Here is a 121,896-nt window from a genome sequence, read left to right on the forward strand (position 1 = left end):
CCAACTTGTTTTATATGGTGGTACCTCCTTGATAATAAAACCATACAAGGATATTAAAAGAAATGAAATTACAGACTAATATACTACATAATAATTCTAAACAAAAATGTTTGCAAATATAATCCAAGAATATACTCCAAAGAAAAATACATCGTGACTAAGTGCAGTAATTTCAAGAACATATGGTTTAAAATTAGAAAACCAAAAAATGAAATTAACCACATTAACTGAATAAAAGAAAAAAATATGGTTATTTCAATAGCTGCGGGAAAAGCACTTGTTCACATTTGAAACTATTTGTAATAATAACTCAACAAACTAGGATTAGAAGAGAACCGATGTAAATATCTTAATATATACACAAAAACTACTCTCAACATTATAAATAATCATGACATATTAAACAGTTTCACAGGCTTTGTGCAAGCGTCCCTTCATGGCGGCTTGGGCGAGTCACCCCCAGCGCAAGGCCAAGATGCCGGTTACGAATGCGAGTTTGTTTCTGGGGAGAGACCCTGGTACCGGGAGAGGAGAAGGAACGTGGAGACGCCGTCGGGCGGTGGGGATGTTGGGGACTGGCAGGCGCCACAGCCTGAGGTCGAGGAAACAGGCACCCCGGGACCAGTGCTCATTTTTTTTGTTTTGTTTTGTTTCTTTCGAGACGGACTTTCGCTCGTTTCCCAGGTTGGCGTGCAATGGCGCGATCTCGGCTCACTGCAACCTCCGCCTCCCGGGTTCAAGTGATTCTCCTGCCTCAGCCTCTCGAGTAGCTGGGATTACAGGCATGCGCCAGCACGCCTGGCTAATTTTGTATTTTTAGTAGAGACGGGGTTTCTCCATGTTGGTCAGGCTGGTCTCGAACTCCCAACCTCATCAGGTGATCCACCCACCTCGGCCTCCCAAAGTGCTGGGATTACAGGCGTGAGCCACCTCGCCTGGTCAGTGCTCCGTGTTTTCAGGCTCATTTGTTAACATAGTGGAAACAACACAGGAAAATGGAAAAGTAGGCACATTATCACGCTCATGCCACTGCACTCAAGCCCTGGGCAACAGAGCGAGACCTTGTCTCAAAAAACACAAACAAATGAAAACAAAACCAAAAAAACCATTGTGTGCGTCTAATGGAAGTGAACTCGTCAACAACAGTTTTTCTTTTGTCGAGAAAGTCTCTTTAATTTACAGTGTGTTTGTAATGGTACATAAAATGACGTCTGTTTTATAAACATTCTCATCCTAAGTTAGTTGAAATGTATTAACTATATCAAGCTTTGACATGATACCATAAAATTAATTGAAGAAAGTCACTAATCTTTTTTTTTCCCTTGGCCTTGACAAATAAAATCAGATTTCATTAAGGTTACTTAATACTGAGCTGTAAACCCGTATGGCCCTGCGGTGTCTTTTCTTATCTTTTTTCTCCTTTGTTTTTTTTTTTTTTTTTTTTTTTTTCGAGAAGGAGTCTCGCTCTGTCTCCCAGGCTGGAGTGCAGTGGCGTGATCTCAGCTTGCTGTAACCTCCACCTCCCAGGTTGAAGCAATGCTCTGTCTCAGTCTCCCCAAGAGCTGGGATTACAGGCGCCTGCCACAACGCCCAGGTAATTTTTTTGTATTTTTAGTAGAGATGGGGTTTCACCAATTTGGCCAGGCTGGTCTTGCACTTCTGACCTCGTGATCCACCCACCTTGGCCTCCCAAAGTGTTGGGATTACACGCGTGAGCCACTGAGCCCAGCCTCTTTTCTTTTTTTGACATGGAGTCTTACTTTGTTGCCCAGGCTGGACTGCAGTGGCGCCATCTCAGCTCACTGCAACCTCCGCCTCCCAGGTTCAGGCACTTCTCCTGCATCAGCCTCCTGAGTAGCTGGGATTAAAGGCTTGCATCACCATGCCGGGCTAATTTTGTATTTTTAATAGAGGTGGGGTTTCACCATGTTGGCCAGGCTGGTCTCGAACTCCCGACCTCAAGTGATCCACCCGCCTCGGCCTTCCAAAGTGCTGGGATTGCAGGCAGGCCTGAACCACCATGCCAGGCTGCTTTTTTTTTTTTTTTTTTAATTAAAAAATTTTTTTTGTTTGTTTTTTGATACGGATTTTAGCTCCTGTTGCCCAGGCTAAAGTGCAGTGTCCCAATCTTGGCTCGCTGCAACCTCTGCCTCCTGGGTTCAAGCAGTTTTCCTACCTCAGCCTCCTGAGTAGCTGGGAATACAGGTGTGCACCAGAATGCCTGGCTAATTTTGTATTTTTAGTAGAGATGGGATTTCACCATGTTGGTCAGGCTGATCTCTAACTCCTGACCTCAAGTGATCCACCTGCCTCTGCCTCCCAAATTATTGGGATTATAGGTGTGAGCCACTGTACCCAGCCTTTACATCTTTATTGATTTATTTATTTTTTTTTTAAGAGAGAAGGTGTTGCTCTGTCACCCAGGCTGGAGTGCAGTGGTGTGATCGTGGCTCACTGCAGCCTCAACCTCCCGGGCTCCAGCAATACTCCTGCCTCAGCCTCCCAAGTAGCTTGGACTATAGGCACCAGCCACCATGCACTGCTAATTTAAGCAGGATCTTTACGTCGCTCAGGTTTGTCTTGAACTCCTGGGCTCAAGTGATCCTTACACGTCAGCCTCCCAAAGTGCTGGGATTACAGGCATGAGCCGCTGCACCCAGCCTAAGATCTCCCCCACTTCTTTTTTTTTGAGACAGATTTTCACTCTTTTTTCCGAGGCTGGAGTGCAATGGTGAGATCTCGGCTCACTGCAACCTCTGACTCCTGGGTTCAAACGATTCTCCTGCCTCAGCCTCCCAAGTAGCTGGGATTACAGGCATGTGGCTAATTTTGTATTTTTAGTAGAGGTGGGGTTTCACCATATTGGTCAGGCTTGTCTCGAACTCCAGACCTCAGGTGATCCCCTCGCCTCAGCCTCCCCAAAGTGCTGGGGATTACAGGTGTGAGCTACTGCGCCCGGCCCTGCGGTATTTTTCTTTTTTCTTTTTCTTTTTTTTTTGAGATGCAGTCTCACTCTGTTGCCCAGGCTAGGGTGTAGTGGCGCGATCTCCGCTCACTGCAACCTCCCCTTCCTGGACTCAAGCAATTCTCCTTCCTCAGCCTCCGAAGTAGCTGGGACTACAAGTGTGCGCCATGATGCCTGGGTAATTTTTTGTGTGTTTTTAGTAGAGGTGGGGTTTCACCATGTTGGCAAGGCTGGTCTCAAACTCCGTACCTCAAGTGATCTGCCCGCCTTGTCCTCCCAAAGTGTTGGGATTACAGGCATGAGCCACCACGCCCTGCCCCTGGGGTCCTTTTTTAATGGGGATCTCTAAGGGTCACTCCAAGCTTTTCTATGGTAATCAGTATATTTAAATTTTCCTTATTTTAGAGTCCATTTTGTTAACGTGTATTTTTACTAGGAAATCACCCATTTTCTCTCAGTTTCCAGTTTGATTCAATAAGTTTCTCCTTCCTTTTATTTTTTATTTTTTTGAGACAGGGTTTTGCTCTGTCTCCCAAGCTGGAGTGCAGTGGCGCAGTGATCTTGGCTGACTGCAGCCTCCACCTCCTGTGTTCAAGCAATTTGTCCTCAGCCTCTTGAGTAGCTGGGATTACAGGTCTGTGCCACCATGCCCAGCTGATTATTGTATTTTTAGTAGAGACTGGGTTTCGCCATGTTGGCCATGCCGTTCTCAAACTCCTGACCTCAGCTGATCCGCCCGCCTCGGCCTCCCAAAGTACTGTGATTACAGGCATGAGCCACTGTGCCTGGCCAATAAGCTTCTCTTATTTGACTTCTAATTTATCTCCTTCTAGTTTTCAACAGAATTCTTAATCCTATGTATTTCTGCTATTTGTTTCCATCAATAATATTTTAAAAATATACTTCTTAGTTTATCTTGTTTTCAATTGAGGGAATTGTTATATTAAACAATTTCTTATGACCCAATGACAAGCTTTAATTATTTTAAAATAATTCCTGCTTAATGCAACACCTTTTGCAGGAATGAGCTGTCAGTGGTATTTGTTACTGACCAGAGTTTCTTGACTCTCCAGTAATAGAAATCGACATGAGGATGAGCAAGTTTCCCAGACAAAGCTTTTATTTAGGTGTTTTTAAGCTTTTATTTAGGAGGCAGCAGAAGAGAGAGAATTCTCTGTCTGGCTCCCTGAAGAGTCAGGAGGAGAGTGTTTCTAAGGTCTGGCCTGATTGCCCAGGCTGGGGTCCTCTGGCACCATCTCGGCTCACTGCATCCTCCCGGGCTCAAGCCATCCTCCCGCTTCAGCCTCCCGAGTAGCTGGGACTACAGGTATATACAACCGTGCTCAGCTAATTTTTGTTTTTTTTTGTAGAGATGAGGTTTTACCATGTTGCCCAGGCTGGCCTCAGACCCCCGCAAAGTGCTGGGATTACAGGCATGAGCCACCATGCCCGGCCCAGTGTGTTCTTATTAAATTTCAGTAATTAGTTGTGCCATTTGCCTTTTGTTCAACACTGAGATTTCGTTTTTCTTTCCTAATTATCTCATACATGGACTTTGGTTCCATTAAACTATTATTTCCTTGATCTACAAATTGCGGGTGATTCTTGCAGATTATCTAAGAAATAATTATGTTTTGTTCTTAGAAAAACCACATTATTAACTTTACTACTGTTAGATACCACACCTGCAGTGACTTTAAGGATTTTGCTGGACAATGTCTTAGACAAGTTGCTAAGGGTGGACATTGGGTGAATGGCTTGAGGGAACATGCATTAAATACTCGAGACACCCAGGAGGCTGCTGTGTCCCCGTAAGAGAGAGCATACGAGACTGCAGGCCATTGGGGTTGAATGCCTTGGAAAGGGCAGCATGCAGGAGCACACAGTGTGTGGAGGTCATGGTCAGTCCTGTGGTCCTTGTTCTAAGGTCAGTGGGAACCCATTGTAAAAGTTAAATCAGAGAGTGACATTATGAACCTTCGGTTTGAAAATGAGAATTTTGCCATTATAAAGTTGAAATCACCAGTTGTGGGCAGGTGGATTGTGCTCTTTCTGGTGGGTTGCACTGAGGACAGCAAGCATTGGGCTGAGGTGTTTCCCCTGGGAATGCAGGGTCTGCATCTGCTCAGGAGGAAACACGGGGCAGACCCAGCTTGGTGTTATCTGCCAAAGTTGTGAAACTGAGGGACAGCTCAGGAACATTCCAGAAAAAGGAAAACCCAATCCAAATGGAAAGAGACCCTTTCTCCCAGTTGGGGCAGGCAGTGAAGTGAAATGGGTCTGTGGATTGGATTGTCAGGTAGAGACCTTGCATTTCCTGATTTGGGAGTTATGTGGTAGTTAGCTGGGAGGCTGTCTTTGCTTTGGTAAAATACACTGGAGTGTTTTGTGTGGAGTTGCTGTAACTGCTGAGGAATCTAGGAGAAGGGATAAGTTACACTTTACACTGCTATTGCAAGATTCCTAGAAGTATGAAATTACTGTAAAGTAAATTACAAACAACCACAGTAATACCATGGCAATAAAGCAGAGACGACATCAAACTTCACTATAGAGGCCAAACCCAGTCCAAATTCAGGTCAGTGGAAGCTGTGTACCAAGCACCCCGGTGAGAGTCTGGATGCTATATCAGTATTGCGGCTGCAATATCAGTATTGAGGGTGTCACGTGAGTCTTAGGAGTGTCATAGCAGTACTGTGGGTGTCATATCAGTATTTCGGGTGTCATGTCTGTATTGTGTGCATCATATCAGTATTGCAGGTGTCCCATCAGTCTTACGAGTGTCATATCAGCCTTACAGGTGTCATATCAGTATTATGGGTGTCATATGAGTCTTAGGAGTGTCATGAATCTTGTGGGCTTCACATCAGTCTTCTGGGTGTCACAGCAGTCTTGTGGGTGTCATATCAGTATTACGATATGCCGTGATATGTTATACCAGTATGATACCTCTTCTGAAAACACCTTCACAGACATAACCACACATAGTGCTTTAACAGCTCTCTGTGTATCCCTTAATCTAGTAAAGTTGACACCTAAAATTAACCATCACAGTAATTATGCCTGATTCATGGCTAAAATTTTAGAATTTTTAAAAATTTTAGAATGAAAGCTGGGCACCATAGCCAGACACCGTCCCTACAGAAATATTAAAAAGTTAACTGGTTGTGCTTGCATGCATATGTAGTTCCAGTTACTCTAGAGACTGAGGTGGGAGGATCTTTTGAGCCCAGGAGATTGATGCTGAAGAGCTAGGATTGTGGCACTGCATTCCAGCCTGGGTGACAGTGTGAGACTCTCTCAAAAAACAATCAACAGTAATAATATTCTTTGGAATAAATTTAACCAAGGTACAGGACTTGTACATGAGGCTGGGCATGGTGGCTCACGCCTGTAATCCCAGCACTTTGGGAGGCCAAGGCGGGTGGATCCATGAGATCAGGAGATCGATACCATCCTGGCTAACACGGTGAAACCCCGTCTGTACTAAAAATACAAAACATTAGCCGGGCATGGTGGCATGTGCATGTAATCCTAGCTACTTGGGAGGCTGAGGCAGGAGAATTGCTTGAACCCGGGAGGCAGAGGTTGCAGTGAGCCGAGATCTTGCCACTGCACTCCACCCTGGGTGACAGAGTGAGACTCCATTTCTGGAAAAAAAAAAAAACAACAACAAGAAAATAACTTGTACATGGAAAATTTCAAAACATTGCTGAAGTAAATTCACGAAAGCTTACATAAATTTAAAGACGCCTCATATTCATGAACGAGAAGACTTAATAATTCTTAAGGTGGCAGTACTACACAAAGCCACCTACAGATTCTTTGTGGTTCCTGTTACAATCCCCACGTCCTTTTGGCAGAAATCAACAGGCTGATCCTGTCATTTATATGAAATTTCAAGGGATGCAGAATAGCCAAAATAGTGTCAAAACAACAACAACAACAACTCAGGCTCACATTTCCCAATTTCAAATCTTACTACAAAGCAACAGTAATAAAATCAACATGATTCTGGTACAATCAATTGAATAAATCAATGGAACTGAATTTTGAGTTTAGAAATAAACCCATATTTCTATGAGCAATTGCTTTATTTTTATTTTTTTGAGACAGGGTCTCACTCTTGTCTCCCAGGCTGGAGTGCTGTGGCACAATCATGGCTCACTTCAGCCTCTATCTCCGGGGCTCAAGTGATCCTCCCGCCTCAGCCTCCAAGTAGCTGGGACTACAGGTGTGCACCACCACATCTGGCTAATTTTTTGATTTTTTGTACAGGTAGGGTCTTGCTGTCCTGCCCAAGCTGGCCTCAAACTCCTGTTCTCAAGTGATCCTCCTCTCTTGTCCTCCCAAAGCATTGGGATTACAGGTGTCAGCTACCATGTCCAGCCTATTGATTTTTTAAAATGTAATTTCTTTTTCTTTCTTTTTCAAGGCATGGTTTTGCCCTGTTGGTCAGGTTGGAGTGCAGTGGTGCGAACGTGGCTTATTGCAGCCTAAACCTCCTGGGCTCAAGCAATCCTCTCTCCTCTGTCACCCGAGTAACTAGGACTACAGATATGCACCATCACACCTAGCTAATTTTTAAGTTATTTGTAGAGAGAGAGTTTTCCTGTGTTGGCCGGACTGGCCTGAAACTCCTGGGTTCAAAAGATCTTCCCACCTCAGCATCTCAAAGTGCTGGTATTACAGATGTGGGCCACCACCCCCAGTCTGGAATGGTTTTCATAATTACATTCTCATGTTGTTTGTTGCTAGTGTCTGGAAATATAGCAGATTACTGTGTATCGACATTTTGTGTTGTAGTTTACTAGTTTTAATAACGTTTTGGGGGTTTGTCATGATATTTCTGTACATAAGATAGCTCCTGTGATCTGTGAGTAGCCATTTTTACTGCTTCCAAACACATATAAGTTCTCTTTACTTCCTTTTCTCTCCTATTTGTTGTGGGTGGAACTTCCCATACAGTGTTGAATACAATGATGAAAATGAGCATTGGCGCCTTGGTCCTGATCTTAGGAGTAAAGCACTGGGCCCTGACAATGGAGATGGTGCTGAAGTCCGATTGTGGTGTTTAGAAAATTCCTATCCCTGGTTTGTTGGGTGTTTTTATGATGAAATGGTGTTGACTTTGTTTAAAGTACTTCCTGCATCTATTGAAATTAGTATGTGGGTTCCTTCTTTATTCAGTTTATTTGATGTTTATTTGCAGTGATGGCTTTAGTATGCCAAACCAGCTTGAATTTCTGAGAAAAGGATGTAGTGATCATGTTGTGTAATCCTCAAAATACGTGCTAGTATGAAATTACAATTATTTTCTTGAGCATTATTTTTTTAATTTTTTTGAGACAGAGTCTCACTCTTGTCGCCCATGCTGGAGTGCAATGGCGCGATCTCAGCTCACTGCAACCTCTGGCTCCCAGGTTCAAGCGATTCTCCTGCCTCAGCCACCTGAGTAGCTAGGATTACAGGCTCCCGCCACCACACCTGGCTAATTTTTGTATTTTTAGTAGAGACAGGGTTTCACCATGTTGGCAAGACAGGTCTCAAACTCCTGACCTCAGGTAATCTGTCTGCCTTGGCCTCCCAAAGTGCTGGGATTTCAGGTGTGAGCCACCACACCTGGCCTCTTGAACATTATTAATTGAATAATTATACTAGACATTGATCCTAGTGTGGTTTAGTATTAAATTGGGGATGGGATTGGGTATGGGTTGGTTTACTATGTAGTGTATTAAGTGTTAGAAGTTTAGGGGAAAAAATTAGCAGAAAGAAAACATACCTGAGGAATTGCGGGAAGAGTATGATGAGGTCTGGGTCAAAGTCAGGGTTTAGGGTTAGCAAGAGAGTGCCTGTAGCCTTTGCCAACAGTAAATATCAGTCCTTTTCTTGAGACAGGTTCTCGCTCTGTTGCCCAGGGTGGAGTGCAGTGGCACAGTCTTGGCTCATAGCAACCTCCAACTCCCGGGTTCAAATGATTTTTAGGCCTCAGCCTTCCAAGTAGCTGGGAACACAGGTGCGTGCCAATGCGCCCAACAATTTTTTTTTTTTTTTTTTTTTTTTTTTTAGTGGAGATGGGGGTTTCGTCATGTTGACCAGGCTGGTCTCAAGCTTCTGGCCTCAAGTGATCCACTCACTTCTGCCTCCCAAAGTGCTGCGATTATAGGCAGGAGCGACCACGCCCAGCCTGCACACAGGCAGGCCAAGATATTTTAATATTCTTTTAATTGGCACTTCCTTCAGTATTAGTCAGTGTAAGCAACTTTTCATTTATTTCTTAGTTGAGAGTTCTTTGGGTCACAAATCAGATGACATTTCAGTATGTGTAGAGGTATGCACATGTGAGTGTGTTGATGTGTATGTGTGAGAGGAAGTGCAAACATAAGTATGACAGAATGAATATGCACACCTCTGTTCTTGTGTGCCTAGTGTGTTAGGGTTTGGTTAGAGTTTGATTTAGGGTTGGGGTAATGGTTAGGTTTAGGTTATGGAGAAGGGTTAGATGGTTAGTGTTAGGGTTAAGGGTTAGGGTGAGGGTTAGGGTGAGGGTGAGGGTTAGGGTTAGGGGTTAGTGTTGGGGTTGGGGTTAGGGTTTTAGAGTTAGGGTTAGGGGTTAAGGGTTGGGGTTAAGGGTTAGGGTTAAGGGTTAGGATTGGGGTCAGTGGTTAGGGGTCATGGTTAAGGGTTGGGGTTGGGGGTTAGGGTTAGGGGTTAGGGTAAGGGTTAAGGCTAGGGCTAGGGTTAGGGTTAGGATTAGGGCTAGGGCTAGGGCTTTGAATAAACTTATATGGTAGCCAAGTTGTGGTTACAGTGGGCCTTGGGTGAGACCAAGTTCTATGCCTACTTCAAGTGTGAACCAGCACAGTCTCAGTGCTGGTGGCCTCGGGAGTGCTTATGTTACCCCAACTCCAGCTCCACATGCCTCAGCAGAGAAAGAGAGACTGCTGGTTTCAGAGAAAGAAAGGGAGGAGAACAAGAATCTCTACTTGAAAAATCAAGAGAATTTTTCTTGATGTTAATCCAAGGCCACCAAAGCAGTACCTCTACGTGTTTGCTACTATGTATTGGGCTTGGGACCTAAGTCTCTTTGAACACCTGGAAAGTGTTCCCAAAAATAATGGGCACCAACAAGCCCAGACTGTGAAGACTACAATAAAGACTGACCTCTTCAATGCCCAGATATAGATGAACAACTATAAGTATCAAGGCCATCCAGGAAAACATGACCTCACCAAACAAGCTAAATAAGGCACCAGGGGCAAATCCTGGAAAAATAGAGATATGTGACCTTTCATACAGGAAATCCGAAATAGCTGGTTGAGGTAATTCAAAGAAATTCAATGTAACACAGAGAAGGAATTCAAAATTCTATCAGATAAATTTAATGATAAGATTTAAATAAAAAGAATAAAGCAGAAATTCTGAAGTTAAAATGCAATTATCATACTGAAGAATGCATCAGAGTTACTTTAAAAAATTGATCAAGGAGAAGATAGATTTAGTGAACTTGAAGTCAGACTATTTGAAAAGACAAAGTCAGAGGAGACAAAAAAGAATAAAAAATAAAGCATGCCTACAGAATCTAATAAATAGCCTCAAAATAGGAATCTAAGAGTTATTGGCCTTAAAGAGGTGGTAGAAAAAGAGATAAGAGTTAAACATTTATTGGCCTGGTGCAGTGGCTCACACCTGTAATCCCAGCACTTTGGGAGGCCAAGGCGGGTGGATCACAAGGTCAGGAGATCAAGACCATCCTGGCTAACACCGTGAAACCCTGTCTCTACTAAAAATACAAAAAGAAATTAGCTGGGCACGGTGGTGGGTGCCTGTAGTCCCAGCTCCTTGGGAGGCTGAGGCAGGAGAATGGCGTGAACCCCGGAGGCGGAGCTTGCAGTGAGCCGAGATTGCGCCATTGCACTCCAGCCTGGGCTACAGAGTGAGACTCCGTCAAAAAAAAAAAAAAAAAATTAAACATTTATTTAAAGAAATAATATTAGATAATATTAAACAATTCCCCAACATTCGATATCAACATTCAAGTACAAGAAAGTTACAGAACATCAAGCAGATTTAACCCAAAGAAGACCACCTCAAGGCACTTAACTGAACTCCCAAAGGTTAAGGATAAAGAAATGATTCTAAAAGCAGCAAGAGAAGAGACACAAATAACATTCAGTGGAACTCCAGTACATCTGACAGCAGACTTTTCAGGGGAAAATTTACAGGGTGAGAGAGTGGCATGACATATTAAAAAAGCTGGAAAAAAAAAAAGACTTTTACTTTAGAATAATGTATTTGGCAAAAAGTCCTTTAAACTTGACAGAGAAATAAGAACTTTTTCCGACAAACAAAAACTGAGGTATTTCATTAACACCAGACCTGTCCTACAAGAAATGCTAAAGGGAGTTCTTAGCCTGAAAGCAAAAAAGTGCGTGAGCAATAAGTCATCTCAAGGTACAGAACTCAACTAGTAATAGCACATGGAAAAACACAGAATATTATAACATGGTAATTATGGTGTGCAAAAATCTCAAATAGAAAGAGTAAACAATAAACCAGTAAAAAATAACTACAACATATTTCCAAGACATAGACAGTAAAATAGGGAAGGAAGGGAAACAACAAAAAGTTTAAAAGAATGGCAATGGAGTTAAAGTGTAGAGTTTTTATTAGTTGCTTTGCTTGTTTCTTTGTTTATGCAATCAGTATTAAATTGTCCACAGTCTAAAACGACATGTTATAAGATATTATATTCAAGCCTCATGATAATTTTAAATAAAAAAAGCGTACCACAGATGCACAAAAAGTAAAAAGCAATAAATTAGATAATATTAAAAGATAAATCACCTTCACTAAAAGGAAGCCAGGAAGAAAGAAAAGAACGATGAGAGGACAAAAGTCAATCTGAAAACAAGTAACAAAATGGCAGGAGTAAGTGCTTATCAATAATAACATTGAATGTACAGGAACGAAATACTCCAATCAAAAGACAAATAGTGGATGAATAGATAGAGAAGCAAGACAATAATCTGTGACCTACAAAAAAAAATACTTTACCTATAAAGATACATTTAGACTGAAAATAAAACGATGGAAAAAGTTATTCCATGCCAATAGAAACCAAAAAAGAGCAGAAATAGCTTTACTTATACCAGACAAAAATAGATTTCAACAAAAGACTGTAGGAAGATATTAAGAAGGTCGTTATATAATAATAAAGAGATCAATTCTTCAAGAGGATATAATTGGAAATATATATGCACCCAACACTAAAGCACCTAGATAAATGAAGCAAATACTATAAGAGCTAAAGAAAGAGACATCAATACAATAATGGCTGAACACTTTGACACCCTACTTTAGTCATTGGATAGACCTTCCAGACAGAAAATCAACAAAGAAACATCAGACTTAATCTGCACTGTATAACAAATGAACCTAATAGATATTTACAGAAAATTTCATTCAACAGCTGCAGAATACACATTGTTCTTCTCTGCACATGGGTTATTTTCAAGGATAGACCATATATTAAGTAACAAGTCTAAAAACATTAAAAAAATTGAAGTAATATCAAGCATTCTCTCTGACCACAATGGAACAAACTAGAAATCAATTAAAAAATGAATTTCAGAAACTATACAAACACTTGGACATTAAACAATATGCTCTTTAATGATCAGTAGGTCAATAAAAATGTTAAAAAGAAAATGGAAAAATTTATTGAAACAAATGATAATAGAAACATAGCATAGCAAAACCTGTGGAATATGGTAAAAGAGGTACTATTATAAAAGGAAAATTTATAACTGTAAGTGCCTATATAAAAATCAGAAAAGCTGCAAATAAATAACCTAACAATACACCTTAATTCACTAGAATAAAAAGGCCAAACAAAACTCAAAATTAGAAGAAAAGAAATAATAAAAATTAGAGCAGAAATAAAATGAAGAAAACAGTGCAAAAGATCAATGAAACAAAAAGTTGGTTTTTTGAAAAGTAAAACAATTAACAAATGTTTAGACAGCTAGCTAAAAAACAGAGAAGATACAAATTAATAAAATCAAAGGTGAAAAAGGAGACATTACAAGTAAAGTTTCAGAAAATCAAAGGATCATTAGTGGCTACTATAAGTAATTGTATGCCAACAAATTAGAAAACCTAGAGGAAATTAATTCTTAGACACACACAACTTACCAAGAGTGAACTAGGAAAAAATCCAAAACCTGAACAGACCAATAACGAGTAACAAAATTAAAGCCATAATAAAAAAATGTCTGTAGGACCAGACTGAAAAATAGAGAAGGAAAGAACATTTCCAAACTCATTCTTTGAGGCTAGTATTACACTGATATCAAAACAAGACAAAGACATATTTAAAAAGCAAACTACAGGCCCATATTTGAGAATATTGATGCAAAAATTTGCAAAAAACCTAGCAAACTCAATTAAACAATACATAAATAGGTAATTCATAATGACCAAGTGGAATTTATCCCAGAGATACAAGGATGGTTCAACATGCAAATCAGTCAATGTGATATATCATATAAATAGAATGAAGGGGCCAGGTGCAGTGGCTCACGCTTGTAATCCCAGCACTTTTGGAAGCCGAGATAGGTGAATCTCCTGAGTTCAGGAGTTCAAAACCAGCCTGGCCAACATGGCAAAACCCCATCTCTACTAAAAATACAAAAATTAGCCAGGTGGAGTGGTGGGCACCTGTAATCCCAGTTACTTGGAAGGCTGAGGCAGGAGAATCGCTTGAACCCGGGAGGCAGAGGTTGCAGTGAGCTGAGATCATGCCATTGCACTCCAGCCTGGGTGACAGAGGAAGACGTCATCTCAAAAAAAAAAAAAAAAAAAGAATGAAGGACAAAATCCATATAATCATTTCCATTATGCTAAAAAATTATTTGATAAAATTAAATATTCTTTAATAATAAACCCTTTGAAAACTGGGTATGGAATGAACATATCTCAACATAATAAAAGTCATATATGACAGACCCCCAGCTAGTATCATACTAAGTGGGGAAAAACTAAAAGCCTTTCCTCTAAAATCTGGAAGATGACAAGAATATCCACTTTTACCACTGTTATTCAGCATAATTCTGAAATTCCTATCTGGAGCAATCAGACAAGAGAAAGCAATAAAAGGCATCCCAATTGGAAAAGAAGTCAAATTATTGTTTTTGCCAGTGATACAATCTTATATTTGGAAAAACGTAAAGACTCCTCTGATAGGGTTTTAATGTGTGTCCCCTCCCAAATGTAATTCCCAATGTTGGAGGTGGGCCAGGTGAAAGGTGATTTAACCATTGGGGTGGATTACTCATAAATGGCTTAGCACCATCCCACTTGGTACTATCTTCATGATAGTGAGTGAGTTCCCATAAGACCTGGTTATTTAAAAGTGTGTAACAACTCGCCCCTCTGTTTTTTTGCTCCTGCTTTTTGCCCTATGATGTGCAAGATTCTGCTTCAACTTTTGCCATGACTGTAAACTTCCAGAGGCCTTCCCAGAAGTGCATACCAGTGCTGTGTCTTCTCTACAGCCTGTAGAATCATGAGCCACTTAAACCTCCTTTTTAAAAAATAAATTACCCAGTCTCAGGTATTTATAGTGATGGGATAAAAGCTTAATACAGAAAATTGGCACAAAGGAGTGGAAAATTGTTGTAAGAATACCTGAAAATGTGGAATCAGCTTTGTAATTGGGTAAACAGGCAGAGGTTGGAAGAGTTTTTAGGATTCAGAAGAAGACAGAAAAATGAGGGAAAGTTGAGATTTTCTTAACTTTGAATGGCTTTGACAAAAATGCTGATAGTGATCTGGACGGTGAAGGCTGAGCTAAGGAGGTCTCAGATGAAAATTAGAAACTTATTAGGATCGAAGCAAAGGTCATTCATGTTGTCTTAGCAAAGTGGTTGGCTGAATTTCTGTCATGCCCTAGGATTATATAAAAGTTTGAATTTGAAAGTGATGATTTAGGGTTTCTGTTGAAAAAATGTCTAAGCACTAAAGCATTGAAGATGTGGCCTGGCTGCTTCTAACAACCTATGCTCACATGTTGGAGCAAAAAAAAGTAAGTTGTAATCTATTTTTACTTGCAAGGGAAGCATAGTGTAAAAGCTTAAAAACTTTGCAGCCTAGTCATGTGGCAGAAAAATAAAAAGCTTTTACAAGGGAGGAACTCAAGCAGGCTGTGGAGCAATCACTTGTTAGAGATATTTGTATAACTTAAAAAAAAAAAAGCAAGTGTTGATAGCCAAGACAATGGGGAAGAGGAATTGAAGGCATTTTAGAAATCTAAAAGGCAGCCCCCCATCACAGACCCTGAGGCCTAAAAGAAGAGAATAGTTTCTGGGATCAGGCCCAGGAACTGCTGCCTTGGGTAGCCTTAGAACATGGCTCCCTGCATCCTGGCCACTGCTCCAGCTCCAGGTGTAGCACAAATTGGCCCAGTTACAACTCCAGTCACTGCTTCAGAGGGTGCAAGCCATAAGCCTTGGTAGCTTTCATATGGTGTTAGGCCTGTGAGTGTACAAAATGCAAGAGCTGAGACTTGGGAGCCTCCACCTTTACTTCAAATAATGTATAAAAAAGCTAGGGTGTGCAGGCAGAAGCATGCTGCAGGGGTGGAGCCCTCATGGAGAACCTCTACTAAAACAATGCAACGAAGAAATGTAGGGTTACAATCCCCATATGGGTTCCCCACTGGGGCATGGCCTAGTAGATCTGTGAGGAGAGGATCACTGTCCTCCAGATCCCAGAATGGTAGATCTAGCTACAGCTTGCACTTTGCACCTGGAAAAGCCAGAAGCACACAAAACCAGCCAGAGGCACACAATACCAGCCCATGAGAGCAGCTGTGGGGGCTGAACCATGCAAAGCCACAAGGTCTAAACATCCCAAGGGATTAGTGTGCCCTGGAAATGGGACATAGAGTCAAAAATAATTATTTTGGAGCCTTAAAATTCAATAACTCCCCTTCTGGGCTTCAGACTTGTATGGGTCCTGTGGCCTCTTTTTTTTAGCTGATTTATTCCTTTTAGAATAGGAGTATTTACCCAATGCCTATGCCCCATTTGTATCTTGGAAGCACTTAATTTGTTTTTTATTTTACAGGCTTATAGGAAGAATAAACTAGCTTTGTCTTAGATGAGACTTTTGACTTTTGAGTTAAGGCTGAAATGAGTGAAGACTTTGGGGATTATTGGGATGTCATGATTGTATTTTGAAATGTGAGAAGGATATGAGATTTGGAATGGCCAGGGGCAAAATGATACAGTTTAGGTGTGTGTTCCCACCAAAATCTTATATTAAAATGTAATCCTCAATGTTAGAAGTGGGCCTAGTCGGGAGGTGATTGAATCATGAGGGCAGGATTTCCATGAACAGTTTGGCATCATTTCCTTTGGTGCCATTCTCACAATAGTAAGTTTTCATCAGAGCTGGTTATCTACAAGTGTGTAGCACTTCGCCCCTGCCCTCACACTTACCATGTGATGTGCAAGCACCGGATTTACTTTTCACCTTGATTGTCAGTTGTCAGAGGCTTGACCAGAAGCAGAAGCCAGTGCTATGCTTTCTGTACAGCCTGTAGAACCATGAGCCAATTAAACCTATTTCCTTTATAAATTAACCAGTCACCGATTGTTTTTACAGCAATGTGAGAATGGCATAATATTTCCATCAAAAAACTATTAGAAGTAATAACTTGAGTAAATTTGCAGAATACAAAATTAACATATACAAATCAGTAGGATTTCTATATGCCAACAGTCAACAAACTGCAAAACAATTCAAAAAAGTAATCCTATTTGCAATAGCCACAAATAAAACAAAATGTGTGGGAATTTACCAAAGAAATAAAAGTTCTCAACAATTAAAAATGTAAAACACTGGTAAAGGAAATGAAAGAGAAGACAAAAAAATGGAAAGTTATTTCTATGTTCACATATTGGAAGAATCAGTATTTTAAAAAATGTCCATACAATCCAAAGCAATCTATATATTTCATGCCATCTCTATCAAAATAACAATGACATTCCTCACAGAAATAGAAAAAAAATCTGAAATATATATGGAACCACAAGACACCATAATAGTCAAAGCTATTCTGAGTATATAAACCAAAACTGGAGGAATCCCATTACATGGTTTTAAATTGTACTATCAAGCTGTAATAATTAAAACAGCATGACACTAGAATAAAAAGACATAAAGACAAATGGAATGAAATAGAGAACTTAGAAACAAACTCATACAGCTAAACTAATTTTCAACAAAAGTGTCAATAACATACAACAAAAAACAAGACAGTTTCTGTAATAAATAGGGCTGGGAAAACTGGCAAGCCATAGGCAGAAGAATGAAACTAGAACCCTATTTCTTGCAAAATACAAAAATCAAATTAAAATGAATTAAGGACTTAAACCTAACACCTCAAACTATCAAAATTTTACAAGAAAACACTGGGGAAACTCTTTAGGGCATTGGTTTGGGCAAAAATTTCTTAAATAATGCCCCATAAGCACAGACAACCAAAGCAAACATGGACAAATGGAATTACAGCAAGTCAGAAAGCTTTTTTAAAGTGAAGGAAACAATAAAGTGAAGAGAAAACCCACAGAATGGAAGAAAATATTTGTAAATTACCCATCTGAAAAGCAATTAATAGCTACATGATATGGTTAGGCTTTGTGTCCCCACCCAAATCTCATATTGAATTGTAATCCCCAGGTATTGAGGGAGAGACCTGGTAGAAGGTGATTGGATCATGGGGTTGGTTTCCCCCAGACTGTCCTTCTGATAATGAGTGAGTTCTCATGAGATCTGATGGTTTTATAAGGGGCTCTTCCCCCTTTGCTTCACATACATGCTGTCTTGCCTGCCATCATGGAAGAGGTGCCTGCTTCCCGTCTGCCATGATTGTAAGTTTCCTGAGGCCTCCCCAGCCATGTGGAACTGTGACTCAGTTAAACCTATTTCCTTTATAAATTACCCAGTCTCGCCAGGCGCAGTGGCACATGCCTGTAATCCCAGCACTCTGGGAGGCTGTGGCGGGTGGATCACAAGGTCAGGAGTTCAAGACCAGCCTGGCCAAGATGGTGAAACCCCATCTCTACTAAAAATACAAAACTTAGCTGGGCATGGTGTCAGGTGCCTGTAATCCCGGCTACTCAAGAGGCTGAGGCAGAGAATTGCTTGAACCCAGGAGGTGGAGGTTGCAGTGAACCGAGATCATACCAGTGCACTCCAGCCTGGGCGACAGAGCAAGACTTCATCTCAATACATAAATAGATAAATAACCCAGTCTCAGTTTTTTTATAGCAGTGCAGAAACAGACTAATACACTATAATATATTGAGTTCAAAACATTCTATAGAAAAAAATATAATCAATTAAAGTGGACAAAAATTTAAATGGACATTTATGAAAAGAAGACATACAAATGGCAAATAGGCAAGTGAAAAGGTGCTCCACATTACTGATCATCATAGAAATGCAAATCAAACCCAAAATGAGATATCATTTCACCTCAGTTAAGGTGGCTTTTATCCAGAAGTCAGTCAAAAACAAATGTTGCTAATAGCCAAGATTTGGAAGAAACCTAAATGTCCATCAACAGATGACTGGATAGAGAAAATGTGGTACATATACACAATGGAGTACTATTCAGCTATAAGAAAGAATGAGAGTCTGTCATTTGCAGTAACAGAAATGGAACTGAAAGTCTTTATGTTAAGTGAAATAAGTCAGGCACAGAAAGAAAAATGTCACATGTCCTCACTTATTTGTGGGTGCTAAAATTTGAAATAATTGATGTCATAGAGAGTATAAGGGTGGTTACCAGAGGCTGGGAAGGGCAGTGGGGGAACGGGGTTAGTGGGGATGTGAAATGGGTACAAAAAATTGTTAGAAAGAATGAATAAGACAGTATTTGATAGCACAACAGGGTGATTATGGTAAAAAAAATTTAATTATACATTTTATAAAAACTAAAATAGTATAATTGGATTGTTTATAACACAAGCTATAAATGCTTGAGGGGACGGATACCCTGTTTTTTATTATGTATTACTCGTTACATGCCTGTATCAAAGTATGTCATGTACCCCCATAAATATATACACCAACTATGTACCCATAAAAATTAATTAAAAATTACAATTAAAACCAAAGGGAGGAGAGTCTAATGAGGCAGGTGTGACCCATGGCTTGAAGTAGCTTTTCAGGTTAACTTTGGAATGTCCTTATCCAAGAAGAGGGGTCCATTTAGTCAATAGGGGCTTAGAAATTAATTTTTAGTTTGTAAGTGGAAAAAAGAGAATTTTTAATCCTGAGCCATAGCTCTCAGTCAGTCAGTCCCTGCAGGGAACCCTGTTCTTTACTCTGGAGATAAACACTATTTTTCTTTTCCACTGAATAACACCACATTTCAAAATGAGGGGAAACATCTTGAAACTAAGAGGTATGGCCTTATTAAATTTGATTTGGTTTCCATTGTAATTAATTTAATCACATGTGTTCTAGAGTTTGTCCTCAGTCTTCTCCTACTTTAGGCCCATGAACTGTTGAATTTGCTTGGCTCCCTGCTCAACAGCAGGAAATCAGAATTATTTAAAAGCCTCATTGTGGCTGGGAGCAGTAGCTCATGCCTGTAATCCCAACAATTTGGGAGGCCAAGATGGGCAGATCACTTGTTATCAGGGGTTTGAGACCAGCCGGCCAACAGAGTGAAACCCCATTTCTACTAAAGATACAAAAATTATCTGGGTGTGGTGATTCATATCTGTAATCCCAGCTACTTGGGAGGCTGAGGCAGGAGAATCACTTGAACCTGGGAGGCAGAGGTTTCAGTGAACCAAGATGGTGCCCCACACTCCAGCCTGGGCAATAGAGCAAGACTCTGTCTCAAAACGATAATGATAATAATTAATAAATAAAAATCTCATTGTGTTCCAGACAAAATTTCTTTTGCATATCAACTGTGTCAACTTGCATATTAACTATAATCATTTTGTTTACTTTATATCCAATCTTGAGAAATCTTTGAGGACTAATTTCACTCTTTTCTGCCATTTTGGTAAACATACCAAATGCCATCAAATAAAATGCACAAAATTCCTGAGAAATACATTTTCTCCTTGAGGAGTAGACTTGCTGTGTTAGAGGAACTCATGGTTATCAAGCTTCTAGTTTAATAAACATGACTAGAATTCTCTATCTTAATATGAGTAGCTAGGTACGCACAAGGCGTCTAGAAGGTTAATACCTATAGTCTGAAAATAGCCACATTTTTTTACTGGCCACAGATTACAATTGCAGAATATTTATGGCCATACAAGACATCTTCCACCAAGCCCAAAAAATATATAAATGTCCTAGGAGTGCAGCATTTTTTGTTAAAGATAATATTAACGAGCTAGCTTAGGTTAACGGGTTAATGGTCACTGTTAAAAACAATAGCCCCGACTTTAGTGAGTACATCTGCACCTTCCAAGTTTAATTATAACTCTTTCTCTTTATAGTTAGAGTACAGACACTAACAAAAGACAATGCATTCCTGCTCTTGTTTTCTGAGGATGTCCAACTCTGTAATGGAGTCATTTCTAATAAACTTGCTTCTTTCACTGTGCTCTCTGACTCACCTCAAATTTCTTCCTGCACAAGATCTAAGAATCCTACTTTGTGGTCTGTATCAGGAACCTCTTTTCCAGCAACATCTTTCAGCAACACCATGAAGGGACACCAAGACAAGACCCCCACTCCAAGGAAAACAATCCACATAGAATTAATCAGCTGGCAAGTGGGCTGTCTTTTAGAGTCGCGAAGCCATTCAGGTTGGCAAGAATGATTACCCACTGTTACTTAAGTGAGAGGCCCTAGGGTATAATATTAGGGTGAGAGACTCAGCCCAAAGTTAGAGACCTGGGGGTGTCATAATCAGATTAGAGGCCAAGCCCACAGGGTTAGAGGCCCTGGGGAACATTGAGAAGAATGGATTTGGCTAAACAAGATGTTTGCCACTTTCTCTTTTTGGACTGTCCACCTTGTGCTTTGTCCCTCACCTGAGTGCTCTGCATATTGTTGCCTTTCTGCCCACCGCCTCCGTTTTGCAGTAGCCTGGAGGCTGCCCCAGGAAAGAGGCCCCAAACAGTTTAGCTTTTATTTTCCTCAGCGATCCTCTGACTTTTAGCCTTGATGTCTTAGAGCTATTGCTGCTACCACTTTTCTAGTTGGCAAAGCTAATAAACTAACATTAGAACAGCACCTACAGGTTTTTGACCCCACACCAAGGGAAGGTGGTCCTAGAAGCTAAAGGGCAGCAGTGGATAATAGGAGAATATTTATGAAAGTGTGAGGCCTTATTGCTAGACCGACCCTCCAGACATAACCCTTAAAGCCTGGCAAACCATAAACCCAGCTACTTACCTGTCAGAGTCCACAGGTGCTCCCAGCCTTTCTGGCATACAGGTTGTATTAGTCTGTTCTCATGCTGCTAATAAAGACATATCTGAGGCTGGGTAATTTATAAAAAAAGAGGTTTAATTGACTCACAGTTGCACATGGTCGGAGAGGCCTCACACTCATGGCAGAAGGCAGGTGAGGAACAAAGTCACATCTCTTACATGGCAGCAGGCAAAAGGGCTTGTGTAGGGAAACTCCCCTTTATAAAACCATCAGCTGTAATCCCAGCACTTTGGGAGTCCAAGGCAGTGGATGACCTGAGGTGAGGAGATCGAGGCCAGCCTGGCCAACATGGTGAAACTCCGTCTATACTAAAAGTACAAAAATTAGACAGGCATGGTGGTGGGCACCTGTAATCCCAGCTACTCGGGAGGCTGAGACAGGAGAATCACTTGAACCCGGGAATCAGAGGTTGCTGTGAGCCAAGATCATGATAATGCACTCCAGCCTGAGCAACAGAGCAAGACTCTGTCTCAAAAATAAATAAATAAATAAATAAATAAACCATCACATCTCATGAGGCTTATTCACTGTCACGAGAACAGCATGGGAAAGACCCATCCCCCGATTCAATTACCTCCCACTGGGCCCCTCCCACGATATATAGGAATTATGGGAGCTATAATTCAAGATAAGATTTGACTGGGGACACAGCCCAAGCATGTCACAGGTTATGAAACAAATTTATTCTAGCTGGCCAGACTTAAGAGAGATGAGCCCCTTGACCATCCCAAGGCAGAGTGGTTAACAGATGCAAGTTGTTGTATGCATCAGGAAAACAGGAGGGCTAGATATGCTATTATTAGCACAAGAGAATCAAGGCACAAGCCTTGCTGGCCTCGACCTCAGCTCAAAAATCTGAGTTAATTGAACTTACTAGGCCCCTGCAGTTGGAAAGGATTTAAAAGTTAACATTTACACTGATTCCAAGTATGATTTTTTAGTGCTTCATGCTTATGCTGCAATTTGGAATGGGTGGGGACTCCTGACCCCAAAGGGCTTTTCCATACAACATCATTCAGATTTTGAGCTTGTTAGAATGCTGCTTTGCTGCCAAAAAGTGACTATAATTAATTGCAGAGGACATCAAAAGAGAGACTGACCATGTAAAAGGAAATGCCCTTGTAGATGCCGCAGCCAAGGCCCCTGCACTGGAAGGGTCAATGGAGCTTATGGGCGTGCTGGTCAGCATACATAGAACTGGGCCGGAATACCCTGAAGAAGAACAAAAATGGTCCAGGGATTGCATTTCAGTCCAGGGCCCCTCGGGCTGAATGATGGTAATAAATTACTAATGCCAAGTACCAATCACAGGAGTATAACTCAGCCCTTTCGTGATTCTTTTCACCCTAGAAGGGATTCTTTGTTTCTGTTAATGTCTCATTTGTTTATAGGGGTAAATCTTTTCAAGACACTAAAACAGGTGACTCAGCCCTGTGAGCTCTGTGCCTGACATGACCCAAACGGCCAGCAATTTTCTCCTTCTCCAGTTAAACCTGTCCAAAATTGAGGAACCTATCCAGGTGAGAACTGGCAACTCTAATGTACTCCGATACCTTTCTGCAGGAGATTCAAATATTTGCTAATGCTTACTGATACCTTCACTGGTTAGATCGAGGCATTCCCCACCCCATCTGAAAAATGTTTACCAGAAGAAATAACTCCTCAGTTTGGGTAATCTAAAAGCCTGCAAAGTGACAATGGCCCATCTTTCACAGCAGGCGTAACCCAACACCTATCCTCAGCTTTAAGAATCCAATATGACCTTCACTCTGCTGGAGACCGCAGTCCTCTGGAAAGGTGAAAGGGCTAATCCTAAAGAAGACTCTAGCTAAATCAGAGGCCTGACTATCTCTAACACCCATAGCTTACTGCGGGTTTGAACTGCTCCAAAGTAAAACGTATAATCAAGTCCTGTCGAGTTAACATGTGGAAGGCCTTTCCTAACCACAGATCTCCTAATAGATGAAATGAATCTCCATTACAAAAATGTCATCAATCTAGGACAGGTGCAAAGGCACTCTGTGAATATGGAAACAAGCGTCTTCCCCTCCCACATGGGAGGAAAATTCAGTTTCAGCTCAGCTAGGAATTTAGTCTTACTAAAGACGTGGGAGGAAGTTCTTCAGCTGAGCAGCTTTCCCCAACGTGGAAGGGACCATAGCAAGGATACCTGAGTTCTCCAACAGACGTTCAACGCCAAGGGAGTCACAGGTGGGTGCACCTGTGTGGAAGTAAAGCTGTTGCTTATTCTGGGAGCCCAATCGGAGGCTGAGGGAGGTGGACGCGGGGCTATTTAAGCGTTAGCGGAGGGCGGGCTGGGTCGCTGCGCGTCTGCTCCTCCTTCTCGCGCTTCTGTTGCTGCCCTAATCCTGCCTTAGCCATGAGGGAGATCGTGCTCACGCAGATCAGGCAGTACGGGAACCAGATCGGGGCCAAGGTTGGCAGCCGGGGCTCTGAGGGCCCAGCCCGGGCCTGCCGGGTGGCCGGGGAAGATGTTGGCAGTGGCGGGAGCGGTGCCCCTGCATTGCGGCCCCTGGGCTCCCTGCCGGGGATGGTGGAACTGGGTGGCTGGCGAGGCGGCTGGGGTGGACCCCAGGGACAGGGCGGCCTGGGGATGGGGGTGCGGATGGGGGTGGGAGAGCGGCTGGGGCGCCTCCGTGACTCAGCCCCGGCCTGTCTGGCCCCTCCTGTCTCTTGCAGTTCTGGGAGGTGATCTCTGATGAACATGCCATCGACTCCGCTGGCACCTACCACGGGGACAGCCACTTGCAGCTGGAGCGCATCAACGTGTACTACAACGAGGCCAGCGGTGAGACCCCCGTCCTTCCCCCACCGCCCTCCTGGGAACGTGGCTCTCCCCTCGCTCATGCCCTCCCGCCCCACGCAGGTGGCAGGTACGTGCCCCGCGCTGTGCTCGTGGATCTGGAGCCGGGCACCATGGACTCTGTGCGCTCGGGTCCCTTCGGGCAGGTCTTCAGGCCAGACAACTTCATTTCCGGTGAGCTGCGGGCAAGGACTGGGGTGCGGCTCCTTAGCCAGGGCAGCTCAAAATCCAGGAACGCTCCAAGGTCATCCTGTGGGAACTGTGGCGCCAGGGCCCCTGAACACTCTCCTGTCCTCAATCTGCCTGTCCTAAAGGGGCTTCGGGAGGAAGGCCCGGGTGTCTCCTCAAGGTGAGGAGCTACTGATGTCCCTGCCGGGAGCTGAGCTGGGGCCGTGGCTACTGCCTTTCCTGAGAATGGGCAGGAGCCACCTGCAGCGAGGTCTGTGAACCTGTCTCAGGTTTGACTCCTGTCTTAATTTCTAACAGGGGAAGCTGCTGTCCTGTAACTCTGGGGGAGCGGGTTTCATTTGCTCCACCTGCAGGGCGAATGGTGCTTTCACCTCACATGTGACACTGGTGCTTTCTGCATTATGGTGGTGACCACTGATGACCGTATACCTGGCCGTCGAGTGACCGGCTGTACTGTCTTACAGGTCAGTGTGGGGCCGGAAACAACTGGGCCAAGGGACGCTACACAGAAGGCGCGGAGCTGATGGAGTCAGTGATGGACGTTGTCAGAAAGGAGGCTGAGAGCTGTGACTGTCTGCAGGGTTTCCAGCTGACCCACTCCCTGGGTTGGGGGACTGGGTCTGGGATGGGTACCCTTCTGCTCAGTAAGATCCGGGAGGAGTACCCAGACAGGATCATAAACACATTCAGCATCCTGCCCTCGCCCAAGGTGTCAGACACCGTGGTGGAGCCCTACAACGCCACCCTCTCAGTCCACCAGCTCATAGAAAACGCGGATGAGACCTTTTGCATAGATAACGAAGCGCTATATGACGTATGTTCCAGGACCCTAAAACTGCCCACACCCACCTATGGTGACCTGAACCACCTGGTGTCTGCTACCATGAGTGGGGTCACCACATGCCTGCGCTTCCCAGGCCAGCTGAATGCTGACCTGCGGAAGCTGGCCATGAACATGGCCCCATTTCCCCAGCTACATTTCTTCATGCCCGGCTTTGCCCCACTGACCAACCAGGGCAGCCAGCAGTACTGGGCCTTGACTGTGGCTGAGCTTACCCAGCAGATGTTTGATGCTAAGAACATGATGGCTGCCCGTGACCCCCGTCACGGCCGCTACCTAACGGCGGCTGCCATTTTCAGGGGTCGCATGCCCATGAGGGAGGTGGATGAACAAATGTTCAACATTCAAGATAAGAACAGCAGCTACTTTGCTGACTGGTTCCCTGACAACGTAAAAACAGCCGTCTGTGACATCCTACCCCGGGGGCTAAAAATGTCAGCCACCTTCATTGGGAATAATACGGCCATCCAGGAACTCTTCACGTGTGTCTCAGAGCAGTTTACAGCAATGTTCAGGCGCAAGGCCTTCCTCCACTGGTACACGGGCGAGGGCGTGGATGAGATGGAATTCACCGAGGCTGAGAGCAACGTGAACGACCTGGTGTCTGAATATCAGCGATATCAGGATGCCACGGCCGAGGAGAAGGATGAGGAGTGTGCTGAGGAGGAGGTGGCCTAGAACTCTCCTTTTCTAGGTAAAGGGGGGAAGCAGTGTGGATTCTTTACTGTGTTCTGACAGCCATGTGTCACTATGCGCTTGTTCATTTGTGTCTTCACATCTCCTGCTGCATTTTAAAGCATTTCTATAGTATGCAGTTTTGACTAATAAAGTGTTCTCACAGCATCTGGTTTCACCTCCATCTTCCATGGGCCCTCTGGCTACTGCTGCCAGATGCACACAGTTGTCCTGCAAGGCAGAAGCTGTCTGGGTTCGTCACATGCCCAGGAACAAGCATTCCAGTGGCTCCAGGAGGGCTCGGCATGGGCTATGGACGTGGCAGGTAGGCTTCACGCGAACTTGGGGATGCCCTGGGCCTTGGGCAGCGACGTGGTGGAAAACCTGTTCCTGAAGACAAGCCTTGGCTTATCCCATGTACCAAACTTCTAGGGGACCAGCTGGCCATGTTTCTGGAACTTTAAAAGGGGTCAGCGACCCTGGTGGACAATGTCCCCAAAGTCCCATCTTGGAGTAGGAATGTGGTCAGACAGCTGGCTCTGAACCAGCAATGAAGGGTGTGCAAGTGGGACCACAGCCACTCCATCACCACGATGGCCTGGGTGTGTTTGTGTGGCCTCATTCTCTTAATGAGGTGGGCATGGGATATCTGGCAGGGACTAGGCAGGAATCGAGCCCAGTGTCTGCTAACATGCACTGAACCCCTATGTAGAAGGGGATTAGGTCCTGGGGGCCGTAGATGTGGTTGCTGGGCCTGTGTGCTCAGGGCAGTCTCTCCAAAGGCACAGATGGGGTTTCTGAACAGGACCTGGGGAGACAGGCAGGTGCTCACAAATGCTGCTTCCCCCAACTGGCAACCAGTGAGAAAAATGCCTGAGTGGAGGTCTGACCTGCCCCAGTCTGGAGGACTGATGCTCTCTGGAAAGGTGGCTAATGAGTACTGTCTGCTGTCTCCCTGTCCCCCACTCCAAAACTTCAGGGCAAAAATAATCCAAGATTGCCAGGATGATCCTGGTGAGGGTGGCACCTTTGGGGACAGGCCCTTCAGCCTGGCAGAGTCTCCTCCCCAGGCTTCTTGGGGAGCCTGGACTGCAAAAGCCTGCTTTGGGGAAGCTGTCAAATGAGAGCTGTGTGTGTGAGCTGGGTGCTGGGATGCATGCACGGACAGTGTTCTTCTCCCTGGCTCTCGTAGAACTTGTCCATGGCCTGTGTGATGGTCTCTTGGTAATTCCCACCCTACCCTCATCACACAGATAACATGAAGCCAGCATAGCCTGGGGGTGGGCAGATGTACAGGTTCTACTCCAGGTCCCCTGGGAATGCCCACCTGCCTCCGACGTGTCAGGGAAAGCAGGTGAGGCCCCTTCTTGTTCTCTGAATGTTGTCAATGGTCTATTGCAGCCAAATGGGAACAGGCAGGCAGGAGAGTGTCTCATCTCGAAAGAAGTGGCTCCTGGAAGCAGCTGGGAGGTGGGAGAGGTTCCCCACACTCCCCCACACTCCCCCACACTCCCCCACACTCCCCCACACTCCCCCACACTCCCCCACACTCCCCCACACTCCCCCACACTCCACTCCCCCAGCCTGTTCTAGGAGCAGGAAAAGGGGCCTCTGTGACAGCCCTCCTCAGTGGCTCTCACTGTCTAAGGGGTGTCCTTGCCCAACCCAGGTGTGCACCCATCTGAGATGGTCTTGCGTGGACCTGGTTAGGAAGGTTCAGCTGCAGCAACCACCGGAACCTGCCCACACCTGGTGTCTCCACTCATGCGTGGGGCTAGATGTTCCTCCCTCCTGTAGTGGCACAGCCAGACTGGCAGAGGGGGCAAGTCACCACTGCAGTTCCCACCTGGGTCTGAGGGGGGTCAGGCTTGGTGCCCATGTATTTCCCAATTACCTGGTTCCATCTGGGGGCTTCATGGACAGGAGTGGTGCTTTTCCAGGCCTTTTTTCCACGTGCCAGCTACAGGCCCAGGTTTCCCGAGTTTCTGGAGCCCCTCTTCCAGCCTGGCAAGCAAGGTGTGTCGTAGGGGAAGGACATCAAGCCTACAGGCAGCAGAGTATGTTCTCTACTCCTGGAGGCCCCTGGTTGTTTACCTCTTTGGGTGAGAGTCGGGTTAGGATCTCAACATTCTTGTAGGACTTCAGAACTGTACAGACAGGGGCCCAGGAGGGAACAGGGGCTGGGACTGGCAGCTAACCAGAGTGGTGGGGGTTGTAGGGCTCAGTTTGGTCTTGCAGGGAATTCAGGGAGGCTTGGATTTGCTGAAGCTCTAGATGAGCTTGGGCTTGGATATGGAAACAGCATAGAGCAGGGGCCCTTCTGCATGCTTGACTCTGAGCAGTTGCACCCTGGTGCATTCATAGGTGTTCCCCACCTGGAGCACAGCTGTGGATAGAAGTAGGGAGAGCTGTGGAGGGAAGAGGAGGAGGAGGGAGTCTCAGGGCAGCCCCAGCATCCAGGCAGGGCCTCTGCAAGTGAGATGCAGATCCAGCCTGTTGGGCACTTAGCAGCTGCTTGGTCAGCTGCAGATCACCTGACCTCTGTTCACCAGTAAATGGGGGTTGCAGTAGCACTTACCTTCTGGGACTCCTGTAGCTTGAAGGGGCAGCACACACCACGTGCTGAGAAAGCACCTAACTCAGGTAAGCTTCTCCAAGAGCACCACATCAGATTAACACCCAACCTGTACAGGACACCATCAAATCTCCCCACCCCTCATTCCAACGGAAGAAAAGGGAGTCTCTGTCTTTGGGGAGCAAGCACAGGCCTATCTATGCAGTGGGCACATGGCCCAGGTGGGGAAAAGGCCCTTGGATATGTGCTGGTTTCACCAACCATCTGTGGGTTGGGTTTGGCCTGGACCCTGTACCCCAGGAGGCTGGCAGCCCCCTGCATGGGAGAGGACTGGGAGGTGGGTGGGAGGGCTGAGCTTTGAGGGAAGCCATTATTTGGCCTCATGGGAAGTGGTGCAGGTGGTTGTTGGTGGCTCAGTTTTGCAGGACCTGGGTCATCAGCCAAGGAGTGAAAATTGCCTTTTTATGAGAAATTGCTAAAATTGATGCAATCTCATAGTTGAAAAGGTGAGTAATGCTGACAGTTGGCTTCACCTGCCCCTTCCCCACAAGTAACTGGTGTTCAGAGGTGGATTTGGTTCCTTCCCAGCCTTTCCCGTTTGCATGTAGCTGCGTGCATGTACTTTTGTGTGTACACACACGTTCCCTGGAGGGGTTACTTTTATTTTTTTATTTGGGGGGATAACTAGTGAGGCAGCCTGACACTTGCTGATCTTGTCTTTTAATTGTGGAGTCCTCTATGGAGTGGGCATCGGGTACTTACTAGCTGGCCTCTGCCAGCTGTTTGGCTGCCCCACTTTCTGCCCTTCACAGACATGCTGGCCACCTGGTGTGACATTCAGTGGCCTTGTTTGCAGCTAGTGTGATGAGACAAGTGGATCAGGTACATTATAAACTGAGAAAGCACACAACATGCAGAGGGAAAGGATAAATGACCATGTGTGTACTGCTCGGCTGAAGTCCACATCACATGACTGAGATGACATTTTTTCACCTAACATTTGGGCCCTGAGAAACAGCATCTATGTTTTACTTTTTATTTATAACAGAGTTAGAAGAAGTACTACCAGGCTTTATTTTCCATTTTCCCCAACTCCCACTTTACCCCCTCAAGTTTACCTACCTCAGAGAGAAAGCGGAGCTCGCCTGGTTAATGACAGCCTGAAATTATTTGAGCCAGGTCACTGTGTAAAGGTCATACTGCTTCTGTCTCCTTGTGCATCACTTGCGCAGCTCAGATATTTCATAGCTCCCTGTATACAGGTAGCTGTGTTGCCCTCCTAGCCTGCTTTTTTGGTTTGATACATGCCTGGGAGCATGTGGGAGCACTTAAGGTCTAGGCTCATGGGAGGACAGTTCTGCCCACCCCAGCTCATCTCTCCAGCTCAGCCTGCATGCCTGCCTTCCTCCAACTGATTCCAGAGTAGGGGATGGGAGGTCTCACACTGACCTCAAGTTTATGTGACTTTTTCCACCTCTGCTTTCCCAGACAGCCCTTGCTGTGGGACTTGAAAGGAGATTTGTGAAGTCAGTATCTACTTTTCTTGTGTGGGTGTTTATAAATTATTCCCCTGGAGGGGAATAAATATTAGAGGTACTCCAAACCCCTAACATATAAACATCTAAGCCTGGCCCTTTTTTGGTGGTAAAATATATACAACATAAAACTTACCATTTTAACCATGTTTAAACATACAGTTGAGTGGCATCCAGTATAATGTGTTGTACAACCATCTCCTTTATCCATATCTACAACTTCTTTATCAGCCTAAACTGAAACACCAAACCCATAAATAAGTCTTCGAATAGAAGACTGATGCATTTGACTCTATAAAAATTAAAACTTTATAGGTGAGAAAAATGCCTCAAAGTCAAAAGTCAACAGACTGGGGAAACAGATCTGCAACATACATGACAGACAAAAAGCTAATTTGGGTAATATATGTGTATATATATAGCTATATAGCTATCCTAAATTATTAAAAGATCAACAGCCAAATTGAAAAATGGACAAGGGATGTAAAGAAACAGTTCAAAGAAACATGTAGATTTTTAAATATTTGCTAATTTGTGGTAAAATATGTATAACAGAAAATTTAAGTACATTAAGTATAAATACATTGTTGTGCAACTATCACCACTATCCATTCCAACCCTGTGTTATTATCCCAAAGTGAAACTTTGTATCCACGGAACAATAGCTCCCCTCTCCCTTCCCCCCATCCCCTGGGAACCACATCCTACTTTCTGTGTCTATGAATTTAACTGCTCTAGGTACACTATAAAAGTGGAAAGCATGGAGTATTAGCATTTTTTTGTTTTAATGTTTTCAAGGTTTATGTTGTAGCATGTATTAGAATTTCTTTTTAAGGCTGAATAATATATCATTGTGTGTATTGATCATATTTGCTTATCCATTCATCTGTAGATGGACATTTGGGCTTTTTCTACCGTCTGGCTCTTGTGAATGCTGCTATAAACAGGGGTGTGCAAATTCCCACTTTCAGTTTTTTGGGGTATATACCCAGATGTGGGATTACTGGATCATATGGTGATTACTGTTTTCCACAGTGGCTGTGCCATCTTACTTTCCCACCAGCAGTGTGCAGGAGTCCTGACTTCTCCACATCCAGCATTTGCTGTTCTCTGGGGCTTTGTTGTTTTGCTTTGCTGGTGGTGGTGTTTTTGATGGCAGCTATGCTTACATGTGTCAGTTGGTATTGCACTGTGGTTTGGATTTACTTTTTTCTCATGATTAGTGATGCTGAGCACCTTATCCTGTGCTTGCTGGTCATTTGCATATCTTCTTTAGAGAAATGTGTATTCTAAAACCTTTGCTCATGTTTAAATTTGATTGTTTTGTTGTTGCTGAGGTCTTTACATAGCCTGGATATTAATTACTTATCAAATATATAATGTGTGAATATTTTCTTTCTCTTCATGAATTTATTTTCAATCTATTGATTGTATCTTCAGATACATAACAGCTTGTCACTTTGATGAAGTTCTTTTTATGTATTTTTGTTGTTGTTGTCTGTGCTTTCACTGTCATATCCAAGAAGTTATTGTCAGATTCTACGTTATGAAACATTTTTCCTATGTTTTCTTCTAAGGGTTTTATAGTCGTAGCTCTTACAATTAGATGTTTGGTCCATTTTAAATTAAGTTTTTTATATGGTGTAAAGTAAGGGTCCAACTGTATTGTTTTCCATGTAAATATTCATTCTTAACACCATTTAAAAATATACTGTCCTTTCCCCATAGTTTTGACTCCCTTGTTAAAAATCATGACTGTGTTTTTTGGTTCTTTATTTCTATTGCATTGGTCTTTATGTCTGTCTCCATGGTGGTACAGCATTGTTTTGGGTACTGAAGCATTGCAGTAAGTTTGAAACCAGGAGGTGTTAGTCCTCTAACTTTGTTAGTTTTTAAGATTGATTTGGCTACTTGGGGTTTTTTGAGATTTCATCTGAATTTCAGAATAGGTTTTTCTACTTTTGCAAATATTGGAATTTTTATAGTGATTTTATTGAATCTGTAGATAACTATTGATAACAATGGCGTCTTGATGAGGTTTTGTCTTCCAGTCCATAAACACATGATGTCTTTTCATTTATTTGTGTCATCTTTAATACTTTCCTGCAATGTTTATAGTTTTGCTGTACAGGTTTTTCATTTCCTTGGTTAAGTGGGCTTCTAAGTATTTTATTCTTTTGATGCTATCATACATGATACTGTTGTCTTGATTTCTTCTTCAGATAGTTTGTTATTGTAGAAATACAACCGATTTTTGTGTCTTGATTTTGTATCCTGCAGTTTTGCTGAATGTTATTTATTGCATCTGATAGTTTATCTCACAGAAACTAAAAGATTTTTAATATATAAAGTTATGTCATCTGCGAACAGAAAATTTTACTTTTTTAAAAGTTGGAATATCTTTTATTATTTTACTTGCCTTATTGTTTTAACTAACTAGAACCTTCAGTACTATATTAAATAGAAGTAGTAAAAGCAGGCATCCTTGATTTTGGTCTTAGGGTAAAAGCTTTCAGTCTTTCATTATAATGTTAGCTGTGTGTTTTTTTAAATATAACCTTATGTTAAGGTGTTTTATTCCTTTTTATATCTCATTAAGTATATTTTATCATGAACGTGGGTTAAATTTTGACAAATGCTTTTTCTTCTTTGATTAAGATGACCACATGAGGTTTTTTCCTTCTTTATGTTAATGTGATATTATGCTGATTTTCATGTGTTGGAACATACTTTTATTTCAGGAGTCAATTATACTCATTCATAGTGTATAATCCTTTTAATGTACTGCTAAATTTGAATTGCTGGTATTTTGTTGAGGATTTTTGCATCAGCATTTGTAAGGGATGTTTGTTTGTAGTTTTCTTATGGTGCCTTTGTCTGACTTGGTGTCGGGGTAATACTGTCCTCGTAGAATAAGTTAGAAAATGTTACCTCCTCTTCAACATTTTGAAAAAGTTTGAGAAAAACTGGTGTTAATTCTGCTTTAAATGTTGGGTAGAATTCAACAGTGAAGCCATCTGGTCCAGGCTTTTCTTTGTTGCTGGGTTTTTGATTACTGATGTCATCTTCTTGCTGAGTCTCCTTGCTGAATAGGTTTATTCAACTTTTCTGATTCAGTCTTAGTAGGTTTTTTGTTTCTAGGAATTTGTTCATTTTATTTAGGTTACTCAATTTTTTAGTGTATAGTTCCTTATGGTACTCTCGTGCATGCTTTTTTTACTCCAAAAATTTGTTAGTAATGTACCCATTTTATTTTTGAGTTTAGTAATTTGAGTATTCCCTTTTTTTCCTTAGTCAATCTAGATAAAATTTTGTCAATTCTGATCTTTTTCAGAGAACAAACTTGGTTTTGTTGATTTTTGATATTGTTTTTCTGTTCTCTATTTCACTTATTTCCACTGCTATCTTTATCATTTTTAAAATTTGGTAGCTTTTAGTTGTCCCTCTTTTAGTTGTCCCTCTTTTAGTTGTCCCTCTTTTAGTTGTCCCCCTTTTTCCCTCTGTTTTTAGTTCCTTAGGAGTAAAGTTGTTGATTCGGTATCTTATTTTTTATTATCATTTATAGCTATAAATTTTTCCCTTATGGTACTGTTTTTGATGTATCTCTTAACTTTCGGTATTTCATATTTTTGTCTCTAGATATTTTCTGTTTTCTCTTGTGATTTCTTTTATCCATCCTTGAGTGTTTAATACCTATATTTTTAGACATAAAATGTGAAACCTACAAAATTTTCTTGATTTGTTACAGTTTTATTTGTTGTAAATTTTTATTTAAGAATTAAATGTGTGTATCAACATTTGTTATGTTCTCATAAACTTTGTAATACATGGAGATTCCTGGTCCACATATATAAGCCTCTACATGAATATTATTTTGAAGCATTTAATTTTCTGTTTTAAGATTTCAAAGGTCTAAATGAAATTGAGATTTTGGTTTCTGAGATGAAATCATGGTAGGTGACTGATAAATGCTTAAAAATTAGCCAAAACTTAAAATTAAGTTAAAGTTTACCTTCAAGATTCAACCTGAATGAGTTGCCCTGTATTGCTGGTAATAAAAAATAAGTCTTTAATGGTATAAAAGCAAACTTCAGAGAATGTCTTTTTTTCCCCCATTGACATCTAAATTAAAAGCTATAAAAAATTTTGATGGCCTTATGCATTTTTTACTTTAGAATTCCAACTTTTTCTGGTTAAAATTTTTCCAAATAGATTCCTGTGTATTTGAAAGACAAATAATTTTTTAGTTGAAATGCTTAAGCAGTTAAATAAGGCCATGAAACTTTCTTGAACTTGTGGGAATCCATGAGAAAATCTGACATTATGTTCTATTCTCTTGGAAGGTAGAAATATCGTTTGACTTCTGTTTTGCTGACAAGAAATGTGGTCCTGAGCAAGGCTGCCTGGGACAATGACCTCACACATGGAAAACGCTGGAGCCCATCTGTCTCCAATCTGCTGTTTTCCAAAAATTAGGGAAGTTCAGTTTTCCCTTGATACTCTCTGTTTCTACCAACCCCAACGCCAGGGCTGTCCTGCTTCTACAAGTGACAATGACAAATATAGGCTTGAAGGAAGATGAGCTGATGGCATTCCCAGCTTACTACCACTCCTTGGGGGCCTTATCTCACATACGTGGATTCAACTCATAGACTCAGCTGGGTGAGGATCTATTGTTCAGCTACATTAGAAGTGACTGCTTAAGACTCTGGTGTGTGGTGAAATGAGGCAGAATTTTCTCAATGCAGTGTTGGGAGAAGTTTCTCCTCATAATTACCATCTTACTATCACTAAATCATAGCTAAAATAAGGAAATTATTCAAGAAGAAATAGAAATGTAATCTTATGAAGACATAAATTTAGAGATTTGTGGAAAGCCCTTCATAATTTCATGGTGTTCTCTTTGAGCTGGGATTATAGTTAATATTTCATTATCATATATTAGCTGTTCTAGACTTTATGCATTTATGTAAAGTTTTCTTTGTTGTACTTTAAGTTCTGGGATACATGGGCAGAGCATGCATGTTTGTTCCATAGGTATACACGTGCCATGGTGGTTTGCTGCACCCGTCAACCTGTCATCTACATTAGGTATTTCTCCTAATGCTATTCCTCCCACAGCCTCCCACCCCCTGACAGGCCCCAGTGTGTGATGTTCCCCTCCCTGTGTCCATGTGTTCTCATTGTTCAACTCCCACTTATGAGTGAGAACGTGCAGTGTTTGGTTTTCTTTTCTTCTTTTTCTTTTTCTTTCTTTCTTTTTTTTTTTTGAGACAACATTTCACTCTTGTTGCCCAGGTTGGAGTGCAATGGCATGATCTTGGGTTACCGCAATCTCTGCCTCCTGGGTTCAAGTGACTCTCCTGCCTTAGCCTCCCAAGTAGCTAGGATTACAGGCATGTGCCAACATGCCTGGCTAATTGTGTCTATTTTTAGTAGAGACGGGGTTTCTCCATGTTGGTCAGGCTGGTCTCAAACTCCTCACCTCAGGTGATTTGCCCACTTCGGCCTCCCAAAGTTCTGAGACTACAGGCATGAGCCACTGCTCCTGGCCTGGTTTTCTTTTCTTGTGTTAGTTTGCTGAGAATGATGGTTTCCAGCTTCATCCATGTCCCTGGAAAGGACATAAATGTGTAGTATTCCATGGTGTATATGTGCCACATTTTCTTTATCCAGTTTATCATTGATGGGAATTTGGGTTGGTTCCAAGTCTTTGCTATTGTGAACAGTGCTGAAATAAACATACAGTGCATGTGTCTTTATAGTATAATAATTTATAATGCTTTGGGTATATACCCCATAATGGGATTGCTGAACCTTGAGGAATTGTCACACTGTCTTCCATAATGACTGAACTAATTTACACTCCTACCAACAGTGTAAAAGCATTCCTATTTCTCCACAGCCTCATCAGCATCTGTTGTTTCCTGACTTTTTAATAATTGCCATTCTAACTGGTGTGAGATGGTATCTCACTGTGGTTTTGATTTGCATTTATCTAATGACCAGGGATGATGTGCTTTTTTTCATATGTTTGTTGGCCGCATAAATGTCTTCTTTTGAGAAGTGTCTGTTCGTTTCCTTTGCCCACTTTTTGATGGGGTTGTTTTTTTTCTTGTAAATTTGTTTAAGTTCTTTGTAGATTCTGGATATTAGCCCTTTGTCAGACATATTGCAAAAATTTTCTCCCAATCTGTAGGTTGTCTGTTCACTCTGATGAGTTTATTTTGCTGTGCAGAAGCTCTTTAGTTTAATTAGATCCCATTTGTCAATTTTGGCTTTTGTTCCCATTGCTTTTGGTGTTTTAGTCATAAAGTCTTTGCCCATGCCTATGTCCTGAATGCCATGCCTATGTCCTGAATGGTATTGCCTAGGTTTTCTTCCAGGGTTTTTATGGTTTTAGGTCTTATGTTTAAGTCTTTATTCCATCTTGAGTTATTTTTTTGTATAAGGTATAAGGAAGATGTCCAGTTTCAGTTTTCTGCATATGGCTAGCCAGTTTTCCCAACATGATTTATTAAATAAGGAATCCTTTCCCCATTGCTTGTTTTTGTCAGGTTTGTCAAAGATCAGATGGTTGTATGTGTATGGTCTTATTTCAGAGTTCTCTATTCTGTTTCATTGGTCTATGTGTCTGTTTTTGTACCAGTACCATGCTGTTTTGGTTACTGTAGCCTTATAGTATAGTTCGAAGTTGGGTAGTGTGATGCCTCCAGCTTTGTTCTTTTTGCTTAGAATTGTCTTGGCTATTTGGGCTCTTTTTTGGTTCATGAGAATTGTAAAATAGTTTCTTCTAATTCTGTGAAGAATGTCATTGGTAGTTTAATGGGAATAGCATTGAATTCTTTTATAAATTACTTTGGGCACTATGGCCATTTTCATGAATTAATTCTTCCGTATCCATGAGCATGGAATGCTTCTCCTTTTGTTTGTGTCCTATCTGATTTCTCTGGGCAGTGGTTTGTAGTCCTCCTTGAAGAGGTTCTTCACTTCGCTTGTTAGCTGTATTCGTATGTATTTTATTCTCTTTGTAGTAATTGTGAATGAAGTTCATTCATGATTTGGCTCTCTACTTGCCTGTTGTTGGTGTATAGGAATACTAGCGATTTTTGCACATTGATTTTGTATCCTGAGATTCTGTTGATGTGGTTCATCAGCTTAAGAAGCTTTTGGGCTGAGATGATGGGGTTTTCTAGATACAGGATCATGTCATCTGCAAACAAAGATAATTTGACTTCCTCTCTTCCTATTTAAATACCTTTATTTATTTCTCCTGCCTGATTGCCCTGGCCAGAAATTCCAGTACTATGTTGAATAGGAGTGGTGAGAGAGGCCATCCTTGTCTTGTGCCAGTTCTCAAGGGGAATGCTTCCAGGTTTTGCTCATTCAGTACGATATTGGCTGTGGGTTTGTCATATATGGCTCTTATTATTTTGAGGTGTGATCCTTCAATAGCTAGTTTATTGAGAGTTTTTGACATGAAGGGATGTTGAATTTTATTGAAGGCCTTTTCTGCATCTGTTGAGATAATCGTGTTGTTTTTGTGTTTAATTCTGTTTATGTGAGGAATTACATTTATAGATTCGCCTGTGTTGAACCAACCTTGTATCCCAGGGATGAAGCCATCTTGATCGTGGTGGGTCAAGGTACCCTTATCAGTCTTAGGTTCAGTCTTTTTACATAATCCCATATTTCTTGAAGGTTTTATTCATTCTTTTTTGGTCTTTTTTCTCTATTCTTCTCTGTTCTTTTTTCTCTATTCTTCTCTTCCTGTCTTAGACAGATGGTTTTGAAGCTCTGAGATTCTTTCCTCCACTTGGCCTATTCTGCTAGTGATACTTGTGGTTGCATTGTGAAGTTCTCGTGTTGTGTTTCTCACCTCCATCAGGTCAGTTATGTTCCTCTCTAAACTGAATATTCTGGTTATCACCTTCTGTAATTTCTTTTATGATTTTTAGCTTCCTTGCATTAAGTTAGAATGTGCTCCTTTAGCTCAGTGTGGTTTGTTATTACCCACCTCCTAAAGCCTACTTTTGTCAATTCAGCCATCTCAGCCTGGGGTCAGTTCTGTGCCCTTGCTGGGGAGGTGTTGTTGTCATTTAGAGGAGAAGAGGCATTCTGCCTTTTTGAGTTTTCAGCGTTTTTGTGTTATGTTTTCTCATCTTTGTGGGCTTATCTACCTTTGATTTTTGACATTGCTGACCTTTGAATGGGGTTTTTATGGGGTCTTTTTTGTTGATGTTGTTGCTTTCTGTTTGTTTTTAACAGTCAGACCACTCTTCCCTAGGTCTGCTGTGGTTTTCTGGGGGTCCACTCTGGACCCTGGTCACCTCAGTCTCTCCTGCACCTGGAGGTATCACCAGTGAAGGCTGCGAAACAGCAAAGATCGCAGCCTGTTCCTTCCTCTGGGAGCACCAGTCCAAGGAGGTACCGACTTGATGCCAGCTGGAACTCTCCTGTAGGAGGTGTCTGGAGACCCCTGTTGGGAGGTCTTGCCCAGTCAGGAGAAACAGGATCAGGGACTGCTTAAAGAAGCAGTCTGGCTGCCCTTTGGCAGAGCAGGTGTGCTGTGGTGACTGCCAGGAGTCTCCAGAGCCAGCAGGCTGGAAAGGCTCAGTCGGCTGAACTGGGGAGACAGCAGCTACCCCTCTCCCTGGGGACTTCATCCCAGGGAGAAATCAGAGTTCTGTCCATAGAACTCTGGCTGGAGTTGCTAAAATTCCGATGGGGAGGCCCTGTCCGGTGAGGAGGGATGGATTTCGGTCTCACTTAAAGAAGCAGCCTGGCCACGATCAGGCACAGCAGCTGTGCTGTGTTATGGGGGACTCCTCCTGGTCCCTGGTGCCAGCAGGCTAGAGCGGCCAACTCAAACCACAGATAGAGTGGCTGCCCTCCCCTGGGAACTCGGTCCATCTCCGGCTGTCTCCAGCCTGCTGCCGCTGGCCAGCTGGAATTCCAAGCCAATGGGACTTGTGAGGTGCTGTGGGAGTGGGGCCTCAGAATGATGTCACTTGGCTCCCTGGATTCAGCCCCCTTCCTAGGGGAATGCACAGATGTATCTCCCGCTTTGCTGGAATTTTCGGGGCAGAGGATGCAAAACTCCTGGGCTTTCACGCATGCCCCAGTGAGCCAGCGAGCATTCCGCCGAGACTCCACACAGCTCTGTGCTTCAGACCCAAGGCCATGGCTGAGCTCACCAGGGGACCTCCTGATCTGCAGGTTGCAAAGATCCGTGGGAGAAGCATGGTTTCCTGGGCAGAGTCGCACAATCACTCACCGCCTCCCTTGGCTGCGAGTAGGGGCTCCCCTAGCTCCGTGCCACACCTGGGTGGGCCATCGCCCCACTTGCTTTTCCTCACTCCCTGTGGGTCGAGCTGTCTGGCTAGTCAGTCCCAATGCAAGAACCTGGATACCTCAACTGAAGGTGCAGAATTCACTCGCAGTTTTCACTGCTCTCCGTGAGAGCCGCAGGCCACAGCTGCTTCTAATAGGACAACTTGGCCCCATCTAAAGTATGATTTCTTAATACATGAGATGTTTTAAATACGTAACAATATTTATCACAAATAATATTTTGTCTCAATGAGATATAAAAATTGCTAATAAATCAATTCTTTTTTGGTTACCACAAAGCTATCTGGAAATGTAACATCTGCCATTTAGAAAATTTTTGTAGAGTTAATAGAACTTTACCTGAAGGGAGGCTGGCGATATGCATCATGATTTCAAATATTGTATTAATTGTTTTGTAATTTTGTGTTTTTTAAAACTAAACTTATTAAATTGGTTGTATATTACTTTAGGTAGCACTATTTGGTGATGAGAGAATAATAATTTGCAAAATATAAGAGTTCCTTATTATAAAAATGTCCTCTGTTTTATATTACTACCACTTCCTCTGAAAGTTTAAAATTGTAATTTTGTAATTAAAATATATATTCACAAATGTGACTTGTCAATGTGAATATTTATAATTTTAGGGTTTTTTTTTTTTTTGCATTTGGTAGGGACAGGGTTTTCTGGTGTCTATTCTTCTTCAAAATAAAAGGTAGAGAGAATGGAATCAGGAAAGGTTAAAACACAAAGGAACACAATGATGATGATAGAGATTATTCCTTTGCGGCTGGCCAGGGACTAAAAATATCAAGAAGAAACATGATCAATAGAAAACCTGCATGTCCTTGAACATTATAGAATTTTTAATTTCTCTTAAAATTATTCATGATAAAAATCTCTGTACTTTGCACATTTAAGAGAGATAAAATCAGAGGGCAGGGGCCTCCCTGATCCTGATAAGAGCGCCCAAAGCACAAAGGATGTGTCTTTATCTCCTCCCAACTCCACGGCAGAAACAGTTGCTCTGGTTATCTTATCACAGTGATGCACAGAGACATGATGGTCAAAGAGCTTGCACACTTTAAAAAAGAAATGTTGGCTGGGCGTGGTGGCTCACATCTGTTATCCCAGCACTTTGGGAGGCCGAGCCGGTGGATCACGAGGTCGGGAGTTTAAGACCAGCCTAGTCAAAATGGTGAAACCCCGTTTCTACTAAAAATACAAAAATTAGCCAGGCACGGTGGCAGGAACCTGTAATCCCAGTTACTCGGGAGGCTGAGGCAGAGGAATCGCTTGAACCAGGGTGGTGGAGGTTGCAGTGAGCTGAGATCTAGCCACAGTATTCCAGCCTGGGCGACAGAGTGAGACTGTCTCAAAAAAAAAAAAAAGTTATATTATGTTGAGATTAAAAAAATAAATGACATGATTTGTCTACAGATCTTTATTACTCTACCTCATTTACATTAAATTTATGAACAACTTAACACACAGGGCTTTTATTATTATTGTGATAATTTCTTTGTCAACATTATTTTTACCATATTGTATAAACAGCATTGTAAGACCTGTGACTGGTCATTGACAATATATACAATATGTGTATATTTGTACACAGGATCTAGCTCTGTCATTCTTGCTGGAGTGCAGTGGCACAATCACAGATCACTCCAGATTCAAACACCTAAGGTCAAGCCAGTCTCCCACCTCATCCTCCCTAGTGGCTGGGACTACAGGCATATGCCGCCACAGTCGGCTGGTTTAAAAAGAAATTGTAGAGACAGGGTCTTGCTATGTTGCCCAGGCTAGTCTTGAGCTCCTGGCCTCAAGTGATCCTCCAACACTGGCCTCCCAAAGTGCTGGGATTACAGGTTTGAGCCACCATGCCCTGCCTGCTCATATATTCTTCAATAATGAGATAAGAAAAACCTATCACCAGGCAGGATTTTTAGAGGTTTCCAAAACTGGAACATATGATTTGTGATCTAGCCCTTCCACTGTTTTCTGTCTTTTATCTCTGCAATAACAGTTCTACTACTGTTTTCCTCAACCAGCTAAGAATTAAACGTCTCGAGATCATAAATGTCTATGTTTGTAAACGTCGTGATTCTGCCTGTACCCTGCATTAAGTTAAATTGTCAGAGAAATTGAGATGTATTTTAGTTATTTGGTTATTATCTTATAATTATTCTTTTGGCATTTCTGCATTTCACAAGGTTCTTTTCATGGAAATATCTAGTTAGAAAGAATAATACTTTTCTAAAATTGTGAGCTCAGTTTCTCAGGTTGCCAACTATTGCCACTGCACTAACCAACCTTCCTTCATCTGTCACATGAAACTCTCATAATCACTTTATGTTGTTGATAACCAGTCACAGGTCTTACAGTGCCATTTATAGAATATGATCAAAGTAGTGTTGACTAAGAAATTATCAATATAATAATAAAACAGCCCAGTATTTTATTATATAAGTTGTATATATATTTAATTTAAGCCAGAGTACAAAGATCTATAGACAAATCGTGCCATTTAAAAAAAATCTCAACAAATTTGACATTATTATGAAGATGAAGAAACAGATTTATCAAGCTCTCTTTTCTTTAAATTATTTTTTTATTATACTCTTTTATTATATTATTTATGCTCTTTTATTATACTCACGTCCTCAGGTGCAGGTGCCGGGCCCTCCTCCAACAGTGATCTCCGGCTCCCTCCCCGCTCAGGGGCCACTCTGCTCTGATACGGGCTCTGATGCCGGCCTGCAGCTCCCCTGCTCTTGGTTTCTGCCTGGTGTCACCTTCTTCCACGACACCCAGTCCCAGGATGACTGATGCCCAGGGAGATCTGTCGCCTCTCCACAGAGACCACGCGTGTTCACCCTCGGCAGCAACACGCTGCTCCTTCCTCAAGGCGTCCTGAGGCATTGTGCATTTTCACCGTTTCTGGGATGTAAAGAAGGAGGAATATTTGTCAGATAGAGAGAATACCGGTTCAGATGGTTGGTGGCTCAGATAGAGGTGGGGTTTGTTCCAGCCCGCAGCCCGTCCTGAGAACCAGGCTGGAAGAAACACCCTTCCCTGTGGCACCACAACACCTACACCGAGGTGTCTGTGCTGCCTGGAAAGCACAGCAGGTCTCCCCAGTGCTGGGGTCATCTGGAGAGCCAAGCACCTTCCAGGGGGGCCTCAAAGTGGGGGCGCAGGCCCCCCAGGGTGCCCAGGCCAGACCGCCTCCTCTCAGGTGGTTCAGCAAGAGCTTCCTTCTGCCTCAGATCCTTCCAGGGTGTGGACTTTCTTTTCCTATGATTCTTTTCTGACTTCACCTTACGTTACTCCTCTCCATACCTAGATGGTAAGCCCGGTGAGGGCAGGGACCCAGCCTCCCTCATTTGCAAAACAACCACAGTCCCTGCCTTTGAGCTGGGCTGTGGGTGCCAAGCTGGAGAGCATTTCACCCTCTCCCACTGCTGCTGAACAGAAACCACAAATTTAGTGGTTTAAAATAGCACAGATTTCTTCTCTTGCAGAGCTGGAGGTCAGAAGTCCGAAATGAGTTTCACTGAGCCAAAGCCAGGGAGTCAGCGGGGCTGGTCCCTCTGGAGGCTGCAGAACACCTGCTCTGCACCTCCTCCGACCTCTGCAGCTACTCGGCACCCAGGACAGCTGTGCGGCCTCTGCTGTGTCTGAGCTGCTGTTGTTCCATGGCCCTCTCTGTGAGCTTGCTGCCTCCCTCTCATAAGGGCCCTCTCATAAGTCATCTGGATGACCCAGAACAACCTCCCAATCTCTAGACACTTATCCCGACTCCATCCATAGAGCCCCTCTTGCATGTAAGGTAACGTGCCCACGGGTTCGTGGGATTAGGATGTGCACACCTTTGGGGGCGTGATGTAGCTGACCATGCCCACATCTGGTGGGAACCCACCTTCAGGGTTTCTTCTCCTTGGACACAGGCTACAGCCCAAGCCAAATGTCCCAGAGCCTGGAGCAGGGCCCCCCTCCCCCACTTTCCCCAAAGAGGCTGGCGTGGGAACAAAGCCCCTGTGTGGTCAGGAGCTGGGAGGGCAAGACAACAGGACAACAGGACAAGAGGACAACAGAACAACAGGGCAACAGGGCTACAGCCATCCCAGCTGGAGAAGATTCTCAGGGCTGAGGTGGAGGAGGTCGGGCCTCAGCCGGGCTCAGAGTGGACCTGCTGACCCTCCTGTCACAGGAGGGAGGGGAGGTGGGACGGGAAGAGAGGGCCTTGAGATCAAGCCGTGCCCTGCTGAAGCCTGGCAGAGGGGCTGTGCCTCTGGGCAGCTGGTGTGAGCTGTCGTCTCGTGCAGCTGGTCTAGGATGGGGCAGAGGCTCTGCCTTGACCTCTCCCACCCCTGGTGCCGTTTGCCCCTCCACTCCAGGTGAGCACAGCTGGAGCAGCAGCTACCTCGAGGATTGGTGGCCTTTGAGGTTTTCCCGATGGACTTTTCAGGCTTCTACCAGCGGGGCCCCGTGACTGCACTGCCTCCTGGGAGCTGCTACTGGGAGAGGCAGCGGTACAATCCCCCCTGCCTAGAGTCGACAAGGGGCTTCCCCCACTGAGCTGAGACAAGGCCTTCTGTCTGCATCATGAAGCTGCGATCGCAGCTTCCTACAGCTATGAAACTCCCAGCTCAACCCACCCAGACTCAATTCTGTTCCCTGAGACCTTCGGTCACAATGGCACACCTCGCCTGGGGTGGAACCTCCTGCTGTTTACAGCGATGAGCCCAGGGTGAGCAGAGACAAAGCACCAAGACACGCTCGTCAGAGAAGGGCTGGGCAGGACAGACACAGGCGGACAGGGTGGCCAGAGAGGCCGTGAGAAACGGACAAAACAGAGGGGGTGCATTTATCATCCCTTCCTCAGCACCTGACACCAGGCAGGCCTTGTGCCTCCCCAGTCCAACTCTTCCAGGCATGGCAGATGCTTGATAATTCCTGCGACTGACCCAAAGGCTTCACAGGTCAGATTCCAGCCAGGCCGAGCCTGTGAAAAGACTTTCTTCAGAAAGTCCAGACCATGGTGATCATGGCCATTACGGCTGGAAATGTTGGAAGACCTGCAGGGCACTGGGCTTGTACCTTGGCCTCTTGGACATGCCCCCTCCCTCGTCTCTCCCCAGGGAGAGTCAGTGATGGTTCACCTGGTGCCAGGCTGTTCCCCATCCAGCAGGAGCCATTAGGGAGGAGCAGGTGGGCTGGGCCCCACAGACTGAGAGAGTCAGGTCCCCAGCCCTGGAGAAGAGGGCACTTTAATGAGTGTATTTGGCCAATGGCCAGTCACTGAGGCTGTGGTCCTCCCCTGTCTCCGAGAAGCCCCAACATGGAAGGCTCAGGATAGAATATCCCCACGACCCTGCTCACCACCCTTCCCATGAGGCTCTGTCATGGGAGGCTGGATGCAGTGTGTCTTTAAAATGGTCTGCCCATCTCAGTCTCAAACTTTGGAAAGGGTTAACATAGCATTCCATGACCAGGATGCTGGGACTTTGAAGTTTCCCCTGCTAAACAGGACAGAGCCTCAAAAGAGCTCTTCCTCAAGCTGATTTAACCAGTCATTGGGTGGCACAGGCCATCAGCACTGAAGGCCGGCAGCAGAGAGATAAAGGGATGCAGCATCATTTATGCAAAAGCAGAATAAGATATTACCCCTTGCAGATGGCTTCTGGCATTTACCTTGTTGGATCTCATGTTAGCAACGACCGCCAACACTTCTGAACGGCAACACTTAACGAGAGTCTTTTCATTCTCCATGAAAAGAGTTGTCACAGAAAAATTTAAAGGGAAAGTGGCTTTAAACTGCCCATATCAAGTAGGAGTCTCTGGGGCTTGGCTGAGCCGGCGTTCCTCCTTTTAACTCTTCCATGTCGTTAGAGAGCCAGAGTTTGAAAGCCCTGGGACAGAAGAGGAGGAAGAAAAGGAAGACGAGGAAGACAAGGGGGAGGGAGAGGACAAGGAGGAGGCAGAGGAGGAGAATTAGGAAGAGGAGGAGGGGGATGAGGAGGAGGAAAAAGGAGGGAGAGGACAAGGAGGAGGCAGAGGAGGAGAATTAGGAAGAGGAGGAGGGGGATGAGGAGGAGGAAGAAGAAGACAAGGAGGAGGATGAGGAGGAGGAGGGGTCGGGGAGAAGGAGGAGGGGTCGGGGAGAAGGAGGAGGAGTCGGGGAGAAGGAGGAGGAGTCAGGGAGAAGGAGGAGAATGAGGAGGACAAGGAAGAGAATGAGGAGGGGGAGAAGGAGGAGAAGGAGGACTAGGAGGAAGAGGAGAATGACAAGGAGGGGGATAAGGAGGACAAGGAGGACAATGGATGAGGAGGAGGAGGGAGAGGAGTAGGAGGGGTGGGAGAAGGAGAAGGGGGACAAGGGGGAGAAGAAGGAGTGGGGGAGATGGAGGGGCCAGAGGAGGAGGCAGCCGTGGTGGCTTGGGTGAGGCGTTGGATCCAGGGCGTCCTTGGCTGTTGCCTCCCTCTAGACCTCAGTCTCCTGTCCTGTGAAATGGGCAGGCACTGAGGACCCTGTAGCATCCCCAGCCCATGAGTGCTCACCCCCTTGATGAGCAGCATCACTAGTATGTAGAAATACGTTGGATTTAAGATATTTCCAAGCCATGGTCCTAAGTGGTGGCCACATTCCAGGCTCTCCCCAGAGGCGATGAGGAGCCAGTTGCTTGGCATAAGCCTCACTGTCGTGTTGTCAGCCTTTCCGCCTGCACCCTGGCGGGCGTGCAGGGCGTCCCGCTGAGATTTTCAGTTGCACTTCCTGATCACTACGAGGCTGAGCAGCTTTTCTCAAACTCATCAGCTATTTGTGTATCTTCCAAAGTGTTTGCTCAAGTCTTTGCCCATTTTTTAGAATTGGGCAGTAGTCTGTTGATTGCTGGGTTTCCAGAGTTGCTTACACATTCTTCATGGAGGTCTTTCATCAGGTGTCCCTGTTGTGTGTATTTTCACCCAATGACTTCCATTTTCTTGAGGTCCAATTTATCAATCTCCCTCCTTCCCCTGTGGCTGGTTTTTTAAAATGAAGTTTTTTTTATTTTAGAGCCATTTTGAGTTTACAGAATTGTTATAAAGATAGTGCCGGGTTCCCATATACTTCACACAGTTTCCTTATTATTAATGCCTTACATTATAATGGTACATTTGTCAGAATTAGCGAACAAACGTTACTACATAATCATTGACTAAAGCCCACAGTTCATTTGGTTTGTTCTCGGGTGGCCGTTTTGTGGGCCGGGATCCCATCCAGGATCCCGTGTGACATTTGCTTGTCACGTCTCCCTAGGGTCCTCTGGGCCGTGACAGTTTCTCAGACCTTCCTTGTTTTCTGTGATCTTGAAAGTTCTGAGAAGCTGGGCTCAGGCATTTAGGGGAGTGTCTGTCTGCCGGGATTCGTGTGAAGTCTTTTTTTCATGATCAGATTCCGGCTGTGGGCTCCTTGGAGGAAGAGCAGAGGTGAGGCGCTTCTCATCCCACCACATCAGGGGTCCTGCCTCGGCCCGGCTCGCTGCTGATGTTGACCTCGGCTACCTGGCAGAGTGTGCTGGCCAGGTTTCTCCAGCATGAAGTCACTCTCGTTTCCCTCGTAAGTTATACTCTAGTTTATCAATCTTCTAGTTTATGGCTTGTGTCTTCTCTATGAAACCCTTGCCTAACCTCTCAGTTTCGAAGGTATGAGAAGGAGGAGTCAAGATTCTTTTTTCTTTTCATGTGGATATCCAGTTTTGTTTTATTTATTTATATATTTTATATTTTAGAGACAGGATCTCACTCTATCGCCCAAGCTGCGATCACAGCTTACTGCAGCCTAAAACCCCTGGGCTCAAGGGATCCTTGTGCCTCAGTGTGCACCTCCGTGCCTGGCCTACATCTCTGTGTAGAGCCACAGAGTCTTATGACGTTGCCCACACTGGTCTCAAACTTCTGGGCCCAAGCAACCCTCCCACCTTGGCATCCCAAAGTCCTGGGACTACAGGCATGAGCCCCACTACGCCTGGCCTGATATCCAGTTATTTCAGTACCATGTTTCCCCCTGTGGTTTTGGTTTGCTTGTTGAAAATCATGGGATGGTGCCTGTCAGCCTATTTCTGGACTCTCTGCTCTATGCCAGTGAGCTATTTCTTTATGGCCTTACTGGTGCAAGATTTGACAACTCTTCTGATGGTGCCGTTCCTTTCCAGATGGCTGTGGCTGCCCTTAGACCTTCACTTCTCTATGAACTTCTAAATCATCCTGCTAATTTAGAGGAAAAGTCCACAGGGACTCCAACTGAGATTTCATTGAATGATTAGATCAATTTGTGAAGAATTAGACATGGTATATTTAGAGATATATCTCTCAGATAATTTTTGGTGTAGAGTTTTTCACATATATTGTGAAATTTATCCCTAAGTATTTGATTTTACTATTATAGATAGTATTTTTTACTTCATTTTAAATTAGTCATCAGCAGTATATAGAAATACAACCTATCTTTATATGTTGACCTGGTGTCCTGTGATGTTTTAAATTAGTCATCAGTACTATATAGAAATACAACTGATCTTTACATATTGACTTGGTGTCCTGTGATGTTGCAGAATTCACTTATTGGTTCAAGTTGATTTTTTGTGGATCCCTTAGGATTTGCTACCTCATTTCACCTGTAAATGAGGATAGTTTTACTTATTTCTTTCCAATATTTATACTTTTCTTTTCCTCATCTCTTTGCACTGGCTGGAACCTCCCAGCCCAATGCTCACTAGAAGAGATGAAAACAAAAACAGATAACCCTTCCCTTTCTCCCCATTTTAGGGGGAGTTATTGAGTATTTCATCATTTGTTATGATGTTGGCTATAGAAAAAAAAAGTCTGTTTTAACAGTGCTAGCCACTGGGAGAGTAAGCACCTGCCCTTATCTGAAGGCAGGGACTTCTGAAGGCCTCTGTGTTGAGTTCTGAATGACTTCCAGGTCACAATTAGCTCCTGGATGTTTACAGATAGAGTTGCAGAGACGTTCCTGGGTCCCATGACCCTCGTTGCACCCCAGGCATGCAGAGGAGAAAGCAGCATCCTCAGGCCCAGCCCAGGCAAGTGTCCTGCCTCTCTCACTGTCAGGGACACCAGGAACTTGCAGCAATGGTCCTAACCTCTCCCTGCTCCTTCTCCACTTTATGGTCCTTACGACTAGGTGATCCCCTGCTCCAGGATCTCAACCATAAAGGGTAGAGAAGCATCTGCGTGAGGCAAAGGTGGACCTGAAAGCCAGGCCAGTGTTCGTCCCCACTCGGCCTTGTTGCTCCATCTCCTCCAGGCTAGGACCTGCATGTGTCAGGGAAGCAGCTGGCTGAGCTCATGGGGGCAGAGAACCACCAATGAGGTGGGGGAAGAAGGGCCATGCTTCATTTAGAGGGGCACACAGTGCAGAGGAGGCCAAGCCTAGCCAGGCAAGATGTGCATCCTGAGTGAGGCGGGTGAGACCACCTGCATTCAATGTGCCCCCTGTGTCTCCCCACTTCTCAACTCTTGTCACACACTGGATAAGCAGAGACAGGAGAGAATCACTCCATGTCATTGAATAAACCGGCTTAGAGCTCTGTCTGATAAAACCACAGTGAACAGAGAGGAAAAGAGCCTTCACGTTTTCATGTGTGGCCGGCCTGGGTGCAGCCTTCTGAGGGATCCCTGGAAGCCTCAAAGCTGTTTCATCTCGGGCCAGGTTTGGGGTCCTCTGATATTTGTTGATTCTCTACCATATGGGAGACCTAAAGGCTCAGAACATGAAAAATGTTGGGAGCTTTAAACTACTATCTTCTCTTTTCCTTTGGTATAATGCACGAGAGCAAAATGTACAAACGGATCGCTGTATATTCAAGGTACAGACCGAGGAATGAAACCCAGGGAGCAAAAGGCACGGCAGACAGCAGCAGGGCCAGGGCTGTGTCCAGTCCTCTGAAGACTGTGGGGTCTGCATAAAGGAGGCCCTGTCTCTTCCCCTTGGGCTGCTCGAACCGCACAAGCTGATGTCAGGAGTGACTAAATCTACCCTAATTAATAGACCATTTGACTCAAGTCCGAGCTAGGAAGCAAACACACAAAAGGGGTTCCTATAAAAACACCAGCAGAGGCGTGGAGCCGTTTCGGCGTGCCGTGGAGAGAGCTGACTCCTGGGTGCTGATCTCTTGAGGCCACGTGAGGGCTCCATCCCTGGCTTGGCCACCCACACCTCCCGTGGGCCGGCACCTTCTTATCTGGATGAAAACAATTCCCACCTCACGGGAAAGCTTTAGGCAACATTGTTTATTGCCTGCAAATCTCCCTGTGTGGTCTTGCTGAGGGACCAGCAAAAGCAAGTTGCTTCTGCTCTCTGTTGACTTTGGCCAGAGCATCTTTTGATCGAGATTTGACCGAATCACCACCGTCTGACAGTTATGAAGGATTTGATTTATTCTGGACACTGGCCTTCTCCAAGCTGGCGGCTAGTAAGGTCCTATAAATGTTGTTAGCTGTTGACTGTGGACCACATAATTTCTCAGAAATTCTGCACCTCTTTGGAGCACTAGCTGGGCGCTGCCTAGAGGAACTTTCTGATGGTGGAAATGTCAACAGATGGTTAGATGTTCAGGGGCACCCCATCCACCAGGCGAGCTCAAAGCAAATGTCCTTCTGGAGTGAGTGCATGAGTCCAGGAAGGCCAGGCGTGTCATTGTGTAGGGCCATGAGTCCACGAGGAAATGAGGTGCCAGTCCCCCTGCTCCTCACAGGGATGGACCGGGACTCACTTCCGACCAGTTAATTAATGGACTGGAGACTTGTGACCCACCTGAGGACCAAGTCCTCGCAGGACACTGGGTAGAATGGTAAAGACAAGCAGTGGCATGACCTCTAATGCCAGAGTAGGAACGTGTGCCCCATGCCCACCCGGGTCGCTAGGCCTTTACTGCAGCCGAGGCACTGCCTCTGTCTGGTCTTGGGTGCTGAGAGGCCGGGACCTGCTTCGGCCTGTTGGATGCAGCTCATGCTCCCTCCCGAGTCCATGGCAGAGAGCAGTAGGGGCTCAGGGCAGCAGAAGGCCCAGGGAGAGGAGGGGGTCCTCCCTGTCCAGGTGAAAGCCTTTGACCATCCCAAGAGCCGGGGTGCCCAGTCGTCCTTCAGCACTGGGCCTTCCAGCGGGCCAAGGGAGACACTATCAGAACCTCATCATAGGCTGTTTAAGGCTTAAGTGAGGTTGACAGGTGAAATGCTGAGAACAGTGGCCCCTTGCAAGCGTTTTATAGAGGCAGTGTATTCTCTGTGTGGATGCAGGTGGGGAGAATTGGAAGGAAGGACACACGAGAGCCAGCCTGTGACACCTAAGGACAGAAACACCTCCCTCAGCCCAGCCGGCTGCTGACTCCATGCGAAGAGGGACACCGACCCTTACAATCTCACAGTGTCCTGCCCCTGCCCCTGCCCCTGTGAGGTGGGAATCGTTATGCTTATTTCACAGACGCAGAAACTCAGAGGGCTTAAGGGTGATTGAAGGTTGCTCCAGGCCTGGACTCGAATCTGTGTCTTTGCCTCCTAGGGCGATGCTCCTTCCATCAAAACCAGAGTGTCCCAGCTCTAGATTCCCCACCCAATCCCCATGGCCCCCACTCACCACCTCCTGTGGCTGCCTCAGCACCTCCGTCGTGAATCCGTGCATCCCTTCAGACGACTGCCTTCCGATGCGACCCCTGACCTGCACCCCTTCCCATCACTGAATAGGACTCCTTTTCTCCTGGATTTCCTGTAGGAAGTTTCAAAATGCTCTCCAGGTTTTCTGTCGGTGGATTCTCTCTCTGGATCTTTCTAAGTGAGTCCTGTGTTTCACCACAGCTCCCCCGACACAGTTGAGCAGCTGTACCATGGGGAGGCTTGGTCCTCTTGCCCCATTTGTGTGATGTCTATTGTAGTCATGCCAGGGTCCTGACATCAGAGCTCCACCCTGACATGTGCTCATGCCGGTTTACAAACCCTCCCAGGACCAGACCCCCATCCCTCTTCCAGGACAGGCTCTGGAGCTCCAGCTATTAACAGAAACATTCCAGCCAGCATCCCCAGTGACCCTCAGCCTCCCACGCCGCTGTGTCTTCAGGACCACAGCCTGGCCACCACACAGCTCCCCCTCGAGGACTGTGACCACTTCCAGCCATTGTCTCTTTGGGCCATGCGGGATATATTCCCATTTCCCCATTCAGCTGGGAGATTTTACCAAGGGATTTTTCTCTCCTGGCTCCAATGCCAGCAAGACCATGAACAGCTGTGTCATTTTCACTTTCAAGCCTCAGCTTCTGTACATAAAAGAATACAGTTAATAATGATTTCCTCTTCCTGAGTTGCTATCGAATGAAATGAGGTTATGCACACACACGGCAAGGACCTCCGTCTGGCAGGAACAACATCTCCTTCATCGTCACGAATGCTTCCCCTTGTGTCTTCCCTCCTGTGTGTGAGATGGGGGCTCCCAGGCCTCCCCAACAAAATACACTTTTCCAGCTTTTAGAGGCCAGCATTCCTAACTCCTTGCAATAAATCCCTATCACAGTACAAATGTAAACACATCATGGTATAACTCAAATCAACTGCCCCTGATTTTGCCATGTTTCAACCTTTTGTTGCCATCAGCCTCCTAAACAATGGCTTTAATGGAAACACAGGTATGTAAGCTTGGAAGCTGCTCAAACATCTCAGTCATTCAGAAATAAAACACTTGTTGAGCAGCTAGTCTGTGCCAGTTGTATTAGAGTTCTCCATAGAAACAGAACCAATAGGATGTACACAGAGGGATGAGCAGGGATTTTTCATGTGACTTGGCTCATGTGATTATGGAGGATGAGAAGTCCTGCTGCCATCTACAAGCTGGAGAACCAGGGAAGTTGCTGGTGTATGTCCCAGAGTCCAAAGGCCTGAGAACCCCGAGTTCTGATGTTTGGGGGCAGGAGAAAATGGATGTCTCAGATCCAGAATAAGGAAAGAATTCACCCATCCTCTGCCTTTTTGTTCTATCTGGGCCCTCAGCACTTTGGGGAGCGTGGATTTTCCCACTCACTCCCCTGATTCAAATGCTGATCTCTTCTGGAAACGCCCTCTCAGGTGCACTTAGAAAGCATGTTTTATCAGCTATCTGGGTTTTCCTCAGCCTAGTCAAGTTGACACCTAAAATTAACCAACCACTAGGCAATGCACTACCTAGGAATACAGAGCCAAGGAGGGCGGGATCTTCCCAGGCCTCAAGGTCTCTCATCTGCTGAGCAGACAGGCATGAGGCAGACTCTCACAAGTAATGAGGTTGGTGGCAAGGGCTACAAAAGAGAAAGACCTCTGCCGAATGCAAATTTGCACTAAGTGCTAAGGTAAAGCCAAATCTGAACTGCAGAATTGTGGGCTGTGATGTTCACCCCCACCCAAGTGGCTATGTTGCCACATCGGCTGCAAACACACGTGAATTTGGGCTGGGTATCAGGAAATGAAGTCATTCTGGGAATGAAAATTTAAGTTTCTTTAGGGAACTGTGAAAATCTGCATTGGAAAACAGATACTGCGAGAGAACAGGTTCTGCAGACCAGCAAACAGTCCAGACACTGGATTTCTTCCCTGCTCGCTGTCTGGCCGCAGCAGGGGACAGACAGGCAGAGCAGGAGTGTGTCAGAAGGTGTTTTCTAGGGGAAAGAAGGAATAAAAGAAGACCCAGAGGAGATGCAGTGACATTGGGAGGTTCAATAATTTCCCTGCAGTTGAGGGCCCCTGGACCACTGTTTCCCCAGCAGAGACAAGGTGGAGGCTGGCATGGAGGGAGCTTCCTTAGAAGAACCCAGAACCCGTGTATTTCCCTGAGAAGCGTCATGAAACCTCTCAGATCTCTAATCCCTGCACTGCCCTGGAGCATCAAGGCCCAGCGCTGCTGTTGGATATTGTGAATGTGGTTTTTCCTGACTCACCGTAGAGTCAATAATTTCCAGTTTAAACGAGTTTGTTAAATATCCTTCCAGATTATGCCATTATCCAAGAAAGTCTTAGCTGGCTAAACTGGAGCAAGCAATTCTTTTAGGAATTTGGAGAGCAAGTTTATTGTCAGAATCTTGCAGCTGTGACATCCAAGAAAGTCTTAGCTGGCTAAACTGGAGCAAGCAATTCTTTTAGGAATTTGGAGAGCAAGTTTATTGTCAGAATCTTGCAGCTGTGACAGACAAATGTCCACAGAGAGAAGAGATGCCTTTGAGAGGTAGTGAGCCTGATAACTGAGCACCAGGAGGGCTGCAGAGCCAGACAGCTCAGCCTCAGGATCCAGCCCAGCCTCTCCTTCCCCACAGTGAGCTCCTGCCAGACCGCAATACCCTCCAGCATTCCTGACATGAATCTGACCTGCGGGGAGGATCCGGGAGAGACCCAGCGTGGTGGAGCATCTCGGATGCCATGAGTTTCCCGGTAAGCAGCCCCCAGGGGCAGCACCAGGGGGAGCAGCTTCTCAAGCTCCCAAGGGAGCATGTGGGTCGACGAACAGCAGCCTCCTCTGACTTCTTCCTGGTGATCTGGGGAAGGAGGAGGCAGCGTCGGTGCTTGGCCGCATTGATATATGACACCTTGTCCCTCCTTTTCATCGCCCCCTTTTCTCCAAATCAGGATTGTAAGGCCCATTAACTAACTTCTACAGATTGCCACAAGCTCGAAACATAGTAATTGAGGGAAAGAACAGCATTGCTGATGTTATTCCTTCAATCATAACACAAAAATTCTGAGTGTGTGCCAGGAAATGTCCTACCCAATGGAGATTAAAATTTTAGAGGGAGGAGACACGCAATAAACAACTAAATAATTAAAACATGCAGTGTGCAAGGCAATGATAAGGGCTTTGAAGAAAAGTAAAGCAGAAAAGGGGTAGACAATGTGAAAGCAGGAAGCAAGTTCAAAGGTATGGCCAGGGCTTCCCAAGAGGTTGTCACCTGCACAGAGACTGAGACAGGCGAGGGCCAGGCGAGCTGGGCCTGGGAGAAGTGGGAGCACACCCAGATCATTCCAGGAGCAGGGAGGCCAGTGAGAACCATGAGCTGTGGAAGATGGAGTTGAGAGGCAATGGGGCAGGGCCGGCGGGGCCTTGCAGGCCACTTGGAGGCGTGGACAAGTTCCTGGATGTTTGGAGCAGGAAGCTGGCATTCCCCGACCTGTTTTAACAGGAACATTTTGGCCAACGTATTGGCCACAGATCCACGCTGTAGGCCTGATGAACAGAAGTCTGACTCATGTCACCACAATAGAGAGTCACAGCATCTCAATTCTCAGACTTAAACCAGTTTACAGACCCAGAGCCCCTGGAGGAAGGGCCCACCACACTGCCACCTGGTGAAACCATAGAGGCTTCACCTTCCTCCCAGCCTTCCCTGAAGACGCTGTGGCCGCTGTCTCCACTGTGGAAGGGAACTGATCAGACTCTCCAAGCGTTACTGGACACTGGCTCTGAAATGACACCAACTCCTGGAAACCCCAAATGTCACTGTGGTTCACAGTCAGGGTGGGGACTTTTGGGTCAGCAGAGTTTTGGCTCAGGTTTGATGCATAGTGGGGCCCACTGCGTCCACCCTGTGGTTATTTCCCCAGTTCCCAAATTCATGACTTGAACTGACATATTCAACAATGGGCAAAATCCTCACATTGGCTCTCCGGGCCACAGAGCGAGAGCTGTTATGGTCAGAAAGGCCAAACAGAGGCCGCTGGAACTGCGTCTTCCTATGAAAATAGCAAACTAAATGCAATACCATATCCCTGGAGGATTGCAGAGATGAGGGCCACCATCAGAGACTTGAGGAGGCAGGGGTGGGATTCCTACCACATCTCCGTACAGCTCACCTACTCGGCCCACACAGAAGGGAGACAGCTCTTGGAGAAGGGCTGAGGATTATCATAAACTTAACCGGGGTCACTCTAGTTGCAGCTGCTGGTCCAGATTCAGTTTTGTTCCTGTTTTAAATCAACCAGTCCTCTGGCTCCTGGTCTGTAATGTTTATTGGTCACCCCAGGGGTGGATGAGCCTTGGCTGTTGGTTCTAATTCAGAAATTCCCAAGGAAGGTTCGTGGTTGGCCCAGTGTGGGGCAGACCCTCCCAAGAACCAATTGTCCTTGGAGAGGGTAGCAGAGCACTTTCCCCGGTTGAGGCCAGCGTGGGGCTCGGAGGATGTTTCAAAGGAGCACTTTGAAAGTCTTGGAAGAGGTGTGTGAAATCAAGAGCAGGGCTTCAGCCCACCGGCCCTCCACTGCTCAGTGCAGCTCATGCCCCATGACCTCCCAGGAAACGAGAAATGCCCATCCCAGGAGATCCCGCGCTCCACCGTAGTCAGAGCAGAGGAAGGCGCCTTCTGTGGCCAGGCCAGTTCACAACCAGCAGATTCCCCGAGTGCACAGGCGGGAGAGGGGCTGGCCGCTGCCTTCGCTCTCTTCTGAGCAGCACTGCTGTCTGAAGAGTCCAGCCCCCACACAGCTGAGGTGAGGGATGGTGCTTATGCGGAATGTCAAGTGAGATGCATTTGTTTTCAGCTTGGAAGACGCTGTTTACTGTTAATTTGACCAAGTGTTAGAGCGCATCTTGGAGAGAAGATAAGACATGGTCAGAGATGTAAAATGATACTCATTGTGCCTGTAGAGGCCGGGCTCAGGGCCCTGGTGCTTCTCCCAGCTCTGGGTGACCGTCTGCAATGGAGGGAGTGTGTGGGCTGGTTTGCCAATGGAGAGATTTGCCTCACGTCACCAGGAGCCTGGCCGAGCACCATGGTGACCGTGGCCGGGTGGAAGGAGATGGACGCCCACTTGTGCAATTTGCTTCCCTTCTTTCTCCAGGGGCCATTTCAGAATAAAATGTAATGGCCCTTTCTTGTTCAGTGTGGTCTCAAATGGAAGTTTCTTGCTTTGGATGCAGTTTCCATGGGAGGAGAGAGTGAAGGGTGCCACCCATGGTTCTTGTGTGGGAACAGGCTCTGTCTGGGCCTGGATCCCCGAGTCTCCCCAGGCCCCTGGATGGCCCCTAGCCTCCCTCAAACAGAGGGCATGAATGATGCTGCTTCCCCAGCAATTTGTCTGTTTTCTGAAAGTTGCTGGTGATTCTGCACAGTGCTTGGAAGTCCTCTCTGTACTCAGAAGCACTTATGACTCAATGCAGCAGCGACCTGTCTCAGGGCACCAGCACAGCAGGGAGAGAAACTGAGGTGGTCAGGGTGGGGGGACCTCACCAGCGAGTCAGCAGGGTTGGTTCAGGCCAGAGTGTGGGGAAAGGCTCAAGGAATTAGAATTCTCACCTGATTGTGCCCCCAGCTGTGGACAGTGCCCTCAGCTTCCTTTTCTCTATGATGACACAGTTGGGAAAGCTGCTCTCCAGGGTCCCCTGGCAGCTCAGATGGCCGGGAACACCCACAGCCTGGCCCCAATCAGAGACGGTCAGCAAGGTCACGCCGGCAGGGCTCAAAGAACCCCAGAGCTGAAGGGTAACACTGCACACTGTAACAGCTGCTTCCCCAGATGGTGACTAACGGCAGCTTCCAAGATCATTGCCTCACTGGTCTCAGCCCCGTAATAGGGAAATCCTCCTGCAAGCATGTGACTGTCCCCACCTGAGGAATGGGGGATGTTTATTAACCCCCATCATATAAGGAAGTGTTCATATTACAGACAGAAATGCCACATCTTGGCTAAAGGACGTGTCCGTTGAATCCCTTAAGTCTCCTGTGTTGCCGTCACTTACTGGGAGGTGTTCAGGTGGGACCTTGGGGCGTGGCCCCTTGCTCTTTTGTTGCCACTCTTGATTTTTAAAAGCATCGTCTTGTTCAGTTAGTACACCTGAAATCTGCTTTTATACAAACGAATTAAAGCTCAGCCTTAGCCGTGGTCCAGTGGGGCCTGGGGAGCGCCTCTGCACGAGATGCATGGGGCAGACCCCACAGCACCTGGCAGGCCAGCACCCGGGGCCCAGCGGCCTAGTTTGGCCACAGCAGGGAACATGCTGCCTCCACCCCTTACCCGGCTGGACCACAGAGACCTAGATGGTAACTAAGCAGAGACTCATGTCCTTGCTGTCTTTCATGGCGTGATTAAAGGGCCCTGCCCCACCGGGCGCTGAGAGCTCTGAGAGGAACGTCTGCTCCTGGCTTCTCTGGAAAGTGGGGCCCAAGTGAGGCTGAGCTGTGTGCACCCTGCAGGACAAGCAAGCTCAGAGTGGTGGGGACAAAGCAAGGACAGAGCCTCACGACAACGGAGCAGGTTACAGAGCTGGCTGTGACTTCAGACGAGTCAAGTGAGGCTGGCATGGCTGTGCTCCCTTGGGCCTGCAGTCTCCCAAGAAGCAGCAAGAAGAATCCACCCTTCAGAACAGCCTGCAAGGGAGAGCACCCTCCCTGCCTGCTCCTCTGTCCAGAAAGCTGCCTCCCCACCCTTCAGCAGTTCCAGGAGGGGCGACTCCTCCAGGCCTGAACTGAAGGGACTGGGAGTATGGAGCACTGAGCAAGAAGAAGGGAGGGGGGCTGAGAGGAGGGGGCAGTGCACATGTCTGTGCTCTCAGAAATGGTGGAAAGTGACAGCCCTGGCCCCTAGATGTCCAGAATTTAAGAAAGATTCTTGGAATTCACACACACAAGCACAGAAACGCACACCCAACACCCCTTAGCCCCTGCTGGTCATGAGACTTATTATTGGATACCTGGGAGTCTGCATGTGTCAGATCCCAGTGGTGACAAACCCGCTGGGCCCCCTTCCCATCACTCACTGTCCCCAGGACAGAGGCATCACCAGGCCTTTGTCCCTCTGCTGGGGCAGCTGGGTTGGTGGGGAATAGAGGGGCAAGGGAGAGACCTGGGGCTTCTTTTCTCCAGCGTCACTCTGGGGGGATGAACATACTATGCATTTCTCCTCCTGTGATAATCAGGCCCCCGGGCCTGCCCCTGCACTGCAGCTCCCACCTGGTGCCTGGCTGCCTCAAGCCAGCAAGATGCCTCAGCCTCTGGGGGTGAAGAGGAAAGCTAGCTGTGCCCCCTCGTGGAGAGCTGCTGGTTTATTCCTTAGTGATGGGTCCTGAGCATTGGCCTGATTATTTTATAACAGACTGGTATCTTTCTGGAGCCCCTGAAAACACAATTTGCTGCCATGAAGCATGCTGTTTCCTTGCTAAAACAGTAAGTTGTTTTCCCCAGCAATTCTAACAGGCAGAAAACCCTATCTCAGCACATCAGCATCCCTTCCCTGCCCCAGGAAGGTAAGAGAGGGCTGCAGGAGGAGGAAGGAAATGCTAGAAAGCGCCTCTTCCCCGGGGAGCAGCGGTCAGTCGTTCTGCATCCTCCTGGGAGCCTGGTTCCTGCAGTTCCCACGGCCGCGCTGGGTAAAGCTGGCAGGGAAGACAGACCTCTACTGGGGCAGGGCCCTGCAACTTCTTTCTCCTGTGTTAAACTGTTCTCAATGACAGAGGCTGCCATGATGGTGACACTGAAGAGCACTGGCAAACGCACTAGCTGAGTAACAGACACTGTAACCAGCTGGCTGCAGCATTCGGAGTGGGCAGGTGCTGCCTGACTGCAGGGACAGAGGGCCACCTGTCTTCTCTACACCCTCCTGGCATTTCAGAGCCCTGGCCGGAGCCTGCCTTCCTGGCCATGGTTGTGAGCAGGGAGGCCTGGGTGTACACGTGTCCATGTGTGGATCAGCAGAGGGGTAGAATGGGGCCTGTGTTTTTTTACCCCATCCCACCCGATGGCCTACGTCGGAAAGTCACGTAGGAATGAGGAAGGTGAAGAGGGTTCTTGCAGCTGACACCAGGCTGCCCAGCTTAGGTTGGGCCTGACCTCAGGACTGAGCCCAGCCCCCAGGGTAGCCCCAGTGCTCGCCGTCATACCCCATGATGCCCTACTGTGTTCACAGGGGAATGAGGCAGCTCCCCACACACAGAGGGCTCCCAGGACAGGTCCTGCCAAGGGTGTGACTGATGACCTGCTCCCCGAGTCCAAAGTCCTGGCTGAGGTCCAGGCAGCTGTGTCAGGGAGGGTCACATGGCACAGGCCAGGAAGCCCCTGCCCATGGGGCTAGCATTTACCATCCACGAACGCGCTCCCTTTCAGGGTGCCTGATAGTGGTGAGGGTCAGATCGGGGATGATGGAAGTCATGGCCAGGGCAGGAGGTAAAGAGGATGCATGGCCTCCTGGCCTCGGAGAGTTTGCAAAGTGCCCTCGGATCTGACACGGGCTGGCGAGCAGAGCACACGGTCACTGCGCTTGGTGGCTCCTACCTGTGGGGGCTCCTCGCCGCTGGACCAGAGACAGCTTTCTGGGGGGCCTTCTGCTGCTCACTGATATCATAGAATGTTGAGTATCATACTTTCCTACCTCGCTTTTATTTGCGCGGGTTTAAATGCGCCTTAACAGAACCCGTGCAAAGGCTTGCCAACTGTCTGGCTGCACCGGATGAGTAGAGCATCTTCCTTGGTGGCAGGTGGGTGCGAGGAGGAGGGGGCTGGGCTTTTCTCCGGACAGGTGTTTGCCCAGAAGACCATCATCCCTGGACTACGTTAGGAGGAAGTGGCACCGCTCCGAGGTACGGGAAGAAGGGTTATAAAGGGGGGAGTCCACCACACATGGTCTTGAAGAAGCTTTTATAAAAGGCAAAGGCATCTTTGCCGGACGTTGTTGCAAAGGAGTAGAAACAAGCAGACGAAAACATCCCAAAGGGTAACCACTAGCGTTCCTGCTTCTTGCAACATTCATCCCAGGCTTCTAGCTCAGCCCGCCCCAGGCCAGGTGATCGGCCGCCACATCCCCTGCGACTGAAGCACCTGCTCCTCCATGAACTTGCCAAGAGCTGAGCGCCTTCGCTCCACACCGCAGCGCAGCCTCCGGGACTCCGATGGGGAAGACGGTAAAATCGATGTCCTGGGAGAGGAGGAAGATGAAGACGAGGTGGAAGACGAGGAGGAGGAGGCGAGCCAGCAGTTCCTAGAGCAGTCGCTCCAGCCGGGGCTGCAGGTGGCCCGGTGGGGCGGGGTTGCGCTTCCCCGAGAGCACATCGAGGGCGGCGGCGGCCCGAGCGACCCCTCAGAGTTTGGCACCAAGTTCAGGGCACCCCCAAGGTCTGCGGCGGCCTCTGAAGATGCCCGGCAGCCGGCAAAGCCTCCCTACTCGTACATCGCGCTCATCACCATGGCCATCCTGCAAAACCCGCACAAGCGCCTCACGCTCAGCGGCATCTGCGCCTTCATTAGTGGCCGCTTCCCCTACTACCGCCGCAAGTTCCCCGCCTGGCAGAACAGCATCCGCCACAACCTCTCGCTGAACGACTGCTTCGTTAAGATCCCCCGCGAGCCGGGCCACCCAGGCAAGGGCAACTACTGGAGCCTGGACCCCGCCTCGCAGGACATGTTCGACAATGGCAGCTTTCTCCGGCGTAGGAAGCGTTTCAAGCGCCACCAACTGACCCCGGGAGCCCACCTGCCCCACCCCTTCCCTCTATCTGCTGCACACGCCGCCCTGCACAACCCCCGCCCAGGCCCTCTGCTTGGGGCCCCTGCCCCGCCGCAGCCAGTCCCTGGGGCCTACCCCAACACCGCCCCCGGGAGACGCCCTTACGCTCTGCTGCACCCGCATCCTCTTCGCTACCTACTGCTCTCGGCCCCCGTCTATGCCGGGGCACCGAAGAAAGCAGAAGGCGCGGACCTGGCGACCCCGGCACCCTTCCCGTGCTGCAGCCCTCACTTGGTCCTCAGCCTTGGGAGGAGGGCAAGGGTCTGGCGTCGCCACCGGGAGGCGGATGCATCTCTTTCAGCATTGAGAGTATTATGCAAGGGGTCAGGGGAGTGGGTACAGGGGCTGCGCAGAGTTTGTCCCCGACCGTGTGGAGCTACTGCCACCTGCTCCAGCTACCATCAAGCCTGTTGCATCCCCAGGCCGCTTCCCCTTTGCTGCAAGTGTCCGCCGCCGCCGCTGCTCGTACAATTTTGCAGCAATAGCAGCAGCATCAGGAGGAGGACTGCGCCAACGGCTGCGCTCCCACCAAGGGCGCGGTGCTGGGCGGGCACCTGTCGGCCGCGTCGGCGCTGCTGAGGTATCAGGCAGTGGCAGAGGGCTCTAGGCTGACATCGCTGGCTGCCCCTTTGGGCGGAGAGGGGACCTCACCAGTTTTTTTAGTATCGCCCACGCCCAGTTCCCTGGCCAAGTCCGCAGGGCCCTCCTAGAGCCAGGTGGGAGTGGGGAGCGACCCGCAGCTGCTCACTCCACCTTGCGCGGCCCATACTGGGCGTGTGCATCTGAATCCCGCTGGAGAGCAAACACGAACCTCTGTTCGCTGCAAAATGGTTAGAAAGAAACAGCTGGATTACGTTCCTCTAAAAACCACCTGAACGTAACCTTCGCAGGGCGTCAAGTCATCTTTTCTTGCCTTCGGTTGTGGCTTCTATGGCTTTCCCGATTTGCACATTTCCTGGGGTACTATGAACGTGAGTGGGGTATTTTGTTCTGGCATTAAAAGAAAAACAAGCAAGCAAACAAAAACACAGCCTCCGATGCCAAACATGTTCCCCCTTCTTCACTTCCTTGGAACTGGAAGTATTATTCCTAAGTCTAGTGCAAAATGCTTCTACTCTCTGTGTCTTCCTGATGGGGATGTTTAATGTAAGTAGGATATTAATTTCAGAACATTGATTTCTTATCTGTGTGTCTGACGTGCCATCTTTAATGTTAAAATTAAGGTGTTAAAATTAAGCCTAGTTATATAGACGAAATAAAATGCTAAGTCACTACACTACATCGTTTATTTTCTATTACGTCTCATTCTTCCCTTTCTAAATGGAACTTTTTAAAACCTACATTATTTTCCCTCAAACAATTTATTTTCACAATTCATATTTATTATAGATAGCAGAAGTAATCCATTTTAATATGGCCTTTAAAAATTCCAAATATTTGAGATTGAAAATGTCCTGGCTTTTAAAATAGGAAATTTACTATTTATGAGACTTCTAAAAGAAAAGAATAGGAGGGCATGTAAATATGTTCTCCATTTATTTTTCATCACCCCCCAACAAGCTGGAAAACCATTTGAGATCAATTTGGAATGTAGTGGCCAACATGTACTCAGGGAAAATAAAAGGCTATAAATATATATATATATATATATTTTTTAAGCACTAGAATTTTCAAAACGTATTTCTTAAAAAAAAAAAAAACTCTGAAAAGACTTTGCAACTAGAAAGGTTTAAGTGTTACTCGGCGTCAGGGGACGGAGTGGGGGGAAACCAGACAAGAACGCCCATCATGAATTGCTCCCCACAAAGAAAACAAATTTCTAGGAACTTGGCCGTTTTCCCCTGTCCTGAGTGGGGTTCCCGATTCCGTGCCGCTTTGAGGGAAGCTGCTCTGTGAATGTGAGAAAGTTTTTCCCCCAGCCCCCATCTACTCCCCACCCCCAGCTATGAATTTCTTATTTCAGGAGGGAGGACAAACATGGAGACACACATTTTTACAGTAGTCTAATTGGCCGATTTTTCTCCGGCTTCTCTTCTCCATCCCGTCTCTTGGAATTTCTTGGCATGCCCTACCTGAGATCCCCTACGGGAGATTTCCTCTTGGCTCCTGCGGTTCTGAGGACGTTCTGAAAAGTTCCCAAGCCCCACCTTTGGTAGCTGCCCAGACCCCAGCTTCCAATTCTTCCCTCTTCTTTGCACGGGTAGCCGTCAGCCCCATAGCACCACCAGCGTCCAAAATAGACCACTTTTAGCAAATCCGGCAGGGCTGGGGCAGTCTAAGAGTTTGGAAACAAACTGAGAATAGAGGGGTCCTATTTCATGCCAGGTTCTCGCTGGTTTACGTTCCAACTCCCCTCTGTCCGTTGTGCGAAAACGTCTCCAGGCCGACCTTCACTCATTTATTGTCAACAAACGTCCTGGGAGAGCGGCTACAGCCGGCCGCTGAACCCAGAAGGGACTTTCTCTAGGCTTTCTTGGCACCCTCCCAATTATCTTCCTTCTCTTGCCCGAGGGCAGACCAACACAGCTACGAACATGGGTGACTGAGGGTCAGACCCCTTCCCGGAACCGCCTCCAAGCTCCTAATTTTTGCCTAATGTTAAACCATATCCAAAGATGAATATTTAAACCATCAATTCAGTGGCGGAGTAAATTAAACGTTATTCTCCGATCAAACAGGAGCTTCGGGTCCACCTGTTTGGAAGCACCCAGGCGGCTTGGAGAGGTCCGGCCTTCGGGTGCGACCCGCAGGGGTTGCCTTGCCCGGCTCGCGGAACGGACGTTTACCTGTCGCAGCTACGAACCCACCAACGACACCAAGCACTCGCCGGGCAGACCAGGCCTCGTGGAGGCGCCCCAGCCCCCCCACCCCCCCGCAACGACGCGTCCCAGAGGTGCGTAGTGCTTGGCGCGGTGACCAGACCTGGCCGCCTTCCTGACTGCACAGAGCGAGAGGCCACACTCTGGATCCCAGGCCGGGTCCCTGCGGTTCTGGGAGGGAGGTCCCGGACGCCTCCCAGATCTCGGGCTTCCGTAACCCTGAGGCTGGGTTTTAAAATCACGGCTCTTCCAAGTTACACGAAGAGTCTATGGTCAAGGGTCAGGGGTGGTCTTCGACCCTCGGGATCGTCTTCTTGAGAAATGGCTGAGAGCTAAGCCTAGAGCTGCCCAGGGAAGGAAGCCAAAGAGCTGGAGCCGAGCGCGAAGGGCTGGGAGGCGCGGGGAGGCCCCTTACCCCTGACCCCCCCCATACTGTCCTGCCCGCTAATAACGCTGATAATAGTAACAGTATCGGCCAACTGTTTCCCCCCTGCTCCTGGTCTGCCAGGCACCGGATCCTCCTTCAGCACTCCCAGCACTCACTGAAGAAGACACTATGGAATTCTCCGTTTTCCAGACTAGAAATAAGGAACTCGGGGAAATTAAGAAACTCGCCCGACGACCCTCAGGCAGTAGCACCTGGCCAGGTTTGCTTTCTGAACCACTAACTCCACTCGCGCGCGCCACCTTTCCTGCCTGGGCCTCTTGCGGGTCGCAGGGGTGGAAGCCTGACCTGGGCCAGGGCCCGGATTTCTTCCTCCTGGCCTCTGTGCCACCGCCCCCGGTGCCAGGAAGCGCTTTTCTCTCGCCGAGACCCAGACGCGCCGAAAGACTCGCGCGGTCCGTTCCCCGCCCCACGCCCTGGGCTGTGCGTGTTCTTGTCGCGCGGTCCGTTCCCCGCCCCACGCCCTGGGCTGTGCGTGTTCTTGTCGCGCGGTCCGTTCCCCTCCCCACGCCCTGGGCTGTGCGTTTTCTTGTCGCGCGGTCCGTTCCCCGCCCCACGCCCTGGGCTGTGCGTTTTCTTGTCGCGCGGTCCGTTCCCCGCCCCACGCCCTGGGCTGTGCGTTTTCTTGTCGCGCGGTCCGTTCCCCTCCCCACGCCCTGGGCTGTGCGTGTTCTTGTCGCGCGGTCCGTTCCCCTCCCCACGCCCTGGGCTGTGCGTTTTCTTGTCGCGCGGTCCGTTCCCCTCCCCACGCCCTGGGCTGTGCGTTTTCTTGTCGCGCGGTCCGTTCCCCTCCCCACGCCCTGGGCTGTGCGTTTTCTTGTCGCGCGGTCAGTTCCCCGCCCCACGCCCTGGGCTGTGCGTTTCTTGCCAGCCTCTGCCGAGTGCGGGCAACGGCGCCGCCAGACTCCCCCAGACCGCGCTCCGGCTCACGCCTGACCAGAGCACCCTGCTTCACAGGGGGGCGTTCTGCGCGTCCTTCCTCCCTGGTGTGATTTTCGTTCTTTTTCCTCTCGTGGTCCCCAAGAACCCAGGCACCCCTCGACGTCGGTGCCGGCGGTACCGGGAATCCCTCCCCCGGACTCCCTGCGGGCCCGAAGCCACCTTCTAATCCCAGCCGCCTTCTCCGGGCGGCGGAGGTGGGCAGCTCCGGGCTCCGCGCCGCCCCGCGAAGCCGGAATCTCTCTTCGGAGTCTCGCTGCAGCTCTCCACTTCGTCGCCCCGCACTGGATCCTGGTAGCGTGAACCTTGCCCGGGACGCGGGCTGCGCTGGCCTGGGGGGAAGGTCCAAGAGACGAGGGGGCCGGGACGCGGGGCTGTCGCAACGACTGGCCCTCTGCGAACCCTCGGGCCGGCAGGCTCGGGACTAGCGGGGTGGGAGTGGAGGCGGTGGCCGCTGGAGAGTAGAGAGAACGTCCGGGAACCGGTGGACTAGGGGTCCCCGGCGGCCGGCCGAGGGTCGCAAGCAGAGGGGACTGTCGGTTGCCAGCAAGTCCCGAGCAGATGCCTTCTGGCAGGGCAGTCACATCCTACAGTGCCGATTCTGTGGACATTGAGTATCCAAAATGAATAAAATCTGTTTATACATTGGAAGGTAGCTTATGATTCCAAAATCTCATCTCCAGGCTGCCTAGATCACACGGCCCCGTTTCATTCATTTTTACTTAATAACGGTCGTTAGACAATTGAGAGAAACAGCAGAAACCACGAGAAAAATAATGGAATCCAACGGCGGTAAGGACTGACGAGGCTGGCGGGGAGATTTAGCAAATGGTGGCTTCTGAGAGTTTGCACCAGTCCTTCACCACGTTTTATTGGAAGTGTGGAGAGTCATGATTCTCATTCCTCCCCAGCCTTCCGGAAAAACGCTCAGAAATTTCTTTCCACATTGACACCTGATTACAGTCTAAATAGTAACCTTATTCTGATTGTTAATGTAACCTTCTCGTAATCTCTACAAAAATACTTTAGTTTTTCTAGCTGCGTTTTCATGTAATCACTGAAATTATTTTTAATTGGTTTTAAGCATTCATTGATTCCATATACACCACCTGCAAAAAAGTTACATAGGTGATCGCTAACAATACTAGAATTCGCCCCATCCAAAGGAAACATTAGAGTAGAAAAAGAAAAAGGATTTGAGAATCCAGTATGAAATTCAGTTAATCATTTCTTCCCTGTTACTCAACTACCTTAACATTGTCAGGTTTACCTGAACATAAACTTCATTTTCTTAATTGTTCTTAGAACGAAGGGATATGTTTATTGAAATCAGTAATTAAGAATATTTTGGGACAGTTATGATCTACTTAGCCAGTGAAGCAGTTTCTATTCCCAAATCCAGGCAAAGAGAACAATAAGATTAAACGTAGCCTAAGAGATTTCCTTTTTGTCAAATAATGTGATTTTGCTATGTATAGAGGAGATGTCTATATGTAAGGGCATATTTATGACCAGTAGTTCCTAAAATTAAGGGGACTATTATTGTGTTACTCAAGGTATCAGTTGTATAGGATGCATTATGTCATATTTCAAACAATGTTTATAAAGAGATTAGTATAATTAACCTGTATGTACTTCTCCTCTGGGCCAACCTTGTGTCTTCTTTATCTGCTGACAGTCCCCTCCCCACTGAATTATTTTGAATCAAATCCCAGATAGTCTATCATTGTATTGTATTTTTGAATATTTCTCTAAAAGATAATAATTCCATCAATGAGACTGGGTGCAGTGGCTCCTCCCTATAATCCCAGCTCTTTGGGAGGCAGAGGTTGGAGGATCACTTTAGGCCAGGAGTTCAAGACCACCCTGAGCAACATAGCAAGACCCCATTTATAAAAAAGAAGATTCCCATCAATGTAACCACAATACCATTATCACACCTAAATAATCCATTAATAGCATCGGTTTATCCAGGCAATATTTAACTATCTTCAATTGTGTAAAAACTTTTTGTTTAGTTGGTCGGTTTGAATCAGAATGCTAATAAGGGTTACGTATTGTGTTTGGTTGATATGGGCTATTATATCTCTTTTAGATTTCCTCAATCCTCTTTTTTTGTTTCCCTTGCATTTTTTATGGGAGAAACTGAACTGTTTGTTCTGAAGAAGTTGACATTCTGGACTTTGTAGCTGCAGGTAATAGTTTTTTGGCAAGATATTCCCAGGGATAAGGTCGTTTATTCAGACTTTTGAATATTGGCAAATAATAATATTGTTTGTAGAGGGAGAAGGATTAGTCAAGATATTTTGAAGAATCAACTATTGGAAAAACAAATTTTTATCAGAGTAAGCATGGATCTGGTAAAGATTATGTGAAATTTTCCTAAATGCAAATACAATCTAAAATTGTAATGTCTTACAATTAAAAAATAGATTATTTTCCATATATTTATAGAAATATAAATGATCAATCAACTATTTCATTGACAATTTTAAATCTAGTTTTATCTTGAGGAGAATAAAGTTTTTTATATCTTTAGTATTTTAGTTGAAGATCCAAAGACATTTTTGTTAAAACTTTAGGTTTTATATTGTTTTGTGTTTTAAAACATAAAATCTAAAATGTGGTAATATCCATGAGGTGCAGATAAAGTAATAGCACAAATTCTATGTTCATGAAAATTCATTTTAGGATAACTTAATTAAAAGGACTCAGGATTTGAATGATATTAGATTAGACAGAAAAAAGTTCACTTGAGTGTAAGACATAAGTAATAAAAACCAAAGGTAGCTAACTTTTTTAGGCTTCTTCTTTCTTTAAAGAGTATGCATATGAAATAAAATTTCCATGTCCATGTCCAATTTTCCATGGTACATAGGGCTTCTATAATTTCATCTATTTCATCCTGCAGTTATTTTCACGGGTTTCTGTGTCCACCACTATCTGGAATCTCTGAGATGGTGAAAACGAAATCTTATTCTTCTTTATATTTCAAACAATTCCTAGCACATTATCAAAAATACCTGATAAAATTTATTGTGTCTGTAATACTGGTAAGCATGTAAAAGGGTGGTAAATATATAGGCTTTAAGTTTAGATAGATCTAAATATTATTAAAATTACCAAATTATTGTTTTTAAAAAGTATTAGTTTCCTAGGACAAATAGAGATTTTTAGATAAGGCTGGATTTGTAATACTTTAAGCAACAGGTCACAGTGCTTAAGTATTTAATGCCGATTTGGCAAGCAGCTGATGTTTTACATAATGCTGTCGGGTATTTTATATTTGCGTGTATTTTCTGATGCACTGGATCCAGCACTTCATGTCACGTCATATATCTGTTTATAATGTATACAAATGTATTTTCATATATATTTGATGTTTGATGGCTTTGAAACTTTAATCTTGAAATAGATTTTAAATTTTTATTAAAACTATTTAAATAACTACCGTAAGGAAAGAGCTCTTATTAGTTGAAAGAAAATGTAGATTCATGTTTCCTTGGAGACTAGTCTAGTTTCCAAGGATAGACGGCAGTGGGGAGTTGGGTATCTAGATGGAATTTCTGTTGGTTTGGATTCCAGCTTTGCTGCTTACCAGCTTTGTGACCTCAGGCAAACAACTTAACCTCTCCAAGCCTCAATTTCCCCATCTATATAATGGTGATATTTATAAGTTTCACCTTATAGGGCCATGGTGGGGATCCCATGAAATAGTGAATGTGAAGTGCTTAGCACAGTGCCTGGCACATACTCAATGCTCTATGCATGTCAGCTAGTACTTAATGATGCTAATAAACATGTTATGTCCCGAAGCACGGGTGGGATCTTGCCTGACGTCCTTCTCTCTGCGTCCTGGTCAGTCTTCACATGGTGGGCATCCTTTATTTCTGGTCACACACGGGTAGTACACAGAGCATGCTGTTTCTTTCCTGCCAGAAGGTTCCTGCTGCAGCTCTCCTGCTAGTTTAGCTTAGCCTTCTGGTTTGAGGGATGAGTCACATGTACCATCACTTCCCAGGACTAACAGGACCTTTTAGGAAAGCTATCCCTGCTTACACAGAGAATTGCCCTTGCCTAACACTGAAGCCTGGCAGAGTAACATGAAATAACCACAGCAATTCTAAAATTAGAATTAGCATGCCTAGAATAACAGGTATAACCTTCTCTTGTACTTTATCACTTGCTTCATTTCTGCTCAGCCTAATTTTCACTTGATGTGTAGATTTATTTTTTGTTCACCCATCCAGAAAATGTTGACTGAGGAATTACTCTGTGTTAGGTGCTCTTGTAGGAGCAAGGGATACAATGATGATCAAGGCAGATGCAGCCGTTACCTTCAGGTTGTGGAGTCCGGATACAGACTGGAGGCAGGCAGCTGTAAGATGTGCCACAAATGCTGCGCTGGATCAGCCAATGGTATTAGGAGAGCAGGTAAGGAAGGGTGGGGACGGCAGTGGACAACCTGGAGGAAGAGGCACCTAAGCAGAGTCCGGAAGGCTGAGGAGGAGTCAGCAGGTGAAAGAGAGGGGAATCATGACATGCCATCTCAACTGTAGGGCACGGCTAGCTGGCTGACTTAGCTGCTGTAACACCGGATTTTTGCAAGACTCCCTGAGTATTTCTCGTGGACTTGCGAACAAATCTGAGCAAGAAAACCACGTAATTTCTTTTATGCCCTGCCCAAGAAAGCCACCTGGAGGGGCAAGGGGACCTTAGCAGAAAGAAGCTGGAGGTGGGGGGAGAGCAGGGTGATATTACTCTCCATATGGTGGGGGGTGGACACCTCCCTGTCATATGGCTCGTAATATCCAGCGGGGGAGAGGGGGTTGACTTTCCCCTACGTTATTGGTAATATCACCCCCCTCTCTCCCGCTAAATATTAAGTACAATATCACAGGTGGGGTGTACACCCCCGGCGATGTGTGAAGTAATATCAACTTCTCCCCCTCTGGATGTTAGAAACAATATCACAGGGGGGTGTACACCCCCCTGCGATCCTGGGAGTAACATCATCCTCTTTCCCCCGGATATTAGGAACAATATCACGGGGAGGGGGGTGCACACCCCCTGCGATATTGAAAGTCATATCATCTTCTTTCTCCCCGGATATTAGGAACAATATCACAGAAGGTGTTTACAACTTTTGCAATGTTGGGAGTAATATCATCCTCTCTCACCCTAGATATTCAGAACAACATGACATGGGAATTGTACCCTTCTGTTTATTGAGAGTAATATCATCCTCTCCCTTTCTGTATATTAGAAACAATATCACAGAGGGCTGTGTACACCCCCAGGAATGTTTTGAGTAATATTATCCTCTCTCTGCCCGGATATTTGGAACAATATGACAGGAGTTGTGTACACCCACTGTGATATTCGGTTTAATATCAACTTCTATCCCCTGGATATTGGGAGTAATATCTATCTTTAGCCCCTGGATACTAGGGACAATATCACAGGAGGGGTGTATACACACGGCGCTATTGGGAGTAATATCATTTTCTCCACCCCTTGACATTAGGTACAATATAACAGTGGGGACGTGTACCCCCTGGGATATTGGGAGTAATATTAATCTCTTCCCCTGTAGATGTTAGGAACAATATCACAGAAGGGGTGTATACCCCCAGCAGATATTGGGAGTAATATCATCCTCTCCCAAAATGGAGATTAGGAACAATATCACAGGAAAGGTGTACACCTCTTCTGATATTTGTGGTAATATCATCTCCTCCCCTCATTGATATTAGGAACGATATCACAAGGTGTGTACAGCCCCTGCGATATTGGGAGTAATATTATTCTCTCTTCCCCTGGATATTAGAAATAATATCACAGGCGGAGTGTACAGCCAACCCCCTGTGATATTGGGGGTAATGTCATCCTCTTTTAACCTGGATATTAGGAACAATATCACAGGGGGCTTGGACACTTCTTTCGATACTGGGAGTAATATCATCCTCTCCACAAGTAAATAGTAGGAAAAATATCAAAGGTGTGTACACCGCTTGTGATATTGGGAGTAATATCATCCTACCTCACCTGGATATTAGAAAAAATATCGGGGGGCATTTACACCACCTGCGATATTGGGAATAATATAATTTTCTACCCCAGTGGATGTTTAGAACAATATCACAGGGGCAGTGTACACCCTCTGAGATATTGCGAGTAATATCGTTCTCACCCCGCCGCCCCCACCCCAGATATTAGGAACAATATAACAGGCAGATTATACACCTGCTGCAACATTGAAAGTAATATCATCCTTTTCCCCCTGGATATTAGGAACAATATCTTATGGGGGGTTTACAGCCCATTCCATTTTGGGAGTAATATCAACTTCTTCATTGCTGGAAATAAGAAACAATATAGCAGTTCTGGTGTACACACCCTGTGATATGGGCAGTAATATCATAGACTCTCCCCCGGCATACTAGGAACAGTATCAAAAAGGGGTGTATACCCACAGCGATTTTGGGATTAATATCATACTCTCCCCCCTGGATATTAGGAACCATATCAAAGAAGGAGTGTCTACCCCTTGCGATAGTGACAGTAATATCATCCTCTCCCTCCCTGGATATTAAGAACAATACCACAGAATTGGTGTAAACCCACTACGATCATGGGAGTAACGTCATCCTCTAACCCCTGGATATGAAAAACAATATCACAGAGGAGGTGTACACCCCTCGCGATATGGCCAGTAATATCATCGTCTCCTCCACTGCGTATTAGGAACAATATCAAAAGGGGTGTGTACACCTCCTGCGCTATTGGGAGTAATGTCATTCTCTTTTCCCCTGAATATGAGGAATAATATCACTGATGGGGTGTACAACTCCTACGATATAGGCAGTAATATCATCCTCTCCCAACCTGGATATTAGGAACAAAATAACAGGACATGTACACCCCCTGCGATACTGGGAATAATATCATCCTCTCTCCCACTCAATATTAGAAACCGTATCCCAGGAAGAGTGTAAACCCTCTGAGATATTGAGAGTAATATCATCCACTCCCTACCTAAATATTAAAAACAATGTCACGGGAGGGGTGTACACCCCTACAATATTGGGAGTAATATCATCCTCTCCCTCCCTAGTTATTAGAAACAATATAAAAGGGGTCACATACACCCCCTGTGATATTGGGAGTAATATCATTCTAATCCCCCCTGGATATTAGGAAGAATATTATAGAGGGGATGTACACCCCTTGACATATTGTGAGTCATATCATTTATCTTCCCTTGGACGTTAGGGACAACATCACGGGGCGGGGGGTGTCCCCTGTTATATTGAAATTATTATCATCCTCTCCCAAACTGAATATTAAAAACAACGTCACGGGGGTGTTGTGACCCCAGCAATATGGACAGTGCTATCATTGTCTCCCTCTCTAAATATTAAGAACAGTATCACAAGAGGGGTGTACCCCCCCTGCGATATGGCCAGTAATATCATCGTCTCTACCTTTGGATACTAGGAACAACATCACAGAGGGTGTGTACACCCCCTGCGATATTGGGCATAATGTTAGCCTCTCTTCCCCTGGATATGAGGAACAATATCCCTGGTCGGGGGAGGTGGAGTACATTAAGAACAATATCTGAAGGAGGTGGGTGTACACCCCGTGAGATATTGGGTGTAGTATCATCCTCTCTTTCCTAGGATATTAAGAACAATATCACAGGAGGGGTGTACAGCCCCTGCGATATTGTGAATAATATCACCCTACCCCCCTCTCGATATAAGGAACAATATCCCGGGGTGGCTGTACATCCCCTGCGATATTGGGCGTAATGTCATCATCTCCCAACGTGGATATTGGGAATAATGTCACAGGGGGGTGTACACCTTCTTCGATATTGGGAGTAGTATCGTCCTCTCCCCTCGGGATTGTAGGCAAAATATGGAAGGGGTTTTACAACTCATGCGATATGGGCAGTAATATCATCCTCTCTCCACCTAGATATTAGGAACTATATCACAGGCGGCTGTACACTTGTTACGATATTGGGAGTAATATCATCCTCTCCCATCACGGATATTAAGAACAATATTACCAAAGAGGTGTACACCCCCTGCGATATTGACAGTAATATTTGGCTCTCCCCTTCGGGTTATTAGGAACAATGTCGCAGGAGGTGTGCACAACCCCTGCGATATTGGGAGTCATATCATCTTCTCCCCCTGAATATAAGAAACAATATCACAGTGGGTGCGTACAGCCGCTGCGACGTTGCCACCAGTATCATCCTCTCCCTCCCAGGATATAAGGAACAATGTCACAAGGGGGGGCACACCCCCTGCGATATTGGGGGTAATATCTTCCTCTGCCCCGCTGGCTATTAGGAACAATGTCACAGAAGGGGTGTCCACTCCCTGCTATATTGGGAGTGAGATCTTCCTCTCCATCCCTGAATATTAGGAACAATATCCCTAGGGAGTGTACACCTCCTGCAATAGTGAGACTAAGATCATCCTCTCGCCCCCTGGATATTAGGATCAATATCATAGGGGTGGTGTACACCCCCTGCGAAATTGGAAGAAATATCATCCTCTCCACCTTTGGACGTTAGGGACAGCATCACGGGGGAGGTCTACGCCCCCTGCGATATTGGGAGTCATATCATCCGCTCCCACCCAGGACATTAGGAACAAGATGACTGAACGGAGGTACACCCGCAGCGATATTTTCAATCATGTCATCCTCTACGCCCTGGCAATTAGAAGAAACATCATAGAGGGGTGTACACTTTCAGCGACATCGGGAGTAATATCCTCTCCCCCACAGATATCGGGAACAGTTATATTAATTATTAATATTAATAAATATATTAATTAATAGTAATCATCGATATTAATAATTGCAATAGAGATAGTAAAAGTTAATAAGGATTAAAAATATTAACAATTACTATTAATAATAACAATATCACTATTAATAATAAAATAATGATATTAATCAATGTTACATAAATCAGTCATAAGTGATGTTGGTAATAAAACAATATTAAGATTAATAACTAATATTGAAAAATGACATTAATACAGATAATTTTAATCATGCAATCATACATTTAAAGTAATCATTAATGATTAATAACGTTATACTATTAATTAATATTACCATTGATAATTATTAAGACTGATGTTTAACAATTAATATTATTAAGATTGATGCTTAATAATTAATCGTATTATTTCTCCTAATACCGCAGGGGGTGTACACCTACCCGAGATATTGTTCCTAATATCCAGGGATGGAGAGCATGATATTAGTTTTAATATCTCAGTAGGTGTACACTCACCCTGTGACACTGATCCTAATATCCAGGGAGTAGAGTATGACATGACTCCCAACATAGCAATGAATGTACAGCCACCCGGTGATATTGCTCCTAATATTCACGGAAGAAGCGTAGGATATTACTTCCAAAATCGCAGGGAGTGTACACCTCTTCTGTGACATTGTTCCTGGTATCCCGAGGGGGAGAGGATGATAATAATTCCAGTATCGCAGGCTGTGATCACCCACCCTGTGATATTGTTATTAACATCCTGAAAGGGAGAGGATGATATTACTCCCCGTAATAGATAGATATTACTCCCCATAACAGAGCAGGAGGTGTACACCCACCCCGTGATATTGTTCCTAATATTCAGAGGCCAAGAGGTCGATATTACTCCCAATATGGCAGGAAGTGTACACCCCCGTGTGAGATGGTCCTTAATAATATTCCAAGGTGGAGGGGGAGATATTACTCCCAATATCGCAGAAAGTGTACCCCCCCAGGGATATTGTTCTCATGATCCTGGAGGGAAGAGGATGATGTCACTTTAAATATCACAGAAGGTGTGCACGCCCCCACTGATATCGGTTCTAATTTCCACGTGGGAGAGGAGGATGTGACGCCCAATCACACCTGCAGTAGAAACACAGCTATGATACTGTTCTTAATATTCAGGGAGGAAGACAATGATATTACTCCCAAAACAGACGGCTGTACACCCTCTGCACACCGAGGGTGTACCCCCATCTGTGAAATAGTTTATAATTTCCAGAGGGGGAGATGATATCATTCCGAATACCGTAAACAGGCTGTGAGTCCACCGCGGATCCTAAAAACCAGGGAGGGAAGAGGGGCTGGCAATTACTCCCCGCATCGCGGGGGGTGTCTCACCCCCTTGCGATGGGGGTCCTAAGAGCCAGTGGGGGATGAGGGGCTGGCTCTCAGTCACTGCCTTGCGGGTGGTCCTTCCCCCCGCTGCGATGGGGGTCCTAAGAGCCAGGGGGGGAAGAGGGGCTGGCTCTTACACCCCGCATCAAGGGGGATCCCGGCGATGGGGGTCCTAAGAGCCACGGGGGAAGAGGGGCTGCCTCTCAGTCCCCACCTTGCGGGGGGTGCCTCCTCCCCCTGCGATGGGGGTCCTAAGAGCCAGGGGGGGAAAGGAGCTGGCTGTCAGTCCCTGTCTCGCTGGGGTGCCTCCCCGCTCCGGGATGGGGGTCCTAAGAGCCAGTGGGGGATGAGGGGCTGGTTCTCAGTCCCAGCCTCGCGGGGGTGCCTCCCCCCCAGGCAATGGGGATCCAGAGAGCCAGGGGGGTAAGAGGGGCAGGCTCTCATTCCCCGCCTCGCGGGGGGTGGCTACCTCCCCTGCGATGGGGGTCCATAGAGCAAGGAAGGGAAGAGGGGCTGGCTCTCAGTCCCCACCTCGCCAGGGGTGCCTCTCCCCCCCTGCGATAGGTGTCCTAATAGCCAGGGGGGAAGAGGGGCTGGCTCTCAGTCCGCGGCTCACGGGGGATGCCTCCCCGTGCTGCAATGGGGGTCCTAAAAGCCAGGGGGTGAAGAGGGGCTGGCTCTCAGTCCCTGCCTCGCGGGTGGTCCTTCCCCCCGCTGCGATGGGGGTCCTAAGAGCAAGGGGGGGAAGTGGGGCTGGCTCTCTGTCCCCGCCTCGCGGGGAGTGCCTTGCACCCTTGCGATGGGGGTCCTAAGAGCCAGGGGGGGAAGCGGGGCTGGCTCTCAGTCACCACAGCATGGGGGACTTTCTGTTCTGGTTTTGCCCAAGAGTAAGCTTATTTGCATCTGGTTCTAGCAGGGCAGTTGCTGCGAAGGCCCTCAAAAAGGGGGGCCATCCTTTAGAAACCCTGTCTAGCTGTTTAGAGAGGCAGGCCACCGGTCTCAGCCAGGGCCCCACAGTTTGGGTTTAAAGTCCAGCTGCCATCTTTTCTCTGACGCATACCGTGGAAAAGGCTTTGTGAGATCCGCTAGCCCCTGGGCTAGGGCTTTCAGAAGTTTTTCCTTTAAGTCATGAAAGACTTGCTGTTGTTGGAATCCCCATTCCAAATGTTCCCGGTCCCCGCCCCCTTTGTGACATCATACAAAGGCGTGGCTAATACTGCAAAGTTGGGCTCCGCAGTCTACAAAACCCCACAGCTCCTAGGAATTCTCTCACCAGCCTTCTGCCCTTAGGCTCCGGAAGATTGCAAATGACCTGCTTTCTTTCGGATCCCGGGCTGCTTTCGGACACCTGTCGGCAGATCTGAGTTTTCTTCTTGGACACCTAATACCTACAGCCCTCCAGGTCGGTCCTAAGGGTCTTAGAACCCTCGATGGGGGTCATAAGCCAGGGGGGGAAGAGGGACTGGCTCTCAGTCCCCGCCTCGCGGGGTGTGCCTCCCCCGTGTGATGGGGATCCTCAGAGTTGGGCGAGGAAGAAGGGCTGGCTCTCAGTCCCCGCCACGAGGGGGTGCCTCCCCCCCTGCGATGGGGGTCCCAAGAGCCAGGGGGGGAAGAGCGGCTGGCTCTAAGTCCGCGCCTCGCCAGGGGTGCATCCCCCCACTGCGATGGGGGTCCTAAGAGCCAGGGGGGAAGAGGGGCTGGCTCAGTCCCCGCCTCGCGGGGGGTGGCTCGCTCCGCTGAGATGGCCATCCTAAGAGCCAGGGGAGAAAGAGGGGGAGAGGATGATAATTTCAGCATCGCAGGCTGTGTTCACCCAGCCTGTTAAATTGTTATTAGTATCCTGAAAGGGAGAGGATGATATTACTCCCCATAACAGACAGATATGACTCCCCATCGTAGAGCACGAGGTGTACACCTGCCCTGTGATTTTCTTCCTCATATTCAGAGACCGAGAGGTTGATGTCACTCCCAATATCGGAGGAAGTATACAGCCCCGTGTGAGATGTTCCTTAATGATATTCCACGGCGGAGGGGGTGATATGACTACATACATGGCAGAAAGTGGAAACCCCCCAGGGATATTATTCCCACGATCCTGGAGGGAAGAAGATGATGTTACTTTCAATGTGACAGAAGGTGGATGAAGTGGTGGACTGCCCCTCCACACCTGTGAGTATTTCTAGTTGGGTGGGACGAGAGACTGAGAAAAGAAATACGACACAGAGAGAAAGTGTAAAGATACAACAGTGGGTCCAGGGGACCGGCGCTCAGCACACCAAGGACCTGCACCGGCACCAGCCTCTGAGTTCCCTCAGTTTTTATTGATTATGATTTTCATGATTTTAGCAGAAAGGAATGTAGTAGGAGAGCAGGGTGATGATAAGGAGAGAGTCAGCAGAAGACATGTGAGCAAAAGAATCCATGTCATAATTAGGTTCAAGGGAAGGTACTGTGACTGGACGTGCACGTAAGCCAGATTTGTTTCTCTCCACCCAAACATCTCAGTGGAGTAAAGAAGAACAAGGCAGTGTTACTGCAAACATGTCTGGCCTCCCGCCACAGGGCAGCTTTTCTCCTATCTCAGAGTTGAACGAATGTACAATCGGGTTTTACACCGAGACATTCAGTTCCCAGGGGCAAGCAGGAGATAGTGGCCTTCCTCCATCTCAGCTGCAAGAGGCTTTCCTCTTTTACTAACCCACCTCAGCACGGACCCATTACGGGTGTCGGGCTGGGGGACAGTCAGGTCTTTCTCATCCCATGAGGCTATATTTCAGACTATCACATGGGGAGAAAGCTTGGACAATACCCTGCTTTCAAGGGCAGAGGTCCCTGCGGCTTTCCACAGTGCATTGTGTCCCCGGTTTATTGAGACTAGAGAATGGCGATGACTTTTACCAAGTATACTGCTGGTAAACATTTTGTTAACAAGGCACGTCCTGCACAGCCCTACATCCCTTAAACTTTGATTTTATACAACACATGTTTTTGTGAGCTCCAGGTTGGGTCAAAGTGGCTGGGGCCAAGCGGCTAGGGCAAAGCTACAAATTAACAACATCTCAGCAAAGCAATTGTTTAAAGGACAGGTCTTTTTCAAAATGGAGTCCCTTATGTCTTTCCTTTCTACATGGACACAGTGACAGTCTGATCTCTCTTTCTTTTCCCTACAGGTGGACACGCCCCCACTGATATTCCTTCTAATTGCAACGTGGGAGAGGAGGATATGACACGCGATATCGCAGGGAGCAGAAACACCCCTGTGATACTGTTCTTCATATTCAGGGAGGAAGAGGATGATATTACTCCCAATACAGACGGGTGTACACCCGTCTGTGAAAGAGTTTGTAATCTCCAGAGGGGGAGATGATATTACTCACAATATGGTAAAGAGGCTGTGAGTCCACGGAGGATCCTCAGAGCCAGCGGGGGAAGAGGGGCTGGCTCTGAGACCCCGCCTCGCTGGGGGTGCCTCCCCCCACTGCGATGGGGGTCCTAAGAGCCAGTGGGGGAAGAGGGGCTGGCTCTGAGACCCCGCCTCGCGGGGGGTGCCTCCCCCACCTGCGATGGGGGTCCTATGGGCCAGTGGGGGAAGAGGGGCTGGCTCTGAGACCCCGCCTCGCTGGGGGTGCCTCCCCCCCCGCGATGGGGGTCCTAAGGGCCAGTGGGGGAAGAGGGGCTGGCTCTGAGACCCCGCCTCGCTGGGGGTGCCTCCCCCCCCTGCGATGGGGGTCCTAAGGGCCAGTGGGGGAAGAGGGGCTGGCTCTGAGAACCCGCCTCACGGGGGGTGCCTCTCCCCCCGCGATGGGGTTCCTAAGGGCCAGTGGGGGAAGAGGGGCTGGCTCTCTGTACCCGCCTTGTGGGGGGTGCCTCCCCCCCTGTGATGGGGGTCCTAAGAGCCAGGAGCAGAAGAGGGGCTGGCTCTCTATACCCGCCTCGCGGGGGGTGCCTCCCTCCCCCGTGATGGGGGTCCTAAGAGCCAGAAGGCTTAGAGGGGCTGGCTCTCTGTACCCGCCTCGCGGGGGGTGCCTCCCCCCTCCCGTGATGGGGGTCCTAAGAGCCAGAAGGCTTAGAGGGGCTGGCTCTCAGTCTCCGCCTCGTGGGGGGTGCCTCCCCCCCTGCGATGGGGGTCCTAAGGGGCATTGGGGGAAGAGGGGCTGGCTCTGAGACCCCGCCTCGCTGGAGGTGCCTCCTCCCCCTGCGATGTGGGTCCTAAGAGCCAGGGGGGGATGAGGGGCTGGCTCTCAGTGCCCGCCTCTCGGGGAGTGCCTCCCCTTCCTGCGATGGGGGTCCTAAGAGCCAGGAGGGGAAGAGGGGCTGGCTTTCAGTCACCACAGCTTGGGGGGCCTTTATGTTCTGGTTTTTCCCAAGAGTCAGCTGATTTGCTTCTTGTACTAGCAGGGCAGTTGCTGCCAAGGCCCTCAAACAGGGGGGCCATCCTTTAGAAACCCTGTCTAGCTGTTTAGAGAGGTAGGCCACCGGCCTCAGCCAGGGCCCCACAGTTTGGGTTTAAAGTCCAGCTGCCATCTTTTCTCTGACGCATACCCTGGAAAAGGCTTTGTGAGATCCGCTAGCCCCTGGGCTGGGGCTTTCAGAAGTTTTTCCTTTAAGTCATGAAAGACTTGCTGTTGTTGGAATCCCCATTCCAAATGTTCCCGGTCCCCGCCCCCTTTGTGACGTCATACAAAGGCGTGGCTAATACTGCAAAGTTGGGCTCCGCAGTCTACAAAACCCCACAGCTCCTAGGAATTCTCTCACCAGCCTTCTGCCCTTAGGCTCCGGAAGATTGCAAATGACCTGCTTTCTTTCGGATCCCGGGCTGCTTTCGGACACCTGTCGGCAGATCTGAGTTTTCTTCTTGGACACCTAATACCTACAGCCCTCCAGGTCGGTCCTAAGGGTCTTAGAACCCTCGATGGGGGTCATAAGCCAGGGGGGGAAGAGGGACTGGCTCTCAGTCCCCGCCTCGCGGGGTGTGCCTCCCCCGTGTGATGGGGATCCTCAGAGTTGGGCGAGGAAGAAGGGCTGGCTCTCAGTCCCCGCCACGAGGGGGTGCCTCCCCCCCTGCGATGGGGGTCCCAAGAGCCAGGGGGGGAAGAGCGGCTGGCTCTAAGTCCGCGCCTCGCCAGGGGTGCATCCCCCCACTGCGATGGGGGTCCTAAGAGCCAGGGGGGAAGAGGGGCTGGCTCAGTCCCCGCCTCGCGGGGGGTGGCTCGCTCCGCTGAGATGGGCATCCTAAGAGCCAGGGGAGAAAGAGGGGGAGAGGATGATAATTTCAGCATCGCAGGCTGTGTTCACCCAGCCTGTTAAATTGTTATTAGTATCCTGAAAGGGAGAGGATGATATTACTCCCCATAACAGACAGATATGACTCCCCATCGTAGAGCACGAGGTGTACACCCGCCCTGTGATTTTCTTCCTCATATTCAGAGACCGAGAGGTTGATGTCACTCCCAATATCGGAGGAAGTATACAGCCCCGTGTGAGATGTTCCTTAATGATATTCCACGGCGGAGGGGGTGATATGACTACATACATGGCAGAAAGTGGAAACCCCCCAGGGATATTATTCCCACGATCCTGGAGGGAAGAAGATGATGTTACTTTCAATGTGACAGAAGGTGGATGAAGTGGTGGACTGCCCCTCCACACCTGTGAGTATTTCTAGTTGGGTGGGACGAGAGACTGAGAAAAGAAATACGACACAGAGAGAAAGTGTAAAGATACAACAGTGGGTCCAGGGGACTGGCGCTCAGCACACCAAGGACCTGCACCGGCACCAGCCTCTGAGTTCCCTCAGTTTTTATTGATTATGATTTTCATGATTTTAGCAGAAAGGAATGTAGTAGGAGAGCAGGGTGATGATAAGGAGAGAGTCAGCAGAAGACATGTGAGCAAAAGAATCCATGTCATAATTAGGTTCAAGGGAAGGTACTGTGACTGGACGTGCACGTAAGCCAGATTTGTTTCTCTCCACCCAAACATCTCAGTGGAGTAAAGAAGAACAAGGCAGTGTTACTGCAAACATGTCTGGCCTCCCGCCACAGGGCAGCTTTTCTCCTATCTCAGAGTTGAACGAATGTACAATCGGGTTTTACACCGAGACATTCAGTTCCCAGGGGCAAGCAGGAGATAGTGGCCTTCCTCCATCTCAGCTGCAAGAGGCTTTCCTCTTTTACTAACCCACCTCAGCACGGACCCATTACGGGTGTCGGGCTGGGGGACAGTCAGGTCTTTCTCATCCCATGAGGCTATATTTCAGACTATCACATGGGGAGAAAGCTTGGACAATACCCTGCTTTCAAGGGCAGAGGTCCCTGCGGCTTTCCACAGTGCATTGTGTCCCCGGTTTATTGAGACTAGAGAATGGCGATGACTTTTACCAAGTATACTGCTGGTAAACATTTTGTTAACAAGGCACGTCCTGCACAGCCCTACATCCCTTAAACTTTGATTTTATACAACACATGTTTTTGTGAGCTCCAGGTTGGGTCAAAGTGGCTGGGGCCAAGCGGCTAGGGCAAAGCTACAAATTAACAACATCTCAGCAAAGCAATTGTTTAAAGGACAGGTCTTTTTCAAAATGGAGTCCCTTATGTCTTTCCTTTCTACATGGACACAGTGACAGTCTGATCTCTCTTTCTTTTCCCTACAGGTGGACACGCCCCCACTGATATTCCTTCTAATTGCAACGTGGGAGAGGAGGATATGACACGCGATATCGCAGGGAGCAGAAACACCCCTGTGATACTGTTCTTCATATTCAGGGAGGAAGAGGATGATATTACTCCCAATACAGACGGGTGTACACCCGTCTGTGAAAGAGTTTGTAATCTCCAGAGGGGGAGATGATATTACTCACAATATGGTAAAGAGGCTGTGAGTCCACGGAGGATCCTCAGAGCAAGCGGGGGAAGAGGGGCTGGCTCTGAGACCCCGCCTCGCTGGGGGTGCCTCCCCCCACTGCGATGGGGGTCCTAAGAGCCAGTGGGGGAAGAGGGGCTGGCTCTGAGACCCCGCCTCGCGGGGGGTGCCTCCCCCACCTGCGATGGGGGTCCTATGGGCCAGTGGGGGAAGAGGGGCTGGCTCTGAGACCCCGCCTCGCTGGGGGTGCCTCCCCCCCCTGCGATGGGGGTCCTAAGGGCCAGTGGGGGAAGAGGGGCTGGCTCTGAGACCCCGCCTCGCTGGGGGTGCCTCCCCCCCCTGCGATGGGGGTCCTAAGGGCCAGTGGGGGAAGAGGGGCTGGCTCTGAGAACCCGCCTCACGGGGGGTGCCTCCCCCCCCGCGATGGGGTTCCTAAGGGCCAGTGGGGGAAGAGGGGCTGGCTCTCTGTACCCGCCTTGCGGGGGGTGCCTCCCCCCTTGTGATGGGGGTCCTAAGAGCCAGGAGCAGAAGAGGGGCTGGCTCTCTATACCCGCCTCGCGGGGGATGCCTCCCTCCCCCGTGATGGGGGTCCTAAGAGCCAGAAGGCTTAGAGGGGCTGGCTCTCTGTACCCGCCTCGCGGGGGGTGCCTCCCCCCCCCCGTGATGGGGGTCCTAAGAGCCAGAAGGCTTAGAGGGGCTGGCTCTCAGTCTCCGCCTCGTGGGGGCTGCCTCCCCCCCTGCGATGGGGGTCCTAAGGGGCAGTGGGGGAAGAGGGGCTGGCTCTGAGACCCCGCCTCGCTGGAGGTGCCTCCTCCCCCTGCGATGTGGGTCCTAAGAGCCAGGGGGGGATGAGGGGCTGGCTCTCAGTGCCCGCCTCTCGGGGAGTGCCTCCCCTTCCTGCGATGGGGGTCCTAAGAGCCAGGAGGGGAAGAGGGGCTGGCTTTCAGTCACCACAGCTTGGGGGGCCTTTATGTTCTGGTTTTTCCCAAGAGTCAGCTGATTTGCTTCTTGTACTAGCAGGGCAGTTGCTGCCAAGGCCCTCAAACAGGGGGGCCATCCTTTAGAAACCCTGTCTAGCTGTTTAGAGAGGTAGGCCACCGGCCTCAGCCAGGGCCCCACAGTTTGGGTTTAAAGTCCAGCTGCCATCTTTTCTCTGACGCATACCCTGGAAAAGGCTTTGTGAGATCCGCTAGCCCCTGGGCTGGGGCTTTCAGAAGTTTTTCCTTTAAGTCATGAAAGACTTGCTGTTGTTGGAATCCCCATTCCAAATGTTCCCGGTCCCCGCCCCCTTTGTGACGTCATACAAAGGCGTGGCTAATACTGCAAAGTTGGGCTCCGCAGTCTACAAAACCCCACAGCTCCTAGGAATTCTCTCACCAGCCTTCTGCCCTTAGGCTCCGGAAGATTGCAAATGACCTGCTTTCTTTCGGATCCCGGGCTGCTTTCGGACACCTGTCGGCAGATCTGAGTTTTCTTCTTGGACACCTAATACCTACAGCCCTCCAGGTCGGTCCTAAGGGTCTTAGAACCCTCGATGGGGGTCATAAGCCAGGGGGGGAAGAGGGACTGGCTCTCAGTCCCCGCCTCGCGGGGTGTGCCTCCCCCGTGTGATGGGGATCCTCAGAGTTGGGCGAGGAAGAAGGGCTGGCTCTCAGTCCCCGCCACGAGGGGGTGCCTCCCCCCCTGCGATGGGGGTCCCAAGAGCCAGGGGGGGAAGAGCGGCTGGCTCTAAGTCCGCGCCTCGCCAGGGGTGCATCCCCCCACTGCGATGGGGGTCCTAAGAGCCAGGGGGGAAGAGGGGCTGGCTCAGTCCCCGCCTCGCGGGGGGTGGCTCGCTCCGCTGAGATGGGCATCCTAAGAGCCAGGGGAGAAAGAGGGGGAGAGGATGATAATTTCAGCATCGCAGGCTGTGTTCACCCAGCCTGTTAAATTGTTATTAGTATCCTGAAAGGGAGAGGATGATATTACTCCCCATAACAGACAGATATGACTCCCCATCGTAGAGCACGAGGTGTACACCCGCCCTGTGATTTTCTTCCTCATATTCAGAGACCGAGAGGTTGATGTCACTCCCAATATCGGAGGAAGTATACAGCCCCGTGTGAGATGTTCCTTAATGATATTCCACGGCGGAGGGGGTGATATGACTACATACATGGCAGAAAGTGGAAACCCCCCAGGGATATTATTCCCACGATCCTGGAGGGAAGAAGATGATGTTACTTTCAATGTGACAGAAGGTGGATGAAGTGGTGGACTGCCCCTCCACACCTGTGAGTATTTCTAGTTGGGTGGGACGAGAGACTGAGAAAAGAAATACGACACAGAGAGAAAGTGTAAAGATACAACAGTGGGTCCAGGGGACCGGCGCTCAGCACACCAAGGACCTGCACCGGCACCAGCCTCTGAGTTCCCTCAGTTTTTATTGATTATGATTTTCATGATTTTAGCAGAAAGGAATGTAGTAGGAGAGCAGGGTGATGATAAGGAGAGAGTCAGCAGAAGACATGTGAGCAAAAGAATCCATGTCATAATTAGGTTCAAGGGAAGGTACTGTGACTGGACGTGCACGTAAGCCAGATTTGTTTCTCTCCACCCAAACATCTCAGTGGAGTAAAGAAGAACAAGGCAGTGTTACTGCAAACATGTCTGGCCTCCCGCCACAGGGCAGCTTTTCTCCTATCTCAGAGTTGAACGAATGTACAATCGGGTTTTACACCGAGACATTCAGTTCCCAGGGGCAAGCAGGAGATAGTGGCCTTCCTCCATCTCAGCTGCAAGAGGCTTTCCTCTTTTACTAACCCACCTCAGCACGGACCCATTACGGGTGTCGGGCTGGGGGACAGTCAGGTCTTTCTCATCCCATGAGGCTATATTTCAGACTATCACATGGGGAGAAAGCTTGGACAATACCCTGCTTTCAAGGGCAGAGGTCCCTGCGGCTTTCCACAGTGCATTGTGTCCCCGGTTTATTGAGACTAGAGAATGGCGATGACTTTTACCAAGTATACTGCTGGTAAACATTTTGTTAACAAGGCACGTCCTGCACAGCCCTACATCCCTTAAACTTTGATTTTATACAACACATGTTTTTGTGAGCTCCAGGTTGGGTCAAAGTGGCTGGGGCCAAGCGGCTAGGGCAAAGCTACAAATTAACAACATCTCAGCAAAGCAATTGTTTAAAGGACAGGTCTTTTTCAAAATGGAGTCCCTTATGTCTTTCCTTTCTACATGGACACAGTGACAGTCTGATCTCTCTTTCTTTTCCCTACAGGTGGACACGCCCCCACTGATATTCCTTCTAATTGCAACGTGGGAGAGGAGGATATGACACGCGATATCGCAGGGAGCAGAAACACCCCTGTGATACTGTTCTTCATATTCAGGGAGGAAGAGGATGATATTACTCCCAATACAGACGGGTGTACACCCGTCTGTGAAAGAGTTTGTAATCTCCAGAGGGGGAGATGATATTACTCACAATATGGTAAAGAGGCTGTGAGTCCACGGAGGATCCTCAGAGCAAGCGGGGGAAGAGGGGCTGGCTCTGAGACCCCGCCTCGCTGGGGGTGCCTCCCCCCACTGCGATGGGGGTCCTAAGAGCCAGTGGGGGAAGAGGGGCTGGCTCTGAGACCCCGCCTCGCGGGGGGTGCCTCCCCCACCTGCGATGGGGGTCCTATGGGCCAGTGGGGGAAGAGGGGCTGGCTCTGAGACCCCGCCTCGCTGGGGGTGCCTCCCCCCCCGCGATGGGGGTCCTAAGGGCCAGTGGGGGAAGAGGGGCTGGCTCTGAGACCCCGCCTCGCTGGGGGTGCCTCCCCCCCCTGCGATGGGGGTCCTAAGGGCCAGTGGGGGAAGAGGGGCTGGCTCTGAGAACCCGCCTCACGGGGGGTGCCTCCCCCCCCGCGATGGGGTTCCTAAGGGCCAGTGGGGGAAGAGGGGCTGGCTCTCTGTACCCGCCTTGCGGGGGGTGCCTCCCCCCTTGTGATGGGGGTCCTAAGAGCCAGGAGCAGAAGAGGGGCTGGCTCTCTATACCCGCCTCGCGGGGGATGCCTCCCTCCCCCGTGATGGGGGTCCTAAGAGCCAGAAGGCTTAGAGGGGCTGGCTCTCTGTACCCGCCTCGCGGGGGGTGCCTCCCCCCCCCCGTGATGGGGGTCCTAAGAGCCAGAAGGCTTAGAGGGGCTGGCTCTCAGTCTCCGCCTCGTGGGGGGTGCCTCCCCCCCTGCGATGGGGGTCCTAAGGGGCAGTGGGGGAAGAGGGGCTGGCTCTGAGACCCCGCCTCGCTGGAGGTGCCTCCTCCCCCTGCGATGTGGGTCCTAAGAGCCAGGGGGGGATGAGGGGCTGGCTCTCAGTGCCCGCCTCTCGGGGAGTGCCTCCCCTTCCTGCGATGGGGGTCCTAAGAGCCAGGAGGGGAAGAGGGGCTGGCTTTCAGTCACCACAGCTTGGGGGGCCTTTATGTTCTGGTTTTTCCCAAGAGTCAGCTGATTTGCTTCTTGTACTAGCAGGGCAGTTGCTGCCAAGGCCCTCAAACAGGGGGGCCATCCTTTAGAAACCCTGTCTAGCTGTTTAGAGAGGTAGGCCACCGGCCTCAGCCAGGGCCCCACAGTTTGGGTTTAAAGTCCAGCTGCCATCTTTTCTCTGACGCATACCCTGGAAAAGGCTTTGTGAGATCCGCTAGCCCCTGGGCTGGGGCTTTCAGAAGTTTTTCCTTTAAGTCATGAAAGACTTGCTGTTGTTGGAATCCCCATTCCAAATGTTCCCGGTCCCCGCCCCCTTTGTGACGTCATACAAAGGCGTGGCTAATACTGCAAAGTTGGGCTCCGCAGTCTACAAAACCCCACAGCTCCTAGGAATTCTCTCACCAGCCTTCTGCCCTTAGGCTCCGGAAGATTGCAAATGACCTGCTTTCTTTCGGATCCCGGGCTGCTTTCGGACACCTGTCGGCAGATCTGAGTTTTCTTCTTGGACACCTAATACCTACAGCCCTCCAGGTCGGTCCTAAGGGTCTTAGAACCCTCGATGGGGGTCATAAGCCAGGGGGGGAAGAGGGACTGGCTCTCAGTCCCCGCCTCGCGGGGTGTGCCTCCCCCGTGTGATGGGGATCCTCAGAGTTGGGCGAGGAAGAAGGGCTGGCTCTCAGTCCCCGCCACGAGGGGGTGCCTCCCCCCCTGCGATGGGGGTCCCAAGAGCCAGGGGGGGAAGAGCGGCTGGCTCTAAGTCCGCGCCTCGCCAGGGGTGCATCCCCCCACTGCGATGGGGGTCCTAAGAGCCAGGGGGGAAGAGGGGCTGGCTCAGTCCCCGCCTCGCGGGGGGTGGCTCGCTCCGCTGAGATGGGCATCCTAAGAGCCAGGGGAGAAAGAGGGGGAGAGGATGATAATTTCAGCATCGCAGGCTGTGTTCACCCAGCCTGTTAAATTGTTATTAGTATCCTGAAAGGGAGAGGATGATATTACTCCCCATAACAGACAGATATGACTCCCCATCGTAGAGCACGAGGTGTACACCCGCCCTGTGATTTTCTTCCTCATATTCAGAGACCGAGAGGTTGATGTCACTCCCAATATCGGAGGAAGTATACAGCCCCGTGTGAGATGTTCCTTAATGATATTCCACGGCGGAGGGGGTGATATGACTACATACATGGCAGAAAGTGGAAACCCCCCAGGGATATTATTCCCACGATCCTGGAGGGAAGAAGATGATGTTACTTTCAATGTGACAGAAGGTGGATGAAGTGGTGGACTGCCCCTCCACACCTGTGAGTATTTCTAGTTGGGTGGGACGAGAGACTGAGAAAAGAAATACGACACAGAGAGAAAGTGTAAAGATACAACAGTGGGTCCAGGGGACTGGCGCTCAGCACACCAAGGACCTGCACCGGCACCAGCCTCTGAGTTCCCTCAGTTTTTATTGATTATGATTTTCATGATTTTAGCAGAAAGGAATGTAGTAGGAGAGCAGGGTGATGATAAGGAGAGAGTCAGCAGAAGACATGTGAGCAAAAGAATCCATGTCATAATTAGGTTCAAGGGAAGGTACTGTGACTGGACGTGCACGTAAGCCAGATTTGTTTCTCTCCACCCAAACATCTCAGTGGAGTAAAGAAGAACAAGGCAGTGTTACTGCAAACATGTCTGGCCTCCCGCCACAGGGCAGCTTTTCTCCTATCTCAGAGTTGAACGAATGTACAATCGGGTTTTACACCGAGACATTCAGTTCCCAGGGGCAAGCAGGAGATAGTGGCCTTCCTCCATCTCAGCTGCAAGAGGCTTTCCTCTTTTACTAACCCACCTCAGCACGGACCCATTACGGGTGTCGGGCTGGGGGACAGTCAGGTCTTTCTCATCCCATGAGGCTATATTTCAGACTATCACATGGGGAGAAAGCTTGGACAATACCCTGCTTTCAAGGGCAGAGGTCCCTGCGGCTTTCCACAGTGCATTGTGTCCCCGGTTTATTGAGACTAGAGAATGGCGATGACTTTTACCAAGTATACTGCTGGTAAACATTTTGTTAACAAGGCACGTCCTGCACAGCCCTACATCCCTTAAACTTTGATTTTATACAACACATGTTTTTGTGAGCTCCAGGTTGGGTCAAAGTGGCTGGGGCCAAGCGGCTAGGGCAAAGCTACAAATTAACAACATCTCAGCAAAGCAATTGTTTAAAGGACAGGTCTTTTTCAAAATGGAGTCCCTTATGTCTTTCCTTTCTACATGGACACAGTGACAGTCTGATCTCTCTTTCTTTTCCCTACAGGTGGACACGCCCCCACTGATATTCCTTCTAATTGCAACGTGGGAGAGGAGGATATGACACGCGATATCGCAGGGAGCAGAAACACCCCTGTGATACTGTTCTTCATATTCAGGGAGGAAGAGGATGATATTACTCCCAATACAGACGGGTGTACACCCGTCTGTGAAAGAGTTTGTAATCTCCAGAGGGGGAGATGATATTACTCACAATATGGTAAAGAGGCTGTGAGTCCACGGAGGATCCTCAGAGCAAGCGGGGGAAGAGGGGCTGGCTCTGAGACCCCGCCTCGCGGGGGGTGCCTCCCCCACCTGCGATGGGGGTCCTATGGGCCAGTGGGGGAAGAGGGGCTGGCTCTGAGACCCCGCCTCGCTGGGGGTGCCTCCCCCCCCTGCGATGGGGGTCCTAAGGGCCAGTGGAGGAAGAGGGGCTGGCTCTGAGACCCCGCCTCGCTGGGGGTGCCTCCCCCCCCTGCGATGGGGGTCCTAAGGGCCAGTGGGGGAAGAGGGGCTGGCTCTGAGAACCCGCCTCACGGGGGGTGCCTCCCCCCCCGCGATGGGGTTCCTAAGGGCCAGTGGGGGAAGAGGGGCTGGCTCTCTGTACCCGCCTTGCGGGGGGTGCCTCCCCCCTTGTGATGGGGGTCCTAAGAGCCAGGAGCAGAAGAGGGGCTGGCTCTCTATACCCGCCTCGCGGGGGATGCCTCCCTCCCCCGTGATGGGGGTCCTAAGAGCCAGAAGGCTTAGAGGGGCTGGCTCTCTGTACCCGCCTCGCGGGGGGTGCCTCCCCCCCCCCGTGATGGGGGTCCTAAGAGCCAGAAGGCTTAGAGGGGCTGGCTCTCAGTCTCCGCCTCGTGGGGGCTGCCTCCCCCCCTGCGATGGGGGTCCTAAGGGGCAGTGGGGGAAGAGGGGCTGGCTCTGAGACCCCGCCTCGCTGGAGGTGCCTCCTCCCCCTGCGATGTGGGTCCTAAGAGCCAGGGGGGGATGAGGGGCTGGCTCTCAGTGCACGCCTCTCGGGGAGTGCCTCCCCTTCCTGCGATGGGGGTCCTAAGAGCCAGGAGGGGAAGAGGGGCTGGCTTTCAGTCACCACAGCTTGGGGGGCCTTTATGTTCTGGTTTTTCCCAAGAGTCAGCTGATTTGCTTCTTGTACTAGCAGGGCAGTTGCTGCCAAGGCCCTCAAACAGGGGGGCCATCCTTTAGAAACCCTGTCTAGCTGTTTAGAGAGGTAGGCCACCGGCCTCAGCCAGGGCCCCACAGTTTGGGTTTAAAGTCCAGCTGCCATCTTTTCTCTGACGCATACCCTGGAAAAGGCTTTGTGAGATCCGCTAGCCCCTGGGCTGGGGCTTTCAGAAGTTTTTCCTTTAAGTCATGAAAGACTTGCTGTTGTTGGAATCCCCATTCCAAATGTTCCCGGTCCCCGCCCCCTTTGTGACGTCATACAAAGGCGTGGCTAATACTGCAAAGTTGGGCTCCGCAGTCTACAAAACCCCACAGCTCCTAGGAATTCTCTCACCAGCCTTCTGCCCTTAGGCTCCGGAAGATTGCAAATGACCTGCTTTCTTTCGGATCCCGGGCTGCTTTCGGACACCTGTCGGCAGATCTGAGTTTTCTTCTTGGACACCTAATACCTACAGCCCTCCAGGTCGGTCCTAAGGGTCTTAGAACCCTCGATGGGGGTCATAAGCCAGGGGGGGAAGAGGGACTGGCTCTCAGTCCCCGCCTCGCGGGGTGTGCCTCCCCCGTGTGATGGGGATCCTCAGAGTTGGGCGAGGAAGAAGGGCTGGCTCTCAGTCCCCGCCACGAGGGGGTGCCTCCCCCCCTGCGATGGGGGTCCCAAGAGCCAGGGGGGGAAGAGCGGCTGGCTCTAAGTCCGCGCCTCGCCAGGGGTGCATCCCCCCACTGCGATGGGGGTCCTAAGAGCCAGGGGGGAAGAGGGGCTGGCTCAGTCCCCGCCTCGCGGGGGGTGGCTCGCTCCGCTGAGATGGCCATCCTAAGAGCCAGGGGAGAAAGAGGGGGAGAGGATGATAATTTCAGCATCGCAGGCTGTGTTCACCCAGCCTGTTAAATTGTTATTAGTATCCTGAAAGGGAGAGGATGATATTACTCCCCATAACAGACAGATATGACTCCCCATCGTAGAGCACGAGGTGTACACCCGCCCTGTGATTTTCTTCCTCATATTCAGAGACCGAGAGGTTGATGTCACTCCCAATATCGGAGGAAGTATACAGCCCCGTGTGAGATGTTCCTTAATGATATTCCACGGCGGAGGGGGTGATATGACTACATACATGGCAGAAAGTGGAAACCCCCCAGGGATATTATTCCCACGATCCTGGAGGGAAGAAGATGATGTTACTTTCAATGTGACAGAAGGTGGATGAAGTGGTGGACTGCCCCTCCACACCTGTGAGTATTTCTAGTTGGGTGGGACGAGAGACTGAGAAAAGAAATACGACACAGAGAGAAAGTGTAAAGATACAACAGTGGGTCCAGGGGACCGGCGCTCAGCACACCAAGGACCTGCACCGGCACCAGCCTCTGAGTTCCCTCAGTTTTTATTGATTATGATTTTCATGATTTTAGCAGAAAGGAATGTAGTAGGAGAGCAGGGTGATGATAAGGAGAGAGTCAGCAGAAGACATGTGAGCAAAAGAATCCATGTCATAATTAGGTTCAAGGGAAGGTACTGTGACTGGACGTGCACGTAAGCCAGATTTGTTTCTCTCCACCCAAACATCTCAGTGGAGTAAAGAAGAACAAGGCAGTGTTACTGCAAACATGTCTGGCCTCCCGCCACAGGGCAGCTTTTCTCCTATCTCAGAGTTGAACGAATGTACAATCGGGTTTTACACCGAGACATTCAGTTCCCAGGGGCAAGCAGGAGATAGTGGCCTTCCTCCATCTCAGCTGCAAGAGGCTTTCCTCTTTTACTAACCCACCTCAGCACGGACCCATTACGGGTGTCGGGCTGGGGGACAGTCAGGTCTTTCTCATCCCATGAGGCTATATTTCAGACTATCACATGGGGAGAAAGCTTGGACAATACCCTGCTTTCAAGGGCAGAGGTCCCTGCGGCTTTCCACAGTGCATTGTGTCCCCGGTTTATTGAGACTAGAGAATGGCGATGACTTTTACCAAGTATACTGCTGGTAAACATTTTGTTAACAAGGCACGTCCTGCACAGCCCTACATCCCTTAAACTTTGATTTTATACAACACATGTTTTTGTGAGCTCCAGGTTGGGTCAAAGTGGCTGGGGCCAAGCGGCTAGGGCAAAGCTACAAATTAACAACATCTCAGCAAAGCAATTGTTTAAAGGACAGGTCTTTTTCAAAATGGAGTCCCTTATGTCTTTCCTTTCTACATGGACACAGTGACAGTCTGATCTCTCTTTCTTTTCCCTACAGGTGGACACGCCCCCACTGATATTCCTTCTAATTGCAACGTGGGAGAGGAGGATATGACACGCGATATCGCAGGGAGCAGAAACACCCCTGTGATACTGTTCTTCATATTCAGGGAGGAAGAGGATGATATTACTCCCAATACAGACGGGTGTACACCCGTCTGTGAAAGAGTTTGTAATCTCCAGAGGGGGAGATGATATTACTCACAATATGGTAAAGAGGCTGTGAGTCCACGGAGGATCCTCAGAGCCAGCGGGGGAAGAGGGGCTGGCTCTGAGACCCCGCCTCGCTGGGGGTGCCTCCCCCCACTGCGATGGGGGTCCTAAGAGCCAGTGGGGGAAGAGGGGCTGGCTCTGAGACCCCGCCTCGCGGGGGGTGCCTCCCCCACCTGCGATGGGGGTCCTAAGGGCCAGTGGGGGAAGAGGGGCTGGCTCTGAGACCCCGCCTCGCTGGGGGTGCCTCCCCCCCCTGCGATGGGGGTCCTAAGGGCCAGTGGAGGAAGAGGGGCTGGCTCTGAGACCCCGCCTCGCTGGGGGTGCCTCCCCCCCCTGCGATGGGGGTCCTAAGGGCCAGTGGGGGAAGAGGGGCTGGCTCTGAGAACCCGCCTCACGGGGGGTGCCTCCCCCCCCGCGATGGGGTTCCTAAGGGCCAGTGGGGGAAGAGGGGCTGGCTCTCTGTACCCGCCTTGCGGGGGGTGCCTCCCCCCTTGTGATGGGGGTCCTAAGAGCCAGGAGCAGAAGAGGGGCTGGCTCTCTATACCCGCCTCGCGGGGGATGCCTCCCTCCCCCGTGATGGGGGTCCTAAGAGCCAGAAGGCTTAGAGGGGCTGGCTCTCTGTACCCGCCTCGCGGGGGGTGCCTCCCCCCCCCCGTGATGGGGGTCCTAAGAGCCAGAAGGCTTAGAGGGGCTGGCTCTCAGTCTCCGCCTCGTGGGGGCTGCCTCCCCCCCTGCGATGGGGGTCCTAAGGGGCAGTGGGGGAAGAGGGGCTGGCTCTGAGACCCCGCCTCGCTGGAGGTGCCTCCTCCCCCTGCGATGTGGGTCCTAAGAGCCAGGGGGGGATGAGGGGCTGGCTCTCAGTGCCCGCCTCTCGGGGAGTGCCTCCCCTTCCTGCGATGGGGGTCCTAAGAGCCAGGAGGGGAAGAGGGGCTGGCTTTCAGTCACCACAGCTTGGGGGGCCTTTATGTTCTGGTTTTTCCCAAGAGTCAGCTGATTTGCTTCTTGTACTAGCAGGGCAGTTGCTGCCAAGGCCCTCAAACAGGGGGGCCATCCTTTAGAAACCCTGTCTAGCTGTTTAGAGAGGTAGGCCACCGGCCTCAGCCAGGGCCCCACAGTTTGGGTTTAAAGTCCAGCTGCCATCTTTTCTCTGACGCATACCCTGGAAAAGGCTTTGTGAGATCCGCTAGCCCCTGGGCTGGGGCTTTCAGAAGTTTTTCCTTTAAGTCATGAAAGACTTGCTGTTGTTGGAATCCCCATTCCAAATGTTCCCGGTCCCCGCCCCCTTTGTGACGTCATACAAAGGCGTGGCTAATACTGCAAAGTTGGGCTCCGCAGTCTACAAAACCCCACAGCTCCTAGGAATTCTCTCACCAGCCTTCTGCCCTTAGGCTCCGGAAGATTGCAAATGACCTGCTTTCTTTCGGATCCCGGGCTGCTTTCGGACACCTGTCGGCAGATCTGAGTTTTCTTCTTGGACACCTAATACCTACAGCCCTCCAGGTCGGTCCTAAGGGTCTTAGAACCCTCGATGGGGGTCATAAGCCAGGGGGGGAAGAGGGACTGGCTCTCAGTCCCCGCCTCGCGGGGTGTGCCTCCCCCGTGTGATGGGGATCCTCAGAGTTGGGCGAGGAAGAAGGGCTGGCTCTCAGTCCCCGCCACGAGGGGGTGCCTCCCCCCCTGCGATGGGGGTCCCAAGAGCCAGGGGGGGAAGAGCGGCTGGCTCTAAGTCCGCGCCTCGCCAGGGGTGCATCCCCCCACTGCGATGGGGGTCCTAAGAGCCAGGGGGGAAGAGGGGCTGGCTCAGTCCCCGCCTCGCGGGGGGTGGCTCGCTCCGCTGAGATGGGCATCCTAAGAGCCAGGGGAGAAAGAGGGGGAGAGGATGATAATTTCAGCATCGCAGGCTGTGTTCACCCAGCCTGTTAAATTGTTATTAGTATCCTGAAAGGGAGAGGATGATATTACTCCCCATAACAGACAGATATGACTCCCCATCGTAGAGCACGAGGTGTACACCCGCCCTGTGATTTTCTTCCTCATATTCAGAGACCGAGAGGTTGATGTCACTCCCAATATCGGAGGAAGTATACAGCCCCGTGTGAGATGTTCCTTAATGATATTCCACGGCGGAGGGGGTGATATGACTACATACATGGCAGAAAGTGGAAACCCCCCAGGGATATTATTCCCACGATCCTGGAGGGAAGAAGATGATGTTACTTTCAATGTGACAGAAGGTGGATGAAGTGGTGGACTGCCCCTCCACACCTGTGAGTATTTCTAGTTGGGTGGGACGAGAGACTGAGAAAAGAAATACGACACAGAGAGAAAGTGTAAAGATACAACAGTGGGTCCAGGGGACTGGCGCTCAGCACACCAAGGACCTGCACCGGCACCAGCCTCTGAGTTCCCTCAGTTTTTATTGATTATGATTTTCATGATTTTAGCAGAAAGGAATGTAGTAGGAGAGCAGGGTGATGATAAGGAGAGAGTCAGCAGAAGACATGTGAGCAAAAGAATCCATGTCATAATTAGGTTCAAGGGAAGGTACTGTGACTGGACGTGCACGTAAGCCAGATTTGTTTCTCTCCACCCAAACATCTCAGTGGAGTAAAGAAGAACAAGGCAGTGTTACTGCAAACATGTCTGGCCTCCCGCCACAGGGCAGCTTTTCTCCTATCTCAGAGTTGAACGAATGTACAATCGGGTTTTACACCGAGACATTCAGTTCCCAGGGGCAAGCAGGAGATAGTGGCCTTCCTCCATCTCAGCTGCAAGAGGCTTTCCTCTTTTACTAACCCACCTCAGCACGGACCCATTACGGGTGTCGGGCTGGGGGACAGTCAGGTCTTTCTCATCCCATGAGGCTATATTTCAGACTATCACATGGGGAGAAAGCTTGGACAATACCCTGCTTTCAAGGGCAGAGGTCCCTGCGGCTTTCCACAGTGCATTGTGTCCCCGGTTTATTGAGACTAGAGAATGGCGATGACTTTTACCAAGTATACTGCTGGTAAACATTTTGTTAACAAGGCACGTCCTGCACAGCCCTACATCCCTTAAACTTTGATTTTATACAACACATGTTTTTGTGAGCTCCAGGTTGGGTCAAAGTGGCTGGGGCCAAGCGGCTAGGGCAAAGCTACAAATTAACAACATCTCAGCAAAGCAATTGTTTAAAGGACAGGTCTTTTTCAAAATGGAGTCCCTTATGTCTTTCCTTTCTACATGGACACAGTGACAGTCTGATCTCTCTTTCTTTTCCCTACAGGTGGACACGCCCCCACTGATATTCCTTCTAATTGCAACGTGGGAGAGGAGGATATGACACGCGATATCGCAGGGAGCAGAAACACCCCTGTGATACTGTTCTTCATATTCAGGGAGGAAGAGGATGATATTACTCCCAATACAGACGGGTGTACACCCGTCTGTGAAAGAGTTTGTAATCTCCAGAGGGGGAGATGATATTACTCACAATATGGTAAAGAGGCTGTGAGTCCACGGAGGATCCTCAGAGCAAGCGGGGGAAGAGGGGCTGGCTCTGAGACCCCGCCTCGCTGGGGGTGCCTCCCCCCACTGCGATGGGGGTCCTAAGAGCCAGTGGGGGAAGAGGGGCTGGCTCTGAGACCCCGCCTCGCGGGGGGTGCCTCCCCCACCTGCGATGGGGGTCCTATGGGCCAGTGGGGGAAGAGGGGCTGGCTCTGAGACCCCGCCTCGCTGGGGGTGCCTCCCCCCCCTGCGATGGGGGTCCTAAGGGCCAGTGGAGGAAGAGGGGCTGGCTCTGAGACCCCGCCTCGCTGGGGGTGCCTCCCCCCCCTGCGATGGGGGTCCTAAGGGCCAGTGGGGGAAGAGGGGCTGGCTCTGAGAACCCGCCTCACGGGGGGTGCCTCCCCCCCCGCGATGGGGTTCCTAAGGGCCAGTGGGGGAAGAGGGGCTGGCTCTCTGTACCCGCCTTGCGGGGGGTGCCTCCCCCCTTGTGATGGGGGTCCTAAGAGCCAGGAGCAGAAGAGGGGCTGGCTCTCTATACCCGCCTCGCGGGGGATGCCTCCCTCCCCCGTGATGGGGGTCCTAAGAGCCAGAAGGCTTAGAGGGGCTGGCTCTCTGTACCCGCCTCGCGGGGGGTGCCTCCCCCCCCCGTGATGGGGGTCCTAAGAGCCAGAAGGCTTAGAGGGGCTGGCTCTCAGTCTCCGCCTCGTGGGGGCTGCCTCCCCCCCTGCGATGGGGGTCCTAAGGGGCAGTGGGGGAAGAGGGGCTGGCTCTGAGACCCCGCCTCGCTGGAGGTGCCTCCTCCCCCTGCGATGTGGGTCCTAAGAGCCAGGGGGGGATGAGGGGCTGGCTCTCAGTGCCCGCCTCTCGGGGAGTGCCTCCCCTTCCTGCGATGGGGGTCCTAAGAGCCAGGAGGGGAAGAGGGGCTGGCTTTCAGTCACCACAGCTTGGGGGGCCTTTATGTTCTGGTTTTTCCCAAGAGTCAGCTGATTTGCTTCTTGTACTAGCAGGGCAGTTGCTGCCAAGGCCCTCAAACAGGGGGGCCATCCTTTAGAAACCCTGTCTAGCTGTTTAGAGAGGTAGGCCACCGGCCTCAGCCAGGGCCCCACAGTTTGGGTTTAAAGTCCAGCTGCCATCTTTTCTCTGACGCATACCCTGGAAAAGGCTTTGTGAGATCCGCTAGCCCCTGGGCTGGGGCTTTCAGAAGTTTTTCCTTTAAGTCATGAAAGACTTGCTGTTGTTGGAATCCCCATTCCAAATGTTCCCGGTCCCCGCCCCCTTTGTGACGTCATACAAAGGCGTGGCTAATACTGCAAAGTTGGGCTCCGCAGTCTACAAAACCCCACAGCTCCTAGGAATTCTCTCACCAGCCTTCTGCCCTTAGGCTCCGGAAGATTGCAAATGACCTGCTTTCTTTCGGATCCCGGGCTGCTTTCGGACACCTGTCGGCAGATCTGAGTTTTCTTCTTGGACACCTAATACCTACAGCCCTCCAGGTCGGTCCTAAGGGTCTTAGAACCCTCGATGGGGGTCATAAGCCAGGGGGGGAAGAGGGACTGGCTCTCAGTCCCCGCCTCGCGGGGTGTGCCTCCCCCGTGTGATGGGGATCCTCAGAGTTGGGCGAGGAAGAAGGGCTGGCTCTCAGTCCCCGCCACGAGGGGGTGCCTCCCCCCCTGCGATGGGGGTCCCAAGAGCCAGGGGGGGAAGAGCGGCTGGCTCTAAGTCCGCGCCTCGCCAGGGGTGCATCCCCCCACTGCGATGGGGGTCCTAAGAGCCAGGGGGGAAGAGGGGCTGGCTCAGTCCCCGCCTCGCGGGGGGTGGCTCGCTCCGCTGAGATGGGCATCCTAAGAGCCAGGGGAGAAAGAGGGGGAGAGGATGATAATTTCAGCATCGCAGGCTGTGTTCACCCAGCCTGTTAAATTGTTATTAGTATCCTGAAAGGGAGAGGATGATATTACTCCCCATAACAGACAGATATGACTCCCCATCGTAGAGCACGAGGTGTACACCCGCCCTGTGATTTTCTTCCTCATATTCAGAGACCGAGAGGTTGATGTCACTCCCAATATCGGAGGAAGTATACAGCCCCGTGTGAGATGTTCCTTAATGATATTCCACGGCGGAGGGGGTGATATGACTACATACATGGCAGAAAGTGGAAACCCCCCAGGGATATTATTCCCACGATCCTGGAGGGAAGAAGATGATGTTACTTTCAATGTGACAGAAGGTGGATGAAGTGGTGGACTGCCCCTCCACACCTGTGAGTATTTCTAGTTGGGTGGGACGAGAGACTGAGAAAAGAAATACGACACAGAGAGAAAGTGTAAAGATACAACAGTGGGTCCAGGGGACCGGCGCTCAGCACACCAAGGACCTGCACCGGCACCAGCCTCTGAGTTCCCTCAGTTTTTATTGATTATGATTTTCATGATTTTAGCAGAAAGGAATGTAGTAGGAGAGCAGGGTGATGATAAGGAGAGAGTCAGCAGAAGACATGTGAGCAAAAGAATCCATGTCATAATTAGGTTCAAGGGAAGGTACTGTGACTGGACGTGCACGTAAGCCAGATTTGTTTCTCTCCACCCAAACATCTCAGTGGAGTAAAGAAGAACAAGGCAGTGTTACTGCAAACATGTCTGGCCTCCCGCCACAGGGCAGCTTTTCTCCTATCTCAGAGTTGAACGAATGTACAATCGGGTTTTACACCGAGACATTCAGTTCCCAGGGGCAAGCAGGAGATAGTGGCCTTCCTCCATCTCAGCTGCAAGAGGCTTTCCTCTTTTACTAACCCACCTCAGCACGGACCCATTACGGGTGTCGGGCTGGGGGACAGTCAGGTCTTTCTCATCCCATGAGGCTATATTTCAGACTATCACATGGGGAGAAAGCTTGGACAATACCCTGCTTTCAAGGGCAGAGGTCCCTGCGGCTTTCCACAGTGCATTGTGTCCCCGGTTTATTGAGACTAGAGAATGGCGATGACTTTTACCAAGTATACTGCTGGTAAACATTTTGTTAACAAGGCACGTCCTGCACAGCCCTACATCCCTTAAACTTTGATTTTATACAACACATGTTTTTGTGAGCTCCAGGTTGGGTCAAAGTGGCTGGGGCCAAGCGGCTAGGGCAAAGCTACAAATTAACAACATCTCAGCAAAGCAATTGTTTAAAGGACAGGTCTTTTTCAAAATGGAGTCCCTTATGTCTTTCCTTTCTACATGGACACAGTGACAGTCTGATCTCTCTTTCTTTTCCCTACAGGTGGACACGCCCCCACTGATATTCCTTCTAATTGCAACGTGGGAGAGGAGGATATGACACGCGATATCGCAGGGAGCAGAAACACCCCTGTGATACTGTTCTTCATATTCAGGGAGGAAGAGGATGATATTACTCCCAATACAGACGGGTGTACACCCGTCTGTGAAAGAGTTTGTAATCTCCAGAGGGGGAGATGATATTACTCACAATATGGTAAAGAGGCTGTGAGTCCACGGAGGATCCTCAGAGCAAGCGGGGGAAGAGGGGCTGGCTCTGAGACCCCGCCTCGCTGGGGGTGCCTCCCCCCACTGCGATGGGGGTCCTAAGAGCCAGTGGGGGAAGAGGGGCTGGCTCTGAGACCCCGCCTCGCGGGGGGTGCCTCCCCCACCTGCGATGGGGGTCCTATGGGCCAGTGGGGGAAGAGGGGCTGGCTCTGAGACCCCGCCTCGCTGGGGGTGCCTCCCCCCCCTGCGATGGGGGTCCTAAGGGCCAGTGGGGGAAGAGGGGCTGGCTCTGAGACCCCGCCTCGCTGGGGGTGCCTCCCCCCCCTGCGATGGGGGTCCTAAGGGCCAGTGGGGGAAGAGGGGCTGGCTCTGAGAACCCGCCTCACGGGGGGTGCCTCCCCCCCCGCGATGGGGTTCCTAAGGGCCAGTGGGGGAAGAGGGGCTGGCTCTCTGTACCCGCCTTGCGGGGGGTGCCTCCCCCCTTGTGATGGGGGTCCTAAGAGCCAGGAGCAGAAGAGGGGCTGGCTCTCTATACCCGCCTCGCGGGGGATGCCTCCCTCCCCCGTGATGGGGGTCCTAAGAGCCAGAAGGCTTAGAGGGGCTGGCTCTCTGTACCCGCCTCGCGGGGGGTGCCTCCCCCCCCCCGTGATGGGGGTCCTAAGAGCCAGAAGGCTTAGAGGGGCTGGCTCTCAGTCTCCGCCTCGTGGGGGCTGCCTCCCCCCCTGCGATGGGGGTCCTAAGGGGCAGTGGGGGAAGAGGGGCTGGCTCTGAGACCCCGCCTCGCTGGAGGTGCCTCCTCCCCCTGCGATGTGGGTCCTAAGAGCCAGGGGGGGATGAGGGGCTGGCTCTCAGTGCCCGCCTCTCGGGGAGTGCCTCCCCTTCCTGCGATGGGGGTCCTAAGAGCCAGGAGGGGAAGAGGGGCTGGCTTTCAGTGACCACAGCTTGGGGGGCCTTTATGTTCTGGTTTTTCCCAAGAGTCAGCTGATTTGCTTCTTGTACTAGCAGGGCAGTTGCTGCCAAGGCCCTCAAACAGGGGGGCCATCCTTTAGAAACCCTGTCTAGCTGTTTAGAGAGGTAGGCCACCGGCCTCAGCCAGGGCCCCACAGTTTGGGTTTAAAGTCCAGCTGCCATCTTTTCTCTGACGCATACCCTGGAAAAGGCTTTGTGAGATCCGCTAGCCCCTGGGCTGGGGCTTTCAGAAGTTTTTCCTTTAAGTCATGAAAGACTTGCTGTTGTTGGAATCCCCATTCCAAATGTTCCCGGTCCCCGCCCCCTTTGTGACGTCATACAAAGGCGTGGCTAATACTGCAAAGTTGGGCTCCGCAGTCTACAAAACCCCACAGCTCCTAGGAATTCTCTCACCAGCCTTCTGCCCTTAGGCTCCGGAAGATTGCAAATGACCTGCTTTCTTTCGGATCCCGGGCTGCTTTCGGACACCTGTCGGCAGATCTGAGTTTTCTTCTTGGACACCTAATACCTACAGCCCTCCAGGTCGGTCCTAAGGGTCTTAGAACCCTCGATGGGGGTCATAAGCCAGGGGGGGAAGAGGGACTGGCTCTCAGTCCCCGCCTCGCGGGGTGTGCCTCCCCCGTGTGATGGGGATCCTCAGAGTTGGGCGAGGAAGAAGGGCTGGCTCTCAGTCCCCGCCACGAGGGGGTGCCTCCCCCCCTGCGATGGGGGTCCCAAGAGCCAGGGGGGGAAGAGCGGCTGGCTCTAAGTCCGCGCCTCGCCAGGGGTGCATCCCCCCACTGCGATGGGGGTCCTAAGAGCCAGGGGGGAAGAGGGGCTGGCTCAGTCCCCGCCTCGCGGGGGGTGGCTCGCTCCGCTGAGATGGGCATCCTAAGAGCCAGGGGAGAAAGAGGGGGAGAGGATGATAATTTCAGCATCGCAGGCTGTGTTCACCCAGCCTGTTAAATTGTTATTAGTATCCTGAAAGGGAGAGGATGATATTACTCCCCATAACAGACAGATATGACTCCCCATCGTAGAGCACGAGGTGTACACCCGCCCTGTGATTTTCTTCCTCATATTCAGAGACCGAGAGGTTGATGTCACTCCCAATATCGGAGGAAGTATACAGCCCCGTGTGAGATGTTCCTTAATGATATTCCACGGCGGAGGGGGTGATATGACTACATACATGGCAGAAAGTGGAAACCCCCCAGGGATATTATTCCCACGATCCTGGAGGGAAGAAGATGATGTTACTTTCAATGTGACAGAAGGTGGATGAAGTGGTGGACTGCCCCTCCACACCTGTGAGTATTTCTAGTTGGGTGGGACGAGAGACTGAGAAAAGAAATACGACACAGAGAGAAAGTGTAAAGATACAACAGTGGGTCCAGGGGACCGGCGCTCAGCACACCAAGGACCTGCACCGGCACCAGCCTCTGAGTTCCCTCAGTTTTTATTGATTATGATTTTCATGATTTTAGCAGAAAGGAATGTAGTAGGAGAGCAGGGTGATGATAAGGAGAGAGTCAGCAGAAGACATGTGAGCAAAAGAATCCATGTCATAATTAGGTTCAAGGGAAGGTACTGTGACTGGACGTGCACGTAAGCCAGATTTGTTTCTCTCCACCCAAACATCTCAGTGGAGTAAAGAAGAACAAGGCAGTGTTACTGCAAACATGTCTGGCCTCCCGCCACAGGGCAGCTTTTCTCCTATCTCAGAGTTGAACGAATGTACAATCGGGTTTTACACCGAGACATTCAGTTCCCAGGGGCAAGCAGGAGATAGTGGCCTTCCTCCATCTCAGCTGCAAGAGGCTTTCCTCTTTTACTAACCCACCTCAGCACGGACCCATTACGGGTGTCGGGCTGGGGGACAGTCAGGTCTTTCTCATCCCATGAGGCTATATTTCAGACTATCACATGGGGAGAAAGCTTGGACAATACCCTGCTTTCAAGGGCAGAGGTCCCTGCGGCTTTCCACAGTGCATTGTGTCCCCGGTTTATTGAGACTAGAGAATGGCGATGACTTTTACCAAGTATACTGCTGGTAAACATTTTGTTAACAAGGCACGTCCTGCACAGCCCTACATCCCTTAAACTTTGATTTTATACAACACATGTTTTTGTGAGCTCCAGGTTGGGTCAAAGTGGCTGGGGCCAAGCGGCTAGGGCAAAGCTACAAATTAACAACATCTCAGCAAAGCAATTGTTTAAAGGACAGGTCTTTTTCAAAATGGAGTCCCTTATGTCTTTCCTTTCTACATGGACACAGTGACAGTCTGATCTCTCTTTCTTTTCCCTACAGGTGGACACGCCCCCACTGATATTCCTTCTAATTGCAACGTGGGAGAGGAGGATATGACACGCGATATCGCAGGGAGCAGAAACACCCCTGTGATACTGTTCTTCATATTCAGGGAGGAAGAGGATGATATTACTCCCAATACAGACGGGTGTACACCCGTCTGTGAAAGAGTTTGTAATCTCCAGAGGGGGAGATGATATTACTCACAATATGGTAAAGAGGCTGTGAGTCCACGGAGGATCCTCAGAGCAAGCGGGGGAAGAGGGGCTGGCTCTGAGACCCCGCCTCGCTGGGGGTGCCTCCCCCCACTGCGATGGGGGTCCTAAGAGCCAGTGGGGGAAGAGGGGCTGGCTCTGAGACCCCGCCTCGCGGGGGGTGCCTCCCCCACCTGCGATGGGGGTCCTATGGGCCAGTGGGGGAAGAGGGGCTGGCTCTGAGACCCCGCCTCGCTGGGGGTGCCTCCCCCCCCTGCGATGGGGGTCCTAAGGGCCAGTGGAGGAAGAGGGGCTGGCTCTGAGACCCCGCCTCGCTGGGGGTGCCTCCCCCCCCTGCGATGGGGGTCCTAAGGGCCAGTGGGGGAAGAGGGGCTGGCTCTGAGAACCCGCCTCACGGGGGGTGCCTCCCCCCCCGCGATGGGGTTCCTAAGGGCCAGTGGGGGAAGAGGGGCTGGCTCTCTGTACCCGCCTTGCGGGGGGTGCCTCCCCCCTTGTGATGGGGGTCCTAAGAGCCAGGAGCAGAAGAGGGGCTGGCTCTCTATACCCGCCTCGCGGGGGATGCCTCCCTCCCCCGTGATGGGGGTCCTAAGAGCCAGAAGGCTTAGAGGGGCTGGCTCTCTGTACCCGCCTCGCGGGGGGTGCCTCCCCCCCCCCGTGATGGGGGTCCTAAGAGCCAGAAGGCTTAGAGGGGCTGGCTCTCAGTCTCCGCCTCGTGGGGGCTGCCTCCCCCCCTGCGATGGGGGTCCTAAGGGGCAGTGGGGGAAGAGGGGCTGGCTCTGAGACCCCGCCTCGCTGGAGGTGCCTCCTCCCCCTGCGATGTGGGTCCTAAGAGCCAGGGGGGGATGAGGGGCTGGCTCTCAGTGCCCGCCTCTCGGGGAGTGCCTCCCCTTCCTGCGATGGGGGTCCTAAGAGCCAGGAGGGGAAGAGGGGCTGGCTTTCAGTGACCACAGCTTGGGGGGCCTTTATGTTCTGGTTTTTCCCAAGAGTCAGCTGATTTGCTTCTTGTACTAGCAGGGCAGTTGCTGCCAAGGCCCTCAAACAGGGGGGCCATCCTTTAGAAACCCTGTCTAGCTGTTTAGAGAGGTAGGCCACCGGCCTCAGCCAGGGCCCCACAGTTTGGGTTTAAAGTCCAGCTGCCATCTTTTCTCTGACGCATACCCTGGAAAAGGCTTTGTGAGATCCGCTAGCCCCTGGGCTGGGGCTTTCAGAAGTTTTTCCTTTAAGTCATGAAAGACTTGCTGTTGTTGGAATCCCCATTCCAAATGTTCCCGGTCCCCGCCCCCTTTGTGACGTCATACAAAGGCGTGGCTAATACTGCAAAGTTGGGCTCCGCAGTCTACAAAACCCCACAGCTCCTAGGAATTCTCTCACCAGCCTTCTGCCCTTAGGCTCCGGAAGATTGCAAATGACCTGCTTTCTTTCGGATCCCGGGCTGCTTTCGGACACCTGTCGGCAGATCTGAGTTTTCTTCTTGGACACCTAATACCTACAGCCCTCCAGGTCGGTCCTAAGGGTCTTAGAACCCTCGATGGGGGTCATAAGCCAGGGGGGGAAGAGGGACTGGCTCTCAGTCCCCGCCTCGCGGGGTGTGCCTCCCCCGTGTGATGGGGATCCTCAGAGTTGGGCGAGGAAGAAGGGCTGGCTCTCAGTCCCCGCCACGAGGGGGTGCCTCCCCCCCTGCGATGGGGGTCCCAAGAGCCAGGGGGGGAAGAGCGGCTGGCTCTAAGTCCGCGCCTCGCCAGGGGTGCATCCCCCCACTGCGATGGGGGTCCTAAGAGCCAGGGGGGAAGAGGGGCTGGCTCAGTCCCCGCCTCGCGGGGGGTGGCTCGCTCCGCTGAGATGGGCATCCTAAGAGCCAGGGGAGAAAGAGGGGGAGAGGATGATAATTTCAGCATCGCAGGCTGTGTTCACCCAGCCTGTTAAATTGTTATTAGTATCCTGAAAGGGAGAGGATGATATTACTCCCCATAACAGACAGATATGACTCCCCATCGTAGAGCACGAGGTGTACACCCGCCCTGTGATTTTCTTCCTCATATTCAGAGACCGAGAGGTTGATGTCACTCCCAATATCGGAGGAAGTATACAGCCCCGTGTGAGATGTTCCTTAATGATATTCCACGGCGGAGGGGGTGATATGACTACATACATGGCAGAAAGTGGAAACCCCCCAGGGATATTATTCCCACGATCCTGGAGGGAAGAAGATGATGTTACTTTCAATGTGACAGAAGGTGGATGAAGTGGTGGACTGCCCCTCCACACCTGTGAGTATTTCTAGTTGGGTGGGACGAGAGACTGAGAAAAGAAATACGACACAGAGAGAAAGTGTAAAGATACAACAGTGGGTCCAGGGGACCGGCGCTCAGCACACCAAGGACCTGCACCGGCACCAGCCTCTGAGTTCCCTCAGTTTTTATTGATTATGATTTTCATGATTTTAGCAGAAAGGAATGTAGTAGGAGAGCAGGGTGATGATAAGGAGAGAGTCAGCAGAAGACATGTGAGCAAAAGAATCCATGTCATAATTAGGTTCAAGGGAAGGTACTGTGACTGGACGTGCACGTAAGCCAGATTTGTTTCTCTCCACCCAAACATCTCAGTGGAGTAAAGAAGAACAAGGCAGTGTTACTGCAAACATGTCTGGCCTCCCGCCACAGGGCAGCTTTTCTCCTATCTCAGAGTTGAACGAATGTACAATCGGGTTTTACACCGAGACATTCAGTTCCCAGGGGCAAGCAGGAGATAGTGGCCTTCCTCCATCTCAGCTGCAAGAGGCTTTCCTCTTTTACTAACCCACCTCAGCACGGACCCATTACGGGTGTCGGGCTGGGGGACAGTCAGGTCTTTCTCATCCCATGAGGCTATATTTCAGACTATCACATGGGGAGAAAGCTTGGACAATACCCTGCTTTCAAGGGCAGAGGTCCCTGCGGCTTTCCACAGTGCATTGTGTCCCCGGTTTATTGAGACTAGAGAATGGCGATGACTTTTACCAAGTATACTGCTGGTAAACATTTTGTTAACAAGGCACGTCCTGCACAGCCCTACATCCCTTAAACTTTGATTTTATACAACACATGTTTTTGTGAGCTCCAGGTTGGGTCAAAGTGGCTGGGGCCAAGCGGCTAGGGCAAAGCTACAAATTAACAACATCTCAGCAAAGCAATTGTTTAAAGGACAGGTCTTTTTCAAAATGGAGTCCCTTATGTCTTTCCTTTCTACATGGACACAGTGACAGTCTGATCTCTCTTTCTTTTCCCTACAGGTGGACACGCCCCCACTGATATTCCTTCTAATTGCAACGTGGGAGAGGAGGATATGACACGCGATATCGCAGGGAGCAGAAACACCCCTGTGATACTGTTCTTCATATTCAGGGAGGAAGAGGATGATATTACTCCCAATACAGACGGGTGTACACCCGTCTGTGAAAGAGTTTGTAATCTCCAGAGGGGGAGATGATATTACTCACAATATGGTAAAGAGGCTGTGAGTCCACGGAGGATCCTCAGAGCAAGCGGGGGAAGAGGGGCTGGCTCTGAGACCCCGCCTCGCTGGGGGTGCCTCCCCCCACTGCGATGGGGGTCCTAAGAGCCAGTGGGGGAAGAGGGGCTGGCTCTGAGACCCCGCCTCGCGGGGGGTGCCTCCCCCACCTGCGATGGGGGTCCTATGGGCCAGTGGGGGAAGAGGGGCTGGCTCTGAGACCCCGCCTCGCTGGGGGTGCCTCCCCCCCCGCGATGGGGGTCCTAAGGGCCAGTGGGGGAAGAGGGGCTGGCTCTGAGACCCCGCCTCGCTGGGGGTGCCTCCCCCCCCTGCGATGGGGGTCCTAAGGGCCAGTGGGGGAAGAGGGGCTGGCTCTGAGAACCCGCCTCACGGGGGGTGCCTCCCCCCCCGCGATGGGGTTCCTAAGGGCCAGTGGGGGAAGAGGGGCTGGCTCTCTGTACCCGCCTTGTGGGGGGTGCCTCCCCCCCTGTGATGGGGGTCCTAAGAGCCAGGAGCAGAAGAGGGGCTGGCTCTCTATACCCGCCTCGCGGGGGGTGCCTCCCTCCCCCGTGATGGGAGTCCTAAGAGCCAGAAGGCTTAGAGGGGCTGGCTCTCTGTACCCGCCTCACGGGGGGTGCCTCCCCCCTCCCGTGATGGGGGTCCTAAGAGCCAGAAGGCTTAGAGGGGCTGGCTCTCAGTCTCCGCCTCGTGGGGGGTGCCTCCCCCCCTGCGATGGGGGTCCTAAGGGGCATTGGGGGAAGAGGGGCTGGCTCTGAGACCCCGCCTCGCTGGAGGTGCCTCCTCCCCCTGCGATGTGGGTCCTAAGAGCCAGGGGGGGATGAGGGGCTGGCTCTCAGTGCCCGCCTCTCGGGGAGTGCCTCCCCTTCCTGCGATGGGGGTCCTAAGAGCCAGGAGGGGAAGAGGGGCTGGCTTTCAGTGACCACAGCTTGGGGGGCCTTTATGTTCTGGTTTTTCCCAAGAGTCAGCTGATTTGCTTCTTGTACTAGCAGGGCAGTTGCTGCCAAGGCCCTCAAACAGGGGGGCCATCCTTTAGAAACCCTGTCTAGCTGTTTAGAGAGGTAGGCCACCGGCCTCAGCCAGGGCCCCACAGTTTGGGTTTAAAGTCCAGCTGCCATCTTTTCTCTGACGCATACCCTGGAAAAGGCTTTGTGAGATCCGCTAGCCCCTGGGCTGGGGCTTTCAGAAGTTTTTCCTTTAAGTCATGAAAGACTTGCTGTTGTTGGAATCCCCATTCCAAATGTTCCCGGTCCCCGCCCCCTTTGTGACGTCATACAAAGGCGTGGCTAATACTGCAAAGTTGGGCTCCGCAGTCTACAAAACCCCACAGCTCCTAGGAATTCTCTCACCAGCCTTCTGCCCTTAGGCTCCGGAAGATTGCAAATGACCTGCTTTCTTTCGGATCCCGGGCTGCTTTCGGACACCTGTCGGCAGATCTGAGTTTTCTTCTTGGACACCTAATACCTACAGCCCTCCAGGTCGGTCCTAAGGGTCTTAGAACCCTCGATGGGGGTCATAAGCCAGGGGGGGAAGAGGGACTGGCTCTCAGTCCCCGCCTCGCGGGGTGTGCCTCCCCCGTGTGATGGGGATCCTCAGAGTTGGGCGAGGAAGAAGGGCTGGCTCTCAGTCCCCGCCACGAGGGGGTGCCTCCCCCCCTGCGATGGGGGTCCCAAGAGCCAGGGGGGGAAGAGCGGCTGGCTCTAAGTCCGCGCCTCGCCAGGGGTGCATCCCCCCACTGCGATGGGGGTCCTAAGAGCCAGGGGGGAAGAGGGGCTGGCTCAGTCCCCGCCTCGCGGGGGGTGGCTCGCTCCGCTGAGATGGGCATCCTAAGAGCCAGGGGAGAAAGAGGGGGAGAGGATGATAATTTCAGCATCGCAGGCTGTGTTCACCCAGCCTGTTAAATTGTTATTAGTATCCTGAAAGGGAGAGGATGATATTACTCCCCATAACAGACAGATATGACTCCCCATCGTAGAGCACGAGGTGTACACCCGCCCTGTGATTTTCTTCCTCATATTCAGAGACCGAGAGGTTGATGTCACTCCCAATATCGGAGGAAGTATACAGCCCCGTGTGAGATGTTCCTTAATGATATTCCACGGCGGAGGGGGTGATATGACTACATACATGGCAGAAAGTGGAAACCCCCCAGGGATATTATTCCCACGATCCTGGAGGGAAGAAGATGATGTTACTTTCAATGTGACAGAAGGTGGATGAAGTGGTGGACTGCCCCTCCACACCTGTGAGTATTTCTAGTTGGGTGGGACGAGAGACTGAGAAAAGAAATACGACACAGAGAGAAAGTGTAAAGATACAACAGTGGGTCCAGGGGACCGGCGCTCAGCACACCAAGGACCTGCACCGGCACCAGCCTCTGAGTTCCCTCAGTTTTTATTGATTATGATTTTCATGATTTTAGCAGAAAGGAATGTAGTAGGAGAGCAGGGTGATGATAAGGAGAGAGTCAGCAGAAGACATGTGAGCAAAAGAATCCATGTCATAATTAGGTTCAAGGGAAGGTACTGTGACTGGACGTGCACGTAAGCCAGATTTGTTTCTCTCCACCCAAACATCTCAGTGGAGTAAAGAAGAACAAGGCAGTGTTACTGCAAACATGTCTGGCCTCCCGCCACAGGGCAGCTTTTCTCCTATCTCAGAGTTGAACGAATGTACAATCGGGTTTTACACCGAGACATTCAGTTCCCAGGGGCAAGCAGGAGATAGTGGCCTTCCTCCATCTCAGCTGCAAGAGGCTTTCCTCTTTTACTAACCCACCTCAGCACGGACCCATTACGGGTGTCGGGCTGGGGGACAGTCAGGTCTTTCTCATCCCATGAGGCTATATTTCAGACTATCACATGGGGAGAAAGCTTGGACAATACCCTGCTTTCAAGGGCAGAGGTCCCTGCGGCTTTCCACAGTGCATTGTGTCCCCGGTTTATTGAGACTAGAGAATGGCGATGACTTTTACCAAGTATACTGCTGGTAAACATTTTGTTAACAAGGCACGTCCTGCACAGCCCTACATCCCTTAAACTTTGATTTTATACAACACATGTTTTTGTGAGCTCCAGGTTGGGTCAAAGTGGCTGGGGCCAAGCGGCTAGGGCAAAGCTACAAATTAACAACATCTCAGCAAAGCAATTGTTTAAAGGACAGGTCTTTTTCAAAATGGAGTCCCTTATGTCTTTCCTTTCTACATGGACACAGTGACAGTCTGATCTCTCTTTCTTTTCCCTACAGGTGGACACGCCCCCACTGATATTCCTTCTAATTGCAACGTGGGAGAGGAGGATATGACACGCGATATCGCAGGGAGCAGAAACACCCCTGTGATACTGTTCTTCATATTCAGGGAGGAAGAGGATGATATTACTCCCAATACAGACGGGTGTACACCCGTCTGTGAAAGAGTTTGTAATCTCCAGAGGGGGAGATGATATTACTCACAATATGGTAAAGAGGCTGTGAGTCCACGGAGGATCCTCAGAGCAAGCGGGGGAAGAGGGGCTGGCTCTGAGACCCCGCCTCGCTGGGGGTGCCTCCCCCCACTGCGATGGGGGTCCTAAGAGCCAATGGGGGAAGAGGGGCTGGCTCTGAGACCCCGCCTCGCGGGGGGTGCCTCCCCCACCTGCGATGGGGGTCCTAAGGGCCAGTGGGGGAAGAGGGGCTGGCTCTGAGACCCCGCCTCGCTGGGGGTGCCTCCCCCCCCTGCGATGGGGGTCCTAAGGGCCAGTGGAGGAAGAGGGGCTGGCTCTGAGACCCCGCCTCGCTGGGGGTGCCTCCCCCCCCTGCGATGGGGGTCCTAAGGGCCAGTGGGGGAAGAGGGGCTGGCTCTGAGAACCCGCCTCACGGGGGGTGCCTCCCCCCCCGCGATGGGGTTCCTAAGGGCCAGTGGGGGAAGAGGGGCTGGCTCTCTGTACCCGCCTTGCGGGGGGTGCCTCCCCCCCTGTGATGGGGGTCCTAAGAGCCAGGAGCAGAAGAGGGGCTGGCTCTCTATACCCGCCTCGCGGGGGATGCCTCCCTCCCCCGTGATGGGGGTCCTAAGAGCCAGAAGGCTTAGAGGGGCTGGCTCTGAGACCACGCCTCGCGAGGGGTGCCTCCGCACCTTTCGATCGGGGTCCCAAGAGCCAGGGGGGAAGAGGGGCTTGCTCTCTTTGTGGATGATTCTTTTTCCATTCTCAGGCAGTTTTCTTTTTTCTTTCTTTTTTTTTTTTTGAGACTGAATCTTGCTCTGTTGCCCATGCTTTGCTGGATCTCGGGTGACTGCAACCACTGCCTCCCAGGTTCAAGAGATTCTCCTGCCTCAGCCTCCTGAGTAGCTGGGACTAGAGGCGTGTGTCACCACACCCAGCTAATTTTTGTATTTTTAGTAGAGATGGGGTTTCACCATGTTTGCCAGGATGGTCTCTATCTCCTGATCTTGTGATCCACCCACCTCAGCCTCCCAAAGTGCTGGGATTGCAGGTGCGAGCCACCGGGTCCACCCTCTCAGGCGATTTTCATACCGGCATACTCTGATCACTACTCCGTTAAACAGTCAACGAGGGTAAGTATTATCTTCAGATTTCCAGAGCTCTGTCTCTGTACAGCCCTCTCCTCCTCAATATTCTGCCCTATGAATTCTAACCACATTGGCCTTCCCAGACTCAGAGTTCTGTCCTCTCAACTCAGAAAGTTCTCTGAGCTCCATCTGCATTCTTTCTTCCTGTGCTGTGGCCTGGAAAGTTTTCTAAGGTGTTTGGGAGGTCAATTGTGGGGCTAGCCTCATTTGTTTCTCATTTCTTGAGGATCACTGCGTTTTGATGCTTGATTCCAGTGATTGATTCCCTTTGTTGCTTGAGGGCCATAGTTTCATATATTTTGTCCAGTATTTTTGTTGTTTTAGGTCAGAAAGTAATTTTGGTCTCTGTTAGTCCATCTTGGCCAGAAGTGTAAGACCTAAGCATTTACACATCAAAATACTGCACACATAATTTTAGTTTAAGCTACTTTAAAAAAATCTCCTTCATTTTCCATTTAGCATTCTATTTAGGGTATTACATTGGTTTTTTTTGAAATTCTGTTATTGGCAGTTTCTATTGCCTATCAATCCCATTTAAAGATAGTGCATAGGGTATTCTAAAATAGCTGTTAAGCAGAGAGAAAATTGGGTCTGATAGGGTGAGAATCACAGCTCTAATACCTAGAGTGACCTTATAATGTATTGTCCAAAGGAGATATTTTTGACAGTGAAAGAGGGTGTTGTTAGTAATTATATCAGGACCATGGCCTAAACCAGGACTATCCCAGGCAGCCTGGGACATATTTGTACCCCATCTCTATTTAATGCCTTTATACAATTCTTTACTTAATTCTACCAGCCTTTATTGAGCCTGCTTTCTTTGTCTAGCTGAGTGCCACGTGCTGACATCACTAAGATCAATACAGCAAACTCTGAAAGATGGACAGAGAGACAGGAGATGGTCCTTTATAATGCAGTGTGATCTGTGCTGCAATAGAGGTGAACACAAGGGCCTTACGAAGGCTCAATGAAGAGCATGCTTGACTGCAGGGGAGGGTACTTAGGTTAGAAAAGATGAGTCGAAGTATGTTCATAGGGAGCATGGGGTGAGAGGTGGTGGGAAAGGTGTTCCAGACAGTGTGTGTCAAGGCCAAGAGCCAGGGGAACACAGGTGGGGCTTCTTTTTTTTTTTTCTAAGATGGAAGAGTGTTCTGATTGGCTGGAAAACAACGCACATGGGAAGCTGTACAGAAATGAGTGGGGAAAGGTAATACTTAACAGCAACAGCAGTTAATATTTAGTGCCCACTTACGACATGCTGGACACAGTTCCGGGTACTCTGAACATATTCGCTCATTTAATCTTTACAACAACCCTATGAGGTAGGTACTATTATTATCCCCATTTTCAGGTGAGGAATCTGAGGCACAGAGAGAGTAAGTATGTTGCCCAGGGCCATGCACCAAGTATGTGGTAGGTCCTGGAGTTGAATGCAGAGCCCCTCCACTCTAAACTCCTGAAAGCCAGATGCTACAAGGCATTGTTATTCCAAGTGGAGGGATGCTAAGGACAGCATCCTGCAGGTGACCAGGAAACCCTGAAGCATTCAAAGCAGGGGAATGGCTTAAAACAAGGTGGTATAAGAAAGTGCTCCCAGAGCAGCATGAAAGTCTGGTGTAGTGGAGGTCTCCGCTAGCCACAAGAGGTGGTAAGAGGCTGAGCTGAAGCAGCTGCAGCAGGGATGCAGAGGATACATTCCCCAAACCCTTATGGGCAGAGTCCTTTGGCTTCAGTGACCACGGCCAAGGGTGCAGAGGAGAAGCCCAAGAAGATGCCAGGTGTCTGGCTTATGCCCCTGTGTGAACGTGAAGCCTCTCATTGACATGCAGGTTACAGGAGGAAAAGCAGGTTTATTTGGGAAGGAGGCTTCTAGACCATGACTTCCATTTTAGCCATGTAGTTTTTGAAGTGCTTGTACAAGTTCTAGGTGGAAATGTCCAGGAGGCAGTGGGGAACTCAAAGTAGATCTCAGGAGAGAGGTTTAGGCCAGAGGGCTTGGGGAATCATCAGCATGGGGGTGGGAGGAGAGCTGGTATTTGGATGAGATTGCAGCGGAGCATGAACAGAGTGGGAAAAGGTGGTGATGAACCCAGGGACTCCAGTATGCGGTAGCTGGCTGTGAGATTAGGAAGCAATGAAGGAGGCCGAGAAGGATGTGGGGGAGAAGCATCAATAAGGAATAAATGAGTTGCACGTGCTCCAGAGAGGCCAAATAAAGACTGGATTTGGCTCTCGCAGGTCATACACGAAAGAATCTTGGAACCAAAAGGAAAACGGTGGTGGTTTAAAGGGTATATTCAGTTTCTAGGTCTGCTGTCACAAAATACCAGAAACTGGGTGTCTTGTTAAAACAACAGAAATTTTTTCTCTCACAGTTTTGGAAGCTAGAAGTTCAAAATGAGGTGTTGGCAGCACCATGCTCTCTCTGAAGATGCTAGGAAGAATCTGCTCCATGCCTTTCCATTCGCTTCTGGGGTTTCCTGCAAGCCCTGACATTCCTTGGCTTGTAGATGCATCACCCCAGTTTCCGCCCCCATCATCACATGGCCTCCTCTCTGTGTGTGCCTCTGCGTTCCCTCTATTCTTCTTCTAAGGACACCGACACCAGTCATAGTGGATTAAGGGTCCACTCCTAACTAATTACATCTGCAACAACCCTATTTCCAAATAAAGTCACATTCTAAGATTCCTAGGGAGAACATGAATTTTTGGGGGTGTGTGGATACTGTTCAACCTGGGACATGGAGTAAATAAATGGCAAGGAAGATTACAGATGACTTTAAGCTAAAGAGGGAGATAGGGTTAAATGTAGGACTTTTTTTTTTTTTCCAGGACGGGAGAGGATTAAACATGTTACTACATTGAATAAATGAAATAACCATGAACATGGAGTGGCTAAAGATTCTGAACTAAGTGCAAGTAATTGATAGCGCAAGCTCCCAAGGGGCTGGGGCCTGGAGCGCAGATGGATGGATCCACTGTGGGCAGAACTGGGGCGTGGGAGGGGTGTGCCGATGCAGATGTGTTTGAGTGTGGGGGGCCAGAAGCTGATTGGGGTGAAGCGTGACAGTGCAGCTCCAAGCCCGCTGGAGGTGTTCACCAAGCAACTCAAGAGCAGATGGCAGAACGAGCAGCTGAAATAACAGCTTGTGAAATCAACCCTACTTTGTGGGGAGAGGATTGGTTAAGGATTCTAGCCATGAGAACCAAGAAGAGGAGGATAATCTGTTCATGCCTATTATGGGGCTTTGGGGGAGCAGTTTCAGCCTCAACCTGGAGAATGTTTTAGAAGGCCAGAGAAAGGAACCCTGCAAATCACGTGAGCTGGCCCCTCACTTTGAGATGAAGTGTCCATACAGCAGTAACGCCACCCTCTGTAGTGGTTCTAGAGTGTGGCAATCTGGAGGGGTCATTATGGAAAAGGGCTGAAGCATAAGAATGTAGGCCCAATACTGAGATAGAGGATTCTCTGAGATGACTTAGGCAGGGTGATGGTGGTGGAGGTGGGTGTAAGAAGCCCTCTGCTGCCTCAGTCCGAGCATGGAATTCAATTGGTCAAGAGCAGAGCCAATCACCATTTAGGCCCCCTTGTTAGCCTTAATTTATTCCTCAGGTATGGAGAATACTCCTCAAGATGCATTCAGAGTGTAAGCTACCTCTTCCTCAGCAGAGGACTGCCCTGCAGGTTTGCAGTTCTGTCATTTGGAAACTCCCTGATGTGTCCCTTGGCTCTTCCCATTCTTTTGCTTCAACACATTTCAAGACCAGGCACCTTAACTGCAGAAACAGCATGAAAAACAAGTAGGTTTCAGGAAAAATTATCCCAAGTGGAGTCTCTACTGTGCTCTGTTTATCAGATGTAAAGCTTAAAACAGTGTAAGAGTTTTTACAGAGTGTATTCATATCACACCAGTTTTGGGTCCATAGACAGGGGCTTTTTCTAGATCAAACCGTTCAATTGTCCTGTTGATCCTGGCCTAAAATCTGAGTGGATAAAAAATATTTTAGGAGAGATGAGATTCTAACCCTCAATGGCAAAAAGCAGGGCTGAGCCCTAAGCCCACGTTTTTACACATATTTTACAATTGAATGTGTTGCACTACCGCTAGAACACTAGTTCTCAACCAGGGGCGATTTTGCTTTCCAGGGGACATTGGCAATGTCTGGAGACATTTTTTTTTCCATTTTCAAAAATTGTGGCAAAGCACAAACATAAAATTAGCCATTTGAACCATTTTCATGTGTATAGTTCAGTGGCACTAAGCACCTTCACACTGATGTGCAACCATCACCATCATCCATCCATAGAACTCTTTTCATTTTGCAAAACTGCAACTCTGTACCCATTAAACACTAACTCGCCATTTCCCTCTTCTCCCAGCCCCTGACAACCATCATTTGACTTTCTGTCTCCATTATTTTGACTACTCTAGGTACCTCAAATAAGTAGAATCATACTGTTGAGGGATTTTTGATGGTCACAACTTGGGATGGGGTGCTGCTGGTGTCTAGTGGGTAAAGGCTAGGGAGGCCACTTAACATCCTGCAATGCACAGGATGGTCCCCACAAGAAAGCAATAACTAACCCCAAACGTCAATCCTACCAAAATTGAGAAACTCTGAGCTAGAAAAATCCCATGAGTAATCTTACACCATGGAGTATCAGTCAATAGAGGCTAGTTATGTTGCAATAAGAAACCACTTCCAAATTTCTGTGGTTTAAAACAACTTATATTTTTGCTCTAACATGGAGCATCCTTAATCAGCAATCCAGGCTGGTGGGAGTTCCATCCTGACCTGGGCTTCTACGATGACTGAAGCAGAACAAGGATCAGTGATAAATTGTGCACTGGCTTTTAAAGCTCCCATTGGAAGTGTCCAGGTCATTTTCGGTCACACTTTCTTGGCCAGATCAAATCACAGGTCCACATCTCACTTCAAAGGGAGGAAGGAAGTGCATTTTTACTCTGAGGAAATACAACCACCACACCTAGCAATTAAAAATAAACCTCATAGTGTTATCACCTGCTTGAAGTGCTGATATCAGAGCAAGCCTACCAGTAGGAGTGGTGCAGGCTGCAGGTTTTTGGTTTTGTCTTGTTTTGTTTTGTTTTGTTTTTGGAGACTGCACTCCAGCCTTAGTCTGTCATGCAGGCTGGAGTACAGTGGTGTCATCACAGCTTATTGCAGCCTTGACCTCCCCACACAAGTGATCCTCCCACTTCAGCCTCCTGAATAGTTGAGACTACAGGCCCGTGCCACCACGCCCGGTTAATTTTTTGTATTTTTTTGTAGAGATGGGGTTTCACTATGTTGCCTAGACTGGTCTTGAACTCCTGGATGCAAGTGATCCACTTGCCTCGGCCTCCCAAAGTGCTGGGATTACAGGCGTGAGCCGCCATGCCTGGCCTAGAAGCTCATTCTTATTGGCCAGAAGCTAGAGAGTGATCTAAAGGCTCCAAGCCAGGCCAGACTGGTTTCAAGCCTTAGGGCTAGTGTATTAATGAATGAGGTTCGAGCTTCTATGGCATGGGAACTGAGGGGCACCACAACACTCAGCTTACTCAAGGGACCAATTCTAGCAGCCTTCGAAGGAGTCTGAAAAAGGTAGACTTGAATTAGTTTCCAGGTGAAAAATATTTGTCCCAATTGAAGCAAGTACTACTAGTGACTGCCTCTGCTATGGAAGCAGGGGTTACCTGCTTACCTGTGAGCAATAGGATTTCTTGGGGTTGATTTTGCAGGAACATGTACCTCCATGTGGCCAAACAAGCAGGCTTGCTTAGATTTGCACCACAGGATATTAAAGTGGAAAGGAATCTTAAACATCTAATTGAGGGATGGCAAATTGGGTTCATTGTAAGGGTCACCTCTGACCCTTTGGTTGTGGCTGCTAGGAGCACTGGGTGGGAAGAATTCTGTAGTTTTTTCCAGAGAGAGGCAGCCACGCTTCATTAGAGAGTCTAGTGGGCATGGAAGGGAGGGGGTGAGTTGTTGTGCCTGTAACAGGATTTTGCCATCCCTAGTTCTAATCTAACACTTTGAGAGCTGAGGCTCAGCTCCACGAGTGATTTATAGAGGTCCTTCTTTTATTGCTTTTATGTCACCACATCTAGAATTAGGTCTTCTGCTTCCAAGAAAGTCAGCTGCCTCATTACCATGTAGCATAGTTAGATTCCCCATTTCACCTAGAAAATAAATATTTATTGAGGGCTGGCCAAGTGCGGTGGCTCACGCCTGTAATCCCCGCATTTTGGGAGGCCAAGGTGGATGGATCATTTGAGGTCAGGAGTTCGAGACCAGCCTGGCCAACATGGTGAAACCCTGTTTCTACTAAAAATACAAAAATTAGCCAGAAATCCCTTGAACCCAGGAGACGGAGGTTGCAGCGAGCCAAGATCGCACCACTGCACTCCAGCCTGGGCGGAAGAAAGAGATTCCGTCTCAAAAAATAAAATAAATAAATAAATAAATTCACAAAAATATTTATTGAGGGCCCACTTGGTTTTTAGCACTGAAATAGGAGCCGAACATAGAGCAGTGAATGAATAGGCCAAGTCCCTGCTCTTTTTGGCCTTACATTTTGGGGGAGGAGACAGATTAGTAATTATTAGGAGAATTATTTGTAATTATTAGGAGAAAGCAGGAAATTTCTGCTTTCATGGGTGGGATACCAGAAGGTAAATCATTATGCAAGGATATTTTGGGACAAGTTTCTATAGCATAGATGTATTTTAGGATGATTGGGGCTGTGTGTTGTGAGCACGGGATCTCTGAGGCAGTCAAAGGGCACCAGGAACCTCGTCTCTTAAGACATGCATGCACCGTAGGCTGCCGTTTGTGTCCCTCACTCTGGCCAAGCTCCCTTCTTCATCATGGCCTTTGCACTTGCTGTTCTCTGTCTGGGGAAGAATGCTCTTTCCCTAGAGATCCAAATGGCTCACTCCTTCAGTGTCTTCAAATCTCTGTCAAATATCACCTAAACAGAGAGGCTTTCCCTGGCCTCTAGAGGACAAAGTAGCACATTTTCTCACCCACGTACCCTGCTCATCCTTCTTTATAGCACCTCTCACCACCTGCTGTATTATTTGTTTATCGTTCAGCTTTCTCTCTAAAATGGAAGATCTATGAGAACAAGAACCTGTCTGCTCATTGAGGTGTTACTCTAGAAAAATGTCTGGCCCATAGCAGGTGCTTAATCAACAATTTTTGAAGGAAAAGTGGAGGAAAAAAGATAGGAGAAAGCAAACTCATGAAGAAGAGTGCTTGGGTGGGGTGGGAGGAGAAGAGGGCAATGGATCCAGGCCCTACAGGGATTCACTGTTCAAGCAGAAAGTCCAGGGAAAGCCACATGGCCTCCTTCAATCGGATGAGCTGGAGCTGCTGACATCCCCTGCAACCTGGGAGCCAGTGCATGCAATGCTCCAGCTGGGTCTAAGGACAGAAGGAGGCTAATGAACAGCCACCTTCGGAGCAACAGGGTCACTTCAGTCCTCCCTGTTTACTTCCAAGCTGCTGGGAGTCTTATGCACATTTCCTCTTCTCACTTGCCTCTTCACATCCCTAGCTGCCGCAGGAATTTATGGCTTAATTAAAGTGGGAAGCAGGGTTTATACATGTTTATATAAAGTTATATTTTCTTCCACCTCTTTGTTGGAAGAAAACTCAAATGTTAAAATTCTTAGGAGCCCAGGAGTTCGAGACTAGCCTGGGAAACATTGCAACCCCATCTCTACAAAGAATAAAAAAATTAGCTGGGAGTGGTGGTCCCAGCTACTTGGGAGGCTGAGGCAGGAGAATCATTTGAGCCCAGGAGGTTGAGGCTGCAGTGAGCCATGTTAGTGCCATTGCACTCCAGCCTGGGTGAGAGAGTGAGATCTTGTTTAAAAATAAAGAAAGAAAGAAACACCTAGAAAGGACACTAGAGATAAATCTAGTTCATGCTCCTTGTTTTCTATGGGAGGACACTGAGGTCCAGGGTCACACAACTCACAAATGGCCAGCCTACGGAAACCCTGTAAGAGGCAGAGTGTGAGGAAAAGGCAGGCACTTGTGATAACCCCACTGGTGGGCAGGAGCTAAGCCTCCATAGGTGGGGAAGGGAATTAACCCCAGGACACAGGCTGCAGTCTGGGGGCTTGAGATGCTCAGGGGACACCAGTTAGAACTAAGGCAGGAGGCCAAGGCAGAAGCTGTGCTCCTCTGCCTGGATGTATGAGGGCAGCAGAGGAAGAAGAGTTGGCAAAGCAGCCCAGAAACACATGAAGAGGAGGAGTGAATGTAAGTAGAGCATGCCAGAGATGGCAGATCAAGGCAGGGAGTTAAATTGAAGGAGGAGGCGGCCGCGGCCAAGGGTGCACAGTGATTCAAAGTTACAGTTGGTTATGGGCTGAGGAAACAGCTTTCTGTTTCACTGCTGTGAGAGGCAACCAGGTTGCAAGGAAAGGAGGGGAAGAGGGAGGCGTTAACATGGAGGAGTGAATGTAGACAGAGCCTTCCAGATGTTAGCTGAAGATAGAAAGGAGAGGGAGGAGGGGTTCTGGAGGGAGAAAGAAGTTAAAGAGTATTTTTTTATATGGGGAGATATGGGAGTTTTGGGTTTATTTTTGGCTTGTGAGAATGAGCTAATCTTGTATAAAGGGATTAAAGATTTTTTAAAAAATTTATCTCTGAGCCTTAGGTCTTTCAACTTTAAAACGAAGATAAAAAAATCTATGTCTTTGGCTTATGAGGATTAAAATGTGAAAACACATTACTCCAGTGCCTGGCACATTATAAACACATAATACATGGTAGCTATTTTAAACATTTTATTATAAACTTATGTAGTGCTCATCTGGAGGCCTAGGAAAGTGTTATTGAAAGTATTTTAAATCTTAATATCTTATATTTATCATTTATAGGGTATAGTAGGTTAAGAAATACTTCACGTATTTTGAAAGATTGGGCTGGAAACATACCCGAAGAAGCATTCTTTTTATCTCTCATGTACATGTGGACATTATACATTTTAATTAAGTGTTATTATATGAGCCAAATTCCCTCCTCATGGGTGTTAGTAGGAGTTGACCTCGAAGGAGGGAGGATTTGGTTGTGGATTTATGACTCACATCTGCGAAAGGAGTAAGGGCGAATAAGAACAGGAAACTCTCTGATAAGCAATTTTACTATGTTTTCATTTTTATCTGAAACTCTGTAATCCAAGACTGGGGTAACTTTTCATATTTTTTAAAAATACTTTTTAATAGGCTGGAGTGATCTTGTGTAAGCAAGGATAAATCATAGACGTTAGAGAGACGTTTGTCTCTGTGCTGTTTGGTGCAAATTCCATGAAAAAGAGCCAAGGCAGGGGGTGGGGGTGGTTGTCAGGAAACCAAGGGATGAGATGTTTTTCTTTTTCAAAGATGACACCTGTGATGCCAACTAGTGAGCATGGGCGAACAGAGCGGAAAGGAACTCGTTACAGTCCTAAAGAGAGATAAATGCATCTGGTGTCAGATTAACTCCAGCCAACAGCCTCACTCAGTCCTAAATACTGACTCAAAAGCATGTTGATTTCAGTGTGAGAAACAGATGTGTAAAGGTGACTTCTCATGAGGTAAAATATAAAGCAACATGCCTAGGTCTTAAAATCATGATGTTGAGTGCAACTATAAGAAAAAAATGGGCTTACTGATATAATGTTATTATGTAATTTAAAGCCACATTTGCATATCAAACAACCTGCCTATTTCTACAGAGATAGTTGTTTTTTCTTTCTTTTTTTTCTTGTGACAGGGTCTCACTCTGTTGCCCAGCCTGGAGTGCAGTGGCGCCATCTCAGCTTACTGCAGTCTTGACCTCCCAGGCCCAAGTGATCCTCCCGCCTCCGCCTCCCGAGTAGCTAGGATTACAGGCACAGGCCACCATACCTGGCTAAATTTTTTTGTTTTTTATTTTTAGTAAAGATGAAATCTTACTATGTTGCCCAGGCTGATCTCAAACTCCTGGGCTCAAGTGATAGACCCACCTCCATCTCCCAAAGTGCTGAGATGACAGCCACCGCGCCCCCGGCCAAGATAGAAAGTTTAAGGACACATATCAAACATACTAGAGAGGTTGCTGATGGGATAGGGAGGATGAGTGTGAGCATCACAGACGAGGGAAAAAGCAAAATGAGACAGCGGCTTTGCCCAGATGGACAATGAAAATGTGCTATGAGTTAAAGAGCATGATTTTTAAAAGGAGAGAAATCTTTTAGTCATCGGTCTTCTCTTTGTTCTGGCTTAATGAATCTGCTGCAAAGGCAAATAGCTTTCAGGCACACTTGCTGTCCTAGTGGTAACATTGGCTTCAAGGACTCCTCGAGTGGTTTGGGATGGCTTCCTGAGGGTGACAAAGAGGAGCTGTGTTTTCAGCCAAATATCAGAACCAGGGCCACTGCCTGCCGCCAAACCCCAGCGGGCACCCCTACTTTGTGTTTATCTGTGGTGGCTATGTTTGCCCACCTGGGTGGGAACCCCGAGAATGACTCCAGACTTTTCCAGGGACTGCATGCCAGGGTATTTTTACAATTTATGTGTAGACTTTGTTCGGGTGGAAAAGTTATTTTATGAAGACGAAACAAGCAATTGGGGTACCTACCTTATGGCATTTTTTACATTGAGAGTGTTAAAAATACCCCACCCCTAACCAAAACCCTGACAAATAGAGCCAGGGAAGGCCATGCAAAAAAGGATTCTTGGGCTTGTATGCCTGATAACAAAAACTTATCACAGAAGACTGCAAAAAACACAATCTTGCACAAAGCCCATTGCAACTTTGCACACAACAATGCTTCT

The 121,896-nt window shown here is 48.8% G+C and overlaps 3 protein-coding genes and 2 long non-coding RNA genes across 5 annotated transcripts; all 5 read left to right on the plus strand.

Annotated features, from left to right (window-relative positions):
• Positions 1-22,317: 22,317 nt before the first annotated feature.
• LOC747817 (tubulin beta-8 chain-like) lies at positions 22,318-26,145 on the plus strand. The gene is made up of 4 exons (XM_024353696.3): positions 22,318-23,885; positions 24,149-24,257; positions 24,336-24,446; positions 24,926-26,145. Exons 1-4 carry the CDS (start codon positions 23,829-23,831, stop codon positions 25,978-25,980), a joined length of 1,332 nt encoding a protein of 443 aa, XP_024209464.2. The 5' UTR covers positions 22,318-23,828; the 3' UTR covers positions 25,981-26,145.
• An 8,978-nt stretch (positions 26,146-35,123) lies between these two features.
• LOC129137867 (uncharacterized) lies at positions 35,124-40,033 on the plus strand. Its single transcript, XR_008540707.1, has 2 exons — positions 35,124-35,178; positions 38,375-40,033. It is a non-coding gene; the product is annotated as an uncharacterized LOC129137867 (long non-coding RNA).
• A 19,706-nt stretch (positions 40,034-59,739) lies between these two features.
• On the plus strand, positions 59,740-62,197 carry LOC107966597 (forkhead box protein D4-like 3). The gene has a single exon (XM_063796115.1). It carries the CDS (start codon positions 60,247-60,249, stop codon positions 61,498-61,500), a length of 1,254 nt encoding a protein of 417 aa, XP_063652185.1. The 5' UTR covers positions 59,740-60,246; the 3' UTR covers positions 61,501-62,197.
• Positions 62,198-75,609: 13,412 nt separating this feature from the next.
• On the plus strand, positions 75,610-113,762 carry LOC129137862 (putative uncharacterized protein FLJ45355). The gene is given in 22 exon segments (XM_054672005.2): positions 75,610-75,845; positions 79,010-79,120; positions 82,204-83,689; positions 84,233-84,456; positions 85,458-87,171; positions 87,715-87,938; positions 88,940-90,574; positions 91,118-91,341; positions 92,343-94,057; positions 94,601-94,824; positions 95,826-97,539; positions 98,083-98,306; positions 99,308-101,022; positions 101,566-101,789; positions 102,791-104,505; positions 105,049-105,272; positions 106,274-107,987; positions 108,531-108,754; positions 109,756-111,061; positions 111,905-112,015; positions 112,215-112,283; positions 113,452-113,762. Coding segments are annotated over 3 exon segments (492 nt in total). The 5' UTR covers positions 75,610-75,721; the 3' UTR covers positions 82,461-83,689; positions 84,233-84,456; positions 85,458-87,171; positions 87,715-87,938; positions 88,940-90,574; positions 91,118-91,341; positions 92,343-94,057; positions 94,601-94,824; positions 95,826-97,539; positions 98,083-98,306; positions 99,308-101,022; positions 101,566-101,789; positions 102,791-104,505; positions 105,049-105,272; positions 106,274-107,987; positions 108,531-108,754; positions 109,756-111,061; positions 111,905-112,015; positions 112,215-112,283; positions 113,452-113,762.
• LOC742692 (uncharacterized) lies at positions 111,809-113,762 on the plus strand. Its single transcript, NR_036559.1, is given in 3 exon segments — positions 111,809-112,015; positions 112,215-112,283; positions 113,452-113,762. It is a non-coding gene; the product is annotated as an uncharacterized LOC742692 (long non-coding RNA).
• Positions 113,763-121,896: the final 8,134 nt, after the last annotated feature.

Source organism: Pan troglodytes, chromosome 17, assembly GCF_028858775.2.
Source record: "Pan troglodytes isolate AG18354 chromosome 17, NHGRI_mPanTro3-v2.0_pri, whole genome shotgun sequence".
Taxonomy (NCBI): Eukaryota; Metazoa; Chordata; class Mammalia; order Primates; family Hominidae; genus Pan; species Pan troglodytes.

Bases quoted from the DNA above. Each gene is read 5' to 3' on its own strand.
- LOC747817 (XM_024353696.3), top strand. From the start codon at position 23,829: ATGAGGGAGATCGTGCTCACGCAGATCAGGCAGTACGGGAACCAGATC. The intron at 24,258-24,335 runs GTGAGACCCCCG...CGCCCCACGCAG, and splicing joins GTACTACAACGAGGCCAGCG to GTGGCAGGTACGTGCCCCGC. The intron at 24,447-24,925 runs GTGAGCTGCGGG...ACTGTCTTACAG, and splicing joins GCCAGACAACTTCATTTCCG to GTCAGTGTGGGGCCGGAAAC.
- LOC107966597 (XM_063796115.1), top strand. From the start codon at position 60,247: ATGAACTTGCCAAGAGCTGAGCGCCTTCGCTCCACACCGCAGCGCAGC.